We start from the raw sequence: 144,179 nt of genomic DNA on the forward strand, positions 1-144,179 counted from the left end.
CCGGATGTTAAATACTACCGTCTACGAAGCGGACTTCGCTGTGGGGGTGAATCGGACGCGCGTGACAGCGTCTGACCACACTCGACGACGGCGGTGCCTCTTATTTCGCTGAGATATATACGAAAGCAAAGTTGTGCAGTCAACTGCGAAACACTGCGGCATCGTTGCAGCCAGTGGACACACTGTGAGCAACCAAAGACCGATCCACACGAGCCTTCGCGCAGATGATGCCCTTCAAAAATATGCAGACGATACCCAAACCGTAAGTGACTTTCGGTCCGTGTCATGTCGGAACAAAGCGGCTATCAAATAATTGTAAACCTTGCGTGCTGTCAGGCTCTCGCAGAAATAACTTTTGGAATCTGCGCAAAACTGTCTTAAAATTACTCATTTCACTTGATTATAATATAGCTGTAATTTAAAATTTACTCAAGCTCGCTTATGCTATTCAAAGCCGGCAGAGGGATTCCAGGGCTTTGCGGATATGACGTTCCCGGAAACGCTACGTTGTGGAAGACAACATGGCGACGCGATGAGCGAAAGTTCCGATCAACTGTTTTCTATAAACACAAGACATCTCCTTTTACACTGCATAAAACATGGAGATCCTTGACATCCTTGTCGAGTCATGATGCAAGGGTTCACAGAAAAAAGTGCCAACGATAGGACAGCATTTTGGAGGAAGAACGCGAAAACCGTTCCAGGAAGGTAAAAATGCAGCCTTTTCTCCCGACTTGCTGTCTCTCTTCAACATCGTTGGCAGGTTGCTGACGGCCGAAAGGTTCATCCGCATATCGTTTCTTTCATGTACACGCGCACGGAGGCATTTAAGCGCTTCCTTGCTCGCAACGCCGGTAGCTGATTGAGTGCGCTTTCGCTGCCAAATGTGACCTCGCATTCGGTGTATCCCAACCCTCCAAACTGTAAACACTCGCCGCCACGCAGGTTCTGGCCATCTTCCAAAATCGTGGTCTCTAAAATCTAGTTCCTGGTTAGTCAGAGTAACGCCTGTGGTTCTTCCTTGTACCCTTTGAACGATCACGTAGCTAGCAATATGCTCCAGTTCGCGTGTGTGCTGCGTGGGCATAAAGGCGCTGAACGAATCGCAATAGGCGACACTCGATTTGAGGACACGTACGCATCAAATGTTTGGCGCGAGTCCTATTAAAGGTATTAGTCTGGATACCTGCCTAATGTGGACTGCTTGCTGCGAGAAACTACGCCAGAGGCCTCTTTTTTTATGCGGCTTCGACCTTGATCAACTCGGCGTAGAAATCCACGATGTTGACCTCTAATAATTCCTAATGTCGTGGTTAATAGGTGTCATGCTGGGAATGTCTGGGTCTGAAAAAGCTGTACGCATGTCACGATCATCTATAGCAGCTGCTAAACCTTATATTTGATGTCAGTGCTTCTGTGTGCTTCAACATTGGCGAAAGGTAGTGTGAAATATGACGTGAATGGTGCACACATTTCGGCTTAAGCGATTGCGGGACATTTTCATTTCTAACACTTTTGCCTCTTGATTTGCTATTAGACTTGCTGGCTTTGGGACAAAACGTCTTGATTACACAAACTAGAGTTTACAAGGAGAAGAATTGAAGAGAGGATTTACTTGACTGTGCTTTCAACTTTGAAATAGAGAAAAAAAGAAACAACAACAAGATATATGACACATTTTCTAATTGTACTAGTGGAATGCAAGCTGATAAGACTTTGGTTGAAAAGTAAACAGTAACCCATACTGACTTCTCCAGTAAAGTGGACATCATTCTCTCATACACGAGCGTCAACACAGAATGGAAGGGATCATGCGTGTCTTTATGAGAAAGTTTAATTTTATGTAGTACGTCAGAATTCTTGGCTGTGTAGATACTCGCGTGCCAGATGACAAAAAAATCTAAAAAAAGTAGACCTCCTTTCCTTTTGGGGTTTTTCTTTTTCAAAGTAATGTTGCATTTCTTTTTCCAGTATCAAACCAGTTTATGGAGCCTCACATCCACCAAGAAAGGACACTATGTAAGTGTTTGCTGCTTGTCAATTTCCTTTAACAAAAATATTCTAAACTGCTGAATGTGTAACCTGTTCTGGTTCTATTTCTCAAATGCCTTACAAGATGTGCACACCATGGAGCGTAACAGGTTGATCTGTACTGAGACACCCGTCTTTCGTCAAATAAAGATAACAAATACTATGTGAAAAAGTGCACTTGTGTGATGCAAACTCGTTTATCTGAGTTACACCGAGTGGAAATGGTACCCATTTGTTTGAAGCCAAGCCAGGTGTCAAGACATCATAAAAAGATTGTCACATTGTTGCACAATATTTTTGTTTGTATGGTGCCCGTGTACTTTGCAAAGGGTCATCGAATTAGAAAAGTATGCATTTCTTATTTCTACAAAAAGTTTAGCTCAGTATGTCAAGATCAAACCATAAAGTTGCGTATGAAAAGAGGCTCTGTTCTAAACCTAGAAATGCTCGTGATACCAGACTTGGTCTGCTGTTTCATATTTTTTTCAAAGTGAAGCAGAGATACTGTAAAACCCTTATTGTTCGCGAGCCCTCAATTTTCGCGAATTTCACGAATTGAAGAATTCGCGAAATTTAAGGGCACGCGAAAATTTCGGTCTTTAAGATTTTTAATGCAGGCGTCTGGAATTCGCGAAATTTAGTGGTCGCGATTATGTCATCTGTGACCGATTCGCGAAAAATAGGGGCCGCGAAAATAAAGGGTTTTACAGTACATCAATGTACATAGTGTAGGTCTAAACCCTCTCTTAACCACTACTTGTTGTGACAACAAAACATGATTAGCGGAATGGTCGACTTCAAATACTGGTTGTGTTGCAAATATTTTGACATTTTCATTAATAGTTGTAGTAATGTGATGTAAATAATCTATTCATATAATCTTTATGACTGAAGCATAATTTCAAGCTTTACTTAACAGTGACATAAAGTGCTTTCATGCAGGGTTGTGGTGTAATCTTTTCTTGTTTAACTATGGCCTTGGGAAGTGCAGAAACCAGAACATGACATTTTTGTGACGTTTCGGTGGTGGTTCTGGGCTGTTTTTTTAAGCAGTAAGGCATCTGCTGTTTGTGCGTCCTCTGTAGTTTTTCCTAGAACCAAAGTGCTTATTAAAGCACCGTGCTCATGCTCGTGAGGTCAGTCGCATTGCTTTAAATTATGCATTTATAGGTGAAACTTTAAATGCGTGCAAAGGCTAGCTCATGCATTTGCGTTTGAATGTGGCCGACTGTTTCAACTGCTTACGAGTGAACACACTAGCGCCACCTGTCGGTTAGCCCTGGAACACTTCCGATCTGTGCATATTTCCTAATGTTTTACGCACCATTCATTTACCATGGGCTTGAAATAATCCTGACAATGTTATAAGCATTAATTTCTCATACATAATGCATAAATTTGATCTCGTAAATGCGTCAAAAATCTTCGGTTTAGCTGTGAGCCAATCAAAAGGGTTGCAGGTTTACCTGATAGGTGGCGCCAGCAGGCCAGTGTACCCAGAGCCGTTTATACTGAGAGAGTTTGGCCAATGGGTGGAGGTTGTTGCCAGCTAGAACCAGTGGATTTCGCGATAACACAAAACGGCGTTACTTCTTTCTCTTCTTTATTCATGCGGAATCGCATGGAGTTCCTACGAGTCAGAGCCCCAAAATGGCGGACGGAAGTAGTTATTCCCCGGCTGTCGGACTATGCTGCTGTGGTGTCCGGACTGTCTAAACCTCCTTTTGAAGGCCAAACTCTCAGTATAAACGGCTCTGAGTGTACCTTTTCATTGTTGGGGTCATCACTGGTAGCCGCACAGTCTGTCGCACTCAAATGCAAGTCAGTGAACCAGCCGTAACACTAGCTTTTAGTTTATGACACCGTCATACTATCTCACTACCGTTGCTGCTTTTCTCCGCTTATTTTATTCCATTTTTGCCATAGAGAAGCAGGTTCTATGTGGGAAAACCACCACCGATGTTTTCTGGCATGTGCTCATTGCCTGTAATTATTGTTAAACAGGGCTTAGCCTCCTTTAAGTTAGTACACTGCTTCATAAAGTGCTACTTTGCCGGAAAAATAACCCTGCACTTCAAAGGAATTTTGTTCTTGGGTTGTCGTTGCAAGCCCTCAAAAATCTGTTATTTTGCCTAGGCCTTCGACGCCGAAGAAAGATGGCCACACCAGTAAGCACAGGAGAAATACATCATCGAGTTCATTCAAAGATTTCCAGGAGAGCACGGACGACGCTTGGGACATTGGCGACGACGAATTTTGCGTTGTGTCAGGTAAAGTTCATAAATGTGGCTGGTGTAGAGACCTTGTGGCATGTAGATAGATCTTCTAGACAAGTATTAAGGTGTACAAGCATTCCTTAGATGGCTCACAGGTAACGTGTCAAATATATGCCTTCAAGGGTTTTCTCTGTTTCTGATACACCCTGCCAGATAGTTGCGGCAGGCTGGATGGAATGCGGTTGTATGCTGCACGACACCGTTAGCATGAACACGACATCGGCAATTTTTCTCATTTCGCTTCTAAGGGGTTTGACGAGCATAGATTTTTACCACTTAGGTTGGTGACCCAAATGAGCATCTTCCATTGCACTAGCGGTTTTTATGACAGAGTTTCACTTCTGAGACAAACAGAAAAAAAGGCAACCACTTGTTTGCATTAACAGTGTCGTGCCACACACATTGTGCTTCCTTTTGTTCATGACTGGGCGAGTCTGCTAAATGGAGGACTAGCTCAAGTCATAGCTGATCAAAGGCAGCGGTTCACTAGAGCAGTCGTTGGGCATTAGCTACAGATGGCTCTTACTTCCATGGGACTGAAGAAAGCCTAGCGCCTGTTTGAATTCATAAATTCTGTCCATCGAGACGCATTCGCTGCATGTATTTGTTTTATGAAGTGCGGGGACAGAGATATGCTTCATGCTTAGCAGCAAATAGGACACTGAAGTGGTCTTGAAAGTTTAATTTTATTTCTTTATATGTAGCAGAGGCATCTTAGACAGCACTGTTCCAAACAGGTGATTCCTTTCCCCTCAACATATACGCGAAATTAACCAATCGCATCCGCCATTGTGCATAAAGTGGGAAAGAGCTAAAACATACGCGTGACGTTCCAGCCTCAATGCCGTGCTGTCTCTAGATTCTCGGCACTAGTTTCGGTTTCAATAGTTACTGCTAGTTTTCATAGGCTGTATTTTATAAACAAATATGTGGCTAATACTCCTAAGAGACATTGGATTGTCAGTACATTCAGTCTCCTAGAAATGAAAAGCACCTTTGGAAAACTCTTTGAATTGCCCTTGGTATTCCTCTCACATAAGACTTCAAGCAAGTTGTGGCCAGGCAGTAGAAGAAAACATAGGTGTATATCTTTATACATTGAATCTAACTGAATAACGGACTAAAGAATTCCTGGCTGTTAGAGCACTGCAAAGCTGATGAATTAATGTTTCAGCCGTAGTTAAAGCAGGAACTTCACTGCATCATCTGTGCTATGCAGTGACGTCGGAAAAAGTTGCACGGTCAATGTGTTGTTCGTAGAGGAACGCCAAACGGGGCTTGCGGACGTTGTCCTTGCAGACGTGAAGATAGTGTCCAAGGTGGTGCAGTCAACGGCCGACTCGGTGATCACCAACCACAGCAAAGCTCAGAACTCGACAGAGGCCGCAGACGAACACCTGCCCTGTGACCTTACGGATGGCTGCTGCTCGGCTGAGAGCCGGGCTGCTGCCATGCAGCGACTGGCCATCCAGAAAGGTCAGTTTTGCTTTGTCTTGGATTGTGGTCTCCAGGGAGGTCTTTGTCATTGGCTTATCTGAGACTGGCCATCCAAAAAAGGTCTGTTCGTCTTGGCGCGTTTTGGACTCTGGCCATCCAGAAAGGTCTCTTTGTCTTTGGTCTGCCATAGATTCTGACCATCTGGAAAGATCATTGAAGGAAAGCCTGAGACTAGGACAAATAAAATAACAGACAGCATGACACAGAATCTCAATTTTATTTTATTTGTACCAGTCTCAGGTTTTCTTTCAATGGTGTTTGCTAACCAGCTTGCCTGCATACTTTCCCTCCTTGCAATTCATCTGGAAAGGTTCCTTTGTCTTTGGCATGTCCTGGGTCCTGACCATCCAGAAAGGTATGTTTGCCGTCGAGCATGTCTTGCATGCTTATGTTGTGTGTACGTGCAGTTGCCAGAATGTCAAGCATCACGCACCACGTGCAAACAGTGTGCTGGTTCCGCTGGCTGGCAGTGATAGCTATGCTTGATCTCAGTGGTTGATAAAGGAGAAGTGTTGGTATCATTGCTTAGAAGAATAGGAATCTGCCACGCGGTACAGCCGTGCCGTTAACTCAGCGACACCATCAATGCGTGCCGACGTATTCTGCCAACCTTCACATCATTTAGCTCTACCGGCTCGCCCGGTTTCACAATGGCTGCCACAGACTAATCGGCGATCTCTTTTTCGGTCTTCATTAGACGGGGTCGGTGCCCCTGAGCATCGTCCCACCCTCCGTTGTCGTCGCCCCCTTTCGAGACGGTGTTTGGGGCGGTTGCAGGCTCGGGCCCCGTCTCGGCCCCGGAGTCCTCGTGCCCCCTGCCGACGGGGCGCAGCGGCCCCTACGGCTTCGGGCCGGGGGTGGCGGTGCGGCACCACGGGCAGCACCCCGCGGCCAACCTTTCTCCCCACCATTCCGTCGCCCAGAACCTCCTCAGTAGCCGGGCCATTCTGGAGAAGTTCCACGGCGCCCTGCACAGCTCCAAGACGGACCTCGGTAGGTGGACACCCCGGGTACAGTGCCTGGAAGGCGTCTTCGACCGGTGTGCTTATCGCGTCTTCAAGTGTTGTCCCTCGATTTCCGCCGACTACGTCGCAGAAGTCTCACGCTGTTGCCTGCCGCGATCCTGGCGACGGCAGAGCAGCGAAGGTAGACGCGGCAGACGCCTGCTCCGTTGTAGTTCGCTCTGCTGCCGGACAGTTCAGGAAAGCTTAGACAGCCAGGAGTTGGGACGCCACGATGACAGTGACCCTTGCATCCACTCGTCTTTCTTGGCAGCATTTCTACAAGGAGCCGCCGGGATCGCGACATCTGACAGCACGACATGCCGGCTGTTTCCCCTGGGGGTAACAACCCCCCAAGGGCAACACTGATGTTTCTGTTATAACTACAGCCGATAAAAAAAGTTGCCCTTGGAAGGCAAGCCCCCCCTCCCTCCCACCCTGAGGGCAACCTTTTTGGGAAAAGAACGACACACGCCAGCTTTTTTTTGTTAAAAAGGAATGTTTGGTTTTTGGTGAAATGGCAAATATTAGGTCAACACTATAGACCTCGGCAACGCATCGCCCGTGACGTCACATCCGTCCGTGATGTCAGATCTTTCTGCAGACCCTCGAGCCTGACCTATAAACCTGCCCCCAGTGCCCAGTCTCAGTTTCTAGAGTGTCTTCTTTTCGGCCAAGTCTTGGCAGCAGTGAATTACATTGCCGTTCCCCTTTTCAGACTCGCTTCGCTCTCTAAGTTGGAAGGGAATCCCCGCTGAAGTTCGTCCTATCACATGGCGACTCTTGGCGGTACGTCACTTCGATTTTCGCAATCGTAAGACTAGGAAACAAAATTGCATGGGATCCCTTTTCCCGACATTATTTGTTGGAAAACATTCGTAGGATTGTAGTGTAGTGGACAAGAGCGCAAAAGACACGGACAAGTAGAAGAATAGGACAGGACAAAGCGCTTTTGTCCTGTCCTGTCCTGTTCTTCTACTTGTCCGTGTCTTTTGTGCACTTGTCCTCTATAATGCATTACCAACTAGCCCAGCAGTTAATTCTTGTAGTGTAAGTCGGGAGATATTCTCGATTTCTTTTCACTTGCCCTAGGGTGAAACTTAAATGTTGGGTATATATGAAATGTTATGCCACATTATACCAAACAAGCCCTCTCTGTCGGCTTGTTTGAAAGTTCACAAGAAACTGAGGTTGTCCTCAGTTTCCTATGATTTGCCATGTCTACTTCTGACTGACCTTGATTTGCAGCATGGTTGGTCATATTTATTTATCGCACTTTTAAAGGCTTTGGCAGGGCATTACATAGGGGGGCAGAGAACACAAAGAGTAAGTAAAGCACTCGCTGTCCACTATACTGCCAATACTGCCAACATTCATATATGAAAATCAAAGAACAAAAGAATATGTGATGTGAATACAACAAAGAACAGAAATAAAAAAGAATACCGTATTTACAACCATAATTAACATTAATCAGATAACTAGAGGTCATGATATCATCAGAGCTAGTCCCTTCTGGAAACAGTGAGGTTGATGATTCATGAAATAAGATGGTGTCAGCAACATCTACAAGATAATTGGGTATGATAGGGGCATGCTTTCATTACAATTTTTATTTTCTGGCATTCTTTTTTAGTATATCTCGGCAGTTTATTGTATTGCAGTCCTAGGATATTTTTTAGAACACATCATGTGTTCTAACTGCAGTAAAGACTGATAGCCTGTTCTGCTGTTGCTTTCATTACAATTTCTTTTTATTTTCTGGCATTATTTTTTAGTATATCTTGGCAGTTTATTGTATTGCAGTCCTAGGATATTTTTTAGAGCACATCATGTGTTCTAACTGCAGTAAAGACTGATAGCCTCTTCTGCTGTTGGCTTGAGTGAACACTGTTCCTTCATCATTGTTTTGTGCAGGGGTATCTGCCAGCCAACTCTGAAAGGCGGGCAGCCGTTCTCGAAAGGAAGCGTGAGGAGTACTTTAATTTTGTGAAGCAGTATTACGACACACGGAATGAAGACATCCACCAGGAAACCTACAGACAGGTAAATTGCTAGACGACACAAAAGGTCCTGATGGTCGTTGCGTCTGCCTGTTTGTTGGCGTAATTACGACGCCAAAGGAGTGCTGCACCCATTTTAAGTTGCAATTTAAGAAGGATATCATGTGCCAGAGAAAAATGCATTTCTGATGGTAAATCTTAAGATGGTCTGTGTGTCTAGAACAAATGAATCAAGCCCTCTTAATTGCCTCTTCCTGGAGGAGACCATGAAATGCATTTTATTAAGCTTTTTTATATAGACAACTGACTACAGCTTTGCTGTGTTTTTAACTAACAAAAATTTTTTTCTAAAGAACGAGGCTTGAGTTGTCTAAGAATTTGTTTCCAATCACAAATTACTTTTTGGCAGAGTTCTTTAAGTAACACAAAGCTTGACAGCATATTCATGAGTACACACACGTGTAGCTGTACTTGATTATCAGCTGCAGGGCACTCATGAACGCTCTAGGTTGTTTTTTACTGCAGTCCATAATTGTTTGTGATCGTGCTGTTTTATAGTCCAGCAGCTGATTCCTCTTCTGCACCACTAGGCAGATGTTGCACTCTTGTTGTTTACTTTGTGGCAGCTAAAACCTTAAACCTGCCCTGCATTGTGCCGCTAACAGAAGCCCTACCAGTGTCCAGATAGGCAGCCGTCTTCTTTTGCCGTTCTAGATACACATTGACATCCCTCGCATGAGCCCCCTGGTGCCATTGTTCCAGCAAGAATCTGTACAAAAGGTGGGCTACACTGATTTCAGTCTCCAGATGCTTGTTACCGAGTTTAGATAAGTGCCCTGAATTCTAGCAGAAGTGGAATTTTCATTTTACAATGTTTCTTTTGGACAATTTGACTCAATGAATCGGTGTTTCTTTCATAAAAGTTAGTCCAATCTTTATCAATCCGTACAAGGGGCAAAACAGCATAAAGAAGTAAACAGAGGTATACAACACAGCAGAGGTGCTCCAGTGTAGAACATAGGGGTCATACTCTTCCTGGTCTAGTTGGTTGGGGGGATTGCATATTCTTAGGTATGCAATATCGCTGTAACCATAACGTCTATTGCAAACTCTGTGGTACTTGCATTTAAGATACCAGGAATAAAACACTGACACTGGTACTGACTCATTAAGTTGCGTAGGGCCACGTGCGACCTCAGTAAATCTAATGCCACTGGCCCCGCTTGGAGACAACTTCAGTTTGTTTTTACGATTTATACTTTCACACGGGAAAAAATCTGGCCTTCTTACTGTGGTGTGAAACGAAACATATGGGGTGCTCAAAGGTTAATTTCCGAGTTTGTTCCGTCCCGTCAGATATTTGAGAGGATCCTGTACATATGGGCCATACGACATCCTGCCAGTGGCTACGTCCAGGGCATGAACGACCTGGTGACACCCTTCTTCGTCGTGTTCCTACAAGAACATGTTCCCCAGGGTAAGCGTGTGATACGTGGAACCAACATCTGCAACTTCATGAACTTGGTGTGATTCTCTAGTGCAGGGGTGGCCAGGCTGACCCGGCCTAAGAGCCGCAAACATAACCACTAAACTTCCAAGAGCCGCGGGGGTGGAAGGGGGGGGGGGGGGGGTGCAAGGCACACTTGTTTGGAGCAATAAACGAAACTCGAACTACTTTCAATCTATCGGAGTCAAAAGCAGTCGAACTGTACATAATGTAGGTAGCAATAGCGCAAGACTACCAAACCGCAACCTGTCTTTCGATTTAAAACGCGTTCCATTTCTCTTTTTGGCAAAATGCTCCTGTGACCGGGAGGGAGGCGGGGGAGTGAGGGGGGGGGGGGGGTTAGGGAAGGGAGCTGCAAGCCGCACTTTAAGACGCGAAGAGCCGCAGTTTGGCCACCCCTGCTCTAGTGCTTTGAGCTTTAAGGTGACCAATTTTTCTTCATCGAGGTTTAACTGCATGTATTGGCCCGTTCAGACACTCGCGGCTCTTTAGCTCCGAGTGCCTTAAAGGAGACATGCAAAGGAAAAAAACATTTTTTAAAACAGCTTAGATGGAAAAAGGATTTCATAAAACGATTTTACAATCAAGAAAAAAAAATGTTTACAGCTATATTCACGGCGCTCTACAAATTTGTAGTTGGCGCCCGTGGGCGCCGTGGAAAAATGGCCCTTATTTATCACGTGACTGGCCCTTATTTATCACGTGGTGCTTGCGCTCTTTCGGAAGCTTTCCATGGCCTCTAAAAGTAACTTATTCATCTTTGTTTGAAGTATAACAAAAGAGTAAGATTAATAAGTAACTTTTAGAGCCCAAAGGAAACTCCCGAAAAAACACAAGCAGACGTGATAGACCTGTGCGCCGGTCAGATGACGGCGGCGGCGCCCCGAAGCAGACGAACTTGTGCGGTGGCGGCGACAGCGGCATGGAGAAACGCGTTGAAGCAGCGTCGCACAACGCTCAGCGTACGGTGGCGGCGGCGACGCAGCGCGGTGGCGCGCGGGCCTACCACGTGACCAGCGGCGGCTCCACAGTCGCCAACTACAAATTTGTTTTGCGCCATAAATATAGCTCTAAGTTTTTTTTCTTCATTGTAAATTCGTTTTGTGATATTCTTTTTCCATCTAGCCTGTTTAAAAAGAAAAAAAGTTCTTTTCCCTTGCATGTGTCCTTTAATACCTCTTAGGATCACTTGCGACGAGAGAACACGCTGCCTGGCGCCATCTATGCGGCGACCCTGGAACTGCATTTCACTAGAGCAAAGGTTAGGCAGTATTCAGGAGGTTAAATGTATGCACTACTTATGGGAAATGGTTGTTCATAACATTAACGAATAAAAATATAAAAATGAAGCTCCTAAAAATAAAATAGAACATACATGATGGCCAAGTGTTCTACCCATAGGTGGCACCAGTGTGTTCTCTCGTCGTAAGAGATTTTAAGAGGTTTCAAAGCACTGAGTCTTAAAATGTTGCAAGTGTATGGACAAGCTTTTATGCATACAGTTAAACTTAGATGTAGTGAAACTCAATGTAGCAAAAATAACAATGTGAAGAAATGTTTTAGTTCTAGCATTCTTATTCATCTCCCACGGGAGATTATGGATGTTGCTCTTTAATTTGGTAAAGATTTTTTGACTGTAGTTTCAATATAATTAAGTTTTTGCAAATCATGCAGGCTCGTACATGCAGCCTTTGTGAGAGAGAAAGATTTACCTTTTCAAAATCTGTCTCGATGGAGATGCAGCGTGCCCCAGTTACACAAAAGTCAAATACTCGGTATGAATCGTGTCATTCTATAGATACTATTAAATGCAATAATCGGCCCTAGTTTTTAAAATTAGGGGGGCACTTTGTCATGCATTTATCTTAAAGGGTTGCTGAACCAAACACTTCACTGTCCATAATAAGTGGCGCACAATCTTTCCATGACCCAGCAGCCACCAGCTTGCGCAAGCACATGCAACGAAATTGACGTCATAGTCCTCCATTCACACTTAAAATGGCGGTGAAATGTGTGGGCTCCGAGGAAAAGGAGAATAAAGACATGCTTTTCATCTCCACAGTGGGGTCTGGTGTGAGAAGTAGGCGATTAATTACTCTAACAAGCACATAGCTTTCACTTGTGGAGATGAAAAAGCTGAATAAAAGGTTAAAAAGCGCGAGCAAACGAGGACAATAAAGAAACACGGGCGACAGGACAGGCGCTTCTGTGTCGTCCGTGTTTCTTTATTGTCCTCGTTTGTTCGCGCTTTTTAACCTTTTATTCAGTAATGGACCAACTAGCCCAAACCCAAGTTTTAATGAAAAACCTATCTTTATTCTCCTTTTGCCCGGAGCCCATACATTTCACTGTCATCTTAAAGGGACACTGACAGGGTATTTATGCTTGCCAAGGTTTTTATTTGTACATTACATATGAGAGCCCATCTACACAGAAAACAATTCGCGGCTCGAAATTCGTTTTCTTTCCGACTGAAAACAGTAGATATAGAACTGGTGGGTTTGAGTCGCGCTCACTCTCTTCTCTGTGTCCACATGCCGTTTTCTATGGTTTAGACACAACCACGAAATATAATCAAAGTTGTAGGTCATCGAAGGCGCACACACAATATTAAAAATAGAAAAAAAATATGATACCAATTTTTTGTGGCATCTAAAAAACTGCAAATGTATTGTTTGGGAAAAAGAAAAGTACCGTAATATCCCGAGTCATCGCCCACCCCCCAACCGCCTGAAATTCGTTAAAAAAGTGGGGTGGGCCATGTCTCGGTGGGTGAGCACAAACACTTAAAAAAAAACGGAAAAAACCGCCTATTTTTCTCTGCGTATCTAGCGCTGATGCACAAGAGATACATCAAACTCAAAACTCGATTTAGTTTCATTGTTTTATAGAAAAGAAATGCTCACGAAAGAATATTTTACTATAGCCAAGTCCGTTGCTTGCATACGCGCTAGAAACACCCCCGATCTGCATATAGCACGAACGTTTGTTCCGTGAAAGAATGTCACCATTATGTTCTCCTAGTTAGTAAAAAAAAAAGAAAGAAAAGTCTACAAGAAAACAGAGAAACCGACCAGGCACAACGAGCGAGGGAGCGAGCGAACCAAAGAAGCGACCAAGAGCAATGCCGGGAAAGCGGGAAAGCCGGCCGTCGCGTTGGCAAATACTTTGGCGTCGGGCCAAGTCGGGCGCCTTGTCAATTGCAAGCTCTTGCGCAACTTTCTTGTTTGGTGGGTACATACGTGCGTCCGTGCACGGCGGGCTATCAATGCACGGTTGGGACGCTCTGCAAACGTCTGTGTAGGACGTTCCAGCAAAGCTCTATTTACGCTTTGGCTTTGCCTAAAATATTGCACAACAGCGGTCGCGACGGGCGGGAAGAAGGAGCGGGTTCGCGGTGACCTTACTTCGGCAAAGACAGACTTTGACCTAACACTCCGCGGTTACCTTAACAAACTCTTATTTTGTTATCTCCATCGTTTTCTTTTCGCACGGATACACGACCACTTTGGGGTCGCTCACGGAGGAAATGCGTAAACAAAAAGAAGTGTCTTTCCCTCCTTCGTTTTACTTTGTCACGGACGTCCTCCAACTGTAAGGTCCGCGGCCGCGTCATTCGGGTAGGATGAGTGTTCGCGGATCCCAGAGTCCGCGCTGGGGTATTTGAAGGGGTGGGCGATGACTCGGTGTTTTTTCGGAAATCGATATTGGCCCAAAAAATGGGGTGGGCGATGGCTCGGGGATGGGCGATGACTCGGGATATTACGGTATCGCAGCCACGTGACTTCTGCCACCTCTCTCCTTTTCTATCTTCCTTCTTCCTCCTCAGTGCAGTTTCGAGCAGTTGCGTTTTTTAATTTATTAAAAATATATGTGATGCTGTATTAAAATATTGCTTGTGTAGTCTTCTAACACCATAATAAATTACCCGGCAAAAAAAAAAAAAGAATTTAGAGTGTTTCACTGTCCCTTTAAGTGTGCATGGAGGACTGTGACGTCAATCTCATTGCGCATGCTCGCGAACATTGTCGGTTGCTAAGTCGTGGAAGGATTGTGCGTCACTTATTATGGGCACTAAAATGTTTTGTTCAGTATCCCTTTAAGGCATCTTTCTATAAAACTTGTGAAGAAATAGGATACAGTACTAGGAGTTGTCAGACCTATGCAAATGGATTGAAGGTTTGAAAGTACAAAAGCTTTCTAACCTTTTAACCTCTTGGTTTCATCCTTGCAGCTTTGCACCTCTCATCTAAGTGCTCTTGCATGGATGTGGTGTGAAAAGCCAACTTCTAGAGTAGTTCTTTGGCACTGTTACATGCGAGGAAAAAAACAAAACATGAGGAAGTATTTTGCTACTTCTGTGTACAGATGTTTAACATGAACTATTAAATTAGCGGTAGAAATAAAGGGCTTTTGGGAAATGCAGCGTGCCCTTATATCTCTGTTTCTTAAATCGTCTATATTGAATTACCCGCTTGTGTTTTGAAATGGCACACAGTTTTCCTGGAGTTTAGTAGAAAGATTTAGTGTGCTAAAGGAACCCAGGATATAGAAACCCAGTTTGAGAACCCGTGCAATTGACATTGAGTTAAGTGCACGCAGTGCATCTGTTCGAATGGCTGTCTGGGGATATTTTGCAAGCAGCTCAGCCACTTGAGCTGAAGAATGGCGTAGCCACGAATATCTTTTGGTGGGGGAGTTAAAATGCATGTGTATATTATAAGGTCGACTTGGTTTTGTGGAGGGGGGGGGAAAGGGAAGTTGAACTTCCATAAGCCTCACCCTTGGCTACGCCACTGGAGCTGAGTATGCAATCAACCCTGTTCACTGAACTCGGAGGGTGAATGGGTGCGTGGTTTTGTTGCAGACCAGGAAGTGGAGACGTTTGACGTGACCCAGCTGGAGCCGGTGGTGCTTCAGGACATTGAGGCTGACAGCTTCTGGTGCATGAGCAAGCTCCTGGACGGAATTCAGGACAACTACACCTTTGCCCAGCCAGGCATCCAAAGCAAAGTCAACACACTCAAGGAGCTCATACAGAGAATAGACTGTGAGCATCACTCACAAGCTGCTCTGGCAGTGTGCTTGTTTATGGTGATTCTGTATATTTCTACCGCATGCACTTTAAGCACCTAAATTTGCACCAGGAGGTCTATGGTGGGGTCATGCTGGGACATTGTGTCGACCTTGTACAGAGCATTATGGGGAATAGTAGGGGGTCTTGGATGGAGTGCAGGGTGAAGAGGAGAAATATTCCGAGAAGTGTGCAACTCTTTCATTCTCTTCTTTTGGTTGTAGTACAGTGCCTGGAATCCATTTTTGACAAGTGAATTTAGTGCCCTATGCTGCTCACACACTATTTGAGCATCCGTTAATACGTACGTTGCCAGGGTCCTCCAAGGAAACCACAGGTAACCGCAATCTTTGCGATCGGTATCAAAAGCAAAAATGAGCCAGCATCAGCGTTGCCGACTTTTGAGGTTTGCCAGTCCGAGGTTACTGGAGCTTATGTCGATTGGCCAGTTGTGGAGTTTGACAAAGAACATGCACTACTACGTGGCTATAGCAAGCAACTTTCATACCCACGGCCGCCCACAGGTTGCCGCAATTGTACCATCGCCAAGCGGGAATCGAGCGGACGAGATGGAGATGGTGAAGCCGCCAGTCAGAAATGCATTCCAAGCACCATAGTAATAGGGCTTCGCGACCCACCCACCGCGGGACATTGTCTGCAAATGCTACGGACACATGCACGGTTGTGCTCATGCGCAAGTCTCCATCACAAATTTCTCTATGTACTGCGTTTCGAGTGCCCGAAACAAACTTCGTAGTCTACCTCTGGCAATAATAATGCTCTATTTTCTTCTCGCACTCAAACAGCCTGTTCATCCCCTGAAGCGCAGAAATCGGGTTCATGATGGAAACAATGAGAACAGAATTGTTTGATCGATGCATCGGATAAAACGGCTATGGTCACTGGCAGAGTGAGAATGGCAGGGAGGTCTTTTAGTTGTTCCGCCTCCAATTCAAACTTTGACCTTCCCACCTTCGGCAACGCTTTGGTGTATCTTGAGCCTCGAGCACGCACGCGCAGCCGAAGCATGATGAAAAGCAACAAGCGAGTGTTGGAGGCCGGTCGTTCGAAAAAGACGCCCAGCTGGACTTGCTTTGTCAATGACCATAGGGAACTGTACAAGCAGTTAGAGTAACAAAGGAGATAAAGCAGCCACGGAGCACCGCTTCTGACGTGGCTCCTGCGTCGTCCCCCCCGCAGCCCCGTTGCACGACCACCTGCAGAGGCACTGCGTGGAGTTCCTGCAGTTCACTTTCCGCTGGATGAACAACTTGCTGATGCGGGAGCTGCCGCTGCACTGCACCATCCGGCTGTGGGACACCTACCTGGCCGAGACGGAGGGCTTCTCCACCTTCCACCTGTACGTGTGCGCCGCCTTCCTCCGCTTCTGGTCCGAGGCCCTGCTCAGGGAGAGGGACTTCCAGGTACGTGCCTCCACTTCCCGCACGAGCGAGGGCGGAAGGTGGCGCAAGAGTTTGCGTAATAATCTCTTTAATTTCTCGAAAAGGAACTCCGATTTTAGGGGTCTCTCGTTTTGTCGGCTCCTGCCGACGCAACTGAGCGCAACGGGTCAGCTGCTCGTGACGCCCCCTCTGCAGATCTTCGTTGGTGTAGTAGTGGTGAACGGAATGTTTTCGCCCTCCCAGGGCCTGATGCTGCTGCTGCAAAACCTGCCGACTTACGACTGGGGCGACGCCGAAATCACCCTTCTGGTGGCAGAGGCCTACCGGCTCAAGTACACGTTTGCAGACGCACCCAACCACCTGCAGATGAGCAAGTGAAGGTCACGGACCGTCGTGCCGTCGCCCTGGCTATCGACGGAGCACAATAAAGAGGAGGAGTCCTTTGAACGGACTCACACAAGGCCTTCAGCAAGTGTGGCACGAACTGCAATGCAGTGATAGCCTCGTTGCAATGTGTTACCCTGTCGAGGGCGTGCGTGCAGTGGTCCTTGCCCGCAAATTTTCGAATTGTATATTTTTGTACATTAAAAGCTGAGATTTCCCCCGTAGGGCAGGAGGAAATTCCAGACGGGCTTGTGGTTGCTCAAGGAATGAGAAGTGCCTGTCAGTTGTGTCGACGGTTCCGGTGTCAGGATCGCATAGAGGCTCCGGAGAGCCTCGTTTTAATGTATGTACGGCATAAAAGAATGCGGTCCTTGAGTAAGGTTAAACTTTTCGTTTGTTTAAGTGTGCGGTCTCAACACACTTGGCCTTTTGGTTAGGAGCTTACGAGATTAAAAGAAGCGTGTTCAACATCCACTATCTTGGTGTGTGTGTCTGTGTCTGGCCATTTGGGCGCTTCTCCGCATAAAATAGCAAAAACAAAACATTTTTCTGGTGACATACACGAATGTCTGTGACGTCAAACAGTGTGTTGTGAAAATGGTGATTAATTTCCTAGGTTGTTTAGAGAGCAATTGGATATTTTACTACGATGCAAGACTATCGAATCTTTCTTTGAACGTAGACAGCAGCGGGACGTCCTTGCCACTTGTGATGGCAAACGCCTAATAAATTAAATACCCTTTTTGAATTCATCTTGTTTCGTTCAGTCCACCAGGATTTTGGTCCCCTAACAGCAAAACAAAATATGATTGAAAAATGAAGCAAGTGGCGACATAGTATGTGGGTTGCATGTGTTGTATTTCACGTCATTTAATTTTCGTGCAATTAAAAAAAACAAAAACCGACGCTTAACTTTGAATAATTGAAGTTGAGGAGATGACCGGACATTGATAATTCCAACTGTGTTGAGAGGTCGAGAGGGTACGATCGGCACGATTCACTCCATGGAGCGTTTTCGTGCTCTGGGAGTGAACCCTTGAGGACACGGACCCTGCAGCACGCGGCCGACGCGGCACTCAGTGGCGCGACACAGATGCTATAAAAAAGTGCCTAGATTACAGAGTCGACGACAACGCGTCGCTGACAACGCTACCGATGCGCGCGCCGCTGCCGGCAGCCGACGACAACAAACACTCCAGCCACTCCAGCGCAGTGCGCACCTATGCGTTCATCTAGCTAGAACTGCGGTGCCTACGTGCCAGTCGGACCAATCAGCCGCCTCCCTATTATCATCTGATCCGACCCTCGGCGTGTGATCAGCAGTGATCAGCATGTGATCAGTGTGATCACGTGGCAAACAAAAGAACGCATGACTGGTCCAACGAGGACGTAGGTTCCGTCGCAGTCTCAGCTTAAGGGTGAACAGAGCGGCCAGCGCCAACCTGGAGCACGCCTGGCACGCCCGCACGCCGACTAGGCGAATCCTGCCTCCGGCCTTCCGACGCCGTGGACACCGCCAGCACCAGCGTCGCGTTGTCGGCTGTGTCCGTGTGTTGAGTGAGCGCCGTTTTGCGCCCACGAGCAGCGAGATACCACAAATGGGTGTGTTTGTCCGTGTCCGCCGTGTGGAAGTGTAGGTGTCAGACGTGGAGCTTACCGTGCTGCGTTTGTTTTCTTTCCTTGAGACGTATCCCGAGTTCGTTCGGTTCTGCGGATAGTCGAGGATTTCCGAAACATGAAGCGATACCGCCGCCACCTGTTTTTCTGCCGTTGCCGCTGTGCCCAGTGAACGCTACGCTGGCGTGACCCCGGACCCCGAGAGATTGTTACGCTGCATATGTGCGTTATGTAGTCCGGTGCAGTGTACGAAAACAGCAAGATGGATTTGAGAGACGCTGAGTACCGACCACTATTTGGCGGGCCAGTCGACAGGCCACTGTTTGATGAGAGCAATGTGCGGGTAAGTTTGTTCAATTGAGCTCAAAACAATCTGGTAAGGTAGGAGCATGCTTCGAATGAAAGTAGTCGAAACAGCAGCGAAAGCGCTTGTTAAACTTACATGTCATGCGATAACCGAAGTTGTCCATCTTCCGTTACGCCCCTTTCGCTGCAAACGTAGCGAACGAACCGCGTCAGGGATGGCGCTTCAGTTTTTCCCGTAATCAGCAGGAATTGGAAATCGCGCTCTGCTTGTTGCTACGTTAAGGATAGGTACTAGCGGGACCTGTCTAGGAAAATTCGACAAAGCCTGCTCAGCCTAGCTGTTCCTCTGGGAAAAACTGGACATGAGTCTGTCTACCCGTGCGTTGATGTAGACGGTTAGATCAGCTATGCGGTGAGCGCAGCTGATAGCAGAGCGACTGTGGTGGTATTCTTTCGCCAGGAAAAGAAAGCACTGTTTCTAGGTGCCAAAATTTAAAAACAACAAATAAAAGAAATATGCATTAATCTAGTCCCTGCAGCACCATGCAAGGTGTGTGACAGAGGAATAAGTCTCTGCTGCATCACCATACAAGTCTCTGTGCTGCATCACCATTTGGGCTCGTCGGTTCATATGAAAGGTCGTGAGCATGCAGGTCATGAGCATGCAATCATCAACCAGTCAGATAGGTTGTGCCACCCCTTTTTTGCACCCAAACCTTCCCAGCCAGCATAGTTCCAAATGCTCTTATGCTAGCTTGTCGGTGTCAATAGACCTCATGCGAAATTGGTTGGTGGTCTGACAACACTGAGAGCGTCGCCATTTTAATGTTGGCAAGCGTCGTCAGTACCGAAGCACAGTGGAGGCATTGTACACAACCGCATGGGCAGTGCGCAACGGCGCGACAGCGTGCACAGGCCTCCGAGAGTTTCGTCGGGCAGTTGCAGTAGGCCGTCTAAACTGTTCATCCACACTCCATAGTCGGAAGGCCGAAAACAGAGCTGCCGTGCCATCGCACATTGCCCGTACAGTTGTCTCCGATGCCTCCACCGTGCTTCGGTACCAACGACGCTTGCCAACATTAAAATGGTGATGCCCTCAGTGTTGTCAGACCGCCAAGCAATTTAGCATAAGGCATATTTGCTAGCAAATAATTGCAAACTGATGTGGTTGTCACTGACTATAGAACCAGTGTATGCTCAGTCTGCTCTCGTATGGTTTAAGGCTGTCCTCTTCTGGCCAATTAACTTGCTATCAGTGCCATTAGGCTCCAGTGTGTCAGTCGGAGCAAGGCACATGTCAACGTACCGGCTGAGTGCATCCCTCCTGTGGGGAGCTGACATGGGCTTCACTGCATCACTTTAATTTATTCATGGGGGCCATGGCGTACGCTCTCCTTCTGCCTAGTAATGTGCCGTCCAACGTTTGCTAGCAAACAATATGCAGGCGGAGAGCGATGCATCAAATGCACGTCTCATTCTTGGTAGGTGGCACTGTACGCGCCATGTAGACATGAGTTGCTTCAGTCTTTCTAAGCTGCTATTTGTGTTCCTGTCTTGGGACCATCTGGGCATGGCCAGGTACACACGCACCAAACTAATGCCAATTACAAAACGTGCAATAAATACGATTTTCATTTTCTCATTTGACACAAAAAAAGAGTGAAAGTGCACTTGCATGGCTGGATGCTTGTATGTGCTATCCCTGTGCTCTTTCCAGGGGGAATCATACAATCATGTATAATTCATGTCACTGTCATCAATTTAAGGGTGCGGTTGAACAGTATTGAAGAATATTGACTGGTTTAGGACTTTGCCTGACAACTTCTTACAAATGCTGACACATTCAGAGATTTACATAAAAGCTGCAAGGAGAGGCTTTGCCCTCTGTTTCCCATGGAGAAGTTGTGTTACTTTATGACACTTTATGACACTCAAAAAAGAAAAATGTCCCGATTTAGTTGGCGGTCACCTCCCTTCCACTTGTTTTCTCTCGGCATTTCAATCACGTGGTGGAGAGCTGGAGCAACTTCGCCTTCACGACCGAGATGCTTCGTGCGCAGAATTTCAAATAAATCTCTCGCCGTCAATATTGCTCCAAAAACATATATATATATATGTATATATATATTTGTTTTTTTCGTAAAGTTTATTTTTTTTACATGCGTGTCCCAACCAGTGTTGTACGGAACGGCGCCGTTCCATTTTGCACTCATGGAACTGGAACAGGAACGGGTTACATTTCTATTGGAGCGTAAAAAGGAACGGTGTTCCTTTTTTTCGTTCAGTGGAGTTATTTGTATTTTATTTCTGAAAGGGAAATTCTAAAAGTATAAAAACAATATCCATCTAAACGAAGAGCAGGATTTCGTTAACTTTTTGGTTACATACCATATGGTTAATTTTGTGTGATACTCGCTTGGTGACAGTCGGGTGCTAGTGGACATTGATTCTTTTTTCAGTGCCCGAGATTGCGGCACAAAAAGCAAAACTTTTTCTCGAAGGAAAAGACACAGAAAGAAAGAAATTTCAAACTCGGCTACTTTCTTTGCTTCCACGAATTCTCATACACCCAGAAATCTAAGGCCGACTGCAGCCATCACTGAACTTCCACAAATAGATGTACAGTTACAACAAAAGAGCAGGTTACCCGACATCGAACGCGCCCTTGCATCCTGAATATTGGTGACATGAAATATACAAAAAAAATTAATTTTTATTTCTTCTCCCCTTGTTCCCTATCTTCAAACTGAACAACGAATCCAGCCTCCATGAAGAAGGACTTGTACTTTTCACGACCCTTCCAACAGCCCTACCTTCTTCACTTGCTCGTCTTGCGGACAGCAACATCGAGAAGCAACTGTTGTTATGTTTGAACAAGTGACTTCGTTAGATTGAAATGCGTGAGGTTGTTGTGAAACGCTCATGCAATGTGAGGTAACAGTAGATTTCGCTCGTCTGAATCGCCCACCACAAAATATGGTTAAAAGCTGAGATTTTTAAAGGTGAATATATCAACAAATGAAACACTGCTTCCGCTTGACTTCTTCTCTTGGTGCTTTTCCATCACTGCATTCAAATTTTATGTTGCCATTTGGTGGGATAGATAAAAAACAACAAAAACCACTTTGTTTGATCTAATTGTATATGATAATCGTCAAAATACAAATTTAACGTATATGTAACGATACATTCCATTTCTTTAACTGTAATGGGAACGAGTTCCTTTTTCGCATATGGAACTTGTAACGAGAACGCATTCCAAACATCAGAAGGAACGAGGAACGAGCTTTCGTTCCTTTTTTTGAGGAACGTGTACAACACTGGTCCCAACTCCCAACCAGACTGTTTAAAATTAAAAAAAAAAAAAAAAAACTTTTTTAAATTTTTTATATTTATGGCTTTTTAACAGGCTACTGTAAACAACTTTATTTTTGCACACTTAATATTTTTTTGAAGGGTGGGTCTTAACAATATTTTGTGGGCACAAAATTTTGCGATTGCGAGTAGTATGCTGTGAATTCAGTGCCACGGGTAATATAATTCTGTGATCTATTTTCTACTATAATTTGCAAGTTGCAAAACTTGTGAAATTAGGTCCTCAGAAAAACAAAGTTGTTTACAGTATATGGCAAATATTTAAAAGTAATTTTGCCATGCTTTTGAGAAAGAGTTTCAACTACTAAGCTTTTCACACATTGAACTGGTGTATATATTTATTCATCTGTTCTGGGGGCCAGTCACTAAATATTTCATTCAATGTTCTGTAGCCATTTCTGTCTTCATGCATGCTTGTCCGTTGTCATTTTTGTTTTTCATATTTTTATATGTTACTCCCCAATGTATGGAGAAAACAAAATCACAAATAGATAAAAAAAGAAAAAGGTATTTTTTTAGGAAAAAAAAAGACAAGACTGGCACTAACATTTTTTTTTTTTTTTTGCATATTGTCTTTTAACATTTTGCCAAGTTTGGCACATATGTAATGGAAAAAGTGCAAATAATAGCAAGCTCAAATTTTGTATCTCTGATCTTATATGACCATTTATATATTTGATCTTATCTGATCTTATATGATGAATATTCTGCTAGGCACCATACAGGTGGAAATTTCACAGTTGTCTAAATTGACTTCTCTGCACATGAAAATGAGACAGGACTGTCAGTATAGGTGTGCTGCGAGACACATTTGTTGTGAATATGACTTTGGCACTTTGTTTCCATTTACCCATATATGTTAGCGTTGAACACCAAACCTTATCTTCCAATTTGATGCCAGTCTTTCACTGGTGTGAGAAAAATTGTGAAGTCATTAACCACATGTTCATTTGAACTTTGTTGCATTCTGTATGTAGAAAGCAAAACTTTTAGAAGCTCTTTCAGGTAATTTCTCTGGGTGACATTCTTCCCAGTAAAAGAGGATGATGTTTTATGTGATAGTATACCTGCCGAATTAAATTGGCTTGTTGGTTTGGTTATGTCATGAGGGTAATATGCCAAAAAGAAGATAACAAAATTGAGAGTACAGGTTGTCCTGTTGCTACCTTCCACTTTGTCCTTCTTTTTGGGGGGGCATATCATTTTTAAGATATTTCTGCTGTTCTATGACGAATTGCCTTTTGTAAAAGACACTGAAATAATGCTTGATGGCACTTGCTAATATGATGTCTTTCACATGTTGCAGGAACGAAGGATACATGTGCTCATAGCAATCTTCACTGTAATCTTGGTGCTGGTGAGTGGTCTTCTTTCTTACTCCCTCTAGGCACCCTTTGAATTAAAGTTTGTGACCAGATTGATGTAATGACCGACTGAGCTTCAACAAGCTCCTACTTGACTGATTCAATATAATTTCCAAGCATAAACAATTTACAAAAGCTTTCAGAAACACCAGTAATTTCTGAAATACCTATTATGTGTAAAAGATGGAGAGAGAGAGATATTTTTGTCACATTTGTTAACAGTAAATTTCTCATTCTGCTCCCCCCTTTACTACTTTCGATTGCTGCATTTAATATTAACCCAAAAACATTTCTATCCAAGGATTTTACCATAGGCACCATAGTTTATCTTTTTGTTATAGTTTCATTATTAGAGTATCTTCCTTTGTTTCATTTCTTTCATGTATTGGTAACATAACTCATTATATTTAGTCAGCTTTAGATTGCAGTGCAATATGAAGTACTCTGATATTTACCTCGAGCCCGTGGCATTGCACTTTAATTTCAAGACAATACATCACAACAATGCTGAACAATTATGTTGCTTCTACAAAAAGTTATTAGCACTAGAGCAAAGTTCACATTGTCTTTGACACTGCAGCACAACAAAGAGGACATTGTGCCCCTTTTTTGAGCCATAATATTTTTTCCTTACCCACTTCTTTTTGTTTTTCTTCACAGGATTGTTTTAGTTTTATTATCTAACGGCCATAGTATCACAGACTTCTCTAATTATAAATTAGACATCTACATTGTGTTCTGGAACTGGTGATTTTGTGTGATATGCTTTTGACACCCCTTTAATTCCTTTTCTTCCCTCAGATTACCCTTATTCTAGCATTCTTCTACTCTGTCCACCCACCCTGCGGGAGGCACATATACTTTGCCCTCTGCATCCTCTGCCTGTGTTTTACACATGTTATCTTGGTGAGTACCTGCCTACATATGTTGAAATTGTCTCTGTTAGATAGGGGTCACACCTGTGTGGTCCTACTGAACCTGACACTAACCGCTTTTGTTCTGTTGTGTTCATGACTGAATATTAGAACACTCCTTAGGCTCATTGGTGGAAATACTGAATGAATACGTTGGCCATGCTCTGCACCTTTGGACATGCTTTGAACAACATGGCTGACAGACATGCAGTAAGGGGTGGGGTCATGATATGAAGTGCATATAAATATAAAGAAATAAATGAACTGAAGCTCCTAGACTGTCAATACTGTATGTAGGAGTTATATGAATCAGGTCATTTTTACTTAATCGTGAAATTCTGTTGTGTAAGATGCAGTAAAGCAGTTTTCCAGAAAGGTGCAGATACAGGGATGGGCAAAATACATGCAAATATGTATTGAAATACAAATACAAAATACATCGTCAAAATGTATTTAATTACAAATCTAATTACATTTCCAAAAAAGCATTTAAGTACAAGATACAAATACAACCAAATGTATTTGGTCTCCTGCAAATACTTTTCCAAATACATTCCTCAAAATTTGCGTCAGCGACTTCAGGGTACCTGCAACGGGTTTCCGAGTATCTCATTTAAATTTTGCGTCGCACACTCGGGAGGTAGTGTGCGAGGCTGTAGTGACGTAATAGAAATATAATCACAAAAATGTAATCAGCTTGGACGTAATAGGTGAAAAAAGTACAGAGCTTCAAGCAGCTTTTTTTGTCGATTACATTTTGGTATAAACCAACAAAGAACCGAGACGACCAAGACGTGCAGCACTAGCTAGAGAATTTTTTATTGTTGCAACTCGCACCAGTTACGAAAATCTGGACGACTCGCGCATTTAGAATATTCCAGGCAAAAATGTGGATGGAAATCAGGCTGGAAGGTATCACAAGTTGTCACAGGCACTTATTTAGCCAGTCTGCCTGTGAACGTCGATTTCGTCATTATTCTTGCCCTGGACTAGCACCGTAATCACAAAGTCACTAAACGTGTGTGCTTGATTGAGAAACACTGCATTTGGTGCAGGACGTAGTCTTCTTCCTGCTCTGGACAGTGCCTTTAAAATAAAGCCGGAGGAGAAAAAGAAAAAAGCCCCATGGCCGAATAAAGGATGAAGACTATATCCACATGCATAAAAACAAAAATTATCGTGACAATAAATTTGAGGGATGTATTTTCGCCCACAAAATTGTATTTAATTACAATTGTATTTGAAATGCCCACGTTTTAGTATATAAATACACACATCAAATACATTACCCAATCTGTAATTGAATAAAAACGCAAAATACACAAAGTATTTGAAATACGTATTTTAAATACTTGTACTTCAAATACTGCCCATCCCTGTGCAGAAAGATGATGTTTTGTGAAAATACAAAGCACATTAGGTACTTGATACTTTATAGACAACAAATTTTTGTCCCTATGTTGTCCTAAAGCATTTTTCGTCTGGTATCAATGCTGCTGGTTCTTGTATATTTACGAAATAATACAACGATAGAAGTGCTGCACCAAATTGCGCCATGAACGAAAGTCTGCTACATCTTGTGCCAAAATGCAACTTTTGCTAAGAAGTGTGCCAAACCTGCGCCAAAATAGGCTTAAGCAAAGCAAAGAAAATAAAAATATATTATTGGGAGAAGTAGGAAGAAAGGAAACTACACAAATATATATTTCACAGCATCTCTACTGACCGTATAGTTTGTTTCATCTTACTTAGATCAGAGCACAATAGAAGGCTCTAGCACATAAAACTATGAACACGCATATTAAAAGCATGTCACGGGGCATTCGCTGTAGTTGATTGCTTTAGTCAATGAAATAACATGCACAGGAAGATGGATGAATGTCATGGTGTCGCACTTGACGCTGTTTGGTTGGTCCCATTGGCTCATGGCGTCTGCTGCGCTTTGAATTGAGGTGAAAAAAGGTTTAGAGATTGCTTGTCAACCGCACTGGCCGGTTGATGCACTAACGGGTTGATCGCTGGCATAGTCTAAGTTTCTAGACGGATGTTGACGACATGAGGAGCAAAAGGTTGCGAGCTAAGATTGCAAAATAGTAGGATGGCGGCTACTTTGATAAGACAGAACGAGGGCCTTATAGCACTCCTGATTAGATCACTTGATTATCATGCCTGTTGCATGCCTCCCTGCCGCCTCACTCACGCCAGCACGCGGGTCGAGCTTTATTGCTTTGCACCCGAGTGCTAGGAGCAGCGGCTGACATGGGTGAGCACCTGGGTTAATGCGATAGACTCGGAAATTATGCTCAGAACTGTTCCAGGTCTACTATTTTTGTCCTAATTTTAGGTTGATCTCTAAATTAAAAAAAGAAAAAAAAGAAACTACTACAAGAAAAAGAGAGAACAAAAATGCAGATCTTTTTTTTTTAAATGGTTGCGGTAGTCAAAGGCAGTTCCTGCTTAGCTGTCGATCAAAGAAGCAGCAGACTTTGACTTCACTCTGGTACCAATGCACTAGAGCACTGTCAATTTTGGAGCACAAGTGTAGGTTATATGTTGGTGGTTGTTTTTGCAGTTTACAATATTAGAGTATTGAGTTGGGTAGGTTTTTAAAACTTGGAAAGGGGGGGAGTGCATTTTTATGATAGACATACTTTAGCTTCTGCTGGTTTTTGCAGTCATTTTACGGAAATTATATTTACAGGCTAAGTAAACTACCAGGTGTAAAAATGGGAGGAGAGAGAGGCTTTATCCCAAGTTGTGTAACAGAATAATTTAATGGCCTAGTTGGTTAAACATAGTACACAAAATTAGCTCAATGGACAAACACAGGAAGAACGATTAGACAAGACAGAGGACTACTTACAACTGATGTTTTATGAGAGGATAGAAGTAAACAAAGGTAAAATTGAGTCTAAGACCATAGAAAGAGGAGAAGAAAGAATATGCTACAGAAAGGGGGGGGGGGGTAAAGAAAAGACAAGGTCAGAACAATGAAAAAAAAAAAAAGAATAAGGATAAAAGAAAATAAATATCGAAAAAAATATGCTAAGGAAAGAAAAAACAAAAGAACAGGGCTAACAAATTTGAAAAGGAAGCTATTTTGAAAAATATTCCTATGAAAAATAGTGCATATACTGGAGTTCCTTCGTTGACATGTTTACCAATGGAGCACTAACACATGCATCTCCTCTGGTTGCTATGACTTGGGCTTCGCCTATTTCCCGTGTTCTTTTGTCCACACTTCGTCGCAGGATCTTTGTGCAAGCAAACAACGGATGTCACTCACAGTCCCTCACGTGTACTGGTAGATTTCCTGACACCACGGATTTATGAGAGAGAGAATGTTCGCTCCGCCTAATGTATGCACCATCCTGATTGGACAACGTAGGACTTCCTACAAGACATCGGAATCTTGTAAACGACCCCGATGCAGTAGTTGACATATTGGTGGACATGTCTCGCGCCACATTCATCGTGCCGGTCTTGGGGGGCATTTTTTGGGGGGCAGAGCCTTCTTAGCTTATCCGGAGCAGAAAGAACTACCTGGACTTGGTATTTGGCAGCGACTTTCTTAAAGTTGTGAGATATACGGCAGATGTGTGGTACTGCCGCTGGCCGGCGTCGTCAGTCTATATTCTTCTCTTGTGTTCTTTTTGGTTTTAACGAACCTTCGGCAACTTCTCACATGATAGAGGCGGGGTACCCTGAAATCTGTAGCTGTAGTACTTGCGCTCCAAAGCTCTGTTTTGCTGAATGCATACAAGACTTCTTCAGTGCCTCAGTCAAACAGCTGGAAACAGTTCCTTTTTTTATGAGTTTGGAGTGTGCCGAATTATATTGGGGTAGTCGTTGTTTAGATCTTGGTGAATACATCCAGCATACATGGTTCGTTTGAAAGGTAAGCCACAAATCTAGAAATTCGAGGATGTGTTCACTCCGATGGAGCTGCAAGTTTCCAAAATAACTGTGGCATACCCGTAGAGTCCTTCCTCAAACTTTTGACTGTCCACCCGAACAAATTTTTCCATTGTAAAATTTTGAATATGGTGAATTTTTGTTTTTGAGCTCTTTAAAGTCTTTGTATCTTAAGCGACTCCTATTCTTTCAGATCCACTGGTACCGGGAGGGAAACGTTCTGGATCCCAAGTTCAGGAAACTCATTTATGCCAACACTGTGATCATAGTGTTGTTCTGTATTTCTGCAATATCCTATTTTGTGGAGGGCTGCTCTGGCAAAGCTTGACCAAAGCAGGCAGCCGGAAAGTCCAGAGATTACCGGTGTGTTATTGTTCTGCAAAGATGTTGAAGAGCACCCAGGGTTGGATACTGGACTTGTGTGTACTTGAGCCAGCAACAGACAGCCTCCTGAAACAAAAGCTGCACACTCAACCCCCGTGGAATCTTGGGGACCATATAGTCTCCAGTAACATGAAAGACCTGCTCGGAGCATATGGCCGAAAAGTGCGGTGCTCGGTGCGGACAGTTCTATATTGCTTCGAGAGCGTGCGTTGATGATAAACATTCTCTTCCCCCGAAGCTACATGGAGTTGCCCAATGCAAGAGCATCCCCCTGCCCCTTTCTCCCACCAGCCGCAATCTTGGCTACACTCAGTTCAGTCTTTCATATTGCTGCAGACTACATTCCTGGTGCCTCTATTGCAGTTCTTTTAATCAGAAGGTAGCACTCAAGAGTTCCTGTTGGTGTTTAAAAGTGTGAGGGACTTGCCATGGGAGTTTTCATCATGAACAGCACCAGTCATGTTTTTACTGTTGTGTATAGATTAACTCGAATGTCATAGGTAAATATTTTGAGGCTGCAAGAATGTCACAGATGCCATTGTTTACCTAATACCTCATCTCCCAGACTAAAGTTGCCCCGGTGCCGGCTTTTTCTGCATGGTTTACTGTGCTAATTTGGTATGTGTGCATTCTGCTTTTTATTTTACTGCACAGAGTTTTTGTTTGTGGATTGTGCCATTTGTTAGAGTAGTCTTGTGCACAGCAATCACTGGTTGCTGTATTATTAAGGGAAATCAATGTTACAGAATTCAATCAAGTGGTAAGAATTGTGCTGAAGAATTTTGAGTGGGTTTGGGAAGGGGTCATTTTGGCTACTTTGTGTAGTTACATGGGCATTGCAGTATGATGACACGACGCATAATAACAATTTTGTTTTCATTGTCGCTGCAGATGTTATGAAAGAAAAGATGACACCTATAGATATTGCCTGTACAAACCACTTTTTCATTATTTTGTGCATGGTTACAGATAAGACGGAGTGACCCATGTTATGTAGCTGGTATGATCTTGCTGTACAATAAATACAAATATGGGGAAAATTCTGCATTTCCAAGAGTTCAAAAATAATTTTATGTGGACCATATATGTACACTGTGTTTTAAGAATTGATGTAATAAATTTGGTCAAATCTATTGGTGAATGGGCGTCACAAATACGTTCAGCTTTGTTAGAAATTTTGTTTGCAAATTAACTAATTAGGAAGGCATGTTTCCTATTGCCAGAGTGGTGGGGTAGTGAGGGAAGACAGGATCTAAGCCCCTTCAAATTAGTCCTAAAACTGTTTCATATACGCAACTAATTCATCACGAAAGTGCGGCTAGATGGTACATTTATCTCGTTAGAATGTACAAAGAAAAACATACCTCGACACTTCGAACACTTGAAACTTTAGGAGCAAAAAAGTGGACAAGACACACAGAGGTTGCAAACACAGCTGCGACGTTTATTCCCATTTTCTTGTTTACAAAGGTGGCCCACCAACGGTCTTCAGATGTGGAAAGTAGGACATCATCAGCTCGGTGAAAGTTAAAACCACTTTTTTATGAATCTACAAGCCTTTTACAAGTCAGCTTAAGTGGAAAGAGAACAGCAGATAATTAGGGCATTTGACTGGGAAAGAAAAGAACCCAAGCGAAGTTTGAATTCATTTTCTTTCCCCCCCTTTCCCAATTTTTCTAAATTAATAAACCTCCTATCGGCACACACTTTTTTTTTTTTTTTTTCGCATTGGCATTGGGAAGTTTTTACGCTTTCCCTTCAACATGTTCAGGGCATTAGCATGTAGAATTTTATCGTTTCATTTTCGTATTATGTTCGCTGCTTTCCTTTCGCCCTTTGAGCGACGTGAACGATCCTCTGGGTCGGACCTGCCCCTTTTAGCCAACAAGCTCCACCCACAAAACCCTCCACCCTTTACACTTGAGCAGAACGAGCACCGGAGAGGAGAAAACCAGCAATCATGGCGAACAGCTTGCTATGTAGAAGAACTTGTAGTTGGGCTGCAGTAGTTGGGGAACGGTATGAAGCATGGTGTAAGGCACCAAAAAACCACGGACACAAGGACGAAGAGAGAGACAGAGAGAAGTGTTGAAAAGAAAGGAAGCCTGGAACTTATTAGCCACACCATCGATTGGGGCAAGCCAGTTCCAAGTTGGGGATGGGGAATGAGTGGATCAAAAGAAAAGATTAGAAAGGTGAAGAGGGAAGACAGAAGGCACCTTGGGATGAGGTCACAGTTACTTGATTAGGTTTGTCCACTACAGTATATCCATTCACAGCACTGTGAAGACACACACCGGTGCCTGTGCCTGTGTCTTCTTTCTTGTGTTCGTTGTTTTTTGCACCATGGTTGCTGGTTTCCTGCTTTGATTTCCTACGAAGAACCCCGATAAACATGAGAAACACCTGACTTTTTAAAAATAACTTTTGCTGTACAAAAGTTTTTTTGTTTTGTTTTTTGAAATTTTAGATGTGTGCTCGATCTCTAATCGGTGAAGTGCGCCGAGAAACTGTGGGAGTTGAGGAGGTGAGAGTGTGCGAGGACGTTGAAACGCCGAGCTCTGGTTGGAACAATTAGTGGGTAGACCTTAAGTAACTGGATCGTGGGAAAGGCTCATGAAATGAGCAATTACTCCTTGACCTCTCCAATCTTGCTGAGCCAATCTAAATTCGCTGGCTTTATGGAGACGTTTCTTGTATGCGAGATTTTGTTATCCACACATTGGTGAAACAAGCGTACCTCTTCGTACCGCCACCAATGCGGTGTCGGTGCTTGGAGGCGTTGAAAAATAATTTTCCGGTTTTGAAATACGGAAGAACAATATATATGTAAGAGGTCTGTGGAGATTGGCATGATTGATAAGTAATTGATTGCATGCACAGTGCCAAAGACGCTTATATTGGCGAGGAATGCCTTCAGCACGATGATGCTCCATGGTGATCCTGGTGCAAATGGGTTAGAACGACGATCTCGAAGATTTGAAGGGGCCAAAATGGCGATTGCCATAGTAAAAAAATCAGATTAGTCAATCTCCTTGTGAGGTTTTGGTCGTTTGTATGTATAGTATCTGTTACTGTTCGGCCAACAGGCAGGGAAGGCAATGGCGCGCTACTTCCCCAGGATCCAGTGACTATGTAGACCTAAAGCTAGATAGATGCCTTTGTCTCTGCGATCATCGAATGCATTTGAATGCGAGAGTCAGACGTTGGACGCCGGCGTTCCGCGTTCTATCTAACATGTTCAACAAGTGCAGTGGAGACTAAGGCAGCTATAGCTTTAGGTCTACCCACTAATCCTTCCAATCGGAGCTCGGCGTTCTGACGTCTCCTCCGCTCTCTCATCTCCTCCTCTCCCTCAGCGGTGGCATGGTCAGACAGTCGGTCACCAAGGATTGTCATACGTGCCTTTGTTCCAAATGGCTACAATTAAATAGTAACTCGTGCGATCTACTAAAACTCTCTATTATTGTCGCATTATGGTGAGCGTGAAGCATTATAAGGGTTTGTACGAATTGTAAATTAAACCTTAACTCCCTGTTTCAGCTTATGTTGTACCGCAGTGAAGGCTAGAAGGGCGAGCTCATAACGAGAGCTTGTGCTGCCGAGATGTGCACTAGAGCAAGGAGCTCGCGCTTGTAGCCTTTACTGCGGTACATCATAAGATGAAACGGAGTACAGATATATATTTTTTTTCAACGGTTGCAGTTTTTATTGTTACTACCCGTAAAACTGTTACTACCTGTAAAAACTGTACAGAGAGGACGTGCGGGTTGGTGTTATGGGCATACCTACTGCATGGGCGCCAGCCTTTCCGTAACACCTAACACCCAGCACGTCCCTACCCACCCAAAGTGCAATAACATATCAAATATCGCCGAACAACACCAATATTTTGACAAACACCGAAAACCATCCGTTGCTTATATATGCATTGAACCAACTCAGATATATAGCAATCAACCAACTAGCTCAGCTTCAAGCCGTGTCCATCTGTTGATTTTCTTTACAAATACCAAAAAGTGGTGCTTTACCTTCCATTTTGGCAGAGGAAGGGAAAGGGTGCGCGAACAGTGTATGTATGCTTCACGGGTAATTAAAAAAAAAAAAAAGAACAAATTTATAGCAAATTTGTAGGAATGAAAACATGTTATAAAACAAAAAACAAAATTAAATCGGAAAAAAGGAAAAAAAAAAAAAACTGTATTCGTCCGCGACAGGACTCGAACCTGCAATCTTCTGATCCGAAGTCAGACGCCTTATCCATTAGGCCACGCGGACGGGACGATAGAGGTGCCCAATCAAGTGAATCGGACTACGTTTAGGACTTGCAACCCGCAAAGTTTATTTCTTCATTGCTTCTCCCCCATCCCCTCAATACCGGGTGTTTGTGAGACATCCGAACCCGGCTGTTCGCACAGCAAGCACAGCGCAAATAAACTAGACATGGCGGAGAGCTCCAACTCCGTGAAAACGTAGCCCCCAGCCGTTCGGGCAAGATGCCAAAATGTCAACACTTACAATTACCGGAATAAAATGTTGGAGGTAAAAAACTTTTCTCGCCAATGAGAGGACGCCGTCCGCGAGAAGCAGCAGACGAAATGCCTCTATTTGCGACCGCACGTAACAGATGGCGCCACTTGTCCTTGAAGCTTGAAACTGGCGGCAAATTTAAAATACCTGACAAAAGTATCGTATCCTTGCTCCCAACTTTGTCGGTTATTAATAGAAGGAAACAAAACTAAATAAAATATCTGAAATTGTAGTCGCTCGGTTTTTTTTTTTTCATGAAAAGGTGTCCCGATAAATACCGGAGCAGACGTCGTCTCTTCACGAACGCAGACAGTCATCTACGCGCACCAGCATTGATTGTTAATATTCAGTTTTATTTTATTCCCACTGGTATTCCTTATGCGCAGTGGCGTACCAACTTGTTTTTGAGTAAAAGGGCAAACCAGGTGCCTTGCTTCCCACTCTGAAAACAGGGGGGGGGGGGGGGGGGGCAGGCGCCGCCCCCCATTTCCATTTTCCCGGGGGAGGCAGGCTGAGAAGTTCTCCGGGAAGGGGGGGGGGGGGGGGGGTGCTGCGCGTTATCTTTTTGCCAGAACTGGAGATTGAAGCTAACGAAAGCACGCTGGGATTCCATTTCCCATATATTTTGTCAATAAAGGCAACGTGGCCGTTATTTTCTTTACATGCCACTACTATAAAAGAGCGTTACATGGCACGTAAACAGCGTCTCGGTAAGGATCATGGCCCGGGCCCGGGCCATGGGGGACCAGGGGGGCACGAGCCCCGATGCCCCCCCGAAGTTAACGCCCATGGGTACGCCCATCCTTATGTGGCAGTTAAGGAGCGTTTTACTGCAAGCCAATCATAACGCGAAATAAGAATTGAAAACATGATAATACCGCATTGCGAGGAAATGAATACGTAAAGTGTGCTATTAAAACTTTTTACTGACTAAAAAGAAACCTAAAAAGTCGAGCTGCATTTTTATGGCGGGATTTACATCAATAAAAAGTTGTGTATTGAAGTGTATTTTAAATGCAGAGTAATTCTTTCGTCCACATAGTTTTCAATAATATGATGGATCGGCCAGTCAATCTGCCGTGTTTAAATATAAATTTAGTGATAAATATATATATGTTTTGTCTGACTACAGTGATTTAAATCAAATAAATGTAATTTATTTGAAAACATTTTTTTTTTCCACCGTACTTACAATGCATAGTACTCGGCGAGCCAACCTTTACACAGTCTACGGAGGGATTACAGCCATGGCTTGCACATGACATCAGTCCGCTCAGTGTCAGTAGACGAAGCTCTTAGCTGTCGAAAATAATTTACAACAGAAGCCGAAAGGTATGCATGTTTCACGCGCACAAACGTGACTATGGATCTACACGGCAGGACTCAGACTTATGGCACTTCTTTGTACTTCACTCAAAGAAATGATCAAATGACGTCTCGAAAGACGATAGCGCGTTTTCACATGACGATTTCCATTTTTGTTTTCAAATTTGAAAGGTGTGTTTTGAAGTAGGAAGTTGTACTTTCCTCGGAAAGTACCAGGAACAAAAATACTTCGAGCAAAGTACAAGTACATACTCAGACAATGTACTTCAAGTAAAGTACAAGCGTTCTCTAAACCTACTTAAAAGTACTTTCCCAACAGTGACTGGTGCATGCATCTTGCACCATTGAACATTTTTCTCGGCCTGGACAAGCAGGGGTGAGTGACCACTAACATGATACGATGACGTCACATACAAGCCATGATACTGGGTTTCACGATAACTCAAAGTGCACTAATAAGACGCACAAATCGATATGCACACATAAGAGCGCAAAGTCACGTCGCATTCACTGAACTTGATTGTACTTGGTTTCACCATAAGTCCTAGCGCAGTCAAAGGCCAGACTCCAACACACGCGCATTAGCTAAAATCGCGAGATCATAACCCAAAATTGGAAAGTAAAAAAAAAAAAAAAAAAAAAAAAAAAAACGCTTCCGTTTTTTAATTTAGGCAAATTACTTGGAAAAAAATGATTGAAATATAAAGTAATTTGACACGAAATCATTATTTACAAATGATTTTGAGAAAAAGTATTGAAATGCAAAATACAACACAAACAACGGGGGGTACTTTATAATCTTCGAAACCATTTCTAAGTAGATTTAATTCTATAGTGTAGTTTGCCATCTTTAAATTTCACCCACCCACTTCCAAAAAAAAAAAAAAAAACTTTTTTTTTAATGAAAGGTTGAATTCCTAAAAATAAGATAGCAGCTTCACAAATATTTAAAATCGCCGAAATTTTTTTAAATTAACAAAATAAATTAGATTTATTTAATTTAATTCAAATTCATACGATTTAAATCAAATTTATATGATTAAAATTTTAGATCATATTAATTTGTTTAAAATAACTGAAGCAAAAAATATGTTTATTCACCACTAGATGCATCTCCCAACATGGTAGATTGATTGATTGATCAATTCGTCCGACCACTGATAACAATGCGAAAAACAATGCGGAACAAAGAATTACTCTTTAAATTACAGTTTAATTAACAACTTTTTATCGATACGATTTTCGCCATACTAAAACAAAAGCAGCCTGATTTTTGTAATTAAAAAAATAAAGATGTTTTCTTTTTTTTTTGCGCGTTCTGACTTGATTGTTAGGGACATTTTATTTCTAAGTTTCAGATAGTTCCCTTTGCGTTCTGATTTTGTTGCAGTGGGATGTTATGTAGCCGATGAAAAAAGTGGAAGGTGGAAATTGTAGAAATCAAGTTCATCGCTTTGGTCCGTTGAGAAGAGCACTTCCTTTTTCTTGCGTTCATCTTTATATAAATCTTTCTTACTTGATGATTCTTTGATTTAAAGGGATACTTCGACGAAATTTAAAATATACTCATCGTGTTCAAAAATAGGTGGAGTAGGATCCACAATATTCGTAAATGACAATCGCACGTTTGTATTTTGAGCCTGATGGCCAGTAAGTTGAGGGATGTCCCTACAAGAGTGTAGGGTAGGGAAGGGGGGGGGGGGGGGGGGGGGGAGAGGTTTGAAGGAAATGTACTAGATGCATAAAAAAAAAAACACAACGCACTGCTGACTTTGCCTACGCTGTACCTGCAACCCTCAAATTGCTAAGCCCCAAATGTCACATGCCTGAAAACAAGCTATTTTATTGCAATATATAATTTTTGATTTAACTAATGCTGGGGCTGAGACCCCCATGCTGATGGCTGTATTTTTAGTTATAAACGGCCCACTCTGGCAAGCGCTCGGAGAGTAGCCAACGGAGAGCACGTGACATCCCCCGCAATCATGACGTAGTTCGTCTCGGGACCAGCAAAGCTGCGGCGGGGCTGACGTGGGAGGGGATGTCGTAGTCGTTCCAGCCACCGAAGCGGCTCCTCTTGTATGAATTTTGAGTGACGGGTTAATCTTCTATAATCCTGTAGAGGGACAATGGCGACTTCTGGGACACACAAAGACGAATCTCGGGGAGAGGGGAGTTCCTCCTTCCTTTCTTCTCTCGTCATGGCCGGAGGCGAGACAGTTATCGTCACTACCTGTCAAGGTCCCTAGACGGGCATTACAAGCGAGGCGTTAGCGGCATCCAGGTGTGCTCTTTGCTAATGTCGTTTAATTCGTTGTAAATTTCTTTTTCCTGTATTTTTTAACAGGATATTGGCTTGTGCGATGTGATAGTGCTCCTTTGAACACATATAGACCAAAAAGGAAGCGCCAAAATTTCGTTGTAGTATCCTTTAAATTCGAAAGCATCAAATGACAGACAAACGGTAAATAAAAAAATATTTTCAAGATTATTTTATTTTTATGGTTTGACTTAAATTGTCATAGTAAAACTGATCTGATTTAAATCACGATTTAAATAATTATATGAATCACTATTTAAATAATGATTTAAATTGCTATTTAAATCACATTAATTTTTTTTAACACACTGCATTTGACTCACCTCAAGAATGCCCGAAATTGTACTTAATCACAATTTAATTTAAAATACCCAATTTACACCATTTAAGCGCAATCGACGTATACATTTCTTACGATGCAATTAAATACAAAATACTCCAAGTATTTTAATTACATATCTTAAAATTATACTGCACCTGAATTTATGAATCATTAATTTTCTGCGTGTGACCGACAGTCTTCCACTCGTCTTTTCACCCCGATTGGGTGATCATGAGTTACCCAGAATTCGGTTGCTTTTAAGTTTATACTTGCCGATATCGAAAAAAAAAAAAATGATGTAGGCATTGCAAAAAAACAACTCTTAGTGGCACCTCAGTGTATTCATTGTATTGTGGGCACGGTCTAGGGAAGCCTTCCTACACCGTGATTGTGGGCAAGAGTTAACACCAAGATAACGAACGACCTTCGATTGGCGCGCGACGGAGGAAACCTCATGGTTTTAGAGATTCCGAAACGCGCGCGCCGCTTTCTATTTATCGTGAAGCCTTGTAGATGGCGCCACGGTTCCACGCGAGCAGTAAAGAGCCTGTTTTATAGCATCTTCGATCAACTCGCACCGGAATCACCCTGAAACCAGCACAGTGCACAGCGCTCCTCGGTCGTGCAGCGCGATGTCGGTGCAACATCGAGGACAACTGCGCCGCGCCGGTGCACCGCGGCGAGCTCCATCTTGCGTCACTTCGCGTTTTGTTCGTTTATTTTGCGTAGGTCAGCGCACGGTGCCCGTCTGCTGTCAATTTCTTTTATTTTTTTACTCGCGGATTTGACGGTCCCACAGAAATAAACATCGTGGACGTGATTGTCGATGGGGTCACGAAGCGGGTGACAATTCCACATGTATATGTTGGCCATCATTATTGGTTCAAGAAAACGAAACACCAGATAATAGCCGTACCTCGCTGTCATCAAAACGCCTCGCGCCGCTTTCCACGAAGTTCGTGCTTTTCGGGCGCTCCTTGCCACCGCAGCAATCGCCAGTAATCGCGGCGATGGTGAGAAGCTCGTCGTCTCGCCGTCAGAAGACCCGAGGAAATCATCTAGTGCAGCTGCAAGGCGTGTTCGTTTTTGCAAGATCGCCATCTCGATAGTCTGCGCGTCTGCTACTCCCGCCATCTTCTCGATTCCCGCTCCTGGCCGCAATGCCTGATGGGACTGCCCCCCGGCGCACCGCCGATTTTCTTGGTGCACGTTGGGGCAACGAAAAGCCGCACCGGGAGGGTGCGCTTCGTTGATCGAGGACGTACGGTGCGCACCGGTGCACTTGATCGAAGATGAAGGGGCGCACCTCAGTGCCCCGGTGCGCACCGGTGCGGATGATCGAGGATGCTATTACAGAGTCCGACTGCTCGAGCTGCGACGAGACGACGAACGCGTTGATCGGCTGCGTATGTGTGTCTGCTTTTCCGCCTGCTTTCACCCTGGCCATGCTGGCCATGCGACAACGCTGCGCATGCGCACTCGCGACCATTAACATGAATCCCGTTGACCCTCTCTACAATCTAGGCTCTCTAGCAGACATCTCAGCTTTTGTGACGTCATTTGTTGCCACTTCCGTGCGTAAAGTACGGAAAGTGTGCAGTGAATCACGCGCCTCAAGTTTTTCCGTAGATGATTGGTATGGACGGTGACAGTACGGGAGTGATACTGAGTAGTTCTGAAGATATCGCAGAGAAAATCCTACGTTACCTGGACCACCGTCAGCTCAACACTTGTGCCAGGGTCTGCTCTACGTGGTGTGCGATAGTCAAACGACTCAAGCGCTCACGAACTGAGTTCTCGCATTGTTTCGAGGTAAGCTACACGAAATGTTCGTTATTATTGCCAATGCAATTTTAGATGACAGCATTTCTACCCGAATTCGTCGCTTGGCGCCAGCGTTCACGTTCCAAACTCCAAGGTGTTTCTTTCTTCGGAGCTCATTTGGGTCACCCTTTTAGGACGGCGCGTGTATCACTGCTAAATGGGGGGGGGGGGGGGGGGGGAGAGGGAGGGAGGGAGGGAGGGAGGGAGGGAGGGAGGAGGAGGAGGAGGAGGAGGAGGAGGAGTGGGGAGGGAGGGAGGAAGGAAGGAAGGAGGGAGGGAAGGGAAGGGAAAGGGGGGAGGGAGGAGGAGGGGAAGGGGGGAAGGGGGGAGGTTAACACGCCCTCTGGTGATACATGCGCCATCCGAAAAGGGTAAAGGCCCGTTCACACTCTTGCGACCGAGTACGACTGAGAGAGACCAGATCTCTTAAAACTTCTTAAATGTTTTTAGAATGAGGGAACACACTGGCATTGTGGCGCCATCTATGCGGTGACCCTGGAACTGCATTTCACAAGAGTGAAGGTTTTGCGGGATTTCCGAGGTCAAATGTGCGTAATACTCTTAGAAAGGCTCGTTTATAACATTGCCAAAGTTTTTCCGAGCCAAGAAAGAAAGGATAATGCGCGAGAAATAAAAAAGAAATATGCCGGACCGCCGAGTTTACACTGCTTCCCAATAGATGGCGCCAGTGTGTTCTCTGGTTTAAGAAGTTTTAAGGAACCCAGGTTTAAGAGGTCGCAAGAGTGTGAACGGGCCTTAACTCAAATGTCATGAGTTCTCCGCATCGTCCGGTTGAGGTGCCTGACGTCGTGCGTATATCTTTAGTCTTCTTATTTACAAGATTTACAATGCTGTCAGAGCTGCTGGCACGAGCATGGGTTGGATCTCACAGTTATTTGCACGCCGCTCTCCCGCAAACAAGACCATAGATGAAGCCACGCACTCACGCTAGTAGCTTTGACAGCGTTGTATACTTAGTATACGACGTCTGGAGCGCTTTCAGACCGCACGAACACGAGCAATCTGACATAGGCTAAGTCCATCAACATTTGCATCAACTCTCTGGCATAGAAACTGAAAAAGTCGAACCCCAAATTATCCGTCTCTGGCCATCCAGGCATTCACTGTTGAGACTGTAGTTCTCTGCGAATACATTCTTGCTTAGAGGGCTGATGCGCACTGCGCCAAATCTTCAGCACAAATGCGACGTCAACAGGTTTTTTTTTACATTTTGCTTCGACAAAATTATGGATAGATACCAAATTTTACCAGTGAAGTTTATGCCCGGAGCAGTTTCAATCATAGAAATAGTTTTCATTACAGCTTTTTAGTTGTGAAAGCCAGACGGAAAAATGGCTATTGATTGTTGATGGTGACTGTGTTGTGCGGTGAATGACGTTTGTGGTAACATACAAAATGTCTGTGCCTTGGCCACTGTCCAGACGAAGCCTGTGTCGGACTCCTGCGAAGAACCCAGTGGTGTTATCTCGGAGAAGGTGGCCAGCCGCTTCCTCGCTCAGCTTCGTGGTGCCTGGTGCGAGCCCGGACATGCACTGGTCTTCGCCACCGGTAGTAGGCCCACGATGTACAACTCTTGCACTGATGACATCCTCCAAGGTTACACTTTTCACTTTCTATGCTCAGCTTCTCCCGGTATTAAAGGTGCAATTTTGTACTTGGCTCAAATACCGCTTCGAATGAGTCCATAACCATTTATAGCCTATGAAACACGCGTTCGTTTTTCTCTCCACGCAAGGGTAGTTGCAGAAAAAATGAAATAAATACGATCGGCATTCAGCCCTTCAACTCCCAGCCAAAACAAGCAGCCATGTGGTCTGGACGCCACCAATGTTCATAATAGCCACTTTGTGGGGCTGGCAAAGCACAGGACACACGCTGAGCTCCAGACATTGTTAGGGTTCGGCAATTGTCATCATTTCAGCCATTGGACGCGAGCCATCACCCAAATGCTTGTCGAGCTATTGATAATCACGAGCCCAGATCGAGTGCTCGTACAATGCTCTGGTTCAATCTCTGAGCCGCATTCAAGTATTGTCTCTCGGAAGACTGCCAACACCGCACCTCCGAACGACGTCAAGTTTTGTGAAAAAGAGATTGAAAGAAAACATTCACTTTTATCGGTGAAATATCACTGCAGCAAAGAAGTTTCTTGGTCAGTGGCATTGTGTGGGAGTATATTTGGGTGCCACTAATGCTAGTATGCTTTTGCAACTTAAAAAACAATCCAACTGAATATTGTTGCACCACCTTTTTGAAGGGTCTGTGCACCACTATTGCTTTGGAATGTTTCTCTTCTTTACACAAGTGTACTGGTACTAGTCGGATGCAGGTATAGTTGCATGCGGGGATGGGCAGCATTTCAAATACAAGCATTTGAAATACGTATTTCAAATACTTTGTGTATTTTGCATTTGTATTTAATTACAAATTGGGTAATGTATTTGACGTGTGTATTTAAATACTAAAACGTGGGTATTTCAAATAAAATTGTAATTAAATACAATTTTGTGGGCGAAAATACATCCCTCAAATTTATTGTCACTGTCCAGAGCAGGAAGAAAACTATGTTCTGCACCGAATGCAGTGTGTCTCAATCAAGCACTAGCGTTTAGTGACTTTGTGATTATGGTGCTAGTCCAGGACAAGAATAGTGACGAAATCCACGTTCACAGGCAGACTGGCTAAATAAGTGCCTGTGACATCTTGTGATGCTTTCCAGCCTGATTTCCATCCATATTTTTGCCTGGAACATTCTAAATGCGCGGGTCGTCCAGATTTTCGTAACTGGTGCGAGTTGCAACAATAAAAAAATTCTCTGGCTAGTGCTGCGCGTCTTGGTCGTCTCGGTTCTTTGTTGGTCTATACCAAAATGTAATCGACAAACAAAGCTGCTTGAAGCTCTGTACTTTTTTCACCTATCACGCCCAAGCTGATTACATTTTTTTTGTGATTATATTTCTATTACGTTACTAGAGCCTCGCACACTAACTCCCGAGTGTGCGATGCAAAATTAAAATGAGATACCCAGAAACTCGTTGCAGGTGCCTTGAAGTCGCTGACGCAAATTTTGAGGAATGTATTTGGAAAAGTGTTTGGAGGGAGACCAAATACATTTGGTTGTATTTGTATCTTGTACTTAAATGCTTTTTTGGAAATGTAATTAGATTTGTAATTAAATACATTTTTGACAAACTATTTTGTTTTTGTATTTGGATACATATTTTCATGTATTTACCCATCCGTGGTTGCATGCAATGCCAATGACCGAGAAGTGCCCTTGTTCCGGTGTAATCTCGGAGACAAAAGTTGTCTTTTTCTTTTAATCTCTCCTCTGGGAAACTTGATGATGTATCACGTGGATTGCATTGTTGATGAAGCCATGGGGAGGTTTCCCCTTAGTGGTGGTAATCAAGAGCGGCCCATGCGTTGTACACAAGCGCTGTGTGAGCACTCGATTTGGACTCATAACTATCAATGCCTTGATTGACATTTGGTTAGTGGTTCATGTCCAATCGCAGCGATGATGGGAATTGCCAAACCCTAACAATCTGTGGGACTCTGCACGTGTCCTGTACTTTGCCAACCTTAGGATCATTGGTGGCATAAAATCGGCACCAGATCACGCGGCATGTTTTTTTATTGCTGCGAGTTGAAGGGTAGAACACTGCTTATTTTTCTTTATTTTTCTCTGCAACTGCCATTGCATGGACAGAAGAAGCTGGCGCATGTTTTGTAAAATATGAACCTAAAGAGTTAATTCTAAGCACTATTTACTGCTAATGCGAAAGAATCGTTGCACTGCCCCTTTATGCCTCACAGGTGTTTTAATGTTTGTGCTCAGTGTCACCTCAGATACCAAGGTAAACCAGGTCCAATCGCTGGCATAACATTCTCGGTGTTTACCGATGAAATTGGCCCGTAACACAGACCGCACCACTCTGTCACAGGATGCTGGGATGTACATTTCCATACTGAAGCAAAAACCCGGCTAGCGTTGCAGCCAGGGACTTTTTAATACCCCAGGCCATGTTTAGTGATGCCGGAAAAGGCACTTAATTCCAGGCTGCTTTACACACCGATGCTGCCCTCATAGTCTGCTCACAGCTGGTTGTCTTGATCGGCTACGTTAGGCTTAGGCTACGTCTGCTTCATACCTGTGATCTGCTTTATCTGCCCGCTGTCACGGCTGACTTTCGATACGATTGGCGCACCAAAAAAATGTTTTAATGTGCACGCACAGTTACAACACGACAGAACACACGAATGCATGCCAAAAGGGGAGTTTCTACGGCCTTCTCAGCCCGGAGCCATTCTCAACTTTCGTGTATACGGCGCCTGGTACGCTCGCTTTCCAAAGCCGCTCGGGAGACTCATCGCCCCTGTGAGGCAGACCAAGTTCTAGGCTGTATAAACATACCACACAACCCAATTTTATAACGACTCTGCTCCAGACGACGTTCTCGGTGAGACGTCTAAAACGTCCGGTACGCGTCGACTTCCTGCTGGCCAGGCCAGTCTTGGGGTCCGATCTCACCCGTTCGACACCGATTCAGTGGATGCCACCATGTAAATAGGGGGCAACTGTGTTGCCGTAGCAATGATATGGTAGCACCACTAGCAGAGGAGCGGGCGTTCGACGGTGAGACGTGTTCAGCAGCTGCAGTGGTGCTTTTTCGCGTGCGAAGCTGTGGCGGCGGAAACACACATGGACGGAACTTTGGTTCGTCGAGTTGACACGTTTAGGGTGACGTTGCATGAGGGCTGGGGAAGACCTATAAAAGGTCGTCTAGCTGTTCTCTGTTTCTCATAGACCTTTTTAAAAACAGGCTTCTGGCCTGTTCCATTTTCAGTGTTTGTGAGTATGGCGCGCGAGTTGCTCGCTTTGCAAAGTGATGAACATGCGCGTGCTGGGTTGGGGAGATCGCACGCTGGGCTGAGAGCTTGTAAATACTGGAATGGTGTATATAGTTCAGAAAATAAATTTAACATCTTCTATCGATCACACTGCAGGCTGGCTTCCGACGAGAAACCTTCCCGACTTCTAGAAGGTGCAACCACTGCACTTTTTCACAAAATCGACGAGGTATTGACATCCTGCGTCTAATCTACCACGAATCAAAATATTGAGTTCGGGGTGGAAAGAAATCAAGATGATTCATATCGTTATTTAAGCCATACCTATTTTACTATGATAATATTTCGCAAGAACGCATTTGTCACAAAAATTCTTTGCCGCAAAACTAATATCGGAAATAATTTTTTATTATTTGTCCATAATTTGATATTATCCATGTAAATTTATCTGGCTTTTAATAGTAATAAAAAAAGCAAGCAAATAAAAGTGCATAGCGTAAGCGAAATGCGGTGCTCTTCTGTGCTAATCGGAGAGGTGAATTTTGTTTCTACCACTTCTTTCGTCAACTAAGTGGCATCTATATGCAAGCATATCAGAATGGGTTATTTATCTTACGTCGGTCAGTACAGGCACATAGCCAGGACTTTGGTTCGGGGGGGGGGGAGGGAGGGAGGGAGGGAGGGAGGGAGGGAGGGAGGGAGGGAGGGAGGGAGGGAGGGAGGGAGGGGGAGGGGGAGGGGAAGGGAGAGGGGGGAGGGAGGCGAGGCTTGCTTATGACAAAATGCTGTATGAGGGGAAGGGAGGAGAGGAGGTCCCAGCAGAGTGAAAAATTTGGGGGGGGGGGGGGGGGCGGGCCCCATGGGCCTCCCCCCTGGCTACGTGCCTGGGTTAATATATGTGTTTTGTCTTACATGAGCTTGCCGCTTTTTTATGAGATTATGCCACCGCTTGGCGCAGTTTAATACCAAAAGAAAAGTCACCGTCATTAAGCAACTTGCGTAGTGTTCTTGAGCTCAAAAACCATAACTTTTTGTCGCTGAATTTTTTTTTTATTGGCTCTCACTTTTGGTGCAGTTGAGATACCTTTAATACTTTTTTTGGAACCGGCCTCAGAAGCAATGGCAACAATAGCACCGTGTGCACAAAACTAATAATAATAATAATAATAATAAAAACAAGATTGACAGGAAGGAGGGAGCTGTTCTCTCTGGGTTTTCATATGAACTTGGGAGTTGTTATTGGTTTTGTTTCGCTAAAGTATTATAGCAAATGAAAAACTTTATCAATAACCAAACAAATCAAGCTCCTTTTGTTCTAGTATGACGTGGTTTATATCAAGAAAAAAAATGTTTTGAACCAAACTGCACTTTACGATATAATCAACAGCGAATTTTTCTTCTACAATGGTGTCAGTGTTTTCGTGGATTGAAAAATGAATTTCCCGTGTTTAAAAAGACTAGTGAAAAACAAATTACTTTTTTTTTTTTTAGGTCAGCCTTGCCAATACAGTGGCTAACACGATCGGGAGACCAAATTTCTTGCGTTGTACGGCGTGGGTCCATCGTTGTCACTGCCCTACAAAATGACAACGAGCTGAAAAACTATGAAACTGTCCCCACAACATGACACATAACTATTAGAGCACTTAACGACGAAGCAGTTCACACTGTCAACCCAGTGCAACCGCACCGCTCAGGCTTCAATTCGTACCAAATGTATGTTGCCTGGTTTTGTTTCATTGGTGTTCTCACAGCCTGCCTTCAATAACAGCTGCGTTGCGGAACGGCGGTTACGTCGCACGGAGTGTATTGGCCGAGATATTAAGGGGACATTTCGTAGCTATGCCTACTTCTCTTAAACTTCTCTCCATACTGTATGGGGAATACGGATACATCCTCATGCCCGTTATAACCTCCTTGTCTGCGGCAAGGAGGTTGCATGGTGCATGGAACTAAACATTAACAAATGTAAACTTATGCGTGTCTCTAGAAAAAATATTAACTCGCCCGTCTACTCTCTTAATAATGTGCCTTTGGACGCCGTATCTTCTTATAAATACCTTGGTGTCCACATTTCATCTAACCTAACTTGGAGCGTTCACACCTCGTACGTCATTAATAACGCTAACCGCATGCTGGGTTATCTTCGACGTAACTTTGCTAAAGCACCTTCATCCCTAAAACTACTACTCTACAAGGTCCTCATTCGCTCTAAACTCGAATATTCCGTTTCGGTTTGGGATCCAAGCCACGAAAACTTGATACACTCACTTGAAATGGTTCAAAATAATTCTGTTCGTTTCATATTGTCTAACTATAATAGAACTGCAAGCATCAGTACAATGAAATTTAACCTTGATCTGCCATCCCTAACATCCCGCCGCAAAATCTCTCGTCTTTGTCTCTTTCACAAACTGTTTCTTCATCCCTCCTTGCGCGCCGAACATATTTTACCCCCCCAATACATCTCATCTAGATTAGATCATGTTCATAAAGTCGGGATTCCATCGTGTAGAACTAATGCTTTTTTTCAGTCATTCTTTCCTCGCACATCAGTGGAGTGGAATGGCCTTCCCGCCCCGACAGCAACAATCAAAGATCCCCAGCAGTTCAAGAACGCCATAGCTAACATTGTATAAATAAGAGTCAATTTACTGTACTAATAACCACTGCATTTTTTAAACTTTATACTTATACATTGTACCCACTCCCCTCTCTAATGCCTTTGGCCCTGAGGGTATCTGAAATAAATAAATAAATAAATAAATAAACTCTGAGTGGCAAGAAGCTGCCAACCGTTTATTTATGTTTGTTGAGCTTTTAATATGCAAACTTTTTATTGTTTTTTTTTGTTTTTTTTATGTCATTCCTCACATGAACAAATCTCCATGCTCCCTTGTGTGGGGAGTGCTCTATTGGTAACTATAAAACGCCAAAGCAACAAGATCAGTTCGTACCATTGAACACTTGATCTTCTGCAATCCCTCAGATCTGAACTCTCCGGCAGACGTGAGGGTACATAAATTCATAATTTGCATTTTAAAATCTAAAACGATTGCAGGTGAAATCCCGCTTACTTAATCCATCACAAAAGACAACAACCAGCATGGAGTACCTTAGACCTTTTCGTCTCCGTAGCTGCCCGGCCAGCGGATTGTATGTGCTGGTGCACTTGCTGCCATTGGTTGCTTCAGTTTGGTTGTTTTTTTGTTTCAGCACGTTCGCGGCTGTGTTGGTTTTTTGTGTCATTTTTCGCTTAATGTCCCGATACAAATGTGTCCGTTGTAGCACACCAATAGAGCAGTTGTACTGAGTTATTTTGAGAACTTTAAAGTGGTTGCGAGTCATAACTGTAGACTTCTTTTACGAACACTTTATGCATCTTGTCATGCTTGTCATTCATCTTGGTCAGGTTCGGCGGCGAAATAGCTGAACTGAAGAGAGGGAAGGATTCCATCATCTATGGGTGTACCCGACTCTAGTTTCCAGAAAAAAACAGACTAATGAAGAGGCTAATGCATAGATGCATAGTGAAGGAAGCAGATTGACGACCTGATTAACAATGCGCTGCATTGCGAAGAACACATGAAATCGCAAGTTCACTACTGACTTTGATTTTTGCAGACACCAACCTTTTTGTGAACTGTATATGCTGGAAATTTCTCCTCTCATATATTCTCGAACCTTTCCTCCCGCGCAGTGAAAAATGCCGTCAGCTCGCAGCTTCCCCGCTCCTGCCAGCTCCTTCTGGGGCGCGCTGAGAGTGTCGTGGGCACCCCCAGGAGCGTCCCTTCGGGGATGCACGATCGCCCCACGGAGCTGGAGCGAGGCCAGGGCCTCTCCGGACTCCTCCTCCCGTCCGTGCTTCCGGACGGAGTGGAAGTGCGCCCCTTTGTCGTGACCGAAGCCCACGTCGTGAGGCAGATCCATCACGGCGTCACCGACGACCTCAAGCGTCTGGTCGGCCTGCCGGTCGGAGAGGAACTGGAGCGCGTGAAGTGTGCGCTCTTCTTCGTCGGCAATAACCTAGACGACAGCACGTGCTGCGCCGTCTGCAACATCCTCGACGAGTTCATGCCGGGACGTTTCGCGGTCGGCGGCAGCAGGATGGACCCCCTCCTCGCGTGCTACACGGTGGACTACGTCTTCTGTGCCGGTCTCTGCTTCTTGGGCGACAGGGTCCGGGCGGCGTCCGTCGTGCTCTCCGATGCGGTCCGAGGAGCGCAAGCCGTCGAGACGGAGCTTCGGAGGCTGAGGACGGACTGCGGGTTCGGGGGCTGGAAGGCGGGAGCGACGGTGGGGTTGGTGTTTGCCGACGCGGTGAGGGGCGCCGAGTGGCACGGGGCGCCCAACGTGGAAGCGGACGCGTTCGCGAGGGTGTTTCCGGGAGTGCCGCTGGCGGGGCTTTTTGGCACGGCGCTTGTCGGGAGCCAGTGCCTCGTGAACTGGTACACGCCGGATTACCCCAAGACGGTGTTCGTGTTGTTGGGCCTCGGGGGGAAGTGAAGGTGAACTGTGCTTTAACGTCAAGTGTGTTACATGGTTGGCTTCCAGAGGTTTTCGGTAGCGCACTTCCCGTAAAGCCGTGATCATGCTGCTAATACATGGTATGAATGACTGTCTGCGGACATGTTCGAGGCTTGCTTCTTGCTCGTATGGCAGTCCCTGTCTTTACACATGTTCGAACGTGCGTATGAAGCAACGTGCTTTGAACGTGCTTGAGACGTGGGCGTGGGTACTTCAGATGCAGCGAACACCGAGTCTCTTGCACGATGTATGATCAATGTGACTGCAGCTTTAAGGGAAGACTGTCGGGCAAATATTTATTGGACGCTAGTGCCCCATCGGGGGGTTTATTGCTACTCGTGTTCGCGGGGATTGGGTCCCAGCTGAACGGTGACGCAGCTCTCTTGTCATATCTGTGCCTGCGAAGGCCTCCGGCAGGTGGCCGAGCATCTAATGCTGCGGCCTTGTTGTCTGGTAGGAGTTGAGCTAGCATTCTCGTACACGTAGGGCACGTGGGCAGGAGATCATTTGGAAGGGAACAAGAGTATGCTTAGGAGAAGAGGGGGAGACACAAAGTAGCTGCTTCAAAGTTGAGGTGTGCGATCGAAAGAGAACACGGTGAAAAACAGTGCTCAAAGGGACGTCATTTTTCCCGCTAAATTTAGCGAGAAACTGAATTTGTTCATAGATTATGTGACACCTAGTCACGTGACGTCATTTTCCCTGCTAAATTTAGCGGGGAAACTGAATTGTAGGAGGAGAAGGGGAGCGGAGGAAATGGAGGACGGGCACACCTTCCCCTCTTCCTCCTCAAGAGCTGCGCTCTAATTTCGTATTACAGAGATTTGTAAACGTCTATCACTTTTTTGTTAAAGTTTTTGCTAATAAAAGTAAGTTTGGGTTCCACTCCAATCGCTCTGCTCCTGCAAAGATGCCATTGTTCAGGATGTTTGATATACCGTCAGGGGTGTACCCAGGGGGGGGGGGGGGGGGGGGGGGCAGGGCAGGGCCGGATTTAGAGGGGAGGTCCGGACCCCTCTTGATTTCTGCTTGTGTAAATTTTAGGGCGTAAAACGAAGGAGAGGGGGAGGGGGTTCCTAAGCATATGGTACGCTGACCAACACCTGACCCCCCCCCCCCCCCCCCTGGAAATTCCTGCATCCGCCCCTGGGTGGGGAGGGGGCTTACGGGGCTTCTGCCCCCCCCCTTTCCCTTCTCCGCACCCCAAGTCATGGACATTCCAGTCACCTCAGCCCCCCCCCCCCCCCCCCCTCCCCCCTCCCCCTGAAAAAAAATTCCTGGCTATGCCACTGCATACCGTTAATGAGCTCCCATAATAGATATTCAACCTGCTAGCTTAAACAAGTTTATGTTTAGTGTTGCGCAGCACATGGTTAGCCTTCCTTTGAGAAACGCTGAGGCTAGTTAATGCGTTGGATGAGAAATTGAGGTCTCTGCAAAAAGTATTAACATGCGTCAAGCAGATAACACAAATCAAAATAATCGAAACGGTCAGGAGCGGGGGATCGAGCTCGGGGTCACTGCTGGGTTTTGCAACACGCGAGTCTGCCCCACGTGCCCCGAGCTATGGTATTGCTACACTTTCGACCATAGATGTGGCCCATTCACTAGCATAACAGATGCAATATGCTGAAAAGGACTGGAACTACCTTGAGACTTGGTTACAATGCGCATTTGACGCTACTTGCAAACACAAGCGTATCAAAGGTGTTAATTTTTGCAATACGAGCGTAACTTTAGATACTGGATATAAAATGTGCATTGGTGGGAATTTCTATGTGCAAGAAATCAAATAGAAATTCCCAGCAATGCACGTTCTATATCCAGTGACTAAAGTTATGCTTGTATTGCAAGAATAAACCCCTTTGATGCGCTTGTGTTTGCAAGGAGCGTCAAATGCGCCACTGGACAAGCGCATGCCTCGTGCGGCCCTTGGAAGCGAATGGCGGTAAAACGCTTGCCCATGACGTGTCGCGCGTCCCCACTTCAATACAAGCACGCATTTTATCCACGGGGCGTCGAATCTTGATCGGTATCCGAGCGTGCGAAGGCACAAAGACGCAGTACTTCGGCGTGCTAAGGAAGCTTTGATCACGCTGCGAGACCGGCGAAACTTGCTTCCGAAGAGTTGTGCCGTTTACCTGCGGCACTGCGCCTTCGTAATAATTTTCATGTGTTCCTGACGGCAAGTATCAACGCTTATACAGGGTCTTAAAAAACTTCTTCGGTGAATGACGACGAACGAGTAGAAAACGTGTCTTCAGCACGCTGCCGTCAGCCTCTGCAACGCTAGCAGAAACGTGATTTTGCCACGAGTAAGATGGCCGTCCGGTGGCTTCACTCGCGGGAGCGGGTGAAGCCGGTGTAGGACGCCGATATCACTACCCCTCCGCTTAGACTACGGTAGTGGTTATGGCGTACGCCAAAATCAATACCGTAGTCATTTCGGCGTACGCCATAGTCAATACCGTAGTCTCTTTCGCATACCCCAAACACACTACCCTTACGCCAAATTCAATACCTTGAATAACGTCGGTTCAGCAGGGGTTGAGCCAATCCGTATTTCGCTAAAACTGGCGGAAGTAACTTTCTGCAGCAAAATACCCTGATTGTTTGTTGTTGTTTGTATGAGCAGCGGAACGCGCGCGGCAGGCGTTGTTAATTTTCATTACCGTTGATACGACTGACGGCGCACAGAGCTGAAGGGCACAAGCAAGGAAGCTTGGAGTGATTCTGTGTCAATGTGATTTGACGTCGCTTCTTTCTGTTTCTTCAATCATGGTGCAAATGCAGGTGCCCGACTCCCGAACGATTCGAAGGCAAGAGTGGTAGCCCGCCTATCCGCTGGTCTTTCAATCGCATGCACTGTCGTCATTTTGGGCGCAGCGGAAGAAAATAAGACGCTCACTATTTTAAATAGCGTGCGATCGGCCTGTCTAGGTTCTGGCGACACCGTTTCAGGCTGTAGATGAGAAAATTTAGCCACTACAGTACGACTGCTAGCCTGGGGTCTGTGCCTCACAACAGATCGAATCGGGTGGGGGTGGGGATCCCTGGCAGCGGGACCTTTCGCTGTACGAGCTGCGGTGCGCTAACACGCTCGACCTCCGATACCCCCTTGGGTCACAGCGCTTGCTGAAAGAAGTTTGGATCGTTTTACGCAGATTTTGCAGTGCGTACGAGACGCACAACAGCTACGTACTACGTCCTAGATGCCCAAACTGAGGCTCGCTACTTGTGCGCGGCTCTCGTGATCTGGGGAACAGTATGCTCGCTATGAAAATGTTGCAGTGAGAAGTACGGAAAAGTAATATTATAAAAGAAGAGTATTTTAAACTGGCTTGCATTGTCACTGAACATATGAAAATAAAACTGATTAGGAATGCCGATCAGATCGAGTGGAAATGTAATATATTGTGCTCAAGTTATGTGTGAAGTTGCGTCGGCACAGGAATTCAAACTTGTTGGCCCCACCCCCGCTTTTAAACTCTTCCAATGTTGCTGGCAGTTTTTTTTTTAAATTATTATTCTTATTCTTATTATTATTATTGTAACTTCAAAGGTCCCAACAGGGGCATTACATAAGGAGCGGGGGGGGGGGGGGGAAGTACATGAAAAATACAAAACATCAACATATAAATAGACAGGTGGCTTACACCGACAGGGCTGGTGAGTAATATAAACAGTGAGAACAAGTGTGTGTGAAATAAAACTGGTACATAAATACACTAGCTAAAAGAGTAATCGAAGCATTGCGGAACAAGACAGGGTCGCCTATTGCCGGGCAGAACCAGGGTAATCACCGACTCACACCAAGCATTCCGGAGCTTCCAGTCGGGCTCGGCGTCCTGAAAAGCGCTTCAGGTGCTCAAAAACAATAGACCCCCAAAGGAGCCCATAGAATTTGAATGGGTACCTACCCACTCCGTGGTAGAGGGCAACAAACTTGCTCACCAGCAGGCCTGCGCGCTGACTTACCGGGCCACAGCCATGGAAGAGGTGCAGGACCAACCCATGGTGACCTAAAAGGAAATAGTAGTTGCACTCTACTGCAAGGAAAGGCGAAGACTGCCAGCCCCGCATCCTAAGTTAGTGCTGGAGGAACAGGTAGCGTATAGGCAAAGTCAGTCGGGGTCCTTGCCCCACCCCCTTTTACTCAGTCGCATATGTTCCCCACTCAATACAGTGGGAACTGCCCAGTGTGCCAAGAGATAGGAACCCTCCGTCACAAAATAGGCGAGTGTAGACTCAATCAAGACCACCCACTACCCCACCCTTCCCCCTGTAGAGTGATGAACTTGCTGTCCATCCAGCCCTGCCCTGAAAAATCAGCTTCAATTGGTCAACAGGGGCCAGGCAGACAAGGCAGCATATAGGATCTCGTGAAGGGGGAAGCCCTTCCATCCGGCACAGACCACCGTGTTGAAATGCTCAGAATAAAAGTTTATTCTCTCTCCCTCTCTGATTGGTTGAAGTAGTTTGTGATCCGAGATATATGTGATATGGGGGGGGGGGGGGGGGGTGGTTTAGTCGTGACGATGCTCTTCTAGGAGGAAGTAGGAGTGAGTTATGAAGCATTGGATTATAATAGAACATTTTATGAAATGGGGGTTAAGCATGATATCTTATGGCGCGACTTATACAGCTGGAATTTCAGTGCAGAGACATTAGTTCTTCGGTAATGATCATTAAGAATCAACCTGGCTGTGCGATTTTGAACTGACTCAAGATGGTTAATGGGATAAATTTGATGAGCATTCCGAATTGCTGCTGCATACTCTAACTTTGGTCCAACGTAAGTCTCATATGCCATTTTCTGGAGATGAGATGGTGGCGCCTTCAGATTTCTTTTGATGTACCCGAGAGTGTGTGAAGCCTCTGCTGAGTCTGTTTCAATGTGTTGCACCAAGATATTTATAGATGGAGGCAGGCAGAGATGATTAGTCTAGAGCCAATGGAATACGAAAAATATGGTGTTACATGTTTCCAAGTAAAGCGAAGTACTTTACATTTTGGCATGTTTAATGACATAAGTCATTTGAAATACCAGGCATGAATCAGGTCAAGGTCACTCGGAAGATTCAAATGGTCATCAGACAAAGTAATTTTGCGATATAGGACACAATCGTAAGCAAAGAGACAAAGCCTACAATTGATAAGTCTTTAATAAAAATAAGAAACAGTAGTGAACCTAGTAATGCCCCCTGTGGAACCCCACATATAACGTTAGTAAAATCTGACATGTGGTTGTTAGCCAGAGTGCGAGAAAAGAGAAAGTCACGAATCCAAGAAAGGACCAAAGGGTCGATACCCAGGATAGAAAGTTTTGAAATTAGATGGCGATGGGGAACTCTGTCGAATGCCTTCGAGAAGTCGAGGAATACAGCACCGGTTTGGCCCTGCGAGTCAAGGTTAGTGACTAACTTGTGTTTGAGTTCAAACAGTTACGTCTCGCATGAAAAACCCCTACGAAATTCATGTTGATGATTGTAAAAAATATGATTGGCTTCTAAATATGATATGGAATGATAGTTTGAAGCCAGCACACGATCACCGCTTTTAAAGACCGGAATGACCTTCCCCAGCTTCCAGTCCAATGGTATACGCCGTTCCACCTTCAGTCCGAGCACACTGGATGCCACGAGCTATCCCAGCCGATCCAGCGTCGGGAGAAAGTCGTGTGACCTTTCAGTTGGCCAGAGCGACGCAGGGAGCTCAAGGTCACGTACATGACACTCTCTCAACGCTGGATTGGCTGGGATAGCTCCTAGCGTCCGCTGTGCTCGAACTGGAGGTGAAACAGAGTATAGGCAATACTGCTGTAATGACTAAGAAAATATGAATGTGAGGAATTCACTAGATATTACTTTGGTGTTGCTAAGAATTTTGGGGCTAATATTGTCTGGACCACAAGATGATGAGAGTTTTAAACCTATAGGTCAAAGTATTCTGGAAGCAGAAATGTTAGTGTCAATGGGGGCCATGGGCTCAAAACCAGAGCAAGGCAAACTATATAGGTATATGATCAACGCTTTCGTTTGATAGTATGAAAGAGAAATATTTGTTTAAAGCTGTAGCGCAATGTGGCTCAGACACGGCATCTACATTTTCATTCTTTAGTCGGATAGAGTCAGTATTATCTCTGGGTGAAAATACCTTCCAGAACTTCTGGGGGTTACTTTGCAGAATTCTTGGCAGGCCCAAAGAAAATAACTTTTTTTTCGTCAACCTTACGCTCTGTACAAGATTTGAGACATGAAAAATATTTGTCACGGACTTTGTTATTATTTGCTTTTTTAGCTCTTCTATACATGCGCTTCTTTTTGTTATTTATAATGATTGCAAAGTTTTATATTGTACCAGGGGTTATGCCCGTCGCTGTGTACAATAACATTCGGAACTAATTGTTCAGTTAAAATATTAAGTTTGTTTTTAAATAGTGACCAGTTTTCTTCCACCGATCTTGAACGAAGGTTTTCGACATATGACTGATGGAACGATTACACGTTCCGATTTATGGTGATGTAGTAATCACCTTTGTTATAGCTCACGAATTGTTTGAACAGTTGGGCTCAGCGTCGGCACAGGGATAGATAACTCGATGATCAAGATGCCGTGGTCACTTAAACCAGCAACACAGTTGACAGTTTTTATTATTTCTGGTGTGCTTGTAGGGGTACGGTCAAGAATATTGTCGCCACGGGTGGGTTGTTCAACAACTGGAGTGAGGTTAAAATTCAAACAGTTATTGAAAAACTCTCGTGCAGCATTCGAGCTGCTCGTGGTAAGATGAACCCAGTCAATGTTTGGAAAATTTAAGTCGTCAAAGATAGCAAAGTCTCCTTTTGGGTAAAGACTCTAAATGTCGAGCAGTATGGTGCGCAAAGTGTCGTAGTGCTCAGAACCATTGTTCGGCGCCCGATAATACGATGGGCAGGAGATCAAACTATAAGGGGTACTTTATTTGAACTTGTCCCCATAGCCCGGTGTTTACTACCAGAGCATAACAAAAAAATTGAACCTAGTCATCAGTCGTGGGCACGTTAACAGCAAAAAGTAACAGTGTTACAGTTACAGTTACCTAGGGGGGAAAAGTAACACTGTTACGGTGACAGTCACCGGCTTCAAAAACTAAAATGTTAAAGTTACTGCAAAAAGAGTAACGCCGTTACTTTCTCGTCACAGTACAAAAATTGGACTTAAGAAATCACAAACCAAAACAATATTATTTTATTTGTTACACTATACAGTAAGAAGAAAGGTAAACTGAGAAATAAGAAAAATTTAAACCCAAAGGGTGTTTCTTTTTTTTGCGTGATTCGCCATTTCAGCATTTTGATGTGCACAATTTATTTGCAATAATTGATAAGCCAATGCTTTTGATGAGCGACATCGAAGATGACGCTTCAAAGGCCGCTTTTTATACGACCAAAGCGCTGGTAAGAGCGAAGCACTCGTATCCAGACCCTGCATGACAAGCAGTCTTGGGCAGTAACTAGTTACTAGTAATGCGTTACTGGTAACTAGAGTTACTTTTTGGTAACGAGTTACTCTTTACTGCTGGTAACTTGTAACTGTAAGACTGTTTCTTTTGTATTGGGTAACTGTACCTGTAACTCCACGCATTAAACAAACAAAAAATTGTCTGGTTTAGCACACGACTGAGAACCGAGTCAGAACGAAACCGGGAGATAAAGGAAGCAGCACCCGCGGTGGTGGGGGCGGCAAACAATGTCCGTTTCACCGACTTTGTCTCACTCTTCTCATGTGGGGACCATCTGCGGGTGTCGGTGCTCGTGCAATATGTCTCTGAGTGTTCCGTCTGGGCTGTGTCTGCACCCCCCTCTCCCTTCGCCTTTGTAGGATAAGTCTGTGCTGTCATTTTTACACCCAGTGGGTCACCGTCTCCTCTTTCCTATTAGTTTTCAAGGAAGCCGTCCCCACAGTGTGCAGAAAGCCGGCGCTTGTTTCACTTATTTGTTCTCTTCAGAGCCGCTCGAGTAAACATGAAGGCAGGTTCAAATGAAATATCCTTTTTCGTTGATAGCCTCAAGAAACACCCCAATGGTTGGACACTTTGTTGTGGAACCACAGATGGCTTTTTCGACAGAGACGCCGCAGTGGTTGGTCGTCGTACATTCTCGTTGAGCACCAGAAGGCCTCACTTTGTCTCCTTTCCTGTATATTCTTTTGAAACTGTTTGACCCGCTACGTTCAGGCCTGCTTCCGAGTATATCCCGTGAGGTAATTATGCGATCATCCGTGTCCTCAGTCGTTTCAAGGTCAAAAATAAACAAAAACATTAACTGATGTAGGCCGATGACAATTTTGAAAATCAGTTGATTCTAAGTTATAGTCATATGCAAAAGTGGATTTTGAGTTTGAAGCGAAAAGTTTTCACCAAATACTTTCAATTTGAATATTGAAAAGTTTTCCCACACCTTTCACTGCATTATATGCTTAGACGAAAACCCTGCTAAAATCGTGAAGGTTGTTCTACTTGTTCATTTATATTAAGGTATGTTTAACTATAAAATATTTATGAACTGCGACCTCAGAAGGTCTGATGTCATGGGATGGCAAGTAAACGACGGATCTGATATAAAATGAATCCCATAGAGACAGCCAATCATACCTAATTGAGTGAATTTACAAATCTTGCCATATAAAATTTTCTTTCTTTAATCTCGAGTTAAAAAATGAAAGCCGTGTAACGCCGAATTAGAGCGCAGCTCTTGAGGAGGAGGAGGGAAGTAGTGAGCGGAAGCTATACCCCTCCTCCCTCCTTAACCTCCTCCACCCCTCATTCTTGAATCTCCTCCAGGGGAGGGTTATGTGACCTTGGGGGGGGGGTCATGTGACCTCAAGGGGGGGGGTCTCGGGAGGGGGGGGTCACGTGACCTCGGGGAGGTGGGGGTCACGTGACCTTGGGGGAGGTGGGTCACGTGACCTCGGAGGAGGAGGGGTCACGTGACCTCGGGGGGGGGGGGGGTCACATGCAGCCCTTATGATTAGTCCAGGTGTGAGGAAATCTAACATGCTGGAGCCGGTATCCATTTAGCCGAAAAACAAATTACTTTTATCTAATTGGAGACGTTTGGCTAACAGCTGGGAGGGAGAGGAAGACACATTTTATTTACAATGATGCTTCGTCCGCATTATCTGCATCTCGATCATTAGCGGTCAAAAAGATGCTGGTAGTGAGGGCGGCAGCATGGTCCCTGCGACGTTGAGAATGTGTGACACTAATTGGGGCCATGTCAGTTGTGCTTCCCGGGGTGGGGCGGTCCAGCTCTTCCAACTGACAGATGTGGAAGGCATGAGGAGGAAGGGGGTGAGGTATTATGGAGATTAGTGTGCGTGGTTACAGATCGGTTAGGGTAGGCATGTTATTAGGCACATATTCCAAAAGCGCCGTAAAGCAATATTTAGCCGACATTTAAGCCATTGCACGGTGCAGGCACATAGCCAGGATTTTGTTTCGGGGGGTGCCCGCCCATGACTAAATTTTGTATAAGGGGGAGGGTGGAGAGGAGGTCCCAGCAAAATGGAAGATTTCGGGGGGAGCCCGGGCGCCATGGGTCTCTCTCCTGGATACGTGCCACGGTGTATACATGAGTAAATTGTAGTGTTGCAGGGGGGAGGGGTGGGGGGGAGGGGGAATTATTGTGTTCGAGACTTGAAAAGTTTGAATTTCGGTAACAAATCACTCCTTTTTATTATTACACCTTTCCAAAAACCGCTCCTAGGCCGCCGCCATGTTGCTGATGCTGATGCGGTTGGTTCGACTCTCGCGCCCTCTATCAGCTAGAAATTTTCTGCCACTCTCTGGGACTGTGAAGACCCGCTCAGCGCGGTTCTCTACCTACGTTTTTGCGGTTTTGCATTCGACGTTTTCTCGCCCCTCTTGAAAGTTTCCACTTAATTTTTTTTTATGCCTGCTGCGTACCCTTTCTGTGTTATCTTCCATTGTGAGAAATAAGGCTGGTAAGTGCCTGCCATTCAAGCTTTTCTGCTCGACATTCACGGGAAACGAAAGACGTGAAGGACGTCGAACGACCCTCGACGCGATTTTGCGAACATTGTTCTCCCCCCTCCCAGAGATAATCCGCGTAAAATCCTCAGCCATCTCCAAAAATAGTTGTCCGGGTTGGGGTGAGAAACGGGTCAGTCACGTTTGTTTCTTTGCCTTGGTGCGGTTGTGAAAAAAGGAAGCTCTCCCCAAGACGTGCCCCAAAACGAAGTCATCCCGGATTCCGTCCAATCGTCAAGATGTGACTGTCGTCGACTGTGACTGTGTTATTTGAGATCTTTCTCAAATAAATTCGTTTCGGATAACGCTGCATCGTGTGGTACGTACGAATGTTAACACTTCCTCAATTGTATGTCCGTGTCCTGTCCATCGGTAAACACGTTATTTGTGAGCGTGAAAAATGCATGCCTTTCGGCCCTCTTCTGTTGCAATTTATTTTTGACAGCAAAGCCCTTTGTCGTTTCACATGCGGCGAATCCCGCGGTGCCGTCAAAACTTATAGCAAGAAAAAAACAAATAACTAGGAACTATTCATTCCAGTCGCATTCGTTCTGTCGCGCGTGTACCCAACAAAAATAGTTTAGATTTTTTTTTTTTTAACTTTTTTTGTTTCTTTTTAAATGTGGCACAATGCTTTCTCAATGTCCTCGGGAACATACATGTACCATGAAACACAAAATATAGCGGGAAAAGACGAGAATTTAGCCGCCAGCAGCGTTTGAAACTGCACCTACGCAGGCTGCGCCTATTGAAATCACAGTCCACTCGGTTAGGGTTAGGAGGGACGCCGGTGAGAGTCTAGCCTCAAACTCTGACTGGGCTCACAAACGGTTTGTTGCCCCTGGGGTCGAGTGTTTTTTGGAAAGGTGTATACACTGTGAAAACATTTCCTTGCCATTTGCATACTGTTTGGTATACACATCTAATACATTTGGTTAGAATATTTCTTAGTATAGTAGATCCCCAGCTAAAATTCCCGTTAGATTCAATTGGAATTTTAACTGGTTTTAACCGGAATCGATTGGTTTTAGTGGGTTCCAATCAGCACATTGGCCAATGGGTCTCACCAATTGGAATTTAATAATTCAGAGGCATCCGGTTTAGAGAAGCTCGTTTTAGCGAACGCCGTTTTACCGACCCCGGTTTATCGAATCCCTTGAGAACCCAGTTTAGAGAAGATGGCGATGAGCTTCCCTTTAGCGAATTCGGCTGCCATTTGGCAGGGGTAAATTGGTTGTGTGAAAACCCAACTGGTACCAATTTTAAATTCCAATTGGAATCTAATGGGAATCCTCAACTGGCCCGGGATGTTATATGCAAATTAACAGCACCAGCATCTTCTTTGCCAAGCATATTTTGTCCCTTCATCAGGGAAAGCAACCTCTCACGTGGTGCGATAGTTTCGTTTAACTGTGTCTTTCATCTATTCTGGGTTGGGGGCAGCCGAAGCGAAAACAACTGCATCGGTGAATGATGTTGATTGGGGCGAAGCTCTGGTGGTGCTTGTCTGCGTAGACGCTGAGCCGCAGCATGCCGAGCCTTTCGTTCGTTTTCATCCATGTCACGCTGCGGTCAAATGCTCAAATGCTTATATAACCACGTTCCATATACCACAGATTCTCTTTCTGACATGGATGAAAACGAACGAAAGGCTCGGCATGCTGCGGCTCAGCGTCTACGCAGACAAGCTCCACCAGAGCTTCGCCCCATCAACATCATTCACCACGGGGAGATGCGGTTGTTTTTTGCCCTACACGAGCACAGGAGCATGTGCTCACGTGCTCGTGAGCACGAGCACCCGACGCCAGACATCGGATGGACATACGGACATGGCTACAAGCCCCTAAGCCCCTAAAGGTGTATCCACACGACGGACCGGGCCGCGGACCGATTGATCACGTGATGCGCAGCCCGCGGGCCGCCCGGCTGCAATGAGCATCCACACGGCGGACCAAAAGAGCAGACGACAGAGCGAACGGGCCGGTCTAACCCTCGACCTCACAGCTCGATCGGCCAAACGCATGCAGCGAGCTGCTTTGAGGCTATTTGTAAGGAGCCAAGATGGAGGTTGAACGAAAGAGACGTTGGCCGCTGTGGCCTTGGCGTTTACTATTGAGGACGAGGAGGACTTAAGTGAACCGAAAAAGTCGTGGGGACATCTTTAGACAATTATTTGAGTAGTCGTCGCGACTATTGTCCCACAGAGCGGGGAATTGCTCCACGAGCGCGATGAAGTAAAAAGTTCCATCGTCGCACAACGAAAGGTTCGTCTTCTTCGTCTTCAACTGTTGGCGCCAAAAGAAAACGACTTTGGATTTGGATTCCAATCCAAACAACAAAAGTCAGCTTGTTGCCAGACTTAGCGCTTCAATTATACTAAAAACGCCTCGGTCCGCCGCCAAGGTCCGGGCGAAAAAAGCGCTTGGCATTTCTCACAAGCGCGGGCCGCGGACCGCCGGCGGACCTCGAAAAGCGGTGACGTAAGATCACGTGATGCGCGGCCCGCGGACCAAAACAGCATTTTGGTCCGTCGTGTGGATACACCTTAAAGGAGCTTCGCCCCTAAAAAAAAAAAAAGAAAACGCGCTGTCCCACAAGCCCGCTGGCGGGACAGCGACCTTGGCCGGAAAAGCGTTATCTGTCCCCGCCTAAATGGAGACATCTGGTCATTTTATTGAAGGCTAAACATAAAACAGCGCAAAACAACGAGGACTAGCTCCACAGGACTAGTGCAGCACTCGTCCTGTGGTGTTGTTTCCTTTCCTTAGTCCTCTTTGTTTTGCGCTGTTGTACCTACATGATGTTTAACCAATCATAAACCTGAAATTTCTTTATCTACTGTAGTTGCCCTTGCAATTGCTTGAGCTCCTGTACCATCTGCTCATCGTGTGAGTTGCCGGTGATGAGGTGCGCTGGTGACTCGATCAGATGATATTCATGCAATAAATCATGGCAACTTAAAGCAGCTCCGTTGCCCGAACGAACCTCTATTAACACTTCAATTGTGTCTAATAAAGACCATAAATCCTTGATTACTACGCTCGACGACATGCTGCTATCCACTCACACCTCCAGCCATTTGGTGTATAACAACCTGAAATGCTTCTCATCACTGAACCAGCAAAGCCTATGTGAATTTCATTCCAAGATGTTGGCCATTCTCACTGTCAGTGCTTCTAGCTTGGCTTTCTGGTTGTTTGGTGTTGAGTATATGGGATCCATACATAATGGTCTTGGACATTATGATCCCAGACAATATGGTCCCGGACAATATGGTCCCGGACAAAATGGTCCCGAGTGCCAGCTAGCCGGACAAAATGGTCCCATGTTGTTTTCGCTGCATTTTTCTTTTTTTTCTTGCTTTTCACAGGTTTGTAGATCGCATGTATTTATTTTTGGTAAACATTTGTGACATGAGCCATTGATTATTTTAAAGTTACTTTTTAATTGCTTGGTCTTCACAGGTTTATGTTATTAAATGTGATTCGCAAAATACTCATATTGCGAGCCGTTCGTCAATCTAGAGTTTATATTTTTCACGCATAATTTTCGCCATTTGTTCTACTTTTCGTGTGTTCAACTTGAGTTTCAACCAGTCTACCGAGAAATGCAACAGCAACTTCAAACAATCTGCACACAGTACAAACAATTGAGCCGTATCGATGATCGACCCTCTGAAAGGCGTGGGCCAAGTGCCATTTCAAGATCTTAGACCTTTTGGACTGGATTGGGTTTTTATGGCGCAAGGGCTGCTGAGGCCAAACAGCATCAAAGAAGGGTAGACCTTTTGTGGGAACGTAATAAAACATGTCATGTGTTCAAAATCATGTTTATTATTTTCCATTCTTATTTTCTAACATTGCACCAAAACATGCGGTATCTGCACGGTAGATTGCCTTTATTCCCCCTATGACGAATCGACATGTGACGAATAGACCGTTAAAAGTAATCGCTGCAGATATCAGTGACATTTTAGACAGTGCGTCAAATGTGTCGGAAATTTTACTTGGGACCATTTTGTCCAGGTTTGCACTTGGGACCATATTGTTCGGGATGATATTGTCCGGGATGATATTGTCCGGGATCATTTTGCCCGGGACCATTTTGTCTAGGACCATATTGTCTGGAACCATTTTGCCCAGGACGATTTTGTCTGGGACCATATTGTCCGGGACCATATTGTCCGGGACCATATTGTCCGGGACCATATTGTCCTACACCCATATATGCTATTTTCCCCAATTCCTGGCCATCGGACATATAGCTTCTGACACAGGCTTCCATGGCGGTGATTCTGCGGTATACGGAGTGCACCAGAGTCAGCGACCCAAACCGTGGATCCATTGGTATCACAACACATGATCCCTGCATTAAACAACATCATGTCACCAATACACTGATCTCACCAGCTATTGTGCACATGCTTGGTGATGCCATAATTGCTCACAGGGGACAGACGGCCGTGCACAAGACAGGTGGTGTCGTTTCGTGTACTGCACGCACAGGCCCACAGCGGGGTTATCACGCGTGCAGGGGCTGCGGTTCTCAGAATGAATAGCGGCAGCAGCAGTGTAACAAAACTCTTGAATAGGTCAAAAATATCCTCTCTGGGGCCTCCGACATTTCTACCCTGAACTGCTTTGGACATGTGCGAAAGGGTAAAATTCTATGTGGTCTTTTCTACCAGCTTCTGGAACATAATTAGAGTCTCCTGCAGGTCAAGAATAGCAGGAGAAGTCTCTGTCCCTCTCTCTCGACATTGGCGGAGCGAACACTGGAGAGAAGCAAACCACCTATCATGACAAGTAGAGGTGGTTTCCTCTTCTCCACTCTCATGCTATTCTTGACCTGCAACAGACTATAGCGCCCTTGTCAACGCTTGCAACATGAGCAGAACTGTGGGAGGGTTGGGCTCATCCTTGCCCGCAGGAAAGGCAGTCTGCTCAAAATGTCTGCGTTCAGATTCTTCAACGCACAGCTAAAGGCAACACTGAATTTGCCTGCTGGCACCTGTCAGCATCATGGGTCGTCTTGATCAGCTCGAGGCAAGGATGCCGAAAACCTCGTCCTCGGAGTTTTCGTGCCGCGTGGACTCTGACGTACACTACTCCAAGAGTCCGCAAAGAAAAAAAGGTCCAAGGCACCTAGGAAGAGGGTTCCTGCTCAAGCTGAGTCAGCCGCAGACACTGCAGTCGCTGACCAACATGACTGTCAGCTCGGTTTCTCAACTGCGCACGGACATCATCGCCTGGTTTCACCAGATAGATTTCAGGTTCCAGACGTTTAAAGTTGCACCAGGTGAGACCATCCCATTGATTGTATCCAAGCCACCATCTAAGGACTACAAGTGGATTACGTACCACCTCAAGACAGCCAAGCTAACAATGTAGGAGCAAATGAAGAAAGCTTTCCGTCGTCGTTACAACCTGGACAACGAAGCTGAGGCGAAACAAAAGATGTTCAGCACAAGTCAGCACTCGGGAGAGTCCTGCACCAACTCCGCCTTCCGTTTACTGGAGCTCATCCACGAGTGCAGCTACCCAGAGAAGAAGGCGGAGAAATGCAAGGTTATCCTGGCCACACTCTTCCACAAAGCACGAAAGCATGCTTCGACAGGCGCTTCGCTTCGTTGAATGAGTTGCTGGACTCTTTCCTTTGCTTTGACCAGGTTGTCTTCAGCCAACCAAAGACACCGGTTTTGGCTCTCGCTGCAGAGCGAGTGCAAGCTGCGCAGGGACAAAGAAAGCGCGCTCCTTCCTGCTCTCGAAGCAGTGCCGGCCACCGCCTCATCGGAACGCTGACGACAGCAGTCGTCACCAGCACCCTTCTGCAACAGAGAAGTAAAAGAAGCAGCATGCGTCGCTTCAGCATGTGTCAAAAACTTCGCGGGACTTTCAATGTTCTTCGTCCCAATACCCTGAAGTTCGTCCGCTACGTCTCATTTGTAAGAGAAGCGGCCACTTTGTCACGTGATGCCGGCAAGAGCTGACCCAAGAATTTCTGGAATGGCAACGGCACTTTGAGTCTGTTGCATTGTTGACGGAGAAAAGTGAAAACCTGATGCCCCTATTGCCTGGAAGTTGTCATCAGTAGTTTGGTACATCACCTCTGGTGCTGCAGTGGGCATCAATACAATTAAGCTCAGCAATGCGGACACTGACCCCATTTTCCATTGATCAAGCCTTTTTATGCCAGGGGACTTCTGTCTCAGAACATTGGAAAGTTGTCAACCCTCAGCACCAACGTTGGTGTCACATTTGACAGCGGTACGCAGCTCGGAAGTTGACCTCCAGACAAATCAAGCATGCTCAAGAAAAGCAAGAAAGCGACTTTGACAGTGGCACATGTATGTTCTTTTTGAGGACTAGCTCGTGTTGTAGGAGAGCCCACTCATCAGAGTCAAGGCAACACTATGATTTACTGGCCCTCGCCAAATTGTGAGCCGGCTCTCTCCCGTGAACTACGAGCTTGAACTCGTGGACGGTACTGGCCGCGATGTAGTGCATGTGGAGAAACTGAAGCTGGTCGTCAAATTTGTGCAGCCTCTACCTGGGGACTGAACTTTGTAAACTTTATGTTTTTTTCTCATTTATCACGTAGTATGTATATCATTATTTAATCATGTGCATATTGCTCGACGCAGTATTTGTTTAATGTTTGTTTAGTGTTTGTTGCGTGGCAGCGTGATATCAGGTCGACACTTAAAAACCTTGGCACGTGACGAGCTGCAAAAGAGACATCGCTCTGAAGCGGCTCGTGCGAGCGCTCATGATCGAAATAAAAGAAGTAGTTTTGGCATGGTAACTGATGACGTTGACATGTCTTTCCTGAGCACGGTGCCCATTTATCTTGATGACCGATCCAGATCGTCACAACAACATTACCCAGGTAAAATTTCATTATAAGTTTTCCTGCTAGGACTGTCTCCTTGCAGAGCTGGAAAATTGCCGCGGCAGCCGAAATTTTCAAGAGCATCCTTTTCACTCTGTGTCGTCCTTTGATGGTGTTCATGGCGAGCATATCTGCTGTCTCCACTGTCACACACAGCTAGTGGAATGCCTTGTGGCTGGGGCCTCTGCCGTAGTCTGCGTGGCGGTGGGTTGGGGCACAGCGAGTTTTCTTATCTTCCCCTCTGGGTTATGATTATTCATTGTTTCCATACGTGTATATGTGTTATCTTGTACTTACGACTACAGTTTGTTTATGTTTACACCTACTCAGCGGCGGGCTAGCAGGCGCACATGCGTAAGGGTACTAACCTTTCTGTCTAGCCTCGCACGCCGCTGAGTGGGCAAACTTTCTCGTGCAAATAAAAATTATTATTATTATTATTATTATTATTATTATCAGTGAGGTCCAGTGTTGAAAAAGTGGTGCCTCCAAACACGCTCACCACAAAATCTGTTACAGCCCGCATCAGATTTACCGCCAGTTTTTCAACCGCGTTCAGTGTTGTGTTGGCTCGATTATGCCTTAGCTTTCGAGCATCCGGAGTTCTGCCTCCACTGCGGTACACATTGCAAAAGGAACAGGGCTGGCCTTCAAAAAGCGCAGTGCTTCATCTTTTTTCAGATCCAGGTTCACTGAGGGTTCTTTGTGCCTGCTCATCCCTGGGTCAAGAACTTCCTCATGTGTCAGCAAAGCGTCATCTATAGGGTCTTGCCTTGATCAAGGTGGTAAGCTACTGTGTCTACCTCAAACTTCATTGGTCTCCCTTCGACTTTGGGTAAGACCAGATAATTCTTGACCAGTACATTCTTCAGTGAAGAAAGGGAGAAAACACAGGCGAGCTGGTGAATGACAAACATAGTAAACCCGAGACTTAGGAAAATAAAAATAAAAATGAAATGAACATTGAAGTCTCGGACACAGGTTGAAGTTTATTCAACAAACACTGCCTTATATACACGTCCAAACCTCCTTCACAATCCACCCTTTGGCAAATACGTGCTGCCACCTAGACACGCGACTGGGATCGAGAATAAATGGCTAAAAAACAATGCGCGCACCAGGCCTCTCTAACCTGTTCCACACGCAAAACGTGAGCCACATCCTGTTTGCCCATTGAGCCGCTGTGACCTAGATACGGTTTCCCCAAACTTGCCTTTGTCCCCATCGTGGGTTATCTTCTGTCCCGAAGTCGGCACGAGGAAACCATTTTCCTTCTCTGCTCGGCCAGCAGGAAAAGAAAGAAGGTACTAGAACCATTTACTCTCAAACCAATGTTTCTACAAAAGGTTCATTGCTCGGCCAGAAGGAAAAGAAAGAGGGTACTAGAACCATTTACTCTCAAACCGATGTTTTTACAAAAGATCCTACTACTAGGTGTAACATAACTTCCAACCATATCCAGCACACGAAACAAGAAACAAAAAGAACATGAAACCTAGACACAAAAGAACAGACCAAAACAAAGGACCTCAAACCGCAAAGGCTGCGCAAGCACAAGATGGTATGGCCTCGACTGCCTTCACAGCGCTTGCAGTGAATGAGCACTCGTGCAACCGCCATGGTGTGATCCAAAGCAATTAGCTCACACTTGTAGAATCTGGCTAACAGTCCATGCTAAGGGGAGATGAAGTATTAGCCCCGTGCACGACCGAAAGCGTCGCTGTGGTCGGCCTTCCACGATTGGCCGAACGCTGACTATGACGTAGGAAAGGGGATTTATCATCGACGGAAATAAGAGGAATGAAAGAACTTTAATATTGACGGTGTTGGGAGTGTTCCTTTAAGAGCTCAATGATTTCAAGCTTCCACCATGCTATTTACAAACACCATCGAACTTGTTGTTTGCAAGGTAATGACGTAACAAAGGGGAACCATAGGAGGGCGCCACCAAAACATCTCGCCTCTAATAAAAAACTGCAGCTCTAAACACACACACACACACACACACAAAAAAAAAAGACCTGCCACATTGGAAGAATATAGGAACAGGGATGGGAGGCAACGAGTTTGAAATATGTGGGAAATGGAGAATATAGCAACCCTGCCCACCTGTTCCGACGCAACTTCGCACATAATCCGATACCATCCGAGCCTATTTAAAGATCTATATCACATTCCCACCCGATCTGATCGGCATTCCTAATCAGTTTTATTTTCATATGTTCAGTGACAATGCAAGCCAGTTTTAAATACTCTATTTTTATGATATTACTTTTTCGTACTTCTCAATGCAACATTTTCATGGCTGTTCCCCAGATCACGAGAGCCGCGCACAAGTAGCGATCCTCAGTTTGGGCATCTAGGACGTAGTACGTAGCTGTTGTGCGTCTCGTACGCACTGCAAAATCTGCGTAAAACGATCCAAACTTCTTTCAGCAAGCGCTGTGACCCAAGGGGGTATCGGAGGTCGAGCGTGTTAGCGCACCGCAGCTCGTACAGCGAAAGGTCCCGCTGCCAGGGATCCCCACCCCCACCCGATTCGATCTGTTGTGAGGCACAGACCCCAGGCTAGCAGTCGTACTGTAGTGGCTAAATTTTCTCATCTACAGCCTGAAACGGTGTCGCCAGAACCTAGACAGGCCGATCGCACGCTATTTAAAATAGTGAGCGTCTTATTTTCTTCCGCTGCGCCCAAAATGACGACAGTGCATGCGATTGAAAGACCAGCGGATAGGCGGGCTACCACTCTTGCCTTCGAATCGTTCGGGAGTCGGGCACCTGCATTTGCACCATGATTGAAGAAACAGAAAGAAGCGACGTCAAATCACATTGACACAGAATCACTCCAAGCTTCCTTGCTTGTGCCCTTCAGCTCTGTGCGCCGTCAGTCGTATCAACGGTAATGAAAATTAACAACGCCTGCCGCGCGCGTTCCGCTGCTCATACAAACAACAACAAACAATCAGGGTATTTTGCTGCAGAAAGTTACTTCCGCCAGTTTTAGCGAAATACGGATTGGCTCAACCCCTGCTGAACCGACGTTATTCAAGGTATTGAATTTGGCGTAAGGGTAGTGTGTTTGGGGTATGCGAAAAAGACTACGGTATTGACTATGGCGTACGCCGAAATGACTACGGTATTGATTTTGACGTACGCCATAACCACTACCGTAGTCTAAGCGGAGGGGTAGTGAGATCGGCGTCCTACACCGGTCATAGAGACTGCCAAAGTGGGATTTCACATAACGCGAAGATTGTTTGAAAACAACTCTTTGAAGCAGACGACACGAAGATTCTCCCTTCGTCGCGCCGTTCTTGACAGGACGCCAGGCTGCACTCCTAGCTTTCCGCGCGGCATAGCCGACGGGAAGTGCGGGAAGTCCCAACTTCCCTCTCCTCGCGCCAAGAGGGGAGAGGAAAATGATTTTTCTCTACCTCGCGTGCGCTGCTACGACAGTCCACGACGTCGAAATATCTGCTAAGTGCCTCCCGTAAAGTTATCGCTTTAAAATTTATTCGGCGAAGGATGGCGAACAAGCAGACGTGTCTTTCAGCAGTGTTGCGCAGTTGCTACTCCAGTGTTGGAATCATTCCACACTTTCGCGACCCCTGAATGGAATGGCGGCAGTAATGGGGTTGGAATGTATGTAGCAGAGATGTACCACCTCTGCCACATCTCTGCGCCCGCGGTTCTGCTCCCCAGTGGCCGAGACGCGCAACACACGTGCGCCAGACGAGAGAAGCGAGGCGGTGTCTTTGAGCCGCGACCACCAGGGAGCGCAATGAGGCGCTCCGATGTAAAGCCCCTCAATGTGTTTGTGTTTACTCCAATGAGAAACCGAAACCTAGAAACGGGTCCAAACAGCTTTGTTTTTCAGAACGCCGTAAAATGCTGCTGCTGACTTGTCTTTCTAAAAAGAGTTGATTTAGTGGTTTTCGATGACGCTCAGCAAGTTTCGAACTAGAAACATATGTCTCTTTTCACTGATTGAAAAGTTAATTAACAAAAATATACTTAATTAGCCGACTGAACGTTACGATTATTTCCCTATATTATGTCCCCCTAGCCGTATAACTCACCTGTGCAAACCGCATAAGTGTAGCTTTCACAGCTCTTTTTAAACAATACTGTTAAAACTAAAAAAGAAAGAAAAAAAGAAAGCACCCGGCCAAGTTTTGGATTTGCTTTGTTGTCTTTTACCTTTGTAAACTGACTTAGTGCTCTACCGTTTTAGGCTTCTGGCTGTTGGTAGGCCCTGTAAATAAATACATAAATAATCATAATTTGTCACCTGAGACTAGCGCGTAAAAATTAAGGAGCGTTCAAGTCGAACGAAAATGCAATAGAGGAGAACGCATTGGCATGTTATGCTCTGTTGTCTTTTCCTTCGACTTGAAAGTTGCTTATTTTTTCGCACCACAGTCTCAGGTGCTGCATTATGCTGCATTATGAGCGACAGTTCGAAAAACTGCGGGAAAGCCGCGCCCAGAACAGACGGAGCGATGCGTCGCCTGCTGGCGTATCTGGTGAAAGTAGACTGTCCCAGTATTTGTTCAGAGTTCACAAAGCACCACCTTGTGATAAAAATTTAACAAGACCATATTTGGGGGATGTGCTTTCAAATCGGGAGTTCTACTTGCCTCTTCAAGTGAAGTACACGTTTTCTAAACCTTACTGCAACGTACTTAAAGTACTTCCCAACACTGCTGTCCTCAATAAAAAAATGCTTTCCCTAGCAACCCTTTCGCTTTGACACAGCATGATCCAACAAGAAGAGAGGCGCAACGGCGCATGTTCGTCGGTGCTCCTGCAAGAACGACGGTCGCTTCCCGCAATGCTTGGATAGAAAATGGCGTACCATGGTGATTCAACTAGCGACCTCGGCGCTCCCCCTGCCCCGTTGTTCGACAGCGCCATGAGTTGCGTAGTAAATTTTACGATAGTGTGAAGTGCAGGACATTTTGATGATTTTTGTATTTCTTCCGGGACGCGGGACACGAGCCCACAATGCGGAACAGTCCCGCTGGGACCGGTGTTCACACAAGCTGATGGAGCAGTTCGCTAGCGCATGGTAAGTGGCTCTTGACACATCATTGCACTGGAGGTGATTGACGTCTTGATTGTTTCACTGGCTTATGCTCTTTTGATGATGAAAATGGCTCGCCCTCATTGAAGCAACAAAACTCAAGAGTCGTAGAAGGACCAAGCATTGTTTCTGGCGCCGCGAGACGCGACAAAGCGACTGTTGTAATCATGCGTGATTAGCACAGAGCAGTGAAACTGCAACTGGTAGAACCCTGGGCGTACGCAACGCCATTTGAATCCCCTGGTGCCCCGAGATGGTACTAAAATCAACATGGCGGCGCATCGAAACCAAAACGTAAACCGTAAACCAACGCCATTGGGCTTTTTTTTTTTTTTTTCATTTTGCGTGTTGCTTGCTACGCTTCTGCCGTTTTTTTACTGATTTTCGCGTTTAAATGTTGGTTTGTGTGCTTTGAAACGCGCACAAAGCCAGTATTGAAAAGCGGAAACCAGCAGCAAAGCAATGAGAGACACACAGACACAAGACATTATGCAATCTGTTCTTTTCCGCTCAAAAGGCAGTAGAAAATACAGAACAAATTTCTATTTTGCACACAGGAATAAAACTAATTAACAACCAACAACAACAAAACAGGATACTAAGTAATGGTTACGTGCGACGAAGGTCATGATATACATCCTCGCAGAAGCCTTTCACTAAATTTACGTGTAATCTCTGTATTTCCGTGATCCTTCTCGAGATCCTTGGCGTGTACTCACAACCCTTGCGCCGTCTCGTCACAGGTGTGGAGCCTAGAAAAACAAACTGAATGAATGGCTTGATTTAACTAACTTTATACGGTGCCTGAGATCGATCGTATGAAACACTGAACTTATAATTCTGTATCTCCTTTCAAAGAACTTCGTTCAACTCTGCGACACTGAAGACTCGTGTCTTCTTTTTTCTCCTCTTTGAGTTAAATGCCTACACGCTAAACTAATTTCGAATCTGATTACATAGGATGTAAGAATGAATAAAGACCCACGATGGTGACTTGCAGCCGAAGAAAACTAAGTAATGTGGTTATAGAACAGAAGCGCGGCTAATTGGTACTGCCTCTTTATCACGAATCTGTAGTATGTTTTAATCTTATCACTTAAACTTAAGGGACACTGACACTCCCCAAATTTCTTTTTAATTTTGTGCCAGGCGATTTATTATGGTGTCAGACGACTACCCAATCACGACTTTGCTATACAGCGTCACGTATATTTTTTAATAAAGTAAGAAAACTAAACTGCTCGGAATCGTAACTGGACTGGGAAGGAAGTAGAAATATAGAGGGAGGAAACATTTACCGGAAGTTATGTGGACGTGGAACCTTTTTTTATTTTTCAATCAACTTATTTGCAACCTTTTAAAAGCCACAAAAAAATGGGTGTCATAGTTTTAGTCTATTTATAGTATTGAGTGTGTGCCTTCGACGACTCACGACTTTGATTATCTTTGGTGGTTGTGTCTAAACCATAAGAAACGGCACGTGACCACGGAGAAGAGAGTGAGCGCTACTCAAAACGGCCAGTTCTCGATCGGCTCGGTTTTTGGGCTGAACGAAAACGAATTTCGATCCGCAAATGGTGTTCTTGGAGTTGGACTCTCATATGTCATCTACAAGTAAAAAACTTGGAGGGCATAAATACTATGTCAGTGTCCCTTTAAGAGTGTGTGAATTCTAAATGATACTGGAAACCAGTACGGATAGCTCCTCGCTGATCCTCAGCTCTTCGAAAAAAGATTAGGCTCGTTTTCACTCCTCACGAACAGACCCGTGAATCGCTGACAACTAACCCAAATAAACAGCTCACTGCAACACGTTTACGATTCTAACATCATTCTTGTGTCGCTCGCATTTTTCTCATCCTCATCGCCAATTCCTCTCTCACAGATGAACAACACGTGACACTTGAATTACCTCTACGAACTGAGTGGCGCCAGGTTCTACCGTGGTTGTGCTCATGATCGCGGCAGAATGCTGCGCCTGCTGCCTTTTGTTTGGTCATGAAACAATAAACTGAACGAATGATTATAATGCAATTAATGCAAAGGTGCAAGCGAATTATGTTTTTTTACATTCCGTTGCCGTCGTGCAGGTGGATATCAGCGTGATAACGATGCGCGAAGCCTCGATCAACTTGCAAAATGTGTTTTGCATCGATATACATTTAGATACTTACGAATTTTGACAGCGTTTTTTTTGTGCACTCCAGTGTGAAAGATTTTGTGGTGCGCTCACACAACTTCACAATATGTTTGGTATGAATCGCAACCAACATTCGAATTATGCAGTTGAGTTTGACCATGGTGATTTACTAATATGTATCATCGTGACCAATGTTGGGCCAACTCAATTTGACTTGGACACAATATACCCGGCACGACTGTCGAAGTCATCAGATATGAAGCAAACAAAACCACGATGAAGTTCAGTCACGGTTGCAACAACGGGCTGAAACCCAACGTTTGAGCAGCTCGCGGTCGCTCCAGGAAATCTAAGAGAACCGCTTATAAGTTCACGTTACTGCGCTCTCGCCAACACACTTCCTATTTTCTAATTTAGACGACCATGAGCAGGAAGCGAGCGAGCACACACGCGCATACATACTGTAATGGCTGGTCCAGATAAGCACTCGAGCCTGATTTGCACTTTCTCCGCGATTCAGGAAACTAATAACGTCACTAAGCAAGGTTTGCTCCTTCATTAGACGCGAATCCACGTTGCTGGACATTCGAGAGATCTCTCCAGATCAAACCTGCAGCGGTCCGCCATTGTAACATGTTTCCCAATTTACTTTGTGCAGGGCCGGAACAAACAGGAACGCCACAAGATCTCTTCAGACCGTATATCGTGGCGTGTGTGTGTGTGTGTGTGTGTGTGGGGGGGGGGGGGTATGTGTGCGCGCGCGTGTGTGAGTGCCTTGAAAGACCGGATCAAACAAACGAAAGCTAATTAATCTAGGCTCGTTTCGTTCTCTTAATTATGCTCACCTGAGCCGTCCAAAGACAACGAGAGTCCCCGCGGGTATGTTTTGTGAAGAGGCCTCGGGAAACATGGCAGTTTGCAAACACGGTGAAGAAGCTGGCGATGTTGCTCTTCTGGGGGTTCGGGACTCGAGTGATTTTTGCGAAGCCGAGCCACTACCGACTTGTCGTCTCTTGCCGTTAGAAGGGATGGTGCGGTGCACACCGTAATTGAGTTTTTTCTCGTGCTCGGGGAGGGAAAGGGGGCTGCTGTGTTTGCGGGGATACAGAATAATGCAAGTGGTGCGAAGAGGACAGGTCGGGGAGGATCGTAAGTGAGTTTTAGCATGGTTACTGGAAGTGGGCTGAAATCGTTCCGCGTAGCAAACCAACTGTGGTTAGAAAAAAAGAAAAGACGACAACACTCACGTAAACGTATTCGTTTTCACCTCAAGAACCGTAGTAAAGGAAGCCCGGGTCCGTGCGGAGCATTGCGAATTCTCCCGTATATGTGGAGAACTGGGATATATGTAGGTGCGTTTTACATGAAATATACGTTATATTATCAAGACGCAGACGTTTCAAACGCAAAAAAAAAAAACAACGATTATTTCTTTTTTCGACAACTGAATCTTGTGAGTACTACTTCCCGCGGCGTATGAACGATGCGCAAAACTTCAATTTTTCTGTTTCTTTGAAGATGGCGTTTTTTACTGCGTTTATTTTTTCCCCCACAGCTTCGGTGTTTTTTATATATATTTTATTTTTGAACAAAAAATAGGTGTTCATCGAGGCTTATGTAGAAAGTCGGGACACGGACACAGTATTTCTCAACGTCAGAGGGAAATCAGTGTGACTCAAATACTTGGAAAACGTCCCGGAACCAACACAAGAAAGGAGCAATATAAAAGTACCCTTCTCTCTAAAAAAAAAAAAAGAAAAAAAACTATTAAACAGAGTGGCGAACACTTTATTGAGGGTCATGTTCCGGACAAACACAGAATAAAGTTGTAGATAAAGGTTTCTTCCGGTAAAGCTTCGGTTTTTCATAGAAAAGAGCAGCTCCAATTCAGCTTTCCATTTCTTCCTTTTTTTTCTACGATAATGTTCAAACCGACTCGGTGGTTAATTTGCAAGGTTTATAGGTATATATAGAAAATACAGGAGAACGCTTAAGCTTCGCCTTTAAAAGTGGAACGCGACAGCTAAACACTTCCGGTTCACGTATATTTCCTAATATTTTACTGATCATTCTTTTATCAATAAGAGTGAATCAAGTCTGACAGAGCTAGAAGTGGCCATTTCCAGAAGATAGCGTGTATATTTGATTTCGCCATTACTGCCAAAACCAAGAACCAGAAGTGGTTAAAGACCATTTGCGCACTGGCGCCACCACGCTTCAACTCACACGAGAAAGGGCGAATACCGTGTTCCGCTTATTTGTGTTATAGCTACATAAAGACCGACGACCAGTTCGCGCGCGTTCCACTGTTCCCCAGCTTCCTCCTCTCCCCCCTTCAACCCTGTCCACCGCTGCCTGTTTCCCCCTCCCCCAGGTGAAGAGGATCTTGTGCCCTGCAGAATCTCATGCCTGGTCGTCGGCGTTTGAGCTCGAGTGAAAGACCGCGATGGCGATGAAAAGGTGCGACTCCACCGAACTCCCGACCTTGCAGGTCTGCCGACGACGATTTCAACTACGGTGACGAACACTGATGAGGATGGCGTCAGCACTTCACTTACACTCCGAAATTTTGCCTGCGCTTTCGCTTTTCTTCGGAACACGCGGACAGACTATCCTTGTGAACAATGAACGGACATGCCAGCGAATGGCAATCGAAGCTTACGATTATTTCGAAGACTGCGAAGCGCGCGACAACAACGGAGCAAATGAAAGGTCATGCTCATTGTCCCATTTGCTCCTTTTTGGCGGCACAAGCCAGCGAGAGAACACCACGCAGCTTGCCCTGGTTACATGTTGAAGAGTGTAACGCTGCTCGATTTTCTCCCCTGTTTTCTGTAACATTTTGCGCCTGCAGCTATATGGCCTGCAAGTTCGCCTGCTCCTTGTGCACGTCGCGCGTTTGTTTACTCCCCGAAAGTATACGCCCCCCCGACCTCGACCAATGGCGATAAGTGCTTATCTGCCTTGTCATCGCGCGTTCCCGGCGCCTTCTTTATGTTGCGCTTTGATTGGCGTGCTCCTTCTCGCATTTTGGAACGCTTGCTCGCCGTATAGTCTATGACAGTGGAAGAAACGCCTGACGAGTCATCCTAATATTGCTCTGCAGCCAGTCAGCTTTGCTGCGTTATTGGTAAGAACGCAGAAGAACGAATCACGTAGCGAGGTGCGTGAGGATAATAAATGCCATGCCCCGCATTTGCTAAGTTGCCAGCGACCATGTAAACGTTGTCTTATACGTATATTATGAACATCTGGAGGTACAGAGCGCGACACTGTTAGCGCGAACAAGCGATCGCCAGTTTTTCCTTTTTTTCTTTTTGAAACCAAAGGATCCCATGAAAATTATTATTGCTACGGAAAGAGTTCCTTTAGGTCTATATTGAAGGCAATAAAATTTCGTGCTCGCTAATACTATTTACCACTAAAATCGGAAAATACGCCGATGTCGTGTTCGCATTAACAGCGTCGCAATGTGTACATCTAAGTAAACAATGAGAGAAATTGAGAGAACAGCGGCCGATCTCGAATCTCTCGATATGGACACTATACTGTGTGGCGCTTGTTACCGGCCGCACTGCACGGACAACGGTGGCGGACTCCGCTGCCTCGACATTCGAAAATAAGAAAATAGCATTTTTTATTTACGGAAACATACCGCACTCGAATAGAAAAAGCAATCGCACCGAGAACGGTGCGATATTGTTTGCCTTGATATCGCTGCAAGGAAACGGCACCGACATTCACTGTGTCCCACAAAAGAACTGGGGACCCGCGAAGGAGTCAATATTGAAGCAAGGACAAGGCCGATTTCGAAAGTAAGGAGACCGCGCTTGGAACCGAAAATCCGGACGCTGCGTGTCTCGGCCAAGACAAACATTGAAGGTGGGCGTACAGCGCTTCCACCAAAACGGGTCCCTGTTTGTTTTTTTGTTTTTTTCTTTCTTTGCGGACCGCCTGGGCGTTACTCTATCGATCGCCGTCCCTCTGTTGACCGAGGACGAGTCGGTTTTGTTCTCGACCAGCTGCCCGAAAAAAAGTTGTTTCCTGACGTCCGCGTGTACTCACATTTTGTTTCGCAGTTCAGTCTGGGCGTCGTCCCCCCGTAACCTTTTCAAATGTACGTTACCCGGCCGTTCTATTTCTACCAGTCACGCTCTTTTAGAATCGTTATGCTCGACTTGCGTGTTTTATTATGGTTGCCTCGGTGCAGTTTTCGCGAAAATGAGTTCGCGACGCCGCATAAGCATATACGGAGAGAAACTCCAAGAGAGGAGGAGTTGAGGGCGTGCGATGATGTCAGAGCGGCTAGGTCTGATTGGTAGGATTAGTGGGTAGACGCAAAGGCTGCAGCTGCCTTCGTCTCTATACCCGCTGTCTCCCTCCAATCAGAGCGAACTATAGACCGACGTCTGCATGGTGTTTGAACGCGCATTCCCACGGCGGTGTCTGCTTATGTAATGATCCGATTGCGAGTCACCGGAACACATCCGCGCTTCGCACGTCGCATGCAAGTCTCCTCGAATTGCTTGCCACGCTTTGCACTGAGTACGGATGCTCCGATGACTCACGGTCCTAACTGGACGTAAGCATACGAGAACTCCTGTAACCTAACGCAGCAGAAGTAAACGGGGGTGCGTGAATGTAAAGACCCTCTACCCTGGGAAAGGTGGTGTCATTCATTGTTGTGGAAATGCTCAAAACACGTGCCGCGCGCCACTTCTGGAAAGAACATGGCGTTTGAAATCTAGCTCAGTACTGCTACAGTGTACTAGAATACTTGGGTAGTGTTGGGACCGGAGCGGCTTGGCAACGGGAGCTCGTGAGGGCACGTGTATTAACAGTTCGTGGCGGCGCTGTAGTCGAGTTATCCGGAAAAAATCGCGCAGCCCACCTGTTTCTTTTTTTTTTTTTTTTTTTACTTAGAGCGGTGCACGTGTCGTTACCACGATTTTATACACTCCATTTCACCTTATGTTGTACCGCAGTGAAGGCTAGACGCGCGAGCTCATAGCGTTGGCAGCTGCCCTTTGTGCACGAGAGCTTGTGCCGCCGAGATGTGCCCTAGAGCAAGGAGCTCGCGCATGTAGCCTTTCCTGCGGAAAAACACAACGTAAAACAGAGAATAGGGCACATAAAAAAATCGTTATTTAAAAAAAAAAAAAACGTTAATTTTTTTAGTAGGCAAGGGGTTAATTCTTGTCATTTTACACTTGTTTTATGGGGAAGCTTTTGTAGAAAGGTTTTGTACACTGAACGATAACCTATATCGATACGTTGCAAGCCCAAGGGTGCCAGCGGAATATCAGATTTTGTTATCTGAGTTTTAAAGAGGTGCGGAAACATAAATTGAAATATTCAAGTTTCGTTCGTAAATGAGTCAAGCATGACGGATAATAACCGTAAATCATAATCGCACGTTTGTATATTGAACGAGTGGCTATATTTTTCGTTCCAAACGGTGCACTCGAGCAAGCGCTCGAAGAGAAGCGAGCGGAGAGCGCGATGCGTCATGGGATGTCCGGCGCAAACAAAAACAGAAAGAAAAGATTTCCCGCGTTCGTGGAGTAGCAAGGCAAGCGGGGTTATGAGCATTGCCCTTGGTGGCGTTGTCAGTGTTGTGGTGGTGTCAATAGCGTCAGCACGTTACAACCGAGCCGCTCGAAGTACCCGTGGGGTGACGAGCGTGTGGCTGGTCCAAGGAGCACGTAGCTTCCACAACACTGTCAGGCTGCTTAGGGCTGAACGGGGTGGGGAAAGCAACTTTTGTTCGAGTTTTGAGCGACGGGCTAATCTTCTAGGGGGAGAGTGGCTGTTTCCGGTTGCACGGACGAGGGTCCGAGAATGAGGGGAGTCCTTCCTTTCCGTCTTCTTGGACCGTTTGGTACAATGCGCGATTTGTGAGTTCAGGAGGAAAGCTAAGAAGGAAAACGTTGAAATGCCAAAGGGCGGCGCTGCTCCGAAGGAAACTGCTACGTCACGACTATGTAGCAGTTTCCACAACGTTGCTAGACTACCTCCCAAATAGGCTCCGCATGCATCCACCAGGTGCACATTGAAAGATCGTTTATTTACTTTAAAATTAGTTGTCTTGTGCTTTTCAACGGAAGACTGGTGTTTTTGAGGTTGGGGTGCAACATGCAACACATTAAAGCTAGAAAATGAGCGCTGAAATTTCGTTTCCCTACCCCTTTAAAACAACCAACTTAAAAGCATCTTACTCCCATAATCGAGAAGAGGAAATGGCTATGTCCCAGGCATGTCCAATGTTGTGAGTTTATGCTTATGCAGGATATATTTTTATTCTTAACAGAACTTTACAGAATTAATTAGAAGGAGGCAGTAGATACGTGTGTGTCGTCTGCACTGTACATCCGTAGATCTCGGCGGACCCTACATGGGTAAATAACCGTTGCAATATTTTGATTTCTTAGCCGAATATGGTAATTAACTTTTTAATGAGCGGTTTAATGGGCCATGTTGCATTTGGAGCTTTAAAGGGAGCCATTATTAAAGGCCAACCCAATTTAAAAAGTTCACGAACAAACAACGAGCTTTGAGATATTCATCGCTAAAAGTTTTCCTTTTTTCGCCTAATTAAAAAACCGCGCGCTGAAAGCGCGAATGAGGTTGTGCTGGTATTGATTCGTAGAAGAATGACACAGTTGTTTCTGTCCCCTCGTCACTAAATTGACAGCGTGCCTTCGGTGGACTCGTCGGCGCCACACATCAAGACGACTAAGTCACTATTCTACGTACGATTTTCATAACGCGGTTTCTGAATCAAGCGAAGGAAGGCAAACTTTTACGATAAATTTCGCGAACCTCGTTGCCTTTTCGCGAATTGTCGAAATTTTGTTTGCCTTTAATAATCACTCCTTTTAAAAATGCAATTGCACCATGGCCAACTGAGCTGTTAATAAACAAGTTAACTAACAGATTTTTGTTAATTATTAAACATTGCAGGCGGTTATTCACCCATTTATTGTCCAGTGAGCCCTACAGATATAGCAAAAATCGGCATCCACATATCTTCCAGATCCTTTTTTTTTTTTGTAAAATATGTAAAGTTCTGTAAAGAATAAAACAAAAACACCCTGTATGTCTGCGTGAACCAGATACACCCCCTGGGGAACCATGGGTGTTTCCCTTCTAATACCGAGCTCAGGCGAGACTTACCTGGTTGTCAGAAAGCAGCTGTCGGTTAAACGTATTGTCATGAGCGTGTGGGTTTCAGATGGTTTACCCTCAAGAGGATAATGCGCTGAATATTGTAACAATGTATGCGCTGCACATTGCAACCATTATTTCAATGCCGTGTTGTAATCAATTACAAATTTTTCCTTTCCTGATCTACGTGTGCTCATGTTTTCTGCTCAAAATGATGTGAAATAGTTGCTTGTTTTCCTTGAATCTTATAAAGCATTATTTGTTCAGCCCATGTTGTCTCAGTTTTTGGACTTAAGTTCAATGTTAAAACGCGTGATAAAAATTGTCACGGCTTATAAGCCATTTCTTACGAGTGAACGTCGGGTGGTCCTCGGATGGTCGTGGCAGCCATGAAGAAATAAAAGATTCTCACCCCTTTGCGACCGTCGCTTGGGTGGTTCGTCGCATAAATGAACACAAGAATGGGTGACAAGTGAAGCGAGCTGATTAAGGGCAAGAAAAAGAAAACGGGCAGAAACGAAGACAGAGATGTTAAACTGGGGTATTAAGGCTGCGGTCCCACGGCAGCCATCTTGAACAAGGCTTTAGTTCAACCAATAGATGGTGACACGCACCCGTGGGGTGGCCGAAACATTGGTTCACAGTGGGATGGCTCGAGCACCATCACGTTCCCCTCGTGGCCTTGCTCGCGCCGCTGCCAGCTGTGCTCAGCTAGCTCAAGTAGCGTGGCCCAGCAAACGGATGTATGCGATAATGTCAGGCTGGGTATAAATTGTTCTCTGATATGGGGAGATGCGGTTCGGCGGTTGTAACGGGCTTTCGCAATAAATCTTACCAAGAAGGAATCAAATGTTGATTGACGTGTCAATATTCTATCAATGAAACATTCCTCTGCAGGAATGCACGCTCAGTACACTCAATCTTCAAAGACACCGTGGAAGCGGACGTCTAGTGAACTGCTTCGCAATTTACGGTACTTACCTTACCATTTTAATGACGACAAAAATAACGTCACGATATATTGTGTTTCATGGGATCCGGAAGATGTCGTAAAGGTTGTTACATTATAGGGGGTTCCCAGAGAACAAACGCCGTTGCAATATTTTCGGAAGTACCGACACACCTAATGTTGTAAGTACAGCTTAGGAGGAATATGATGAAAACAATCAGAAGAAATAGGAAGACGTTTATTTGCAATGATGACGCTATGAATGAATGGCGTTTAGCGACGGCAAGTTATGAGCGTTCGGGAATTTATAAGTTCACGTGATTGCTAACTATGGACATGCGTTTTTGTCGGGAGATGGTGTTGCGGTGATGACCTGATATCGGATGACTCGTGGCAGACGAACAAGCAAGTTTCTTCTCAGCGAATGGTAAGTGTCCAGTCTCAAGCACAACACGTGGCTACCGACGTTGGCGACGTTTCGAACACTTACCGCTTACGACAAAAGTCCTGGCACCTAGGCTAACTTTCTGGAAAGACTTAAAGTCTTTCTTGAGTCCAACGCCATCATGAACAGTAACTGAAAACGATCTACTATTCAATCGGTGGGTGGCGAAACGTATCCGCATCTGCGGAGTCATGGGCGATGCGTATATTCTAAGTGGCTGGAAGTTTACACGATGCCTGCCACGACGTCCAAACACGTCATTGGCGTTCTACGGTCTCTTTTACCTACTTTTGCCCTACCGAAAATATTTTTCTCTGATAACGCGCCCAATCTTGCTTCAAACAAAATAAACAAGTTTTTGAAGAAAAAAACCGGCATCAGGCATCACATTAGTGCACCATACCGTCCTGCAACTAACGGGCATGCAAAACAAATAATGTGCGAAAAAAAAAAAAAAAGCCCTTTCGAAGCTTACGGAAGAAGCAGTTCAGTGAAGAATCGCCAGGTTATTGTTCCAGCAGCTCGCGATGGTCTCATCTTACACGGTAAAAACACACGCCGAAGCAATATTCGGCGGACGAAGAGCTACACCCCTCGATCTCACGATACTATGACTTACAAACGAAGATCGAGAGATTCCCAGATCGGGAGTCGGACAACTCGTCTACGAAAGGAATTTCAGCGGAAGTCGGGCCTTCCATGTAAAACTTGAGTAGAAAAGGCTCTATGTTGGTTGACCAGAAGGTGTCATCTTTCTCTGAATACGTTGGATATCAACGCCCTTGAGTGTAAATATAACTAAATCACAAAACTCTCTTTGTGTATTGCGTAACTGCCCTTGTATTTGATAGTAGAAGCTATGGGGGTGATTTGGACCTTTCACACCAGGCTCCTTTTTCTTATTTTTCGCCTCATATTCTTTTGGAACGGGGACACTTTACGACAATGAGACTATCTGTTCCAAGTAATCAATCAGGGAATGCTGCTAGAAATCCGTCCCTCATATTAACGAATAAGCCGCACTTCTGCACAGTTCAGTTTTCCTGTTCCACGTACAGTTGTAAAGCAGCATCCTCATTGATTCTACCATATTCTGTTGCGGGTGAAGAAAGTCTTTGGGTACACGATACTTGAAACAAGTCTGGCACTGTACGTTGTGGTTCGACACCCACTAATGTCGTCGTCCTTATAGAGCCTCATTATTTAATCACTACCTCGTCACCTCATATTGCTCTTCATCAACAGCAAGTACAATAGGCTACCGCCATATTACAATCCAAGAATTGAAAAATTGAGTCGTTCAGTCCTTCAACAAGTTTATTATTTATATAATGTTATTACGTTACATTACCTCGAGACGATCGACGTCCATCGTCGATCTTCAAATACTTATACCTGTATATAAATTAGACGCACAAGGGGGGGGGGGGGGGGGGGGGGTCGGTGGCCGAGTGCATGGTGTAGCGCACACCAGCTCGAAGCACTTGGAGCGAAAGCTCGCACTGCAGAAGCCACCCCGCCCCTCCCCGTTTTGATCTGGAAGAGCATCGTACCGGCGTGCGGTCGTGTATCACTACTGCGTGGTGCACGTTAAAGAGCCCAGGTTTGCGGTTGTACCGCACTGGCTAAACTGCTCATCTACAGCCGAGAGTGAGACGCCCACTAAGGCGGACTAATTTCCGGCTGTATAAACATCCACACAACAATTTGCAATTAGACGCATAATAACAAAGAGCACAGCGTGCCGCCTCTTTTCTTTGGATGCCTTTTTTAAACCAGCGCAAGCTCTCGCGTTCTCTCTTTTGAGACGGTTAAAACGGTCGCACATAAAACCCGCATTTCTCCTACCCGGCCACTTCCTCCTCTCAATATGTGTAGTTGGTTATAACTAAATAAGCTATAATAATGGTCTATTATTCATATTTACTTTCAGTTTCAGTCAGGGAAAAGGAGTTTCGCGGGAACTAGGGCCAAAAAATGAGCTGCGCTTAGAGTATGGGCACTCTCTTCCCCGACAGTGTTGTGAACGCCGCCATTTTGGTGCTTGTGCAGAGAAGGCGCCACTGCCGATCGTCACGATTCAAAAGTGCGACATCCTCAGCATTAGATTCGGTGTTAGGAAGCTCATGTAATGTTGCTTTCCTTTGTCGCAAACTGTTTAAAGTGGAGGACGGAAAAGCGTTTCTTGTGATTTCAGATAAAGCTTCAAATAACTGGCAACCATGATTTTAAGCCACAATATGGCCAAGTGTTGCTACTCTGACGCGTAGCATATTTAATGACAATATTCATGCTCTTGTTCGAGAGGCTTGTAATACCTGGAGGGGCCATGACGTAAGCCCCGTGGATTCCACAAGCCACTACCTTTTGACACCTGCCTCTTCCCCATTGTTCCCGCTTGCGCCAGTAAATTAGCTACGACTCGGAGTAACGACATTTGGCCATATTGTGGCTTAAAATCATGGTTGCCAGTTATCTGAAGCTTTATCTAAAATCACAGGAAACGCTTTTCCGTCCCCCACAATTTCAACAATCCGCGACAGAGCATTGCAATATTGCATCAGCTTCCTAGCACCGCATCTAATGCTGAGGAAGTCGTACTTTCGGATCATGACGATCGCAGTTGCGATTGCTCTGAACAAGACCGAAAATGGCGGCGCCCAAAACAATTTTGGGGAACGGAGTGCCGATACTTTAAAGCTCATTTAGTAGCTCTAGGCATGAAGTGAACTCGGGTGTATTCTTTTCCTCTTCGTCTTTATTGTTTATCGATTTCAATCATATCGAATAATGGGCACATTGTTACTTTAGACCCATGTTGTTGTAAAAAAAACTATCTCCAAACTCCGGTCTAAAAACATGCTTTTCGTGCAAGGCTCGTCAAATTATGAGGCGCTGGAGAAATGCAGCCTTCTGCGTTAAGTCCTTATTTCGAACTCTTTTTGTTCGCCTTCCGCCTATTGAAAAGCATGCGGGAAGGGCCTTAGAACGCACCTGGTATCGCTGCGCCGCAGCGTTCTTCCGCATCAAAAAGTTCGTCTGCTTTCCTTGCCGTCACCATGGCAACGAACGCCGAATGAATAGAAGCACGCACGGTACCGCCGCGTGAAGCTAGCAACAGCTGACGCCATTTTTACGAATGCCGTCTGCTAGCCAAAGCCGAACTATGTAGCCGAACGCGGTGTGTCAGATCAACCGCCTCCGTCGGTGCGCCGCTAGCAAAGACGACGAAGCTGAGACACGCCGACGGCGATCGAGCAAGCAACAACACCGCGGGACGACTGCAACGGCGGCATTTGTTCGGATCAAAGGCCGGCTTCGCCGGTGCGCCGCTAGCAAAGACGACGAAGCTGAGGCACGCCGACGGCGAATGGGCGAGCAACAGCACCGCGGGACGACTGCAACTGCGGCATTTATTTTGATCACAGGCGCGAAATAAGCAAGAACAATTTTTATTTGAATCATAACACCCGATATCCAAGTTGGGGACCACATACCTTTGCTGGGTCTCTCCTGTGAACTTTTTACAGAGACACGGGGTGCCGCATTCAAAACACAGCTCCGTTTGCAAAATATAGGGGCCCTGAAAAGGACCGTTTAGCAGGGTGTCGAACCGGAACCGAACCGAACCGAAAACCGGAACAGAACCGTTATTTTTAGCCGAACCGGAACTGAACCGAACCGAAATCTTCGCCACCATCTAGGAACTGAACCGGAACCGAACCGAAAAAAATATAACGGTAACCGGTTCAATACGGTTCAAGGTAATATTTTTTTTCTTCTTTGCTAGTGTCACAAAATGAACATATGGGAATAAACAATTGGCGGCTGTATTTCTATCTGTTGATCGAATCTTCATATACATAATTGCAACGTATGATAAATTGTGGGTTTTCATGGCATCTATGTTGGCACTATGATTAACCATGTGTCAAGTTGTCACGTGACGTCATGGTGTCAATACATGTTGTCAAGTAATGTCACGTGGCCTCGTGACGTCACGTAACTCACTGCGTTAAATCGATTTAATTTGCGGAAGTCACTAGATGTATTAACCTTGTTGACAGCATGACGTAACATGACATCACGATTTCGCACCGAGAGTCACGTGACACCGTGACGTAAGCGATTTTCATAACCCCTAGTCGAGTGCTCGGGTTCATGACAATCAGCATGGCCAAACATTCAGGTAACGGCTCATGTCAATTAGATATGATAATCAATAGCCCGCCAACACTAACAATATCTGAAGCTCAGCCCAAGCTTTTGCTTTGCAAACCCTTGCAGCCTAGGGCATGACTGTGATGAACACTGGCGGTATATAATTAGGGTCAGATCACGTGGCCGCTTGTTCAAATTGCGAGTTGAGATATCGACAGCTTTCTCTGTCCTTCATTTTTTCTGCATCTGTTATTAGGGGAAAACTAATGGATGTTTCCACAACCTATCAACGTCACGGGTTATTTTTAACACTATTTATTGAAAGTACAAAAAAAAATGTTGCAAGACCAATTTTACATTATTTGAGGCATTGAAACATTTTTTCGTTGTTGCTGAAGTATATCCGAAAGATGTCCCCGAGAATAGAAATTTTGAAATGACTAAATGCGGCCTATTAATTTGACGTTACATAGAACTACACGTGTGTACGGAAGGAATACCTATAAAAAGAAGATATTTTAGTGACGTGAGAGGAACAGCCGAACGTTGGCAGTCGCTGTAAGTCTCACACGAGCGTCGTTCTCAAGTTATTGCCCAAGTTTCGACCCCTCTGTATTTTGTTTAAATGAGCTATAACAGATTTCTCTACATTACTAAATACTACTCAGGTTTAGTCCCTAACGTTAATAACTGATTGAACTTGGCTTTGCTCTTTTTTCTAGGCAATGGTAGTCACCGAAAAAATTAGAGAAATATGAGCATCGTTCATCCCCTCAACTCGGAGCCAGAAGCGGCCACGTGGCCTGGTGCCTATCTTATGCCGCCAACGTCAATCATACCCCCGCGCTGGAGTTTTAAAGGAAGAAAACGCGTGCTGGAGCTCCAGGCATTGTTAGAGTTCGACTATTCTCATCACCACAGTGGTTGGGCATAAGCCACTACCCAAGTGTCCGCCGAGGCATTGATTGTTACGAGCCGATGTACGGTGCTCACACAGTTCTCCTGCCCAATCCATGAGTCGCGCTCGACTGTCGACAGGTGGGTGGTTTTGATCCCACAATTACGACATCAATCTTTGAGAAGGCAAGACTAAAAGAAATAGTCTCGTTCAATCCTCGCAGTTTCACCGCGACAAAGAAGCTTCTGAATCAGTGGCGCCCTGTGCGAGTACACTTGGACCAGGGGACCAGTATGCCTCGGAAAAGTCATGCACATTCCAACCCGATATCGTTTCATGACACCTTTAAACTTCACAGGGTGCAAAATAAAAGCAATGAAAGGTTGCGGTTAGCAAGTGTCAAATAAAATTGTCGAATTAACAGACACAAACGAAGGAGGCATTTCCTCAGGAATACTTTCAGCCTTTCTACACTGGTGAAGAAGGAAGGCCAGAAATGCTGTACTATGGTGGGAATGAAGTAATGGCCGGCCGCAAGTCAGCAAGCCCGACTGGAAAGGCTGGAGGAGTTGCCGCCATTTATGAGCGACGGTGGCAGCCAAACAACTGGCAAGCCGGCTGTCTGGATGCCGTCGCCATTTATAGATGGCGGTAACGCATGACTAGCCCTTAACAGCACCACTGTATAAAGAAGTGCGTCTGTGTGTGGGGCCCGGGGGGGGGGGGGGGTGGAGGGGGGTGTTTTAGAAACATAATGTGTTGTAAAGGTTCCTCTTCCCTGCATCTTTGGCGCAGACCAAAAAGCGTGACCCTGGAAACTACTTTGATTGGAAAAGCGCTATTGCCAAAAAGCACGTTTTTGTCGTGCCAGACGCTGGCGCCGTTCCTCACGACGATGCTCTAAGAATAATAATACTAGCCTTTCAAATACTTTGCTTTCACTGAGCTTGCACCTCCTGCAGCGTGCCTTTTGCACCGTCGAATTCGACTTTCTCAGCAAGAAGGAATCAGAATGACCACCAGCCTATAGTGTGATAACGTCACGTGCATACCATGCTAAATAGTTCAGCTTTCTGGTGAAATATGATGTTCGCAACACTAGCCATAGATGTCCTAATTGTAAATTTGTGAAGTATTTATAGCAGTCTCGCGATGAGATATGGCAGCCTAGAGAAATGTTAGAACGCATGACTATTCTAGCATAGTGCTGTAAAGTGAGGGCCCAAAAAACAAGTGCAGGTAAAACCGAATATAACATTTGCCTCCCGAGGCAGTATTTCGGAAGTTTCGAGCTCATGCAAGCTGCTGAAATGTAATATACTAAGATTTCAAGAATCTTTGTCTGTCCTTCGCGCTATTTATGTAAAATCATGAATATCATTGCGTGCATCTTTACGCATCTCTTTTTGCAGTAAGGCGTTCTGGAAGGGATTATTTGGAAAACATAACATTAATTATTTTTCTCTTTTTGAACATTTCGTGTATTTGACTTCCAATTCATCATGTGGGCATATCAGCCAATCAGCAAATAGAAAAACACTTTTACGTAGACTCCACAGCTCGCGTAGTTTCGAGTTTCGTCCTTCCGCGTCGGTCTTAAGCGGTTATGTGAACTTTATAAAGTAAAATTTTTTTATCAATATAAAATATATTTAATTACAATGCCCCCCAAATTATTTGAAAGCGGTTCTGCCAATCTTTTCTGGCGTTTTTATCCTCGACAGGCACGTTGTAAGTGATATGGGACGGCGTTGCATACATTTCTGATTTTGAAGCTAATTTAAATAACTATGTGTTCCTCACACATATAACTTCTCAAACATATAGAAGTCTGTTATTGCCTTTTTTATTTGGTGAACATTAGTTTTATGTGTCTGTGGGGCTGGACGAAAAGAAAGTAAACAGGGGCGCGCGGTGGAACTATGATGATTACGCACGCAAACCGTCAGAAAGTGTCCAATTAGGTAGCTGCCTTGTCGAGTAGAACGTGAAATACTACTTCGTTTTAGTAAACAAAAAAGCATTTTGAAGGACGCTTAAGCTTCGCCTTTAAAAGTGGAACGCGGTCGCGTCAACGGGCCTCGTTTGCATCGCATGCTCATTTGCCGCGCAAGCGTGCCTCCCGTAACCTAGTGAAAACCGTCTGACTTGCAACTAAATGGTTGTGGGTTCGAATCCTGCCTAAAATATTTAATTTTTTCTTTAAGGCAAAGGAATTACTTTCATAAGTGAAATCATTTGAAACATACGGTGACCTTTATTTCGCATTACATATCATGTTTTAATCGCCCTCATTCCACGCGTGATGTCACGTTTCACGTAAGCGTTGTGGGTTGTATGAAATTTTTGCGCTAGGGTATGTAGCTCTGACGTCATGAACCTATCGACCAATCAGGATTTTTCAGTCACTCCACCGACATCGGTTTTTCTGCGACATGAGCTCGTTAACGCTATTGTGTTAAAATCATCAATTAGCAAGGGTGATGCTCATTTGCAAATTAAATTGTCCGGCATCTTGTCAAAAACTAACCTCAACAGCCAGGCTATGCCAGCTTATTCTGTATAAGAAAATGTTCACTTGGGAAAGCGCTATTTTGGGCCAGATTCGATCTGAGTGCGAAGGTGCGTATATATTAGAGCGAACAATTGCAATTACTCCTTGCTCCATGATTAGTCGCATGCGTGCGGTGCTGAGTGTAAACAATGTTTGGTTAGAACAACAGGCATTTGGACTGCCGCTCGGTGTCTCTATAAAAGATAGACTGAAAGGAGTTATCCTAAAACTTTGTTACATTTCGAAAATTTCATTGCTTTTAGCTCATCATATATATATATATATATATATATATATATATTGTGAAGTGTATTTTGTAAACCTTATTTCATGATATATGGCCACGAGGTGCATGCTCATTTCATATTTTTATGTGATGTAATTAATTCCTTAGTTCAATGACACGATTTCACTTTTAATACTGACACACAAAGTTGTACTAATCACGGGTATTTTAGACGACCTACCACACTTCGCGACAACATTTCATACAGTGTAAATAGATCAGCTTGAACTTTAGAATTTTACTTTAACACGAAGAAAGGACAAGGAAATACAGTATAGTTCTAAATTAGAAGCTGATCTATTTACAGGTATGTACCAACAAGCTCAACTCTTTACTATTGTACTTAAACATTTTGATTCAGGCAAAATATATTTTACTCGTAAACAAATAGATATTGAGTCGTATGAACACGACGTTATGTATGTTAATGTAAATTTTCTTCTACTCTTGCGTCAAAATTAAATAACTGAACTTAATATTTTTGGTACTTAAGAACAAAAGTAAATTGCACGGACGATCGAAGAAACTATATAGTTAATCGTTTCACAACGGAAATAGTGTATATTGCCAGAAGAACGCGGAAAATATGTTCTCAATTTAGCGGTTCAAACCGGTTCGAACCGGTTCGAACCGGTTTGAATTGTTATTTTTGGCTCCCCGGAACTGAACCGGAACCGAACCGAAAGCCGTGAACCCGAACCGGAACCGAACCAATAAAAATTTCGGTTCGACACCCTGCCGTTTAGACCGCTACCAGAACCTATAACTGACGTAACGAGCACTTGACGAGCGATACCAGGTGCGTTCTAAGGCCCTTCCCGCATGCTTTTCAATGGGCGGAAGGCGAACAAAAAGAGTTCGAAATAAGGACTTAACGCAGAAGGCTGCATTTCTCCAGCGCCTCATAATTTGACGAGCCTTGCACGAAAAGCATGTTTTTTTGGCCATCCCGCGTCCTGTTTTTTTTATCCGGAACATGGGTCTAAAGTATCAAACTGCCGAATAATGAACACATTATATCACGCTACGCTTGTGTAATTATTTGTCTTAGATTTATTAACCTGACCCAGTACTTAAACCATTCATTTATTGTTAGTAAATCTTCCAATATATTTTTTAAATGTGGAGGTAAAAAGACACGGAGATTGATGATGATACAGACGCCAACGCCGCCCTCGGAAATTTTTTGAACCTTAGAAATCAGCAGTTTGTCTGCCATCCGCCAGGTAGCGCAACAAAACACCCAAACAGTTTTTAATTGTTTTTAAAATTAGCTAAGCTCTACACCTATTAAAAAACCAAAGCAAGATTACTGTGAAAATGTAATACATCGCAATGTATATCTATTCCAAACAATAAATGTTATTAGATGCCAATAAATCTGTTTGATGTCAAAAAAAGATTTGCGTCAAAACAGGCAAGTTTGAAGGGCTCCTGAAGCGTTATTACTTTGAAAATGAAAAAAAAAAAAAAAGCCATCGTCCACCTCTTGGGCAACCATTGTAGCTCTAAATGTTATAAAAGATTTTATCATAGTTTAATTATTTCCTCAGCGGCATTTGAAGTACCATGACTCGAAGCACAAAAAAGTGCTACGTTTGATATAAAATATCGAAACAAAAAATTGTTACACAACATTAAATTTTTTTCTGCATATTACCAATTATAAGCACTACATCTGTAGCTAATTTCATTGTCCTAGCTCTTGTCATTAAAAACATATTTGTGCTGAAAAGTTTCAATTTTAGGGCAATATTTGGAGGGATGAAAAAAAAACAAAGTGGTGCAGATACCAAAAAAGTGTATCGTTACATTTTGCTCCGACATCATCTTAACAAAACTGCTATATTGGAACCGTGTTATCTTTAATGGATCGTTTATAAAACATGAACTAGCGGAGCAAGTGAGGGTCCGCGCCATCATATTCGCAACGCTACAAATGCGCATGAACAGTAAAAACCAACACATACATAATATCAAATGAAAGAGGATTGCATTGCCTTTCGAATGACATCAATTCCACAAAACAGTATTTAAAAGGAGATGAGTAATGACCTGCCAAAAAGTACCTAAACTGCCACATTCAGTGGGACCGTGGCCTTACTTTAGTATGTGCCGTTTCGTTCCATTAAAAATAAGAAAGGGGGAAAAAAAGGGAAAACTGCCTTCCGGATTTTAGATATCCCTTTCAAATATCTAATGTTCAGCGTTTGCGACCAAGGAAATGGGCATTTCATTTAAAATGCTCACCATCCGACAAACCGAAAGTCGCAGCTAATTCTACGCTGAAACAACTTGCAATCCGCTTCTTTAAAATCGCAATTGTTTTTATGTAAAGGAAGGGTAATGTAGCTTGTATTGTCCAATACATTGAAGCATCATGTTGCTAACGATCGTGCCGCAGCGTAATTGATGCCGCGGTACGACCGCTGGCAGGTCGTAGCTGTGTCAGAAATCCTATGTGCACTCCACCAAAGCGGCACCAAAGATTCATATTTTCGCGCGTGCAGCCGCGCACGCGCACACCTTCCGGATAACACGCCGGTGTCGACACCTGTCGCGATCAATACCACGCGCTTCACGCGAGCCCCTCCGGTCCCAACACTATATACCCAAGTATTCTAGTACATCGTAGTACTGCACTGTGTCGCCATGATCTTCCCAAGGGCTGCACGTTGCACGTGCCCCGTGCATCAATGCACATTGAGCTACTTTTAAAACATGAAGGGGCTTTACGCGAATGGACCCCGAGGTTTCACGAAACAGCACCGTTCCATAAAAAGGCTCGTCACAGCCGTCATTATGGATGCTTGTGAGGTTGAAGCGTGCTTCCCTCGCACATCGAAAAGTCAAACGTGCTCCGCTGAGTTTCTTTAGGTTGGTTAACACATCTGTGTGTGTTGCATTTGCATGCAATGCGTAAACTACCCTAACGACAAAGTCACCAGGACAAGTGCTCGCCGTACACAGCGTGGCAAGGGACGCAAGCTGTAGCTTCGCGAAGGAGTTCATGAGTCACGGTTGTTGCGGTGTTTAGGTCGTTACGGTGGTTGCGGTTGCATGCGAACGCAACTCTTGCGGATGTGTGAACCAGCCTTTCCTGCCGCACAGTTCACTGTCACTTTATGGCCGAATAGCTTTGAAAGTATAGCTTTGACTGTTGCTTTTTGGCCGTATAGCTGTGATTGCAAAGGCACACGAGTGAGTGAGCACATGACTCACAAAAGTGCCTTTTCATGCGTGAGTATCAAATGCTCTTTGTGACCAGTATCAAATGCTCTTCGTTAGATAATTTGCAATGAATAGACAAAGAATATTACACGCGAAGACGCCCGTGGGAGCCTGTGCACATCCCGAATAATTCTGCGTGTTGTTAAATGCTGATTTTGTAAAGAACAATTTATACGTTTATTTTTTTTTTTTTTTGCAAGGGATCAACGTAAAATTTCGTCAGCGGCCCTACTGTTTAGTAGAAAATAAAAGTTTCGATTACTAAGCGAGTAATGCTTTAATTTTGTGTGGGAAAACGCTCTTACGTCCCTGTTTGACGGGCATTTGAAAGACACTCAGACTGAAGGCCTTACCAGAACCAGCGAATCAGCTCGATTCCACGCGTCTCTTTTGCTTGCACTGACTTACCTATTTTATAAAGGCTTTTGGTATGAAAATCTTCGAGTGCCCGCGAAACAGGGGTATCAAAATTTACTGTAGCAGAAGCTAAAGAAAGTGAATCCCGGCCCTCTTTTCATCGTCCGTGCGCAGTGCAAGCATTGCTCACGGCAGTGTGCTCGTGTTCCTAACCTCGGCTTTGGTCGCGCAAACTAGTCCACTTTTGAGGCCCTTCTGAGACATTCAACTTCGCGAGAATTTCGGAGCAGCACGTCTCTGGGTTACGTTTCTACGGATTTCCAGCACGGTTCTTTTAACTCGGAGAAAAACAACAACATAAAAACGCGCAAGCAAATAACAGCTTTTGCCCGAAAAAGTCTAAAGGGTGGCATGCCACAATTTGATCGCCGGAACTTGGAACGGATACCGAATGTGTGAGCAGCCTCCGATTTCTGCTCTCAACCTCGCAAATACAAGACGTCTGGCTGCAGGGCACAAGGTAAAAAAAAACATACACGAACGCGGAGAAGCTAAGAGAGCTAAGACAGAAAAATAAAAGGACGAGGTTCGTTTGCCCTTCGATTAGAGGAATGAAAGCGTTTCTCGGCTTGATCCGTCGTCGGGAGATCTTCTAATCTGGTAAGTCCGAAGGGGCTGCTCTGTCGGCGCAAGTTAAAAAAGAAAGTGAGAAGAAACGAAAAACAAGCTTCATCTGTACACACTCAAGGCTGGAGATTTTCGGAGCCCCGAGACAAATGTTAGGCCACTTAGCGAAATGAATGTTCTCCCTTCTTGGCGGCTGTCGCGATCAAGCAGCGGTCGTCGTCGCGCCGCAGCGTCGCCCTGAGAGGACGAGTGTCGAGATCGTTAAGCGAAGTCGTTCGTTAGCGTCGAGATACAAAGAAGAGAACGGATTTCCACAAAGATAAAGTAGCAGCCTCTCATGTCCCATGGGAAACCTGCAGATTGTTCCAGTTGGGCCGCGTTGCGGTTGAACGCTCTCCAGAAATGCAGATTTTGTGGGTTCGGAATTTGGTCCTTTCTCCTTGAGATATCTCCAAAGTTCCAAAAGATTGAATTGGTTCTTTTTTGCGTGAATTTGAATTGGTACGGAATGTACGCGAGCATGGTAATAGAAGCGATAGAACAACTGCAACACTAACTTACAAACACAATATCAATGGAAGTTAAAGAAGCAGAACAAAGCAGGCATAACGCGTGGCAGTATTTTATTTGTTCTTATGGAGAAGTTTCAACAATCACCGGCAATACCGGACGTATATGGAAGATGTGAAATCGACGCGAAAATTGTTTTATATAATATCTGTGCAGAAACTTTGTAGCCTATAAAACTACCAAACGTTCCTTCCGATTTGCCAGACCAGATTCGAAAAATTCAATATTTCTATCTTAATGTGACACCTGAGACAGTGGTGCGGAAAAATAAAGAAGTTTTCGTGTCTTAGGTGTTACATTATGATTAATCACCACCAGCGGTCCTGCACACTCACCGTTTTTTTTCTTTGTTACAGGGTTTTTTACTTTGTGTGTGCCAAATAGGGTGCGAGAAGCGATAAATTGTTGAGGCTACCAGTGTGTTTGTATTCTCGACATAGATTCGCTCGTCAAGCGAAAATCTTCGAACAAAACGAGTGATGCAGCTTTCGGAGCGATACATTGCATGGCTCGATAAATTTGGGAATAGTCTTCTTATATTCGGGAGTTTTAGTGGCTCGTTCTCATACTTCCGGTAACGACGCCTTTACACATGTGATGCACGTGCAATGGCGTCGGTGGAACATCGGATATCGTTATTGGAGTCATGGGAACGATTAACTAAAACTTTCTATTATTCTCGTACGATACAAATACACGTTTATTTTTTTATACGTTTGTGTGTGTTTATTAAGGTTCCTGTTTTTTCCCAACTAGTTTATTTGTACTAGCATGAGCCTGTCGCCGTGTGACATTTGCGTGCTTCTGTGTTATCTGCAAAACGACTTCGCCGCTGGAACATCGCCAACAAGGATAGAAGAACGTGCGCGTGCACGTATGCCTATCGTTACACTTCGCCTGTCTGCATAGCGCCTGCGTGCCGCTCTAAAGCAGCAGTCACAGTGCCCAATCATCATAAAAACCAAAGGAAAAAAAAAACAACTACAGACACTATGATTTAAGCTTGACTTAGGAATGCTTGCTTCAAACATGTCTTCTGGCAGTTTTTGTACCACCGATGTGACAGGACCGCAATACAAGAGTAAAAACACCCCAGACAGTGATTTCAGACTGCCTTTTGTACGATATAAATGAGCGGAGCGACTTCACCTTAACGGTTTGAAAGTCTTCCTTTAGCTTACATTTCTAGAAGCTCCTTATACCCGTGCCACACGGGCAACTCGAATGCCATTTTTACAACGAATGACATTTGAGCGGACGGCCAATCAGCACGCGACACTCCGGGCGTTGCGCATTCCACGCGCGACAGATTGCAAGGTGATTGGCCGATCACACAAATGTCATTCGTTGAAAATGACATTCGAGTTGCCCGTGTGGCACGGGTACACTCTAAGAGATGCCCGGACGTCTACTTACCCGCAAAACGCTCAAAGAGCCAATCATTGCGTATAAGGAAATCAGCTCAGCGAATGATGTGACGGAACATCTGTTTAGACCTCAAAATTAAGTCTGCGCTGTGGCATTACGCAATGCAAGCATCCAGCTTTGCATTGTGCAATGCCTCAGCGTAGACTTCAATTTTAGGTCCGAACGGATGTTCTGCCTCATCATTCGCTGAGCTGATTTCCTTATACGCAATGATTGGCTCTTTGAGTGTTTTGCGGGTAAGTAGACGCGAAGGCATCTCTTAGAGTGTTTAAGTGTGGTGTTCACGTGGGCAGTTCTCAGTGTTTTGTGAAAAAGCGTACGGTTCTTGGACTGCATGGCGGCGCATACCCGGCAGAATCAAATGACTGTATTTCATTTGTGCGCGGAGATGCCTCTCAACAAGGATAATGTTTTAAGGTACGGAACGAGGTTAGAAAAACTTCCCTCGCGTTTCGATGATAACGGCTGTCTTCAGATCATTGTAACGATATGCCCCATTGATTTGGAAACTTTATTTTTGTAATGCCTCCCTTTTTCGTCGCCGCTCGGATACTTCCATCTTCTGCAGGCTGCCATGTGATTTGGATTCGAGGCGCGCGAAACATGGGATTGATTTTTTTGTTTGTTTCGTTTTAAGAGAACTATGTATGTACACTAGTTTGCGATAGAAGAATGCATTGCATTCAAACATTGTATTTTACTTTAATTTTTTTTACGATTTGTACAGGAAGGGAGAGGGGGTCAACGTGATGAGAGGTGTTGCCGTCAAACGCATCGATCATACCTCCCCAGTTTTCAGGGACCGAACCGGGAACGTTGGAGGAACGGTCATTGCCACGGCGTCACTCGTCGATCACAATTTCCTCTTTCGGGAAGTCGGAAAGTCTCGAAACGAGCAGTGGCGACATGAATAATGCTTCTGTGATTTCGGGGGAGGACTCCGCGGCTCCGCTTGGAAGGGATCCGTTGGTTTTGTCGAGCGGGGAAAAGTCGATCGCTTCGTTCCTTCCGATTTGCTTGTCCGAGCGAGAATGCGATGGTTGGAGAACAGAGAAACCCGACCTAAGCATATTCCTTTTATACTCTCAAGGTTACATCCAGCTAGTTGTCAAAAATGGAGCACAATAGACAAGAAATGGAAGGAGATTAATGATGGCTTCGCACAAGCTGGCTGTCGCACATATTTTGTAGCACAAGGATGTCGTTCTTTTTTTTTTTCTTTTTCAGCAAGAAACGGTAGCAGTTGTAACAACTGTCGCAGTCTTTGACCAGCCAGAAATTCGGAGCAGGTTTGTGACTTGATTTGGTGGATGAGGTGATACCATCTGCATCAGGTTACGGCGCTACAACTCTTGAGTCTGGTTCACACATTTGCATTTGAGTGCAATCGAGTGTGATGCAACCGCTTGCGACCACTCACAAAAAAAAAAAAAAAAAAAAAAACTGGCAGTGCGGTTCCTGGATCGCGTCTCCGACTGGTGTGTTTGGCGTCCCATTCCTCCCATACATCAAAAGCAGCCCCGAAGTGGCAACAAATGACGTCACAGAAGCCGGAGTGTCACGCTGCGGGCGTTGCGATCCTGGCGGTTGGTTATAGAAGTTCCGAGAAAAAGCAAGAGCAAACGCGAATATCGCTGTCATCGCGGCGTCCCAACTCCTGGTCGCCGAAGTTTCCGCGGACTGTCAAGCTGGAGAGCGACCTGCGGCAGAACAGGCGTCTGTCACTTTCACCACCGCTGCTGGGACACCGCGATCGGCGACAGCATGACACGGGCAGCTAGCTTTAGGTCTACTAATCATCTCAAGCGAAACTCGGCGTTCTGATGTCCTTACCTCATGCTCTCGTCTTAAGGCCGGTTCAGACACTTGCGTTTGACTGCGTTTGACTGCGTTGCGTCGAGAACCGAAAGCGAGTCACCGGCACATCTGTGCTTCGTGTGAAGCGTGGAATCCAATTCAAGGAATCATCTTGGCACGCGATAGAAGCAGCAGGGATGTCCTGGTTTCTCGCAGCCGCAACGCAGTCAAACGCAGTCAAGCGCAACTGTCTGAACCAGGCTTTATTCTCTTCTTCAGTTTCTGCCAGCATAGGTTTCGAGGCGCTCGGTCGTAAGCTGTCGCGAGTGCATGAACCAGCCGTAACTGGTGGGAGAGGAGCGTAGAAGACTCGGGAGTTTCGTTTTGGATTTTTCCTAAACGTTCCGATGCTGCATTTGTGCGAATGTACGTTGCAACCACCGTTCCCGTGAAACCGTGGCACGTCGTTGCTGATAAACGATATTGGAAAATAAAGTTACTAGGCGTGAGAAACGAAGGAGCTTCTATCTTGGGCGGAACTACATGTCTCTCTATAGATCCGAAATTGCCAATAGAATGGTGTCGCATGCTATATCGCCTGTGTATCCCTTCACCAATACGCGAGGTCTTTTTGAAGCCCTGAAAGTAATATATCACAGTCAAAGTAAAATCCTTGCGCTACACAATTCGGGTCCTCTAACACATGCAAAAACATGCAAAAACGATACGCGAAAAAAGAAACATATAGGCAGCTGTGGCTGACGTAAGGACCGTTAGTTAGGAGGAGTCGTGGTGGTCCGAGAACGCGCATTCTCTTCTCAAGACCGTCGGACCAAACTGGGGACGTCAAAAAGCTTCGCTTTCAAGCTTGACAAATGAAGAACAACTTTGCCGCTTTTGCTACCGAATTGTGCAAGGTGTGTGTGGAAGTGGGTGGAGAAGGATTCACGTTTATCATGTCACGTGCACACGCACGCACACGCAAAAACACGTCAACACAATACATACCATCTCAGTAACGAGAAGGGGTTCGTAGTGTGTGCAAGTGACGTCGGCCCGAATAAAAATGTTGCTCGTGACTAATTCTTGCGGCGGAGATGCATAGGGGTGACTGACCGCAAGGCTGTAGATCATGTCTTTCGCGTGATTTGGAATATTATTTTTGTTCTGTTCCTACAACAGCGTGGCTTATAACGGCACCTGTCTGCATGGGCCAGACATCTACTATGGGCGAGCTGCTCTGTTTTGTTATTAACACGAAGAAGAGAGAGTAAACCGTGATCGGTGTGTCTTGTTCCGTGACCGTGGTCGTGGTGTACCGTAATAGCAGACTAAAACCGCTTTCGCACCGCTCATACACCAGACAAAATACAGTATGCAGACGGTGCCTGAGGCCCTCTTTGGACGAATCTCCTGACACACTGGTCAATCAAAAACTGTACAGAGATGTTCGAAGCACACATCAGCAAACATGCTTTCGAACATGTTTGAGACGAGTACGCAGGTAATTCCGTCATCATGCTTGCAGCGTAAGCTGCGTCTTTCCTACAGTGTGTAAGCAGCTGCGGCTTAAGAGAGGCAGCCCGGCGAGGCGTCTGCTAGGAACACATGTTCCACGGTTTGTTGTTTGCGGGGAGTTCGTTGTCGTTCATCCTGAGTGACCCTCATGCGGTCAAATCTACGAGCCGGTGATGAAGAAATTCATAGAAAGGCCTCGAATTGTTGTGAGGTTCCAGGAATTCTATAGTCACAGACTGCGTACCTCTTCATATACTTCTCCGTGCACGAATTATGCGCGAAGCCAATCACTGCGGTCCACATGAGGCAGCACAACAAATAGTGTAATTGACACACACACACACACACACACACACACACACACACACACACACACACACACACACACACACACGCACGCACGCACACGCACACGCACACGCACACACACACACACACACACACACACAACTTTTTGTATTAGAAATAAAATTATCTAAAGCACCGAGCTTTTTTCGGTCTCGTCATTTCCTGTGTTCCCTCCGTTTATTGTAATGATTAGCTCATCATGTGCTCTGCGAGGGAGTGTAGGCGTGTAGGTCATTTAGGGTGTAAAGTGCGCCAGGTACTTGAGTTTTGCCATTATTGTTACAAGCTACGAGCTGACCATAATTAATCAGTGATGCCCTCATTCTGTGTTTCCTTCATGAACAGGCTGCGAATATAGAATGTTGCTAAAATATCAAATCTAGTTTGCTGAAAAAAATATTCAGCTTAAATGTTTTTTTTTTTATGATGGCTCTTCATCATTTGATTTTGTTTTGTCGAAATGGACCGATGGAGATACGGCTGACATAAAAAAAAAGAAGAAAAGAAACAAAGACACCCAAAACAGAGGAAACTTTATTGGATAGTCTTCAGAACGAGATCAGATGATCACTCCGCCGTGGATACGTGCAGTGTGCCTAATTTTTGACCCCCACTTTTCCTTCGTTTGTTATTCTAATTCCGGTCCAAATTTTCCGTACAGAAATGCCATATATGACCATATCAAGAATCGGGCAAATAAGGCAATATATTGCCATATATCTAATATGAGTATTTACGACCTTACTTTCCCAGTTCTTCATAGGACCATATGGCGTTTCTGTACGGGTTTGACGGGACTGAAGATATTTCCCCGTGCTTTGTTTTCAAGGGGGGTCCCTCGGGCGTTTATGTTTATGCGGTTCTTTTATTCCCGAACTTTTTATTGCGTTTTCTTTTTCTTTCAACTTTTTTTTTTGTTACACTGGATTTGTGTTTGCTAGCTTTGGGAGAAATAGAAAACAAGTTCTTTATAGTGGATATTATGCTTTTGATAAACTTTGGAGTTTGTGCCAGGCAGTGGTCGTTGTGTACGCTCAGAGACGGTGGTGTTTTGACAAGGGCGCAAATATAAACATTCCTTTGTTTTCAGTCAAAATAAGAGACACCCGAGAAAATGCCTGCGGCTATGAGACACTTTCGTATTTTCGATCTAGTATATGCGCCCGCGTGAGTCTGCTGCTTTATTGAAATTCACTTTAATGAGGCGTTTCTGCAGAAAAATGGCAGACGAAACCGTCAGAAACTTGAACCAGTATAAGCACGAAACGCCAGGAGGACATCTTTAGTCAGACATGTACCCGTTATTGAAATTAATTAACGAAATACCGTTACTCATTACTCACTCAAAGAAGTACCTAAGCACGTCACTCGTTACTGCGTTACAAAAATCACGCGTTACATCAGATTGAGAGTAACGCGTTATTATTATTATTATTTTGTGACTCGGATTACTCGGAAAGGGTCGTTTTTATGAAGCAGTATATAGCCGCTCCAATATTTGCCGTCCTCAGTAATTTCTTTCGTTTTTAACGCGTTCATTCGGGGATGACTGTGACTATACTGTCATGTATGGAGCACATTTTTGTATGATATATCTCAAGTTTTCTCGGCTGACAAACTACATACGCGAATGGGATGAGGAGAGTGTTGGGTGTTGTACACGTTCCAACTTCAGGAGTAACTAAACACAGTTACTCGCTACTTCACTAAACACTAACGAAAATGCGCTACTCGTCCATTCTTTTAAAAAAAGTTACTAGGTCGTTACGTTGTTACAAAAAAAAGTAACTAGGGACAAGTAACACGTTAATGCGTTAGTGCAAGTCTGCCTTTAGCCCCCGACGGCCCACGACTAACCATCAGATCAAATCATTTTACTTGCATCTGCATAAACAGATGCCGGAACTGCGGACAAAAGAAAGTTAACGTTTGTTGGCTCGACGAGGTCCGAACCCCGAGTGAGGCAGCAGAGGCTGACAGAGACGCACAAATAATCATCGAGGTAACATATACGTCACGAACTGAAGTTGTCGCGTGCCCTATTCTGATTTCGCCCTTGGCTATTTTACTCTAATAAGATCACACACACACACACACAAAAGGAAGAAAACATGATCGCCAGAAAAGCAGAGAAGCTATGCAGGTTTTTATTTAATTGTTATCGCCCAAAAATTTACAGTACGTGTCTGACGACTGGAACATTAAAATTACACAGCTACAGATTGAGAGAGAGGAGGAGAGGGGAAGGGACGTCAAAGCTTCTGTAGACCTTTGCAACTCAAGAAGGTAAGGCGAGGGTAAGACGGGCCGGGGAGGAGGAAGCAGACGGGACGCTAAAGAGAGGAGGAGGTTTCTTCCTCTTCTCCAGCATTCCGTCTGCTTCCTTCTTCCTGGCCCGTCTTACCCTCGCCCTACCTTCTTGAGTTGCAAAGGACTGTAATTCTGATCGGAATGATTAGTGGGTCGGCGCGAAGCAAGTTTTCTTTGTCTCGACTCCCTGTTCGAACGCCTCCGAACAGTAAGTAGGGACAAAGCTAGCTAGCTTCGCGCCTACTTTCTAATACTCCCGAGCATAGCTCTGTGCTCTGAAGTTCCCTCTCATCTCCTCCTCCCTATCAGTTTCCATCCCCGCATTATCATCCTCGCAATCTTTACAAATCCACAGCCTGGAGCTTGGTCTCTCCACAACCCGGCATGCGCGTGGGCGTCGCTTCAGAAAGCGATCAAAGCACGGACCATACGCGGGAACGTTAGAAACGCCACCGGCCAGAAGCCCATTTCTCGAATGGTCTACGGTAGCGACGTAGAAGACACTAATATGTAACGGAAATCGCCAGCGTGGCAAGTTTGCTGGTGCTAAAGCACATTTAAACGCCACGCATTCACGTGTCTTCTATGTTCTATTTTATGGTGCACATGCACGTCGTAAAGCGCTTGATCAATATAAATGTAAGAAAAAATAACGCGAAAAAAAAACAAAAAAACGAGTAGAATTTAGCAACGTACAACGTGAAACCTTTTGCTTGCCGCACTCGCATACTTTCGCCATTCTGGCGGAGGTGACGCGGAAATGATTGCCTTTTCCCACATATCAAAACTTTTACCAACGAACAAATTTCCGGCACAGGTAGGCGGTGTAATGGATGAGTTAGCAGAAACGAATCCATTTACTTTTGATTTGTAACAATGAAAAAAAAAAAAAAGAAAAAAAAGAACAACACCAACCCATGTTTAACAATGACCAACGAGTAAAAAAAAGTTTTTTTTTACTATTTATTTGTTGGAATTAGGCGGTTCCGGTTGAATTATTAATGAGGCCTGGGCGTTTCGACACCTCTCTCCAAGCAGGAAGAGGTCCATCTAAAATAATTGAACCTCCTGATTTGAACGAAGTCATAGAAAATTGCTAGAGTCATTCAGGATATTGACGTCGGTCGCTTTGCTCTTTTCATTTAAACTCTGAATAAATATACAGGACAATTTTTTTTTAAAAAAATCCAGAACTAAAAAAAAAAGTTCTTAAAGTTTTTTTTTTTTTTGGCCAAGGCTAAGTTGAAAACTCAAAAAACCATACCAAAAAAGGAAAGAAAAAGATAATGTGTTAGCTACATAGATAATTCAATAAAAGTTTCAGTAAACTTTCTAGATTTTAAGTTTTTTGGCCACGCTGTAGTTAAAAAGTTGATGCTCGACCTCGTTAAAGTGCAGTCGTGACATAGAAATTTTGACTCAACATTTCCTAAAAAATGTGATCCTTCTACACGGCTTCAAACCGAAACCTAAACCGACTGCGCCGCGGTTCCGTTCGGTTAAATTTAATAAACATTTACCCGATGTTTTGGGACCAGTTCGGTCGGTCCCTTGTTCAGGGGTGAGTGTCGAAAGGAACCTGGGAGCGTGTTTTTTTCGTCACTCACCCGTGAACAAGGGACTGAACTGATCCCAAAACGTCGGGTAAATGTTTATTAAATGTTTGCTTAGAGTCCCTTTTTTTTCGCTACATGTCGATTCCAAACACGGCAGAGGGCTGCTGAACGTTTACCTTCAAGCTATGAAGCTCATCTGGTGCTTCCGTAGTTTGTGCTGTACTCGAAAAATCAGGTGTTAAAGGACAACGGAAAGGTGACCTCTTTGCTTTGCCCTTTCTTCCAAAACTTAGATTATGCAGGTTTTCCAAGATTCGAAAATCGTTCGAGAAACCTTAGTAATTCCCCCAACATTTTACATAAAAAAAAAACAGTGAAAAAAAAAGGAACAAGCAACGGCGGCTATAAGACCGATACAAATAAGTGCCTTAAAGTTGATTGTGTTAAATGGTTCGTCAGCGAGAGTAAAACAACTACTCTGTGGCGACTTGACTTTTGCCGCCCTTTCCGAATAAACTGATGCACCTCCGATTAACCCTGGAGTAATGCATACCAGTTGAAGAAACAACACTGTAGAGGGGATGAAAGCGAATTATGAAAGATTGTGTTAAAAAAGTACTTGTAATTTAATCTGAAAGTACATCCTATTTATAGTACTTTACTTCAAGTACATTGCGCCCGGTGTACTTACTACTTTTATTAGAAATATATATAATCTCATTTACTTTGTACTTTACTTGAAGTAGTCTTTAGATGTACTTTACGCAACACTGTAAACAAGCCGACACTGTCTGCAAAATCAAGCTCAGGCACTGCTAAACCTCAAAGCAGAAAATATACTTCCGCAGTACATCATTGTCCAAAAAAAAAAAAAAAGTACAAAACAATTAGGCACGCAGAAGCAGAACCAGCTATTAAGGCATTTCTGTGTCAACACAAGCTGCTTTATGCTTGGCCAGCGGGATTTTGCTAATGGATCAAAACCTATGTACTTTCTTGTTACTATAAAAAATAAAAGTAACTTCAAAAGTAGTTCGCTTCTTTCTTACGGTGGTTAGTAATTTACTCAATTACTTTTCATTTGAGCAACTTCTACTCTACTCAAATTACTTTTCAGGCCAATACTCTGTAACTTAACTTAATTACTTTTTTGAGTAACTTGTACATGTCTGCAGCCTACAGGATGTGATCAGTGCGACGCGTGCGTAAAGCGGCGGTGACGACGAAAAAGGGACGCTCTTCGCCGGGTTGCAAAAAAGTCGACTCACCAACTTTTTATCCCCGGCGATGTTTATTAGTTCAATGTCAGAGATGCAACCAGGAGTAGAAATAATGGTAAATAGATGGTTCTAAATGAATAGTCCCCGGATTTCCACGGAAAAATTACGATTAAAAGTAGAGTAATTTAATGTCATAAAATTTGCTGAATCCTAGTTTTATCAAACAATACGCATACTAAGAGGAAATATGTAATACAGGTATTTTTTTATTACTCGTATAGTCACTGAAGGTCGCATTAAAAAACGCGGGTCGTGGTGAGCTCCTGAGCCAATGAGGTGCCGGCGTTCGCCAACAACAATAAAAGAACAACCAATCAGGTAGCAGAAGGCGTGAACGTTATATGCCACGCCCCACAGGTTGCATCCGAGTACACTTTTCTAGCAAACATATAAGACACCAAATCATGTCGAACAATACCGGGATCCCTGCAAATTTCTAAACTGGGAATACGAGGATAAAAGGAAAGCAACATATAGAACGAAGACGGGACAAAATATCGTTTCGTTGTTTTGTCCCGTTCTGGTCCTATATGTCGCTTTCATTTTATCCCTGTAACTCACCAGCGCGCTCCAATTCGTCGCGTCGGAATACGATTTGACGGAAAAACGCGATGTGTGTACGCGGGTACACTGAGCGAGTGAAAGGTCACGCTGATCTCCGCATTTTTTTTTTCGGATCTAATCACATTATCAGGTCCGCCATCCGCCGGGATCCCGCTATTTTTAGCCGTGATTGGCTTCTTCCGTGTTCGGCGGGAAAGGGAACTCACGGACCTTTTTTTTCTTGAAGTATATACGTTGACCGAAGTGTGTACGGAACGCTTTGACTAAAACTCTCCCCGCGTTATATTTCCCAGAGTAGAGCCCTTAAAGACGCTGGGCTAAATATTGACACCTAATTATTTCCCGATTACCTCGTGGGAGCTTACGTATGCGGAGCGCGAGTTCGTCTGCTTCTTGCACAGGCGTTGCGATGATGTCAGAACGCTGAGCTCTGATTGGCTGATTGAAAAAAAAAAAAATAGTGGGTAGACCTTAAGGCATAGAGCATTCAGGTCTACCCCTCTATCTTTTCAGTCAAGACCAATCAGAGCTCGACGTTGTTCTGACGTCACCGCAACTCCTGCACAAGAAGCAGACGACTTGCTCCCCGTATTGGAGTGCAGAATGGGTCTATTGGCGGCTTCCTCAGCTTTAAGCCGCAGTTACGCTCCTTATCCATCATACAGCAGACACGATGACATAATTATCTGCGGGCGCACTTCAAGCATGCTCGAAGCATGTGAGCTTCGTACATGCTTCGAACAAGTATTTGTATGACCAATGGGACAGAAGTACAGTCATACCAAAATGACCGTAAATGACAGCGCTCTTTCCTTCCTGTTGTCTCTTCCTTACGTAACTTATTTGCGCTGTTTAAGTCAAGAAGTACAGTCATACAAGGAAGTCCTCCGCACGCAGTGTCTGCCCACTGCCTTTTGTACGATGTGTTAGCATATACATGTGACCGCTGACTTAGGATACGGTCTCAGGAGGCGGAGGCGACGACATCGTTTTGTTCTAGGATTTCTGGAGGAGGGAAAAAGCGTTTCTGCAATTTCAGATATGAAATTGAGATACATTTCAAGGATGATTTTTAAGCAACACGATTGCCGAGCTGTCGTTGCTTCGAAGCGTATGGACGATGCGAATAACTCCAGTTCGGGGACGTACACAGACGATGATGAACGAGGATGGACTCGGCACCGCCGCGCTTTAGATCCGCCGCATTGAAACTCCCGAAAGCGCTTACATCACACGGGAAGAAAGATAAATAGTCGGTGGACCTGGAGCGAGGCATAGGGGGTGTGGAATCCTCGCGTAGCATATCGAGCTTATGGTTCGCTGCATACGTGAACAGGGACTTTCCGCGTTGACAGCTGCGCCTTTTGGTCGGCCGTCACAGGGGGGGATACGCGGGTTTCGAGCCTTAGCGAGATTTATACTCTGCAGCCTTTTGTTCCCCGCGTTCCGACGCGCATCCGCGCATGCCCAGACCGACACTCCATCTTTCAAAAATCCCGTCGAAATCCGGCAAACGATTTAAATGAGGAAGAAAGCAGCGGGGGTCGTGACTGCGGGAGGTCGGGAATGCAAAATTATTCTGGAGCTGAACGTTTCTTTTTTTTTTTTTATGGTTTAGGGTTTTCGTGGTATATTAGTTTATGAGTCGGAAGCTATATACATGGTCGTCTGGTACGTTTTTATGCGCGTTTTGTTTTTAGCGAAGGCAACGTTGTCATGCAAAACTACTCCACACTCGTAAACGATGCATGGTTTCTCGGCCGTCAAGTTGACGACTCTTGTTGAAGATGAGCGGGTGACTCTTAGACGAGCGGTAGAAAATGAGTGATGTTGGCACGATGCTTTTGAAAAGGTGTACAGGAGGGCACCTCCGCCGACGCTTCCAACTCCTGCCTCTATAAAACCGATTGTCAAAAGAAGTTATTAAAACATGGCGTAACGCATATGTCTAGACAATTAACGACTTTGCAGTTACGCGAATGTGAAAATATTTCTTTCTTTCGGTCAAATATGGACTATGGTAAATGACTTTCTTTTCATAAGTGCCAATATCTTAATAGGAAGTGGGTTCAAACGAAATAAAACAAATATTTGCCAATTGCCTGATTCGACAGCTCGTCAAATGTACTTGGAATATCTGTCCATAAAGCAGAGCGATGTGGCGAAGGGACGTGAACGCATTCGTGAGCACCGAGTAGTGGGTAGGTGTTCTGGCTGAGACACACACAGAGAGAGAGAGAGAGAGAGAGAAAGAAAGAAAGAGGGAGAGAGGAGGCAGTACGTAGTCGTTCAGTTGTTGGACAAACAGACCGCTGACGCGGTTACACGGGGACGCCGCCAAGTGACACAACTCATAGCCTGCTTTGGGAACGCTTGTCAGAATGAAATTTGCAATATGTGTGAAATATATATTTGCAAAATTTGCAATATGTGTGAAATATATATCTATTATATTAATGATACTACTAAATTTGTTGAAGCCATTACCCTCTCTTTATCTAACCTACCTAGCTAGCTTACAGTGTTATAATTGTGTTTACTGTTCTATTTGTTTTTGTTCTATTGCCACCCCCTTGTATAATGCCCCACGGGCCCTCAAGGAAAATAAATGATGATGATGATGAAATAAAAGTGTCGATTTATTATTGATGCGTTCTTTTATAACGAAACATTTGTTTTCGTGGTATCTTACATACCCACGATCATAAAGGCCTCACCAAAAGAACTTCATCGGTTCTTGTTATACTTTTATTCTAAAATACAATAAAGATCACAGAAAAATAACAGCCGCAAAGGTTGCGCACAACAAACCACCGACATCATAAGAACTTCCTCAAACTATCCTTCATTATACGAAACGTACACCTACAAAAAAAAAAAAAAAGAGAAATAATCAAGTTGCGAGGGCTTTGGAGGGGGGCCCTCCCATGCGGTTCGCCGCAGGAACTCACTTAGCCGCGAAATCGCGAGTGCCGGCATGTCGCACCGAGCGTCGACCCAAGCGGCGTCGACTCGTCTTCCGGACCAACAGGCGCGGCGGTGGGAAGCGCGGGGGAAAGTAGTTGAGCCTGAGTTGCGCGGCACCAACAGAATGCTTTTCGATGCTGCGGGCCCGAGCTCACGCTCCGTGCGTGTGTTTGAAAGTGCCGAGAGGATAGGGTTTTCTCGAGTCACCAGAGCCCCCCGGTCCCGAAGCCCAACTTCGAGCCGCTTGGTTCTGGGAGCTTCGTTTCAGCGTAACTCGGCAAAGGGCGAACTCCTTCGAGCCAATCGGAGTGACGGAGGTGGAGCACGTGATAACCCTTACCAAAAGCTAGAGGGGCGAGAGCGCGTAGCTCAAGCAGTTTGAGAAGAGGCGAAGAAACTCTGCTCTTACCCGGACACTCTTTTGGGTGTTCCAGGTCCCAGACGTCAGGGGCCTTCCTCTCTTCCCCGCCCGTGGCCCTGACAATACTGCGCACTGTGAGGTAGTCGGGTGACTTCTTGCGACGATATTGATTGGCTCACGGAGACCGTAGCGTTCGCCGTTTGCCAAGTTGCAGTGAGGCGTCGCTTCTCGAGTCTGCTTAATTGATACGGATGGTCCCACTCCGTTCATTTGAGGCCAAGAACGCGCGCTCGCGTCGAGGCACTCGGCCGAGTATAGAGCTGGGTGTTATAGCGCGGCGTGAGCTGCGGAGAGGCGACCGCATTTTGGAGAAGCGCACTCGCTCCTCACGCTCGGGGTCGGTGGTCGTGTTAGTGGGTGTCGTTAGGGGAGACGGGGCAGGTCAGGTCACGCGGGAGGGTCGCTTTCTTGCTTGCCGAAAGCCGCAGTGCCACTACTGATACAGCCTGCAGCAGACACTGCCTGGGGCTTTCCTCGTATTACGCCTCACATTTGTCATATACGTGCACTGCCTGCTGACAGGCATACGTGCATGATGTAAAGCCATCGTGCTTCCAGAAATGCTCGAGGTTTGTCCGCACATAATTATCTCATGGTGCCTGTAGTGAACGTCGTGTCTTTTGTTAGTGTACGATGTACGGGCAGTATGGCTGCAGCTTTAAGATAAGAGTTGGCATAGTTAAAAGAAAGCTTGGGTCGATGGTCTCTATGCAGTAGTATGTGTGTATGTACCGTGCTAGAGTCAGACACAAATTGTCTTTAGTATCGCTTACAATGTAGGCGCACGCAAGGAGAAGAGTGTAAAAGTATTTAACTTTTGTGGAGTATATTGACGTGGCCCCTGCGCACACCAGAAATCGTAAAGCGATTCGAATGGTATCTATACTCTTTTGTACTCGGTTTGGGAAGGCACTCGTTTGATGGCCTTACATTCGCTGTCGAGCCCTTTCTTTATGATTACACTTTTCGCGAGCGTTTGACGGTTTACGCAGGCTGTCTTTGTTTTTGTTGTCGTCAATATCTTACTGCGTTTAACAAATTGCACGATGATCAGACTGAAACAACTCGAGAGACACAATCTAGCGTCTTGATCGAGCACTTGGACATTGTGTTTTTTGTTCGCCGTATCTTTTGGTTGCAGCTCAAGCTGCGCAATAACCGCGGGAGAAATCCAGTACCAGTATCCTTACCCCGAGCGACGGAAACTTGACTATAGCCTAAGGGGATACACTACGAGAGGAAAGAAGAGATGAGTTAAAAATGTTAACATGTAAAATGCATACATCGCCGTGTCCCTGGTTGCCGTCGTCGTCATCATGACCACAACCCCAATCATTATCACCACTATCGTCTTATGAAGAGCCCGAGTAGGCCCGAGCTCAACTCGACCGGAAGACAAGGCCGGCAACTTTTTCCCTTGAAACGTCATCACTAGAAGATCAACGCAGCGCCGCTTAACTTGCGTCGGCGTCGCCGCCAGCTCGTCTTGCAGCTCCTCACAACGAACGCGACAGGCCTATTCACGCGGCGACGCAAAGACCGTGTTTATCTGCCGCTTTGCTGCTACTCTCGTCGAGCTACAGCGTCTCTGCCGCTTCTCATCTATAGGTGCTGTTGGCTTACAAACCCGCAATCACGTGCCTGTGTTTTTTTTTAAATTTTTTTTACCGGGATTATTGCGATAAGCAAAGGCAATGAACGAAGATCTTCACGAGAAGAATGAAAGCGTGTTTGTCCCACAGCATAGAGCTGTGGTTCTCAACCATTGATGTTTCGCGGACCCCTTGTGGATCGGCGGAGATGATGGAGAACCCCGTTCGTGGTGAGGGATATAGGTTAATTGTGATAATGATTTATTAAATTGATTTAACAAAGGGCTAGTTTGAAGTAGATTTCTCTTATTGATATATGTACGAGAAAACATGCCCGAAAATTGGAACGTTTCCTCTCAATCTGAAGAAAAAAAAAAAACACTTTTATTGCCGGGCCTGACCTATGAGACAGGGCTTCGCGGACCCCTAGAATGAGTTGGCGGACCCCCATTTGAGAACCACTGGCGTAATGATTGGAGATTGCATTACTTTTGATGCCTCTGAAACGATACGTAGTCGGTTTATGTTTCTTTTTATTTTTTTTCTTCGGAATACGGGTATACCCGTAGGAAATTCAGATACCGCTGGACTTCCCCGTCTGTGTCCGGAATGATATATGAATTGTTCCTGGAAATTTCTACTTCTTGACCAGCCCTTGGGAGACGAATACCCATGACGCCTGGTTGCGACGATAATTGTCTTAAAATAATTATCGGTAACACCGGCAGTCGAGTGATTTGATGGTGGGCGATTGCCTCGGGAGCGCACATGCGAGCCCAGGGGAAACGAATGCAGAAATGGAAGTCAAAGATTCATTGAGTCCAAAGGTTCTCCAACTACGATTAGCGTCAACGCTCTCCTAAATGACCATTTAATGACGTCTCCGTCCTTTGGGACCACGGGCCGTTCAAACCGGCCTCGGTTTAAAATTGATCACCCTCGTTTAGAGGGGAGCTTGCTCCGACTTATCGCTTATGCGAAGCTCACGCGGGATTAGACCAGATAAGAGACGAACGGTGAAGCACGCCTTTCATCAAACATTTGCTCACAAAGTTTACTAAAAGCAGACACAGGCGTGTTGCTTCCTACGGGCAGTATATCAAATGCGCTGCGTCGCAGAGTGTCAGCACCGCCGATTTGCATCGTTCAGGGGAAGGTTCAAAAGGTCATACTTTAATATATAAGCGCAGGCCAATGGGGCCAATCAAACAGCATTAAAAATGCAATGTCACGGCATTCGTCATATTTCTGAGCGGGTGCTATCGTGAGTTAATTAAATCAAATGCTGCGACATTGCGCTTTTAGCATGCGTGTTTGTGCTTGTATGTATTCTAGTATTTGACTATACGTTCGGACTTATGGGGAAACGAAGTATAACAAAACATTACATTGTATTTCAGACGCATAATCTACATAAAAAAAGGTCATAGTTTTTTCCGGGCACCGCGACATAGGCTCAAAGCAAATGTGTTCATTAATGACATCGCAGAAGTACTTTCGGCGCTGACGAACGCGGTTGCTGCGAAAGGCGTATTGACATCTGAGCGCTTCATCCCATTGACCCGCATCATATCAGATAACTGTCACCCATGGTATAACAAAACGGTGCATAGTCATGCTAACAAGAAAAAGCGACTTTATAAACGAGCGAAATCTGTCAACAATGCAGCCTCGTGGGATGCATATCATGCGTGTGCTAGAACATACAAAACCGCCATTGCTGATGCTAAAATTAAGTTTTATACTCACGACCTCCCCAACATTTTAACAAATAAACCCAAAAAGTTCTGGAAAGTGGTCAACCCAGCTCTGTCCCTTCCATTGCAGTTCATTAACGACAACGGCATCCCACTTTCAGACGAAGATAGCGCTCTTTACCTTAACAATTTCTTCACATCAATCTTTACTAAAGAAGACTTGCTAAACGTTCCCGACTCATGCCCATTAACTCACCCCCAGATGAATCCTATCATAATTGACCACGCAGGTGTATTGAAAGCAATAGAAAACCTAAAGGTTTCCTCGAGCTCTGGAGATGACCAAATTAATTCGAAGGTATTAATAAACACTAAACATATTTCCTCTGTTTTTCTCTGTGACATTTTCTCACAATCGCTCACGCTTTCCATAATTCCACGTGACTGGAAAATAGCTAACGTAATACCTGTTCACAAAACTGGTGATCGCCAACTAATAAGTAACTACCGTCCCATCTCTCTCACCAGTGTTCCATCTAAGCTCATGGAGCATATACTTTACTCAAATATAATAAACTTTCTTGACTCTCATAACCTTCTTTTTAAACATCAGCACGGATTTCGTAAATCTTACTCTTGTGAAACCCAGCTAACCGCCTTCCTTACTGATATTTACTCAAGCTTTGATTCGAATATTCAGACCGACGCCATTTTCATTGACTTCTCGAAAGCATTTGATAAAGTACCCCACCAACGTCTTTTAACAAAGCTTAACGATATTAATATTCATCCCTCTGTTGTTAAGTGGATTTCTGAATTCCTAATTAACCGTAAGCAATATTCCTCCGTTAACAACGTAAAATCTCCCACCTCTACCGTAACGTCAGGTGTCCCCCAGGGAACCGTACTGGGCCCCCTTCTGTTCCTAATCTATATTAATGATCTCCACCTTAATATCGCTTCTTCTGTGCGGCTGTTCGCCGACGATTGTGTCATTTACCGACCCATTCTTTCAAACCATGATCATCATGCTCTCCAGGAAGACCTAGAGTCTGTAATCCATTGGTGTGAAAAATGGCAGATGACATTAAACTTCAATAAATGTAGATCCCTATCGATTTCCCGCAGTTCGCGTGCCACACCATTTTCGTATTACCTCTCTAACACTCAAGTAATAGCATGCTCATCTTATAAGTACCTGGGTGTTCATCTCACCTCTGACCTATCATGGACTACTCACATAACTTCTGTTATTTCTGATACTAACCGTTCTCTCGGATACTTGCGCCGTAACCTTAAACTTGCTACACCCTCCGTAAAACGACTAGCGTATACTACTCTTATAAGATCGAAATTAGAATACGCCTCATCTATATGGTCCCCATGGCAGTCCTACCTTGCAAATAATCTAGAATCCGTCCAAAACAGAGCCCTTCGTTTTATTTATAACAACTACTCACCATATACCAGCATATCAGGGTTACGCCAATCAGCTAACCTTCATTCACTTTCCCTTCGCCGCCGAGTATCACGCCTTTCTCTCCTCCATCGAATTTTCTATCACAATAGCCACCTTAAAGAATCACTGCTATCACCTCCCCATCGTATTTTCCCGCGTCTAGATTACCTATGTAAATTACGTCCAATTCGATCATCAACTGTTTCTCACCAGACTTCCACACTACCATTGGCCATCGAGGATTGGAATTCACTACCTCATAACATCGTTTGTATTAATGATACTACTAAATTTGTTGAAGCCATTACCCTCTTTTTATCTAACCTACCTAGCTAGCTTACAGTGTTATAATTGTGTTTACTGTTCTATTTGTTTTTGTTCTATTGCCACCCCCTTGTATAATGCCCCACGGGCCCTCAAGGAAAATAAATGATGAAATGATGATGAAGAAGCGGGGCCTTCACAAGACCGCGCGACGCTGACCAACTCGGTGGTGGCTGCCGTTTTCGAGACCACGAATGCGGAGGCGTCTACAATAGAAAACATTTCATATTTTAATAAAATTTTGCAATCTCACATTGAGCAATAAGAATCGACACGGTTGTCAATTGTATCCCTTTTACTAAAAAAGAAAAAAAAAGTTTTTCACAGTGTTTACACGCTGCGCGGAATGCTTCTTACAAGATTTGGTTGGATGAATGAATGGATGTATGTTAATGGCTGTACCCTTTGTAACGGACTGTAGCTTGCGCCACCTCTAGCCTCGCGGGGCAACGAACAATGTTCTTGGCGTGTTAAACGTGTATACCTTAATAAAATATCCTATAGCTAATTTAAAATGTACCCGCATATATACTACTTCACCACATAAAGAGGAAAATTTCTAATGTTCCTCTTACAAGCCGGACTCTATGTTACTAAGAAAAAAAGAAAAAGAAAAAAGAAGTTAGGTTTTTTTTCGTCGGAACCGCAATGTTATTCGTGTGGGAGGAAACCTTCTATGTTATAGGGCGGTGCGCTCAACCGGCGACTTCCGCACACTCAGGGAGACTGCGGGGACCAGCGCCCTCGCGACCCAAGAGCAGACATAAAGCAGGCACGACTGTGGCGCCTTCCAAGGAACCCCGCAACCTGATATCGAGAAGTGCTCGTCCAATCGATATCTAGCGCGGCGGAAAATAAACCAGGGCCTACCGCTCGATGAACCGCTGCTACTTTTATGAGTTCAAGCCCGCGCTCGCTGAAGCGTGATGTACACTCTAAAACCGGTCCCTCATAAAAAACGCTGTCCCTCTGATTTTAGAGGGGACAACAATGCTTTCAGGGGGACAGCCCTTTTTAAGAGGGAAATTGAAAAATAAAATAGCAACATCTAGAGGGACACCAACATATTAAGAGAGACCAAGGAAACCGTTTCGTTAGTCCCTCTGAACAGGAAAGACAGACAAAAAGATTCACGCGTGTCCCTTCATATTAAGAGGGGACCGGTCCCTCTTAACTGGACCAATGTAGTTCGGTCAGGAGGAGGGGGGCAGGCGCACTAATCCACGGCAAAGAGTTCAGACGGTGCTAAGGCTTCGCGCCAATTCACGGAGAGCTGGAAACGGTCGTTGCCGGAGAGTCGCAAGCGTCATGCTGCTCGTTTGACTTCCTTCGGGTGAGTAATCCTGTCATATTGGCGCTTTTGTTTTGGGTGCATTGCGGGTGGGAATAACGAGCCATCAATATTTTCACGCTGGCTGTGGGATGCACGAGCTTTGCATGTAGAGTGAGAGTGTTCAGCTGTAGTCCGCGGACGCGGTCGCTTCCTGGATCTGCTCGTTCAGCTAGGACAAAGCGTCGCTAATCGCTTGCCCTGCCGTGAGCCGCAGGGCTGTCTTTCGCACAAAACACTTTTAGCGGGTTAGGGTGTCCCAATGTGTACGCGCCTGTCTTAGGCTGGTGATATCAGACCATTTTCTGTCCGACGCTTTTGTCTACTTTTCAATTTCGAACGCGCGATCGTTCTTCTCCCAGCTCGAGCTGCTAGCTTTGGCAGTACAACGCCGGCATTTAACTACCGGCAATTTCCTTGTATTTTATCCGTGAGCGTACACTGTCGGCATCGAGTACTACAAAGGATGGCATCACCCTCCCTAAGGCAAAGCCAACATAAAGGCACCCTAGCTGGGGCAGTCAGTGTTTGTAAGCTTGGCTCGCCGATTTCTTTCTCGGTGTGCACTCTAAATGCTTGAGGTTGACCGCTCGAGAGCGTTGATTGACAGAAACAATGTTGGCGATTTTGCGTTTGTTTGCCTTCACAATTCATTACAGCAATTTACACTGCAACGTTATGTTGTAGACATCGTTAGCGTTGCAGTGATTATGAACATTTTTTTCTCAAGTGGGCGGCGAGTAAAAACCGATAATGTGTGTGTATGTTTGTGAAAAGGGCAGGCGGATTGGACGAGCACAAACAAAAAGAAGAAATAAAGGTTTTTTTTTCTTAGCGTGTTCGCGTTCCGTCGGCGTCGCGGCGTCTGGGGGAATGGTGGCGGCCAGGGAGTACATTTTTTTTTTTGCATTTCTTTGGCCTACTGTTTTGTTCGTTATATTTTGACGGTCGTGCCGGCACAGCTACCGGCTTTTTTTTTTTTTCTTTTTTTTTTTTTTTTGGCGCCGACCATGCTTTTGTTTTTGGAGATTTTATTTATGACGTTTATTATGCTCTTTGTTTTCTGTAGCTGGCTGAATATTTTTTTTTCTGTGTCGTGCATCCGCGAAAAATATATAAACAGAAGTTTGCTTTTTTTTTTCTTTTCTTTCTCATGCGCTTTAGGGCTAGTGCGTTGACTGTGGGCGTTAAATGACTGACCGTTATTAACAATCTTGTTTTCAGAGTGAGGCAATGGCAACGAACGTTGACATGAAGGGAATCAGGCGGGGGTTCCGCTCGGATTGCTCGTGTAAAGAGCTCTACCGGGACCCTCTGCACGGTGGAACGCACCACCCTGAGTGGTGAGCCTGCTGCGGCCACCCGCACACGGTTCACAACGAACTAGGTAATTATTTACTTTTTGTATTCCGGTATTTTAGGTAGGCTCTATTTACGTTCTGCTGGCATATGCGTTGCTTCTGAAAAAAAAAAAAAAAAAATGAATGGCTTGCGGCGAAATATTTACAGAAATGCAATTTTTTATTTGATTATGTTGCTTTCTAAAACATGCGCTAGATCACTTCTGCAGCTTCGAGCCGCAAATGCAATCCATGCTTTCCAAAGCACATGGGGCTTCTAAAGTTCATCTACTACTAAATGCGTTTTCGTTTTGTCTTGGTAAGACAGAAACAATTGATTCTCGTAAATTAATTAAAACTGCAGTCTATTCTCGTACCAAAAATTAATAGTAGCAGAAGTTGCGTCATAAGCTAATGTCACTCGCTATTTCATCGCATACAAATTGGGTTCCGAATCTTTGAACTGTTTGCACTTTATTTTCGCATTTGTTTCCTATCGCCTGCTTGATAACAGGTGAAAGCGCTTCATTACCTTTATTCTAATTCCCACCCTCTGTATCTAAAGGAAAACAATATGGTCTTTCATTCAGCTAAAGGTGGATGCACAACTTCGGTTCCATAACACGATCGTCACCATGCTGGGAAACCTGGAGGAGGTAAAAGGGGCCTTCTGCGGAGACAACCCAACAACATTCTTGAACATTAAGACCATCCTCCGGTCTCGATTGGCCAGAAGTTCTTTCATCACCTATGGTATGTGAAAAAGCGAATGCAAAAATAGATATCTATAAGTTTGACGCTGACGCAATATTTTTTTTTTTTTTTTTTAAGAATTGCTGCTTGCAGGGCGATTTTACCCCTGACGAAAAAGTTCCAAGACCCAAGACTTTCTTCGGTTCGGAGAAAGGGATCGTTTCTGGGAACTGGTCAGTGAAACTCACCGCTAGCACGACTATGGAGGGGGCACTAGTCATGTGCTTATGGGTGTATTACATAACGGGACTTTCCTACCCCGTGGCATGTGGACAAACCCTTGGACTCCTCTAGGGTCTGCTCGTTGAAAATAAAGTGTTTCGATTCAGTTTATGTCGGAGAAGCTCATAAAATCGCTTATGGCCGTTCAAAAACAACAGAAATTCTGAGCTTCTGCTGATGGCAAGAGACGCCGAATAATTAGTTTTTAATGCTATGAAGTAGGTAACTACGCTCTAAAAAAAGCACAGGAATCTACTTTCCCGAGCCAGCACTTGGAAAGTCAATCACCGTAACTCACGGAAGCAGCTCAGCGAATCACGATGCCGAAACATAAGATTAGACCAAAAAAGCCAGTCCGAGTTGTGACATTAACCAATGCAAAACATCACGCTTGTTGTGCTTAATGTCGCAACTCATTTTTTTGGTATAATCATATGTTTCGGCATCTGCATTCGCTGAGCTACCTCCGAGAGTTATGGTGATTGTCTTTCCAAGTGTTGTGCGGGAAAGTAGACGCACGGGCTTTTTTTTAGAATGCACTTTTCTTTTTGTGTTTTCCGCTAAAAAAAGTTTTTTTTTTTTTCCAGCACGATTGTATTGTTGTTGTTTATGATAGGCAAAATGAGTCACTCTGCAGCACGAAATTTTCTGTGTGATAGCTTCCAAGAAACGCCGATTTCTGGCGTCGTTCTAAGTCTTTTTTTATTCGTAAAAGCTACCAGAACATCGCTATAGAATTATTATTTTTATGAAGACATATCAAAATATTTTCTTGTATCATGGCAAATAAAACAGTGTTTACTCTTAAAGATTGTTACTGTTTTCTTTAACACATTGATTCCGTTTATCAAACAAGATATACAGATCAAATTTCAATTCTGCTACGCAGCACAAAATAACTTTGGTTAAACCATATCAGCAAAAGTGCGAGAAGTGCAGTGCAGCATGTCAGCTTACACTCAAAACACGAAGGAGCAGAAATTGTACGATACAATAACAGAGGTAACTTAAAGCCGGGGTCACGCTGCTTATACATCATACAAAATACATTCTGCAGACATGTTCCAATGCGAGTCACCGCGACATCCGTGCTTTGTATGCCACGTGACAAAGTAACCTCTTGATTGGTTACCTCGTGGCGTACGAAGCGCGGATGTCGAGGCGACTCGTTTCGGAACATGTCTGCAGAATGTATTTTGTATGAAGTATAAGCAGCGTGACCCCGACTTAAGGGGGACTATGCCCCTGCATTTTAAGCGGGCCACCGTCCCTCCGAATTTAAGGAAGAAAATATCTAAAAACTGTCCCTCTTAATTAAGGGACTCTGACCTCAAATTTAAGGGAGACGCCGCCTCGCTTACTTTAAGAGGGGTGGTGTCTCACTTAATTAAGAGGGAGCATCTCCATGTAATATTAAGAGGTCTGTCGCCCCCCTTAAAGTTAAGTGGGAAAAAATCGAAGAAATGTCCCTCTTACTAAGTGGGACCGGGCTTAGAGTGTATATACGAGTATTTGCTTTAAATCTGAAAAGGCAAAAAAAAAAAAAAGCTTATTGAAAGAAGCGATTTTTTGAGACAACGTTATTGCCGGCGAATGACGTCGGGGCGTGTGCGTGATGCGATAATTAGCAAGCTAATTATCTAAAATTTGCTAATGAACACGTTAAATATTTGAAAAACAAAACAGCGTGATGACGAGAAGAAAGTAAAAACTGACAGGACACAGCCCAGTAAAAGGTAACAGACAAGACACCGCGCTGTGTCTTGTCAGTTACCTCTTACTTTGTCCTCGTCTTCGCGCTGTTTTTTTTTTTAAATTTTAATATGTATGAATACTAACTAGCCCAAACTTCAATGCTAATCAAAGGTAAATATTCGTTTTAGATAGCGCTTTCCACCCAGTGATTCGGAGCCTGTCGTTAAAATAGGCCACAGCAGTTGTTAGAATTCATGAAGCTATATCCTGCGTCGTACTTTTCAGTGCTATATAAAGTTGGGCCAGGTAGTTTTGATATAAATATGTTGAAATAACGTAAACAAACGGGACAAAACAAACAAAAAACAATAGCGATTTTAGGGTTATATAGAAACCTGTTATTTTGTAACTAAAGTTCAAAATCCGCCCAAATTCCCTTTTATTGTGTTCATACATTACACGTTTTAACCTTCTTTATCTAAAAATATACCCGAAAGCGGTACTATAGAAGTCAAGTGCGCGTTTAGTAATGACGGTTAATTTCTACGGAAATGTCATCGTGCAAGGCAGCGTTTAACTATAGTATCTTCGATATCAGAGGGATCTAGTACTGGGTGTATCAAGGAGTGGCCAGGCTCTTTAAATAGACATCAAAATTCGGTTTCTTAACCTATCGCGCTAGGACTTTGTGCACCGTTGCCCACAGATGGTGCATTTTTTTTTTAAATTTGCGAAGCGGCGAATTTACCTGAGAAAAAACTAAAGAGAGAAAAAGGCTTAGCTCCTATGGAAATGCGGCGAAGCCAAAGGTTTTCAAACAATACGGCGCCGTTTCGCACGGGACACAAAAGATAGCGCAAGCGGTCGCGACGCCAACTGCGGCAACGAACGAGCATACGGCGCCGAAAGCCGACGTCTTTACCAGACGATCTTTTCGACTCAAAAGCGGCGCGAACTTTTCTGATATCAGTTGCCGATGCATTATTTTATCATCCTTACGGATAAAACATATTGAATGGACACATAATCGATTAGAAAAATGGTTTGTTGAGATATTTTGACTGTTTTTTTTCGGGGCACCGATGTCGTCTGCTTTGCAGTTCCTTGTTACCGCGCCTGTTTTTGTTTTTGCGACTGTCGCCGCCTACGGAACTTTTGAGTCGAAAAGGTTGCCTGCTAAAGACGCCGGCTTTCGGCGCCGTATGCTCGTTCGTTGGCGCAGTTGGCATCGCGACCGCTTGCGCCATCTCTTGTCTCCTGTGCGAGACGGCGTCGTATTGTTTGAAGATCTTTGGCTTTGCCGCATTTCCATAGGAGCTAAGCCTTTTTCTTTCTTTACTTTTTCCTCAGGTAAGTTCGCTCATTGCAAATTTTACACACACACGCAAAAAAAAGTACACCATCTGTGGGCAACGCTGCACAAAGTCGTAGCGCGATAGGTTAAGAAACCGAATTTTGCGGTCGATTTAAAGAGACTGGCCACTCCTTGATACACCCAGTAGATCGCTCTGACGACTCCGATACTCGGCCACTGCTTTTGCGCATGCATCATACCGTTATGGGGTATCGTTATCGGGGTATCCGAACGGTCAGCTAAAACTCTCTAATATACACTCAAAGTAAGCAATGTCCTCTATGTGGCACGTGTTCATGCGTCGCCTGGGAGCACCGTACACTTTTGTGGCAGTGTGTATCCATCTGCTTCAGGCACCCAAGGAAGCTATATGCGAGCAGAAACCGAGGGAGAGAAGGTGGGAGTTTGCGAGAACATCAGAACGCCGAGCTTTGGTTGGAATGATTCGTCAGTAGACGTAAAGTTATTAGCTGCCTTTGTTTCTTCTGCACTCGTCGAACGAGTTCGAATGCGGAAGTCAAACGCCAGACGCCGGAGGAACGCGTCCTACCGCGTTCGACGAGTGCAGTGAAGAAAAAAAGCTGCCTTTGTCTCCAATGCCATAGCCTCCTATATCCTCACAAATCCTGGCAGTTCGACGACAGAGCCATAGAGTGCCCAATCGCAGATTTGGAGAGCGAGGATCTGGCAGTACGGAGCACCTGTCGGGGAGCCTGGTCGTCAGCGCACAGCTTTTGCAGCGGCGAGGACCCGAAACATGGTATTCAAACCCGACGAGAAAAAAAGCGGTAGCGCGAGGAACGCGAGGAGCACGAGCGGACATTCCATCGCTCGGGCGAAGTGTGTTTCGGCGTCTCGCCGCAGCGGGGCGACTGTCACGCGGCCCCCTTTCATCCGTTCTCCTGCCGCTCTACCTTTTCAATTTCGGCGGTCGCGTCTCGTGTCGATCTGCCAGGCTTTGTCCGTATAGAGGAGGCTATGCCATTGCACTTATCGAACGCGGGAGCCAAGCGCCGGACGCCGGCGTTCTGCGTTATGACGCGTTCGACGAGTGCAGTGGATTCAAGGGCAGCTATAGCTCTCCGTCTGCTCACCAATCGCTGCAACCAGACCTTGGCGTTCTGACGTCTCCTCTCGTCTCCTCCTCTCCCTTCAGTTTGTGCGTCGCTAAAGTCGCCGCCATTACGTATCTCGCCGAACTCAGAGTTTGGTGTTTTGGAATGTACTCAATCTTTCATAAATAGAGTCACGCCGTTCCCTCTGGCTCTGACACGCGTCGTCTCAATGTAGAGCGCAAGTTCGTCTGCTTCTTTTGCGGGGGTTGTGGTGACGTCAGAACGCCGGGCTTTGATTGGCTCTGATCGAAGGATAGCGAGAAAATACAGCAGGTACCCGCAATCACTATGACCGACCATGCAGAACGGTACCGCCTGCAAGTCTCAAGTCCAGTCGTATGGAGAATTCTGGTGGTAGATTTCGAGTGGTTTTGGAGCGGTTTTTTTTTTTTTTGTTTGTTTTTTTGGTGGGTGTGCAAGTGTGAGCTAGCATTTACTGTTTTAAATACTCAAGCGTTGAGCGCTTTTGAATTGCTTAAAATCGACCAGCGTAATTTTCCCTTTGCGGTCATTGATGCGATTTGGAAAGACAGAAATGCATCATATTTATCGAATCAAAGAGGTTTACAAAGAATGAATCTCAAAGAATCCTGCCATTCTTTGATAATGAAAAACAAGAAAGTCCGGCCGTAGATTTGGAGGGGCAGTTAAAAGCGCCTCGAAAGTCAGTGATGTGGTCAACTATAAAGTCAACATCTTCGGCCCAGTTGTGAGCCTTGTCACAAAGCGCGTCTCCTAGCGCAATAAAAAACATCTGGCCTTGGGAGCCGTTCCAGCTTGGTGCAGCGTATCTCACATCATGCCAGTCTGTCCTGTTGACAACTCTTAACACCGTTTCTGCTCCAAGAACGTAGTAACTTGGTTGCATCTTTTCCCAGTCACCGCTCTTTAAACAGTCCTTCACGCGAACAAAATTGTTTATAGTTTCCTGTCTCCATATAGAGGGCGTGTCTGTAATTAAGTAATGCCAGATCGTCTTGGCCATAAGGACCCCTAGTACCGCGAGATCACTTACAGCATGCAGTCCACCACCCGTGCTAATGCATGGATACGCAGTGGGAGAGATGGCAAGAAAGTTGTCAACAATGGCCACGGATTCGTTGATCAATAACAAGGACGTCTTGTTTTTTGCGGCAGCAAGTTCTTTGATCGTGTATTCGTACAACCTGGCGTTAACAAACATATTGCCGAACTTCATGTCCGTGACGTCTGGGAAATCAACATCGTAGAATGGAATGTCGGACGCCAGGAAGAGCTGTAATCTGGCCAAAGTCCTGTTCAGGGTGGCCCAATCTCTCGGGTGGATAAGTCCCATCTCAGAAGCGGTCGTTTTGATGGCTTCGCAGACCACGTGAAATACTTCCCTCACGTGGTCGTCCTTCGCTTGCGTAGTGGTAACTTGAGAATAATATAAAATCCATATGTAATTGAGGTGTTCCAGGCACTTATGTACACTTTGCGACACCGCTTCGTGCATCAGAGCGTGGTACAACATAAGTGCTACCGATGCTGCCTGATATTTGGGATCCAAAAGCATCCGCATTAAGCCTACGAATGATTCTTTAGAGGCACCACAGAAATATGTGTCGTCAACCCGAACGCGATATTGTTGGTATATATTTTTCCACGTTTCTAATTCCGGTAATATCTCCGAGAGAATGCTGGCATTTTTGACACATCCTTCCTCGTCAGCGTGCGCTTTCATGTGATCATTAAGCTGTAAAATATCGGTGGGCTCGACATGTTCATTTGTAGCACGATTAAAAATATATAAGTATAGCCGTAAGTAATATGGGGTTTCGTTGGTTGTATTGTGAACCAGCTCGACGTATTGGGACACTCTAGAAGGCTCTAGATAGAACCTTACCGAACGCTCTCTTTTCCCTAGATTCTGTTGGTTCCGAGTGACAACCCTAATAGTGACGATGGGAAGCAAACGCAGCTGAACCGAGAAGTGAAACATCGTGGCCATCACCTGCGACGTGCTCGTGAGCGTGGCCCGCAAAGCAGGAACGCTGTGAAGAACTGCTTCTGTGAGTTCCGTGATGAAATGCGATTCTCTTCCTTCCAGTGCGGCGTGGCACATCGTGCGCAGCCTGCTCAGAAGACCGCCAGCGTATGCCTCTGGGTGAGCCGAACTCTGCAGCAAAGCTTCGGTGGGGTTCCAGGTGGTCCAGCGGAACTCGGCCTTATCTCGCTTCTCCTCCGAGCAGACGTAGTTTGAGAAGTGGCGGCAGGGGTTCTCACTGGGATTGAGCCGGGCCAGCTTGATCTGGGAGGCGCAGCACGGGAGCTTGTCTTTCGCCGTCGGTGCGACGAAGAGGGTCGTGTAGTTGGAAGTCAAGGCCCACACGAACATGATGATGCAAACGGCGACGGCGAGCAGAGCGGACACGGTCGCTGCCAGGGTGTAGGGCTTGGGGTTGCCTTGGCGTCTTCGGGCGCAGCGAGACGCCTGGTGTGGTCTCCGATGCTTTTCGGGAGAACTGTGCCTGGAACTCCGGGGCGGGCTGTGCTCTGGGCTTAGGGATGCATCGCGATACTCTTTGGTGGTCGGAGGCATCGTGGAATGGTTTCGTGCTGTTGCTGATGATAGTCAAAGGCGGTCTCTAAAGAAAGAAAACGCGCTCACCAGACTCTGTCGCCACAGAAAACGTTATCCCACTTTGGATGCGTGTACCCACAAATAAAGTTATCACTAAAATTAATTTTCGCGCCTAGGTTACGGTGAAATAAATCGTAGAGTTATGATTCATTTTACGTTAAAGAAGACATTACAAACCTGTTCCCTCCCCCTAAAAAGAAAGCAAGAAAGAAAAAAAAGGCAAAGTGCATTGAGGAATCAACGTGCCACGTTGATTTCTGCCTCAGATCTGCTGCAAAACGGACAGCGTCACCAGTGCCACTAAATAAGCTACGCTTCAGAGTAACGACACTTGGCCATATTGTGTCTTAAAATCATGGTTGCCAGTTATCTGAAGCTTCATCTGATATCACAAAAAACGCTTTGCCGCCCTCCTTGAAATGTTTAAACAGTTCGCTACAGAGCAAAGCAATTACATGACCTTCCGAACATCGAATCTAATGCTACCGAAGTCGCACTTCTGAATCATGACGATCGGCATTTGCGTCTGCTCTACATACGAGCAAAAATGGCGGCACCCACAACAATGTCGGGGAACGGAGCTTATTTAGTGGCTCTAATGGCAAATTCGAGTGGTCAATCGCCGGCGAGCCCTCGCCGGCGGCACCGGCAACCAAAACCGCGCTAGCGGCGCACCACGTGACGCTCTCCACCCGAACACAAAGCGCCGGCAACTGGCGTCTCTGTTTTTCTGAGTAGCGCGTGAGCTTTGTAAACTTCTTCGATAATTTTATGCACGTGATCTTATGATACAATAGGCACGCTGTAGGCATTAGCGACATATATTCGGACTCTGAGATGTGGGTAAACAAATTTTAATATAATTTTGTTTGGATTCCCGAAAAACTATTGCCATCTTACAAGGATCCCAGAAGGCTCACTAGCGTCGCTGTTTAATTCTATTTTCTTGTTATTACCTTTTTCTCTGAAATCCTCAGCCTTTTCATTTGGCCCAGCCCTTTGAAATAGTAATGCGCGTTCAAGTGTCGAGCTGCAGCACTATCAATACATTTTTCTTTTTTCTTTAGAGCGGTGTAATAACACGCTGTGTCCCACAACAAACTGATCTTGCGCAAGCTTCCTTTAAAATATTGTATCATTATTTCCTTTGCTTTTGCTTTCTTTTCTGGCACTAGAGGGTGTTCGTTATCTACTCGAACCCGCTATCGGCGACCAGTGTTTCGTTTGTTTCCCTTTCCCGATTCGGATATGACGATACCGGATACAGTCTGGCAGACAAGCTGCCCGACCTTCACTTAAACAGCGCAGCTCGCCCAGCAACTCATTTTGGTACTGCCCGACCTCTTGAAGCTCAGGCAAAAATTGTGCCGGTAAGTTGCCGGCACTAGGGTGCCTTCATGTGCGCTCTGCTTAGGGTGGTGGCATCTCGCCATTTTGTCACACACGTTTATTTTTATTTTTTGTTCAGAAGCGCGTGAAAGGGCGTGTCCCTGCACGCTCTTGTGGCGCTGACTGTGCTATGGCGACATTTTGTTTTCGTCGATTTCTTTGTATTTTTCCCGTGAGCGCGTGCTGTCGGCATGTGGTACTACAAAGGGTGGCATCACCCTAAACAGAAGGACATTGAGGCACCCTAGCCGGCACACGCCTGAGAAGAGCCACCCGAACGGCACGCACTCGCCAGCTTTTGACCACGCGAACGCCCTTGCCAAAGATATGGCAAAATATTTTGCCGGAAAATGACCACCCGAATAAGCCATAAGCGCCACGACGGCAGAGTATTTTGGAAACCCTCGGTACAGAACACGCGCTTTGTCGTTGCGACTCCGCGACTGCGTGTGAGTAGCGACAGCTACCGCCAGCAGCCATGGTTCTGATTATGAACCTAAACCAAAACGTTCTCAGCTGGTTTCTGTGGTGCCTACGGTCGTTTTTGCGATTTGTTTTCGTGAATGTCATGTGCTTGGCATTGTGATTATTCATAGGTTCAAGGCACGTCGCTAAGCAATGAAAACGAAGAGAAAGATGACGATAGGGCGCCGCTACGCGCCAGGATGCAAGACAGGCAGCGGCTTACCAACTTGATCTTGAGTGTGTGTGGGGGGGGGGGGGGGGGGCAAACCAGACCCCCCCCCCTCCAGAGCCGGGGCGGTGCTCTTGGTATCCCTTGATCGCCGCCGGCCAGTGTTTGCCCTCCCCAGTGGCGGCTGTTTCAAGGGGGGGCGGGGGCAAAACACATGCCCTGCCCCCCACTCTGAGAAATGGGGGGGGGGGGGGGGGGGGGGCAAGAGCCCTCCCTTGCCCCTCCCCCCGGTTGGTGCGCTCATGAAGACAGGGTACCCCGAATTTCACTACATTGCCCACGTAAGCTTTAAACATTAATTCCTAGACGTTCCAACACCCGTATAGCGTAGGAGGAGGAGGATTTCCGTGAAGGAGTAGAGAGGACGGAGTTTGTCATGCGGGAAAAACGCCGACGATGTCCCGTCCGAAGAACAGAGGGAAACGTAAAGAAGAGCAGAGAAAGAAAATAGGAGATGGGGAAGGAGAAAGGAAGGAAAGAGAAGGAAAGCCGGCGGTCAGTGTTAATAATCACTTGTCGCTACACATCCACACCCACACACACACACACACGTGCTGCTCTGGAATCGGCTGCTTTTAAAATTGTGCTAAAAGTCCAGAGTCCTTTAAGAAACGCAAAAAAAGGACCTGCATATGTCTGCGACGGGCTCGAGAGCCCCGTGGGAAAATAATGTCATCAGTTTCCTCAAGTGGAGGACGAAGGTCCTGAAGCTGCTGGGAGAATCTCTGCCTTTGAACGTTGTATTTAGGACATTCCCAGAGCATGTGCTCGGCGTCTTCTGAGACCTTGCAAGCGTCACAAAGAGGCGACTTCCTTCGGCCCCATCGATACAGTACTTTTCCGGTTTTCGCACTTCCAGTGCGGAGGCGAAGTAGAACTGTAGCTTCTGCTCGGCTGAGACCACCTAGGAGGCAAGGTTGGTGCCCTGATTCTGCCGCTGGACTCAGTGATGAAATATGCAGGCGAACTTGCTTTTGGAGCCAGCGGTCGTCTGTCGGACACTTGAGTGTCGGAGCGAAATCGTGGGCTCGAGAAGCGAGACGATCTGCTGTTTCATTTCCGCTTACTCCCACGTGGGAGGGCACCCATTGGAAATGAACGGTGAAACCAGCGTCTTCTAGTGCATAAAGAGCTGTTCTTGTTGTTTCCACGAGTTCCCCTATTTGGGTTTGCTTGCGTAGACAGAAAAGGGCTCCACGGGAGTCAGTTAGAATGACGGTGGGCTGAGGCGGATACGTCTGTAGAGCCTTTAAGGCCTCAAGTATGGCACAAAGTTCAGCTGTCGTAGTGGAGACCATTCTTTCTAGCCGTCCAGCCCACTCTATTCCAAGGCTTGGGATGCAGAAGGCAGAGGTGCTGCTTCTTTTGAAATGGTCAACCGAACCATCGGTATATACTCGAAGAAAATCTTTGAATTCGGTCGCAACGTGTTCATCTGTACAATAATGTACAATAATGCTCTCGCTTCACTCAGCATTAGTAGTGAGCCGCCTTTTATATGCCTTGCCTTATATGAACATCCTACCCACGCCAGCTCTCAAACTGGAACGCATTCATCGACAAGGACTTCGCACAGCCCTTGGCGTTCCGAGAGGAACCAGCAACCTCAAAGTTTACGAAGAAGCCCGAACACTGCCACTGCCTCTAATGGCTTCCCAGCACCTCCTACTACAGATGCTCCGCCTTGAAGAAACTACTGCGGGCCTCTCTTTACTTCGAAGAATCACCCGACGACCCCTATCACGATTTGGCATTTCTCTTCGCACCCTGCGTTACCTCGGGTGGAAACCAAAACCGCCAGTCATCACCAGAAAATCTACACCTCCTTGGGCTGTTCGCACGATCTTATCCCATGAGCACGTTCCAGGCGTAAAGAAGAAAAACAATTCAAATCCCCCGTAAAGCGTACTTAGGCCACACTAATGAACCGCTGAGATAAAAGAAAACAGCAACGCTTAGCGCGGGATTCGTTCGCAGAAGTGCTCCGACGATAATGATGATGATCGAGCGTCAGCGCTACCTGGTAGGTTCTACACGAAGTGGCTCACCCGCGGAGGCCGCCGATTTTTCCACTACCTTTGTTCTAGTTCACTGTAGTACCAAGGACTTTATAATAAATTTTTTTTTTATTTTTTGCAAAGGGTTTATAATCAGATGGGGGACGTTTATCTTGAGCTTCTTTACTCATCATGCAAATAAATCTGTGTCGTTCGAGTCCTGCGAATAAAAAATCAGCAGGAGCATCCTGACCACTTATGGCACTTCTCAAAATAGTTGTGATACGTGGTCGCCAAGATGATTGGCGCCGTAAAGCTGCGAAGTGTCCGATAATTTCGCCAAGCTAGTTTATTGCAGGATGACAGTGTTTATTTATATAGCAACTTTGCTCAATGTTTTGTTATTTTTATTGTCACTGACAGTGTAAGAAACGCAGGGCGTGACCCTATTATTTTATTATATTTTCGCGACCAATAAGGTTCTGAAATTAGCCAGTGTGAAAGCCGGAAAACAAAACAAGAAGCCTGGACACAATCAGCTGTGCCCTGCGTTTATTAAGTTTTCAGTGAGTAAGAATACCATCATTCAAATATAACAACACAGTGTGACCTAACTCTACAAAGTTAAATAAAGGATACAAATACAATGTTGAACGTATCCATAAACACCTCGTAAGATTAGGCAAACTCCGCCTTCTTCTTGCTGTCAATACGCGCAGCTAATCAGGCGTTTTCGTTATTGTCACTTGACACTACCGACACCAAAGCGAGTGTAGCAGGGGTCTCTCGATGAAAGCGTAGTTAACGTAGTTTCATCACTTAAGAATTTCAGAATTCAAGCACTTTTAAATGTCGTGGCCGTCTAATTCGGTAGAGAGTGATTTCGAACAGCGCAGCTTCAGCCCTGGAAGGCGTAAATAATGTTGCTGCGTGGCTGCGCCTCAGGGATCGGTGTACATTGCGGTAATAATGGTGATCGTTGCCGCTCCTTCGTAATATTGCGTGAAGCTTCCCGACAAAAGGCAATGATGGCGTCCGAACGATTCCAATACAACCAAAACAACACAATGGCAGCAGCTTGCAAAGAACAAACGATAAACAAACTTAAGGGTCTCACATGCTGCACGAAAAGAAAGTAAACAGACATACAGATTAGTAGACGTCATAAACTAAATCTGCAGAAAGTTAAGATTAGCTTTTTCTATAGCACTTTTTGCTGACGGTTGTTCTCGCCCACTTTCGTGTCATCCGATAGATTTATGCTTTTTTGCAGTGGTTGCGGCGAGGACCGGCACAATGCAAAATGAATGGGCATCGAGATTGGGCACTAGTCGTCGGATTTGCTCGGACGCTCACAATGGCCGGGTGTCCGTTAAGTCGCCTTTCGGCGGGCCCGTATTAATCAAGCCACAAAGGACTGCTCCTGGCTTTCCGGACTTTTTCTCGCTGTTGGACTCTCGCTACTTGGGAGTCATTCGGTCGGACGGAGACCTAAGATCGCAGGACGTGACGCAGCTTTTTGCCGAACGACGATGAGAACCGCCGATAGCATTGTTCCACGTCGTTTATTTCCTTTTCTTTGTTGTTGACCGAGAGTAGGATCGTGAAAACAAAGTTAACTTGCCATAAGGGCGCAAAAGCGGACGTCCGCAGACGGACGGTTCTGCAAGAGCCGCTCAGCTTTGGAGACAGCCACTAAAAGAGCCGCGCTTAGAGGCACTTAATTCCCGATTTCCTTGTTGGCGCCACGGTCTTAGCGCTTAAGCATCGTCAAAATTCGAAAATGTGAGTTCCTCAGTTTTAGATACGGCGTTCGGAAGCTCAACCGATATTGTTTTGCTCTATCGCGAGCTGCTTTAACATTCCCGGAGGACGGATGAGCGTTTCTTGCGATTTGGTTCGAGTGCAGCCGAAGTGGAACGATTACGTTGGAAATTTCCAGCACGTGGTAGGAACTGGTTTCCTCGGCTGAGGGGTTTGATCCGGAAATAGGCTACTGGGAACATTTGCTGGGCACACTGACGGGCGAACCAGCTATGCTAGCTTTGTAATCTGTAACGAGTGTAGTAACCGTCAGTTTCGGAGGGCTCGCCATTTTTCGTCGAACTCAATCCGAATACGCTCCAATCAAATACGGCCCTGTGGTGCGAATGTTGGCAAAGTACACTTTAAAAAAAGCCGGTGCGTCTAGTTTCCCGCACACCACTCGGAGAGTCAATCACCACAACTTACGGACGCAGCTCAGTGAATGACGATGCCGAAGCATATGTTTAGACGCAAAAATGCAGTCTGAGTTGTGACTTTAAGCAATGAGAGCGTGACGTATTGCATTGCTTAATGTCACAACTTAGAGTGCTTTTTGAGTCCAAACATATGTTTCGTCATCGCCATTCGCTAAACTGCGATCGTAAGTTGCGGTGATTGACTCTCCGAATGGTTGTGCGGGAACGAAGACGCATGGGCTTTTTTTTTAGAGTGTAGGCCCCTACTCGATGTGAGAGCTAGGAACGACGCAGCGCAATTTGATTGGACTTTTTCCGAACGGGGATGAACGGTGCGTCATGCAAGCGCAGTCTAATATTTACACATATTTTTGTGCCTGTTGTATCATTAAGGACAAGAACAATGACAGGAAAAGGTGAACGTTGGTTTCAAGGGAAAACACGCAGGGCGTCGTAAAGCACTGCGCTTTTTTAATGACGTGTCTACACTTGCGGATTCGCGGGTGAATCCCTGCAGGCGAAAAGTGGATTTTGGAGCCGGGTGGCGAAATCGACTCGTCACTGGCGGATAATCTGGATCAGACCGGGGCCCATATCCAGATTTTCCGCCAGCGGCGTGTCGATTTCACCACCCGGCTTCAAAATCCGCTTTCCGCCAGTGCGGATCCGCTCGCGAATCCGCAAGTGTAAACGCGCCATAACGCACTATCCTCCCAAGCGGCGTGCGTTTCGCATTCCGGCGTGCAGCTAACGTACGTTCACCGTCCTGGGATGACAATGCCGCGGTTTTTGAGCCCTCAGGGTCAATATATGTTGTCTCTTACGCTGTCACATTCTGCGTTGGTAGTTTTCCTTAGCTCTAAATAGTATTTCGGAAATAGAGCTATCTTTTAATCGAGACGCAACTCCATCTGTGATATTGTCTGAGCAGGAAATTATAAGAAAAATATTAACCACTTGAAACACAATGTTCAGTAACGAGAATATAACAATCTACAGGTCTCAAAGAGCATGTCACAAACGTGTAAAAATGCAGTAGTTCAATTTCAAAACGATGGGCTGCTAAAAATGCAGTTTTTGTTTCATGGGACAGCTTTACGTAATCAGGACATGCACGAGCTGTATGGCTAAGCTGCGTTCCCCAGAAGACAAAAAACGCACCAGAATTTAAAACTTCAGGGTAAAAGGGAGTGATCGGAAAGATTAATTGCCGTTTCGTCGCACAGCTGGGCTTATACACAGGTAATCTTCATATCCGTGTGGCAACAAGACATTGTAGGCGAGCACGCGTTTTTTCGCCAGAAGCAGCGAGGTGCGGAAGCCTCGTGTCACTCAGAACTTCCATCGCGAGGTAGCCGGAGTAGTTCGTAGGTACGAACAACGTGCAGCTGCATTGTTCGCATGGCGGATGGTATTAGCGTCCATGCGTTCGAACGTCGTAGTCGGCTGCTCATCTCTCACGCGAGAATGGTCCGAGCGAAGGACGAAGCTTAGAATAAGATGTAGACCTAAGAAAACGCGATGTGCGCAGAGACAAATAAACGTTCCGCTTCACTTTCTCATTGTTGCAACGTTCACCACCTTTTTTTAAGATCTAATCGTGACCTCAGTTTTTTCATCGGCTGGGACCCTTCTCCTGTTCACCTTGATTGTCTGCCTCCGTGTTCTGCAGGAAAGCGAGCTCACGGATGTTTTTATTTAGAGCGCACGTTTCATGAACTGAGGACGTTTACTCGACGGCAACCACCGTAATAAACGCGCTGTTTACGAACGAAGTCTGCGGGTTCGCTTTCCCACAGAGCATGCGGATATCCAACCCTTGCGATCTACAGAAGGAGGCCAGTAACTGACAAGTACATACATAATGTCCTCACGCAAAATTCCACCTGCGTGAATCACATTTTCGCAGAGATTTTTTTTTTTTACCTGGTTAGTCGCCACTCTTCCTCAATAATTGGATACGTGCGCTCAAAGGAAAAATAAACGCGCGTGCCTTCTTCATAAATGAGTGCGTTCATTACTCGAGGAAATTTGATAGGAGGGTGACCGTCTTCAGATTCCCGAAGCGAAATGATCTTCATGATGCTTGGACACGAGAGATCCCGCGGAACAACCTCGCCGTCTCGAGCCACTCACGGTGAGAACGAAGTTCCCATTTTTTCAGTCATTGTTTGCTCTGGTAGAACGCAAAGGAACTGTACTCACAAGAGAGTGAAAGTGAAAGTTCGAGTAGCTTCGAGAATATTTTGACGTTTCGCGAGATTCGAGAAGCATGTCGTGCTTTGTCCTTACTGAAACCAACTCATGGAACTGAAGTAACGTAGGCAGGAATGCAAAAAAAAGAACGGCCGGTTTATTTGTGTGCCGCCATGTCTGGCATCCCCGGTCCGTCGGTCACGAGCCCCTGGCGCGAGAGCTCACATGCTGGTCATCTGTGTCGGCGCGTGTTGGCCACGTGTGTCGACGCGGCACTGAACACGTGCTCCTTGAACCATCCTCATAACAGGAACGTCATTTGCTTTGCGGGTACGACTCCTTTCCTTTGGCGCACGCTTATGGCGTTTCACCAGTTTTCAAAAGTTTTTGAGTTTGTTAAATGACTGAAGCACAATACTTTCTTTCGTTTGTTAACTATCATAGCCTCTTCGCTCGCACCTCCCGCTGCTTACACGAATGCGCTTTTAGTTTATTGGTGTGCGAGCTTCACTTCACGGACGCTGAAGTGTTCCGAAAGAATTCCCACGTCAACGACCCTGCCGCACGCTCATCCGTAGTGGAGTAGTTCCGTCGAAGTTCCCGGGGTGCCCGATCAGCTTGTCAACTGTGCACACTACGCGAGAGAAGACACAAACTCAAAGGGGAAGCGAATGGATACCGCTGCTCTGCAAGACGCGGTTGCAGAATTGTTTGTTGTACCTCCATCTTGTTTGGCTGTGCCTATGTGATTGTCTGTGATATTATTTGCTTGCTCAAGCCTTGTGGAATACACGCTACGGACACTTGAGAGATTTTTTTTTAAAGGTGAGAAATACTTAATTTACTAGTCCAGCTTCCCATGTGAATGCTTGAAGCTGTGAGACTGTAATAATGCACGTTTAAGTTTACATACAATTCTTTTTTATTTTCGATATTATTGTGTAGTTCAATATAGAAAAAATTTTAACACTTATATAGCATCAAAGATAATGCACACAAAGTATTTGAGGACAAAATATTGACACTTTTTGTCAGCGCTATGATAAAAATCTGAATTACGACTTCACTTAAGTTATCTTCAATTTATGTTTGTTTTGCTTGCTCCTCTTGTATATCAACAGTGTTGTGAAACTAAATGTATTGAAGCGTGTTAAAGTGCAAAAAAATTGCTTAACTAGCGCAACCAGCACATCACGGGTCACAGGTGCAGTCGCAGCCTCGAGACTTTTGTTCTAGCTGCTGCACGCGTGTGATGAAGCAGACGTATTCCTGCGAAGTTTGTGAGAGCCGTTTTACTCATATACTTTTCTCAAAAATAAGTTTAATGCTCTGAAATAAAATATTTAAAAGTAAAGCAGTTGCTTTCGGAGGCAACACACTTGAACTACCCTAAGTTCTGTTGAATTACGTTTTCTCCTGCTACACAGCTCGAGACCTGAGCACGCATTTAAGTACTATTGTTAGTGGACGCTAAGTCCACGAATATACATACAGTGCGCTGGCGAGCTGTTGGAAGTTTGTCCTTATAGTTTATCAGGTCTGTGCCGCAGTGCATGTGTATATAAAGAAGATGGTCCAATGAAATCATTTAGCTGAGTTAGAAACGTGTTTATCACTGTTTCTTTTCTCTACCACTGTAAAAGTAATTTCCCAGACAACACTTGGATATCCCCAGGATGTCCTCAGGACAGCCTTTTGAGGACATTATGATGTCCTGAGGATGTCCTCAAATGATCCTGGAAACATCCTAAAAACGTCCTATTGTCCGGCCTCAGGACATCCTCAGAACGTCCTCAGGAGGGCAGCCAAGGATTTTTCTAGTACATTTTTAGGACAATGCACTACAGGTGCAGCTGTTCACTGAGCTGTTAGGATGCTTTCATTTTTATTGTTTCTAGGTTTTCTCCAACTAGATTTTGAACCTGAAGATGCCTGCAAGAGCTGCCTGCAGGAGAAAAAATGCTTTGTTGTGCACTATTTTAAAGTGAAATTCACACACTAATTCTAGATCACTAGTCAGTGAGAGGCTAAGAACATAGGGCAAGGGAAAGGAGGAAGAAAGCTGGCGGAATGCTGAAGAGGGGAGAAGAAAACCTCTCCCCTCCAGCATCCTGTCGGCTTTCTCCTCTGCGTATTTCTTTGCGCTATGTTCTTAGCCTGTAACTATGAGCATGATCGTGCCATTCATTATTGCAAACAAAGGTAACTGTTCAAGAAATACTTTATTGCAGAGAAAATGTTATACATTACTTTTTTCAATGTCTGCACCAGACGTGCAGTCTGGCTTCGCATCTTGGCCAGCACTATAGTCGGATGCAACCTGAGAACAATCTTTTGGCTCCACCCACAAGCGCATTGCGCCCATCTGAAGTGCCTCCGCTGCCGAGAAAGTAGTTCGTTAGCAACGTTGCTTTTTCTTCCTCCAGGAAACGTGTCTTAAACTACTACAATATTTATTTAATTCATTCAGGACATTTAAATAAGTTAGAATACGTTTTTGTCAACGAAATAGCTGTTTAGTAAAGAAAGAAAGTCATGTCCAATGTACTGTCTTCCCAATTCATTTTCTGTCCAAGATACTGTCTAACATACCGTCTCATACGTCTAACATACCTCTCAGCAGTGCTAAGCCTCGCGCCCGCTTCGAAATTTTCGTTGGCGATAGCGTCGCTGGATTCTCACGTTGTCGCGCAAAAACTGCTGCAAACGCAAGCCGATACCATTAAGATTTCGTGGCGTAACCTCGGGCACGTAAAACACGGTGCAAAAAAGCAGAATAATTGTCACGAGAAACTATAGCGTCGCGTTGCTAACGCCAGCAGCCATGTTGAGCTTTTTTTTTTGTTTCAAAAGGATCGCGATTGGTCCACGGAATCGTGACGTCATGAAAACGATTGGCTGGCGTTTCTCGGCGTAGGATTACATTTTCCTCTGAGAGGCATTTCCGGTTTTTTCTTAGCTTGCAACCGACTATAGTCAAAATAGTCACCGGGATCTGCAGAAAAAAATCAATTCCATAAGCATTAATAATAAGAACAGGTAATATGAGAAACTTACCATCATGTCGAACATTTGCGGCCTTTGACTGCAGCTTTTTCACTTTCTCTCCAGCGTGGCGCAGCCATACTTTGATGATGGTCTCCACGTCAGCTTTGTTTGCGCACTCAACATTTGATTTCACTGCTCCTAAAACATTGATTTGTGGTGACAGTCACAGCAGAAAACTAAGATAGTCTAGAAAAAAATCACAATTAATGTTCCTGCGAGGAAGATACCCTTGCTACCGAGTCTACTTTCGCACAGCTGAAAAGCTCGAAGCATTCGTTTACGCACTGGCATCTTTCCCGTCGAAATTGCCGTTCATTGCTTTCCGCCATTTAGAAGAATTCATTTGAAAAAGTGAAAGCCGCTTACAACTCCCCGTAACGCCGAATTAGAGCGCAGCTCTTGAGGAGGAGGAGGGAAGGGCGCTGGGGGGGGGGGGTTAGACTAACCAGGGGGGGGGGGGTCACGTGACCTTGGGGGTCAGGTGACCCCCAATGCCGATGATGTCATCACTGACGTCACTGATGATGTCATCAGTGACGATGACGATGCGGGTACCGATGACGTCATTAGTGACGTCACTGATGACTTCACCAGTGATGATGACGATGACGATGCGAATGTCGGTGACGTCATCAGTGACGTCGCTGACGACGTCATCAGTGATGATGACGATGACGATGCGGATGCCGGTGACGACATCAGTGACGTCACTGATGACGTCATCAGTGATGATGACGATGACGATGCGGATGTCGGTAACGTCACCGGCATCCACATCGTCATCGTCATCATCACTGATGACGTCACCGGCATCCACATCGTCATCGTCATCATCACTGATGACGTCATCGGCATCCACATCGTCATCGTCATCATCACTGATGACGTCACCGGCATCCGCATCGTCATCGTCATCATCACTGATGACGTCATCACTGATGACGTCACCGGCATCCACATCGTCATCGACATCATCACTGATGACGTCACCGGCATCCACATCGTCATCGTCACTGATGACGTCATCATCATTGATGACGTCATCATCACTGATGACGTCACCGGCATCCACATCGTCATCGTCATCATCACTGATGACGTCACCGGCATCCACATCGCCATCGTCATCATCACTGATGACGTCACCGGCATCCGCATCGTCATCGTCATCATCACTGATGATGACGTCATCAGTGATGATGACGATGACGATGTGGATGCCGGTGACGTCATCAGTGTCGATGACGTCATCGGGGTCACGCGACCCATCGAGGTCACGTGACCTCGAGGAGGAGGTCACGTGAAATCAGGGGAGTCACGTGACACGTGACCTCGAGGAGGGGGTCACGTGACCTCAGGGGAGTCACGTGACCTCGGGGGGTCACGTGACCTCGGGGGGGGGGGGTCACGTGCCCCCCCCCCCACGAAGTCACGTGACCCCGGTGGGGGGGCTCGCGCGGTGCTTTATGGGACATTTCCCATGATGCACCGCACGGTTACGCCGACGCCGACGCCGACGGCGACGCCGACGGCGACGGCGACGCCGACGCCGCTCAAGCCGGAAACGGGCCCCTAAGAGCTGCGCTCTAAAACACACTAACCTTTGTCTCCTGCCTTGCATTTCTGCCATCATCAATTTGGATGGAACAGCGCGGATATACAGACTCGCAGCGCTGACTAACAACTCAGTGATATATAATTTCTTCTTCCTCAAATCGTCATCATCTTCTCCTTCGCCGTTAATGAGAACTTTTTAAACTTTTAAACACAAGAAACCAAATAGCCAATAAACATTAATAAGTAAATAATAAATAAATAAATGACAGCTAAAAATAAATAAAACTAAGAAAATTAAAAAAAATTAAAAAATATTTTTAGAAAATAAATTACAATTAAAAAAATAAACTTAAAAAATTATTTCCTTTAATTTTTTAAGTTTTATTTTTTTACTTGTTATTTATTTATGTATTATTTATTTATTAATGTTTATTGGCTATTTGGTTTCTTGTGTTTAAAAATTGTAAATGTTCTCATTAACGGCGAAGGAGGAGAAGATGAAGATATGAGGAAGAAGAAATATATGACTGAGTTGTTAATCAGCGCTGCGAGTTGTTTCCTTCTTGTGAGCCTGTAAGTGTGACTGTATCCGCGCTGCTCCATCCAAACATGAATTACCATCTAGCTCAAGCATCCATATTATCAGGCCATCATCAACCTCGGCGCTATTTCTGTTTTTGTCCGGGCTTGGCTTAGCTTGCTTGAGTCTCTCGGATGGTTGGATAATTGCCATAACGGTACACCTTGTAGTAGGCGGTAGCTTGCGCCACCTAGATTGAATGTTGCCAATGGAACTGAATTTCGAAATACTGCGCAAATACAAAACTAATAATAATTGTAGTGCGTCCTGGTTTTATTAAAGAATTGTTTGACCAAAACTATTGTTAAAAGATGTCCTAACCTTACGCAACTAAATGTAATAATTTGTATGTGAAATTTAGTTGAGCATTGAACGTGAACTGTGTATACTACCGCTATTTCATTCATTTGTTTAAAACGCGATTAATTTGAGGACGTATATATTACCTCTAACTTTGTGTCCTTCGTCCTCAATAAGTCCTCGGAAGGACGTTTCTAGGATGATCCAGCGACTGACGTTCTCGGGATGTCCTGAGGACGTCTTGAAAACCTTGGGGACGTTTGTACCTTTGGAGGACGTCCTGAGGATGTCGGGTGTTGTCTGGGTTCTTCCTGCTCCAGTTTAGGGTAAAGGCTGGTTCACACATTTGCAACGGTTGCGTTCGCATGCAACCGAAACGACCGTAAAAACCAAAACACCGTAAAAACCGTGACACATGGATGGCTTCGCGAAGCTACGTCTTGCATCGCTTGCCATGCTGTGTACGGCGAACACTTGTCCCGGTGACTTTGTCGTTACAGTCGTTTCGGTTGCATGCGAACGCAACCGTTGCTAATGTGTGAACCAGCCTTTAATGTCACGACAAACAAAGTCCACCATTTGCAGCGATAATCACACCAATTACGGCTTAAACAACCCATTCATATCTGTCTCGAAAAGTCATGACGTTCGCATATTCGTCTAGCGTTTTTTTCTGAATGATGAATGATGACAATAACCTTACAAAGCAATAGTACCGTGTGCCGTTAAACATATGTTGTGTTTCAATATTCGTTTACAGCCGGCATTTTATCTAATAAAAAAAGTTTTGACTATCAAACGTCGTTCATACAACGATTCGTCCACGCTAGAAGTCGTTTTTGTCGCCGTACCACGAAGCGCTTGGTTGCCTTCTGCGTAGCAAAATATGTCTCTGAGCTAAAGTTTTCTATATAGATCGACCTTTAGCTCACTGGGCGCATCTCTGCCCACTAAAAATCTTTCGTACAACGGCAAATGCACGCGCTATTCGCTCACTTCAATAATGTAGCTCGGCGTCCGTCTGCCATCACCCGTGACGTCGCCGAAAAAGCACTACGGCCTTGTCTTTTAGGCGGTGTTGTCACGGACGGACGCAAAGGCAAATTGTTGTCCGTATGTTTATACAGCCGGGAGTTAGTCTGCCTCAGTGGGCGTCTGGTGTCTCAGCTGTAGATGAGCAATTTAGCCAGTGCAGTGCAACCGCTAGCCTGTGGTCTTTAACATGCACCACGCAGTAGTGATACACGACCGCACGCCGGAACGATGTTCATCCAGATCGAAGCGGGCAGGGGTGGAGATTGAACCCAAGATCCCTGGGTTCTCCAGCGTGAGTTTTTGCTTCACGCGCTCTGAGCTGGGGTGCGCTAGCCCACTCGGCCAGCGATCCCCCCAGACGGATGCCGTCAGATTTTCTCTGTCATGTCGTGTCCTGACATAGCCTCCGCTATCCTCACGAAGCCTGGCAGTTCGACGACGGAGCCATAAGTGCCCGGTCGCAGATTTGGAGCGCGAGAATATGGTAGCACAGAGCATTTCTCGGGGAGCCTAGACGTCAGCGCACAGCTTTTGCAGCGGCGAGGACTTAAATCATGGTTTTGAAACCCGACGAGACAAAAAGCGGTAGCGCGAGGAACCCGGGGAGCACGAGCGGACATTCCATCGCTCGGGAGGAGTGTGTTTCGGCGTCTCACCGAAGCGGGGCGCCCGTCACGTGGGCTCTCCTCTCATCCGTTGTCTGCCACTCTACCTTTTCAATTGCGGCGGCCGCTTCTCGTGGCGATCTGCCAGGCTTTGTCAATACAGACGAAGCTATGGTTTGAGGCCTCTCGCCGTCGTTTGTTTCTGTTTGTTTCTCTAAACTTCGTCTAACCTTAGCATGGACTAACTGGGAAGGCAGTTCAAACGCGAGCGGCTAGCCATACTGCATTGGCTGTAGTACTCCCTGCACGAGGGCTTGTGCAGCTGCCGGGGCTTCATCCAAAAAGCTCACTCGTCTGGCATGCGCGATCAACAATAGTTAGTTCATGCTAAGGTGATACAAAGTATAGGGGGACTCGTTTCGTACAAAAATGCACAGAGGAAGAAAATTGGCTTAGAAGGGCGAGGTGAGGAATCATGCCTTTTATATTTTTTCTTGTTTATAGTCAAGGGGGCGCAACCTACCGCACGTTATTAAAGTCCCTTGATAAAAGCGTTTTTCACAAGTACCGCCAACCATTGTTTTGGAAGCGCTCGAGACACGTGCCATGAGCGGGTGCTCCGCCGCCATTCGCTTCCTAGGCCCGCTCATTTCAGTGCTGCGCCGCCATTTGCTTCCAAGGGTCGCTCGAGGCACGGGCCTCGTGCACTCGCGCATTTGACGCTACTTGCAAGACAAGAGCAAACACATCGAGGGGCTTTACACGTTATAAAGGGTACAGACGTCAACATCCATCGATCTAATCGGGCTATGCACGTCTGCACGTGCGAGAAAAGGAAAGATGGCGTCCGAAGCTTTAGAACATGTAACTATTCCCTTCGGGTGCGCTCGAGAAGGGACGAAGAAATGGACCGAGATGTGGCTTACGCCTGTTTTCTTCAAGAAACTGACCGTCTTCGTCTTACTGACTGCGAGCAGCGCCTTTTTCATGTGGGCGTTCATGGCGCACATGCGTCGTGTCGTCAAAGCACACAGGGAACATCAACACCGCAAAGAGTCCTTCTGCTGTTTCGACCTTCTAAGCGCACTTCCCATCGACGCCGTCCAAGACCCCTGCGTGGATTTCCGGGGCCACATTTGCTCGAACGACGCCAGGCTTAGCAGAGGTTTCCGTTGGTCTCGGCTAGGAATCAAAGAAACTCTGGAAGAAAGTCAGAATCGCCAAGGTGCATGGGCCGGTCACGTCCTACGCCAGCATTACCAGTCATGTAAGCGTACTATACCGCATGCCAGTCTCTTTACGTATAAACTCACATACGCGATTCTCAAGGCAAGCATGATCGGCACAAACGCAACCCTGGCAGAATTCCTGGGATGGATGGCCCTCTTATCGATCCAGCTAAAGACGCCCTCCATTATTTCTATAGGAATCCGGGAAGCCCCGGCGACACCGAGATGTGCGAGAGGCACTCAGATAGAAGTATTCGACAATCGAATTTCCGCTTACCACCTCGCCAACAACTGCATAAAATGCACAGACGTGTTTTTGAAAGCGTTTAACAGCGCGCTTGGTACTAACGTCAGTAAGGTCCAGCTGTTGCGGTTTCAGTGGCGAGGCATCATGCAAAGTTCGAGTTTTAGGTGTGAGTGTAACAGGTCCGTGCTCCTCGACATCTTGCCCGAGATGGGGGCTTGGAATAACCTCATGGAAGAGTACGAGAAGAGTAACTTCAGCGGAATCAGCGCCGTGTGTTACTCTTCCAAGCAAGACCTGAAACGGATTTTCGAGACCGTTATGGATCCCACGAGCAGAACTGCATCCATCGCCAGTGCCGCGTTGCATACAGTCGCGCTTGCTTATAAAACAATCGTCCAGGAAGAGATACACTTCGATGCCAGCAGGTTGACCTATTTGTGTGAGAAGTACCTGACTTCCTTTCCAAACCTGTGGACCTCACTCTTCGAGCAGGTCTCCACGTGCCCGGTGAGGGACAACCAAGTACGAGAAATATTTTCCAGTGTCCGTGACGCCATCATCTCCATAATCGCTAACGCTAATGCACCAGAGAGCAGCGACCTGACTTACATCAAGGCAACGCTGAAAGGCATGCGACTCTTTGTGCCGTCCGATGCTGCGGTTGGTGACCTAGAAATTCCCCACGTTACCAATAACTTCGGCGTCGGCTACGTAAATATGAGGCTGTTCGAGTACGCTATCCATCGCCAGCTCAAGATGAAGGGCCAGCCGAGTGTGAACTTGTTGAAGAACCGCGCGGTAGCTGGGGATACATTTTTGGCAGTGTCCCCGTTCGCTTATGAGCTCTTGGACATCAGTCATCCCGAGGGACGTTTGCTGAACACACCCGTGGTTGGGACGTTCATAGCTCAGGCGATTTGGAAGTATGTATTTCTCAAGACGAATTGGAAGGAGTCTATTTTGCCGGTGATTAATAAGTTCTACCGTTGTCCGCTGGCACTCAAAGAGGGCAACCATTCGTCGACTTACCAAGAAGTCATGGAATTCGCCTTTGTTGTGCCCACATTGCTGGTGAGCCTTACGGCGTCAGACTGGTACAAAACACACCTTCGCGAATGGCACAGCGAAAAATATGTACCAGGTTTGATGAACGTGTCGTATAGTCGATTATTCTACCTGAGATTAGGAAGCACAACGTGTGATCAGTACTTCAACTGGGGCGAAGCTATGAATCCTGTAATGCATTTCATGAATGATTTTTCATACGCGTTTGCTTGTCGCGATCATTTGGACACCAGCCCAACTGACTGTAAGCTCCCTTGGGTTTAACAGACATCAACTCTCACCAATTTGCATCAGACATTTTGTGCCAGTTCCTACCAATGTTCTTACAATAATCTTCCTCAAAATGTTTTACGTTGCGACTTTTTTTATTAGGTGTGAAACTTGTCACGAGGTTGGAAATCACTGGAATGGGAAACAACGCGCATTCTATAATGGTTTTGTGCATTGTAAAAAGGCAAGAACAAGAGTTAGTAGCTTTACTAAGTTTTTTATAAATTGTTTTATTACAATTTGGCGAGTGTTTGTGCACGCAACTAATTTATACGGATGCACTTTAGCAGTTTTCTTTTATTGATAGAGCTCCATACAACACGTGACACTAAATATACGTTCGATCAGAAGGCGGTTTCCTTCACGTGGTTGTAACTTAAGAAATCTGATAATGCCTCCAGAGGCAGCACTTTGTTCAATAAGTGTACTGTTCATTCGAACAAAATAACTGGTTAGTCTACAGGTGATCTATGCTCAACATAACAAGTGGTTCGCAGCGTTTTGGGAGCTGGAGTTCGAGCACATAACTTTTATAAATGCTTGCCGTGCGAGAGTTGTCCTACCAATGGAGTATTTTACTGCATCACAGACTCACTGCCGAATTCTTCGCTTTCCTCTTCCACTTAAATGTTTTTTTTTTTTTTTTCTTTATTTGATTTGCGGATAACTTTTCCGCATAGGGGGCAGAGATAAAGGCGTAATGCCTGACAGAGCCTCTGCCCCCTATAGTTCAGCATAATACATGAAAAAAAATGCATGCAATACAGCAAAAATAAAACTAGAATAAAACAAACAGAAAGTATCAAGAAACTTGAACAGCGTATGGCGCAATGGCCATGAATAATCTGAACTAACAGCATCAAATAATATTGAACGGATAAATGAAAATAACAGAAATAACTACAGCATATGTCATAACACAAAATTCACTTGAAACTATCATGAAACTAGTACGAAAGAACTAATATCGGGAAATTGAGTAAAAAATAAACTATACTGAAAGTGCCACAAAAACTGAACAATATGTATATACACACGCATTTACATACTCATATATACATGCATACATATGCACTGTAAACAAAGAGACATAGACATTGAAATGCACTCACTTGTGGAAAATTTGGTCTAGAAAAATATAAAAAGGCAGAAAAAGCTTTTTAGCATTTACAGTGTCAGAAATAAGATCAAATAATTACAAAATAGTACAAAATAAGCTTTGAAGTGCGTATCGTTAGTATAAAAGGCCTCAAGTTGATGAAAAAGCAATACCACTACCCACCAGGAATCTTCTGCATTCATTTTTGAATTTATAAAAAGGTTTGTCAAAGTCTATGTTTATATCGTTTCTATTTAAAGTTTTTGATACCTGAAAAGTTATTGTTTGCCTGCCATAGTTAGTCCTGATAGCAGGCATCTTTCGCTTTGGGTCTCGAAAGGTGTACACACTCAAGCTGTCTGTTGGTGTAATGTATAATTTGTTCATATAAATCCATTGCAGGAGTTTGAAGTAGTATACCTGGTCTGCTTTCAGCATATTATATTTTATGAAGAGTGGTTGTGTACGTAGATTTCTTTTATCCCCTTTAAAATTTTCGCACATACGTAATATTTTTTTCTGCAAGATTACTAGCTTATTATAGTTCGAAGCTGTAGTTGTTCCCCAAATTAAGATTCCATAGCTGATTTTCGAGTAAAATAGGGAATAATATAATGTTTGTTTCAGCCAGATGGGTAGAAGGTTTTGTATTTTATATATGCTACCAGTAACGCGTGATAATTCTGCTTTCAGTTTGTTAATATGAGTATTCCATGAGAGGTCCTCTGTGAACCATACGCCTAGAAATTTTTGTTCCACCACTTGTTCCAGCAAGGTACCTTCAAACAATATGTTGATACA

At 45.2% G+C, this 144,179-nt stretch overlaps 3 protein-coding genes and 1 non-coding gene across 6 annotated transcripts; 3 read left to right on the forward strand and 1 right to left on the reverse strand.

Moving 5' to 3' along the window:
• Positions 1-501: 501 nt before the first annotated feature.
• Positions 502-17,653, forward strand: LOC8024874 (TBC1 domain family member 22B). The gene is made up of 12 exons (XM_029987266.4): positions 502-708; positions 1,972-2,019; positions 4,168-4,301; positions 5,607-5,783; positions 6,582-6,797; positions 7,524-7,594; positions 8,723-8,851; positions 9,523-9,588; positions 10,165-10,285; positions 15,183-15,365; positions 16,590-16,813; positions 17,036-17,653. The coding sequence occupies exons 1-12, from the start codon at positions 629-631 to the stop codon at positions 17,168-17,170; spliced, it is 1,584 nt and encodes a 527-aa protein (XP_029843126.1). The 5' UTR covers positions 502-628; the 3' UTR covers positions 17,171-17,653.
• A 674-nt stretch (positions 17,654-18,327) lies between these two features.
• On the forward strand, positions 18,328-30,184 carry LOC8024877 (transmembrane protein 243). The gene is made up of 4 exons (XM_002407271.5): positions 18,328-19,136; positions 23,781-23,831; positions 24,640-24,744; positions 28,861-30,184. Exons 1-4 carry the CDS (start codon positions 19,056-19,058, stop codon positions 28,993-28,995), a joined length of 372 nt encoding a protein of 123 aa, XP_002407315.1. The 5' UTR covers positions 18,328-19,055; the 3' UTR covers positions 28,996-30,184.
• A 3,072-nt stretch (positions 30,185-33,256) lies between these two features.
• On the reverse strand, positions 33,257-33,329 carry Trnar-ucg. Its single transcript has one exon. It is a non-coding gene; the product is annotated as a tRNA-Arg (tRNA).
• Positions 33,330-38,904: 5,575 nt separating this feature from the next.
• Positions 38,905-48,885, forward strand: LOC115326396 (F-box only protein 22). 3 transcript variants are annotated; one of them, XM_029987269.4, is made up of 3 exons: positions 38,905-39,361; positions 40,816-40,990; positions 47,949-48,885. In XM_029987269.4, the coding sequence occupies exons 1-3, from the start codon at positions 39,179-39,181 to the stop codon at positions 48,752-48,754; spliced, it is 1,164 nt and encodes a 387-aa protein (XP_029843129.3). In that variant the 5' UTR covers positions 38,905-39,178; the 3' UTR covers positions 48,755-48,885. The 3 variants fall into 3 exon arrangements, with proteins under 3 accessions (XP_029843129.3, XP_042147616.1, XP_042147617.1); XM_042291682.1 differs by having other exon boundaries at positions 39,109-39,361; positions 40,816-41,035; XM_042291683.1 differs by lacking the exon at positions 38,905-39,361 and adding an exon at positions 44,405-44,477 and having other exon boundaries at positions 40,961-40,990.
• Positions 48,886-144,179: the final 95,294 nt, after the last annotated feature.

Source organism: Ixodes scapularis, unplaced genomic scaffold (genome assembly GCF_016920785.2).
Source record: "Ixodes scapularis isolate PalLabHiFi unplaced genomic scaffold, ASM1692078v2 PGA_scaffold2__306_contigs__length_199485367, whole genome shotgun sequence".
Classification (NCBI taxonomy): domain Eukaryota; kingdom Metazoa; phylum Arthropoda; class Arachnida; order Ixodida; family Ixodidae; genus Ixodes; species Ixodes scapularis.

Coding starts and splice junctions, on each gene's coding strand:
- LOC8024874 (XM_029987266.4), top strand. CDS start 629: ATGATGCAAGGGTTCACAGAAAAAAGTGCCAACGATAGGACAGCATTT. Junction 4,302..5,606: donor CGAATTTTGCGTTGTGTCAG/GTAAAGTTCATA, acceptor TTGTCCTTGCAG/ACGTGAAGATAGTGTCCAAG. Junction 16,814..17,035: donor TCAGGGAGAGGGACTTCCAG/GTACGTGCCTCC, acceptor TCGCCCTCCCAG/GGCCTGATGCTGCTGCTGCA.
- LOC8024877 (XM_002407271.5), top strand. CDS start 19,056: ATGGATTTGAGAGACGCTGAGTACCGACCACTATTTGGCGGGCCAGTC. Junction 19,137..23,780: donor TTGATGAGAGCAATGTGCGG/GTAAGTTTGTTC, acceptor CACATGTTGCAG/GAACGAAGGATACATGTGCT. Junction 24,745..28,860: donor GTTTTACACATGTTATCTTG/GTGAGTACCTGC, acceptor CTATTCTTTCAG/ATCCACTGGTACCGGGAGGG.
- LOC115326396 (XM_042291682.1), top strand. CDS start 39,179: ATGATTGGTATGGACGGTGACAGTACGGGAGTGATACTGAGTAGTTCT. Junction 39,362..40,815: donor AGTTCTCGCATTGTTTCGAG/GTAAGCTACACG, acceptor GCCACTGTCCAG/ACGAAGCCTGTGTCGGACTC. Junction 41,036..47,948: donor AGCTTCTCCCGGTATTAAAG/GTGCAATTTTGT, acceptor CCTCCCGCGCAG/TGAAAAATGCCGTCAGCTCG.